At 40.2% G+C, this 114,862-nt stretch overlaps 2 protein-coding genes across 4 annotated transcripts; one reads left to right on the top strand and one right to left on the bottom strand.

Moving 5' to 3' along the window:
- Positions 1-11,656: 11,656 nt before the first annotated feature.
- On the top strand, positions 11,657-28,082 carry LOC108431271 (proline-rich protein 7). The gene is made up of 3 exons (XM_017704294.2): positions 11,657-11,925; positions 14,358-15,132; positions 20,571-28,082. Exons 2-3 carry the CDS (start codon positions 14,832-14,834, stop codon positions 21,023-21,025), a joined length of 756 nt encoding a protein of 251 aa, XP_017559783.1. The 5' UTR covers positions 11,657-11,925; positions 14,358-14,831; the 3' UTR covers positions 21,026-28,082.
- dbn1 (drebrin 1) lies at positions 27,520-110,266 on the bottom strand. Of its 3 annotated transcripts, none has more exons than XM_017704295.2 (15): positions 110,028-110,266; positions 60,537-60,592; positions 56,571-56,683; positions 53,743-53,817; positions 50,759-50,905; positions 49,057-49,134; positions 47,498-47,649; positions 47,347-47,404; positions 47,010-47,063; positions 45,308-45,422; positions 41,113-41,220; positions 36,062-36,166; positions 31,100-31,542; positions 30,626-30,731; positions 27,520-30,330 (listed from the first exon to the last, which is right to left on the bottom strand). In XM_017704295.2, exons 1-15 carry the CDS (start codon positions 110,108-110,110, stop codon positions 30,278-30,280), a joined length of 1,746 nt encoding a protein of 581 aa, XP_017559784.1. In that variant the 5' UTR covers positions 110,111-110,266; the 3' UTR covers positions 27,520-30,277. The 3 variants fall into 3 exon arrangements, with proteins under 3 accessions (XP_017559784.1, XP_017559785.1, XP_017559786.1); XM_017704296.2 differs by having other exon boundaries at positions 36,062-36,151; positions 110,028-110,265; XM_017704297.2 differs by lacking the exon at positions 41,113-41,220 and having other exon boundaries at positions 110,028-110,264.
- Positions 110,267-114,862: the final 4,596 nt, after the last annotated feature.

The raw sequence follows: 114,862 nt of genomic DNA, 5'->3' as shown, positions 1-114,862 counted from the left end.
TGTAGTTGGCCCGTCAAGACATCCAGAGTTTTGTAATAGAGCTGCAAGGCTGATGTAGTTAGCAAGTAATGGAACCTTATGGACACCAGTTAGCAGTGGAAAACCCTCAGGGCCTTCTAGGCCTTCACAAAAGCCGAAGTTTTTACTTCATAGAATCATTATACTTGTCTTTAAACTTGTAATTGTTGTAGTAATATTCATTTCATTGTTAAGTTGTGATTGGAAACAAAAAAGGTAATTTCTTGACGTTTTTGGAATATTGGTAGGGATGTTTTCTCTGCAGTGTCGGTCAGGCCTTCAGGAGCTGAACTGAAGGCTTCGCTTATTAGACCGCCGACCAGCATAATTATAAAGTGAATCACTCAATCATGTTATGATTTTCAGTGGGTCCAGTGACCAACGTCTTGAAAAAGAAAGAAGTTGTAGACACATTACTGCCAGTGAATGTGAGTGATGACCTTACCAGTCCATGTCAGCCAGTTCTTGAAAGTGAAAAACAGCTGTTGCAGCTCTATGCCAGAGTTTTTTACTGAAGACATTCTTGTGAAACTCCTTCAAGGTCAATTACTAGTTAATATGTATGTTACAACTTTTAACCAAAGCACGGTCTTTTACAAGCTTTGAGTGTTTGCATGTAATGGAGAATTGCTCTTAGCCTATGTTTAACATACTACTAGAATCCCTTGGAGACACTCACATGAAATAGCGTTATTATAGAGCTGCGTTTTCCTCGTTTTGACAGGTTTGATATTTGTGGCCTGGAGCGAAGGCCCAGCTCTAAACATCATGGTTCGCCACTGCCAGTCAGCAAAACTCCTCAAAGTGTGCCAAGTTATTAAGTGAACTCAAATAGACTTGCGTGCTAGACAGGCACACAGTTTGCACAGTGCTAATTGGAGTTCATAGACGTCCGTTACTTGTTGGTTACGTTAGCCTTGTAGTTCCAGTGTTAAAAAGCATACGTCACCAAGCATGTCTTGGCTGAGTGACTACATTTGCAGTTCATTTCCACCAAACTACTCCTTTAATACCCAGATAATGGTTAGAACACATCAATGTAGTGTACTTAGGCTAATGCTCAAGGTGCCTGGGGGCCATTTTGGTCTTCTTCCACAGCCATCCGAATTATGACTTGCGTTTTCTTGACGCCAGCGAGGCTCTGTCCATCAGCCGCAGACCGGCCCTGCTGTCTCACTCTCTCACACTTCGCTCTCTGCTCCAGTCCTCCCCTCTGTTGCCCAGCAACGCTCTTTAAGAGGGCTTAAAAAGAAATAAATAATGCCGCAAATAGACTCTTCTTGGGTTTTTTAACATGGAGAGGGGAGCGAGAGCGCGCCCATCGCACAGTGCATCTGTCTCGAGCGCTCGCAATGGCCCTGAGAGAACAAACGTTTGTTTGAGGTGGTTTGAGAGGCCAGTAAAAGAGGAAACTGTTAAGCTCACCAAGGACGTTGGAGCTGTTACTTGTGTTTTTACTGGCTGCAAGGTGACAGAGATAAAATCTGCCCTCGCTGCCTTCCCACTGTAGCTATTAACATCTTGATTGGATTCGTGCTAATGATCTGTGTTTGGAGAGAAGGGCCGCAGTAGGCCTGTGTTTGGATCTGCATTGGAATGAAGTGTAGGCTGGTTGTGATGTTCAGTCATACGTTGCATTAATGTAAACGTCAATAAGTAATTTCAGATAATGTTCTTATTATCGTGTTCATATTATTTTTCAATTACTTACAAAAGTGACATAGAACATTTTTCATGATGGGCATTTTCAGTGTAATGTGAAAAAGACCTGTACAAATGTTATGCCACTTTTTTTTTCTTTTCTTTTTTTTTAAATAATCAAATCAATAGAATTGATGCGGTAAAATTGGCAGGAAAATGCCTTTTGTCCCTTTATAGCAAGTGTTAACTTACTTTCATTTAGAAAATCAACAAAACGTGGTTTGATAAGGGTGTTGAGGGTGTTTTGCATACAACTCTTTATATATTGAAAACACCAGCTGCCCTTTACATCCAAAAATCTTTTTACATTCAGTTAGAAAAGTCTTTTCCTGAAAGAGCACCGTTTTGGAGATATTAGGTTTTGTTTCCAACTGAGATGTTATTGATACTCTGTGAATTGCAGTAGTGTAATTGAAGTAGTGGAGCAGTTTTTTCCCCCCTAAATAACTACCTTTTCTTAATTATGGCCTTAAGAAAAATAAATGTTTAGTTTTTAGTCAGTACTACACTCTTAAAAATGCTTTAAGGGTTTTTTAGTAAAGAAGATGTTTCTATATAGACCCTTTGCGTGATTAAAGGGTGCTTGGCATCTTGAAAGTGTTCTTCAGATTGATGGAAAATGTGCATGAATGTTTTATAGATGGTTCTGCATAAAGTCTTTTTGAAAAGGGTTCTATACAGCACCCAAAAGGGTTCTGTTGTTACAAGCTGGGCGCTGTAGAACCAATGTAAAAAAGGTTCTATATAGAACCATCTACAGCACATTCTCTATCAGTCTGAAGAACCCTTTCACGATGCAAAGAGCACTTTAATCATGCAAAGGGTTCTTTGAGTGTTCATGGTTCCACATAGAACCATTTTGTTTACTAAAGAAGTGTAAAGAGTATACTTTCCACAAATGTTCTGAAGTATCAGTCTCTTCATTCTCATGTATTCCATTCATTCCTGACACGGTGAGGGTGGCAGATATTTACAGTCTTATGCAAAATTTTGGGACAAATGACATGTTTTGTTGATTTTGAAGTGAACACATCCTATACAGGGAACACACACAATTACTCTTTTTGCTGAATTTAACATTGTGTGCCAAAATATATTGAAAAATCTCATATATATGTTCCCTTTAGGAGATGTGTAAACTTATTTGACTAAGAAAATCAACAACTCGTCATTACACTGGGTGTATTCAGACTTTTGCATACAGCTGTACGTGATCTATGGTGTTCTATTCAGGGCACATGAGAGCCAAACTATCACTTCTGTCGTCAAACGATTCTGGATATGGCAAATGAGAGATTTTTAGTACAGCCAGCAGAACCACTAAGGAAGAGGCTGATGATCATTGTGATTTTAACAGCCAAGTTACACGCCAGCCAGTGATGAACAGATTTCAAATAATGGCAGCTCAATTACAGGCTGTAGTCTCTTGAGTCACACGGATGGTTTTGTTGAAATGCAGACAAGGTTGAGCTGGCATGTCCAAACATTCGCTTATCTAAAAATAGAGCAGCTCAGGGATGATTGAGGACAGTGTGCACGCTGTCCGTGACGCATTTTGCGCTTACCCAGAACTCAAGAGTGATACAAAGTTCTCGTATTTATCGCACACACTCACGCAGCCCTCTGGGGGGGTATGAGTGTGGCATTTACTTGCCAACAGACAATAGCTCTTATTGTCTGGAGTGAATGACGCTGGGCCACCGATTGTATCTACTGCATTACAAAGTCGTGGAACTTGTGTAATGTGCTAATTGTCCTGGCATGGGATATGACACTGTAAAACACCCCTGCTAAATCAGCCCCCAAAGTGAACAGGGGGGATGGCTTTATCTTCACAGTGTACCCTGTAGAGCAGGAGTGTAAAAATGCAGAGACACATCAGATGGCTATTGAATTGCATTAATTTGTGAGAATTAGATTTGAGTAATTCCCAGTATAGTATGTTCAGTTTTTTAGGCCAAAATAATTTTTCAAATATAATAATACAAGAAGAAGAACGTTTGCAATGTTTAGTCACATTTCTATCCAGTCTATTCAGTTTGTGTTTTGAAATTATTCTGAATCGAACCAAAATATCCAAGTTGTGATGACATTGATGATACATTTGAGTCACAGATTAATGGAAACTTTTTACACTAGGCATATATTTTGTCTTTAATATTTATAATATTCCCCTAATTATTAGTGACATTGACAAATGTGAATGGACATTTATGAAAAGGAATTATAAATCAACGAATTTCAGATCTTTAACCCGGTGAGGATTTGCATTACATGATATGAAGTGGTCAGCTTATGCTGTTTCATAATGTATTGTAACATTTCAAGTGTGGAGCAAAGACTCCTAAAATTTAGCATTCACTTTGTAGATGGTAGTACTTTCCACAACTGGTCAGTAATTCCAGACTTTTCATTCTTACATTCTGTTTAGTTTATCTCTAGGATGTTGTAGCAGTGAGGCAAACGTACATGCCGTGTAATGAAACAAAAACATTCAAATTGTGGTGCAGTTTCATGATGAATCATTTTGTAAAGATTCATTGTACCATTGAATCATTGTGATGTCAAAGGCTTACACTGTGCTGCAGAGCGGTTTGACGCTATAGTTGATGCTGCTGACATTCACTATGGTGGATTCACTATGAATGGAATGGGGAAAATAGTCCAGTCGTTGGGGGGGTCTAAGCCATTGGCAGCCAGCCAGTCACAAGCGAATGACCTTTTGCCTTCTCTCAGATCACTGTGACACATTTGCCTGAGTCACAGTCTCGCACGGACTGGGTCACAGACGTCTATTCTTGAGAGACAACGCAGGAAATGCTTTCATCAACAGTGGAAAAGCTGAAGAAAGACTACAAAACAGTGTAATGTAACCTGTTATACACTAACGTACTGTGTTTACTTGAGCTGAAACTTCTCAGCTCAAATGAACACACTCTTATACCTACATCTTAGCTTCCGTAGTTACTGAATTATAAGTCTTCAAGATGTATAACTCAACAATAAGCCTATCATTCAAGGGTTTAAGAGAACCTATTCTCTTATTTAAAAGTGTTGACCGTCTGGTTCACAGTATTTTTGTAAAGGGCCTTTTTTAAAATGAATTTGATGAATGAAACACTGCTGAAGCAAGTTTACTCCACACAATCCATACATTAAGCTGTGAAAGCAGACCATTTTGAATCAATTGCTTTTGTGCTGTAACAAAAACGAATGCATTTACCCACAGCCACCTATTCAGCCTACAGCAATTTAGCTCCTCCCACTGTTGCTGAACTTATAAGGAGTGTTTCAGCCTGGACTACTTTGTTTGTGATATATTTCATATATCACAACCAGAACAGGCTGATTCATTCTAAGGCATAAAGAGAGGTTGGAAATGTAATGTCATGTAAAAATGGCTTTTTTGGTACACACATAAAGATATGAAGAATTGTGTTCTAGGACAGTCAGACCTCCCTTCATTTACTTGAATCTAGCCAGAATGGATATAAAATTCAAGTTATACATTTTTCATGATATAATTGCATAAAGGACAGGATTTCAATGAAAAATAAGAAAAAAAAACTTCAGAGTTTCTGATATTTGAAGAAGCCGGTTTGCACTGGATTACCAACACTGGATGCACTTTTCTGTTCAATATGTTTGTAGCACTTGTTCTCAGTGGTAGTTTTGGCCATAAATGAAATAAATGGAGGCTGATCTCTGACTTTTACACAGTACTGTACCTCACTGAGAGAAGTTGGTGAGAGATGTAAACGCAGTTCATTCATTTGTGTTTAACCTCTTAAATAGCCAGGGCCCGACAGCAAGCTCAAAAGCTCACAAATCGCACACTTCTGTACGCTGAGAATTGCTTGGCCAGTTTGCATTGAAGTCCCTGTCTTTGCTAAATTATAAGCCTTTGTACATAAGTCTGAGATGTTAAGGGCTTAAATAAGCACCAGTACTGATGCATTTTGGATTTTCACCACTGAATTCTTGTGTCATTGGTGATGAAATTGACCCTTCTGCCCTGAACTACTGCGGATCAGTAGACCTGCCGGCTTTCATTGGCATGTAGGTAGGAAAATGTCCAAGGATAACGGTTGGAATCAGGATTGGTGATTCGTGTTTGATTTTTGAGGCGGGAAAGATGGCCTGAAACAAAATGTTCTGTATTCACCACTCCACACGCAAAAGATTTGTTCTGACAATAACTCAAGGTTGATGGCTCTGAACCACCTCTTACAAAACCTGAGTGTTTTTGTGTGTGAGTGGTGAAGAGAGAGAGTGAGAGATAGCAGGGTAAAAAAAAAATATATGAGACACTGAGAGCGAACAAAATGGGCCTGTGAAAGTGAAGTATTCTTAGATTATACGTGAAGAGACTGTGTTCTACGAATCTGCTGGGAAATAATGGCAAAAAAACCCTCTTGCAGATCTCATCTATTCGTCAACAGTGCCAATAACGAGAAAGCCTGGTTTTCAGCTTCAAAAACAAAGACTGCTTCAAGAAGATTCAACCCAGACCTTCTTAAAATGAACTTTGGCATCACACTTTTCGTGAGGCCCTCAGCATGACAGGGATAGAACCGTTGAAATTGAAGCTGCATTGAGACCGTTTGGACCAAAGTAAACTCAGATTCTGCTCTGAGATAACTGGAGCAATTAGGCTGGAGTTTCTTATGTCAATAAAGTGGTCCTTTTGGCTTTCACAGCTTGTAGCAGATGTAACCCATTATCTGGAACATTCTTCATATTCGTGTTATTGTTACCATGACCCTGGATCTGCTTATTGGCTTTTTTTAGTTTCTCATGATTAATCAAATCAAGCCAGGAGCTGCAATCAGACCCACGGCTTTGTTGTAATCATGCTACCACTGCATAACTGCAGTGATAAGCAGAACTGAGGACATCAGGCAGCTTCTATACATTGCATGCTTCCATCCCTGTGATCTTCAGCAGACTGTCACAGAACTGTGCTTATCGCTACTTTTGTTTAAGGGATGAATTATTTCACCACTAAGATATTCATCTCAGAGTCTCCAAGTATACTAATTGCATATTTTTTATTGTTGATGACTTTCCTGACTGTTAAGTCGTAGCTAATGGCACCCATAGTGGATTGCAGAGCTAAATCATGAATGGATCAACATAAATCACAGGATGTTGGGGAAAATGCATCCACATAGCAGACAAAAACACAAGAGATCTTCTGTAGATCTGTATAGAAGTAGTTCTTGCTGGGGTTTTTTTTCCCCAAGACTTTTATACTGAACACTGCAGGGCAAGCAATGCATAAGCATGCACAAGCTGCAGTTTCACTTTTTTGCCACTTGCCAGATGGATAAAATATTGAGTTTAGTGGGGCATGATGATCAGTTGGTGGGGTACTGCCCCCTAAATGACCCCCCTGACTCCAGGCCTGGCAGGTTAATCTCTCATTCCATGTACCAGTATTTGGGAAGGACCAAGCTGACACACACCTCCTCTTATTTTCATGGACCAAATTTTAATAATGGTCTGATCTGCAGCAGGAGCATGAATCTTAGACCTCACAGTGACTCAGTTACAGTCCTTAGTGCATTATGAAACTACAAATTTAACCGTAGTTTGTTATTTTGATATGATGTAGAATAATTTTTTTAAATAAACTGTGTACAAGTTTCCAAACCTATGCTTTGGTGTGAGGAGCATCACATTTTCTCACTCATACTGATCAAGCTAACATTAGCCATGATGGCTCAGTGTTCCCTTATCTATCTATATGATACATCATACCTCAAGATATGTTAAGGAAACCTATGAAAGAAATGGTGAGGGTCTTAGGGTGACCAAATGTCCTACTGGGAACAACAAGGACTATATTATCAATAGGATTGTGCTAGGCTAACCTAGCATCAATCAGCTAATTAGCTAACTAAACTTTGCAATGAAAACTGTTTTTTGGGACATTATAGCATGAACTTGAGAATTATTGCTTTGTCTATTGCACAACTTTTTGTTACTAGTTGTGGACCAAAGGGAATGGGAATCAGTGGGGCACGTTGTTCCCTAGAAAACTGCAGTGAGGGAACACAGAGCATTGGAAATATAAGGTTGTTTCCAAAATTATAAAGAGTGAACGCAGGACCTGGAAAACATAATGGCTTGGAAACATAGGGAAGGTTTCCTAGACATTTCAGTGAGTGAATAAAGGGCCCTGGGGACATGGGGATGACCCCAGCCAAAGTAACAAGCCTTTACCTCTGCTCCTCTGTCATTTAGCCCTGCTCGCCTCTGCCACACACTGTTCTGTGAATGAGTGTACCTGTACGCAAAGTAGATCAGATTTAATTGATTTTTATCTTCGAAAATAGCCTGGGAATTTTATTTCAAGCAAAAAAGCTCATCGCAATCAATTATAATACATTTCTAACATGCCAGAATGTGTCCAGTTGAATCTGCGCTTTCTTACATTCTTACCAGTGCTGTTACACTCTGAGCAATGCGCCTTGCCAAGCCTTAATAAGCTCAGAGAGAGATTTGAGATTCAGAGATTCAAACATGCATTCCAATAGGTGAACTCACACACTAGAAGCTGCTTACATTTAATCGACTGAAAATCCCCTTGTCGTTTTCTTACCTACCAGCTACAGTAGGAAACATAGTAAGGAAAGGAAAATGAAGGAAAATGATAGCAATTCAAGCGACGTGAACCGAGTCATGAAAGAGGCCATAATTTTAAAACATTTTTTAAACATCTGCCACATCTGAACAGATAATAACACATTTCAATAACTTCAGCATGCAACGTTTCTTATCAATACATTAAAACATCTTTAACGGGACCATTTTATTTCTTATGATCAGTCAGACATGGTCCTCCTTAATATACAGTATTTACAGTAGAATTTCTGCATGATTTAACTGTTCATTCACAAAAAAACAGTGTTCAGTCACTCTTTGGAAGGGTGTGGGATCGGGCGAAAACAAACGTAGCTTCAGCGGCAAAGCTTACCCAGAAATCATTGTAATTTCCCTTTTTAAAAAGCTGTTTACAAGCCATAGAAGTAAACTACTTTAAAACGCTTAATATTACAGTAACCATAACATCCTGGGCTTTACGTTACAATTTAATGTAAAGTGCTGATACAACCTTATCGCTCCACTAGCTTGCTAGTTAGTATGTTAATGTCTACACAGCTAAAAACAGCAAAAAGAAGTGCACTAAACTATGGCTCTAGTTTATAATCCGAACCATTCATCCATCCATCTTCTAAGCTGCTTCGCCCTGAGGGTTGCGGGGGGTGTGCTGGAGCCTATCCCAGCGGTCATCGGGCGGAAGGCAGGATACACCCTGGACAGGTCGCCAGTCTGTCGCATCCCATCAGGGCATCCTAACCATTCAGTTATGAGCTAATTTTATGTACATTTTGTTCAAACTTCTCAGAAAAGGTTTTGCATCGTGAGGTTTGCCTGGCTAGCAGTTATGAGCTAATTTTATGTACATTTTGTTCAAACTTCTCAGAAAAGGTTTTGCATCGTGAGGTTTGCCTGGCTAGCCGATTAGCTCAGTGAGGATGAGAGCATTCTGCTTGAAAATACTGCTTCTCACTGTTCAGTCCTCACCTTCTCCTGTGAGTGGCCTCTTGTGTAACATAGGTGTGATGCACATCCGAATGGTGAGTCAAAGTGGGCGAGGTGAAAAAAAGCACTGAAACAAGACCAACATCCTGAGCATCAGGCAACATTCATAACCGTGTTGTGTGATAACTTTCTATGAGGCAGCTTTCAGAGGCCTTAAACTCTTCAGATGTCTGGTTCCTATCACCACCACTATGAATACTTCCGAATCTCTAAGTTTCTCTAGAACATAGCATTTCACATCAAACCACTCTAAACATCTTAACCATTTGTTGATGCAGAAATGTAGAAACATCAGTGGAATTCCCATTTAAAGGTGGGCAGGATCACAGCGACTATAAGGCTGGGGGTCTGGATTGAAATAATGGTTGAAAACAATCGCATGGGATGAAATCAGGGCGGACGAGAGATCTACTGTTAATCACATTTTATACTGCTAAATGTGAAAAGCATAAATATGAGAGTGCCTGCCCTACAAGAGCTTTCTCCTGAAGTGTCAAAAATTGCGATAGGCGCCCCACCATTTTACAAAGGAAGAAGCATGTTGTGTAAAAAAATGCAGACTAATGCTAACAGTCCATCCACTTACAGCTTGTTTCCCTCTGAGACACATCTGTCAAATAAGTCTCTCCTCACAAGCACACACAATAACATCATTGTGGGAGGCAGGATGCTGTGGACACAGCCCTTCTGTGGACCGGTTTACAACTGAGCAGACAATGTGTGCATTCTGCAAGTAGATCAACTTCAAATTTGTTTCGGCAGAACTGCATGCTCAAACTTATTTATGAACTATTTATAAAATTGCCCTGTTTCCTGAATTAAATGAACTGGATCACATCACAATGCACACAATCCTTCACCTACTAGCATTACAAGGTGTATTATATGTAGTTGCATGAGATATCATACATAGATTGCACATGTGCTAAAGTAGGGGTGTCTAACTCTTCATCCGCTGACTGAGTCCAGTGCTTTGACCAGGGCTTCACTCTGATTTAAAAGGTGGTAGTGGATTTGGACAACTGCATCTTGGCGTGTCTGACTGACATGGATAGCAGCTCATCACCTGAAGCTCAATCCTGCAATTCATCCCTGGAATTACGACTACCTCACTTTTGCCTCCACATTTGAGAACTATTTGAATGTTCAGTCTGACGTTTTGCTGTGGTCCTGGATGTCCAGTTATCATTCTCACCTAGGTTTCTCCTGTACAACATCTGGAGGAATCGAGCCAGGCTTGTTCAGTCTCTAGTCGTCTCTAGGCTTGACTGCTGCAACTCGCTCTTGGCTGGTCTTTCTATGTGAGCCATCAGGCCCCTGCAACTCATTCAGAACGCAGCAGCACAGCTTGTCTTCACTACACTCATTGTCCATTTTACCAGCTCCACTTACCATATATGAGCACTGTGTAGCCTGACAGACTGTAGTCTGTCTGCTGCTGGGCAAACGTTACCCCCTTTACCCTGTTTTTCAATGGTATTATCCATTGTCAGCTCTGCAGTGACACTGACGTGGTGGTGGTGTGTGTTGCACTGGTATGAGTGGATCAGTGCTGTTGGAGTTTTAAAACGCTCTGTCCACTCACTGGCCACACTGTTAGACACTCCTACCTTGCTGGTTGGTGTAGATGTAAAGTCAGAGACTGAAGCTAATCTGTTGCTATAAAGTTTGCATTCATCCTCTAGTCCTTCATCAGTGGACGCTGCCAACAGGATGCCATTGGCTAGATATGTTGGTAGACGATTCTCAGTCCAGCAGCGCCAGTGAGGTGTTTAAAAAGTCCAGCAGCACATATTTGTTCATTTATTACAGATTAAAGTGCAGCTAAATGAATAAACATGCAGGTATTTAAGTGCAGGTGCCCAGCGCCACCTAAACATCCCGAGTTTGAAATATCAGTTAAATCTAACGTCTGTCCAGTGCCAATACATTTTCACCCTTTTAATTAATGTTTTAATTAATGTGTAGAATGTATGATTGACATGTGTTCATATGTTTTATTTTTCTGACAAAAACAGTGAATTCAGTGTGGGCTGTTTCTGTGCCTTCCATATATGAAAGGTGTGGACTGATGACTTTGAAAGTTTGACAGTGCCCGTTAATATCAATAACAGATCAATAAGCCTGGGGTTCACGGGGTTAATATATCTAGATACATCCAGCTGACTTAAAATAAACCAGCTCAAGCTGCTCAAACAGGTGTGAACGTAGATTATGAGCCATATTTTGGCAGCTGTGATCCGAGAGTGGTGGGCCAAGTCTCTAGAGGTGAGAGAAAGTCGTGAATAAAGACTCACGACCGAGGCGCGCCAGATAAACAACGTTCAGGGTGCACCGAGCCTGCTTCCGTGACGGCCTCGGTGTTTTGGTTGTGGAAACGGTTAAAAAAAGGAGGAGCGAGCATGAAGTCTGTCCGTTTACGGGGGGGACTCGTCTTGCTCCGTTTGAAAGAGGCGAGCACGACACAGCAGCGCTCGTGATAGCACGTCGTCGGCTGAGCGGCACGGTGGGTGTCTTTCATTAGCTGAACTGCAGGTAGCGGAGCGCCCGAGCGACACGGAGCCGGCGGAGCGTCTCCTCTCTCTCCTCCCTGAGGTAAAGACGTGTCCGTCTCCGTCTGTGTGTGGAAATGAGTCTGAACCTGTGAGGAATAACCTGAGCCGCTCGAGGCGTTGGAAGTCGAGTCGTGCTCAGCCCCACAGGTTTGGCGAGTGAGAGGTAGGACAAACGCTGCTCTCTCTTATAAGCGGGGAAACCACCGTGAGGAGACGAGCGGACAGCAGCCAGGTGTCAGCTACGCGAGGGGAACCGGCCGTTTGTGCCCTGTGGTGATGCGCAGGCTGGATTCGTGTGGGAATGATACCGCTAAACTGACATATTCCACCGCTTGAGCGTTTTCAGTACCGAGACGAAGCCTTAGCAACAACTTCCCGCGTACCTGACACTTCCAACGGCCGTTATCCTCACGTGAGAGGAGGGAACGGTAGTTTAGAGCGGGGAGCGCTTCTCATTGGCCGCGCTCATTAACATCAAGTTTACCATAGGACTCCATTCATTAGGGACCATACAGACTGTCGGTACAGCTGCATCTCCGCGGGTCGTGAATGAGAGCTGGCTGTTTTGTTTTCCTCTGAGGTCCATTTTTAACATTTATGCGGTTTTATGTACCAATAAAATGGCTTAATTTTTACATTTCAGCATTTCAGTCTCTCTCATTCCCCTAGAATTAAACCAGCTTTTTGCTACTTTGCCTTCATGACTGATATATGTAAATGAGCTCTGTTCTGATTGGCTGTCTTATATTGCGCCTCATTTAAAAAGCAGTCCAGGTGAAATACTTCTTCTAACCCCGATGTGAGTGGGTGGAGCTAAACTGCTGTTGGCTGAACAGACAGAATATATGCATCTGTTGGCATCACAAAAGTACTGAATACTAAACAGGCTATTTTTGCAGCTAAGTCAATATATTGACTGGGGAGTGAGTGGTACATTAAGAAACTTCACAGTGTTTACATACTACATTAAATCCTTTCATTAAAAATAAAAAAAACATGGAAATTCTGTTTTCCTGATATTTCATTATTTGTTTTTTTTATTTTTATTATTGTATACAAGGAAATTGATACCTTAGTGAGTTTTAACTGAAACGTTAATAGGTTAAACGAATACTGTTACTAACACATCACACTATAGGTGGGCAATATGGCCATTTTTTGTTGTTCTAATTAATTTAATATAGTTAATATGACAAACAGTACTGGTGCTGTCAGGACGATATGCTCAATGTTCAGGTCTCATATGCAAAATCAACAAAAAGATCTTATACATATATAAAGATATGATGACAGTAGATAATTCACTCACATCCTTGAAAGACACATCTTTCGCAAAGTTCTCTTTGTAGTATCGTTAAACACACAGTCAGCATTCATTTTTTATGTGCGATTACACATTTCCACCAGAGAGGTCTCCAAATCCCCAAAATTTACACAGTGTAGCTTTAAAGAACACTGCCCAGCTGCATGCTTCATCAAAAAGAGAGCTTTTAAATGTGGCATTGTGGTATTGTTATATTTTTGCCGTATTGCCCAACCCTACACAACATTGTTCACTGTATAAAATTCCTACAGGACTGAGAGGTCAAAAGAAGGTCACATTTTTGCAACAGATAAGTAAAAAGTGATGATAGCTTTCCATTCCATTGTGTCATCAGCAGCTAAGTATCTAAGACTAGCTGGATACTGCTCCAAACTCCTGAAAATTTCAATCAAACAATGACACTCAGATCCAGTAACCTACTAAAATGATATGAAGCAGCAGTGGTATTACAAAGAACAGAGATGTAAAATGATGGTGTGGTTGCTGGACAGAAAATGTTCTGAGAAGCTTTTATGGATTATAGAGCCACTGTGGTGAGTCAGAGACGCTGATGAGAAACTGATAAACAAAGCAAGGAATTGATGTAATCTGTATCCTCAAGGTCATCAAGAGGGGAGTCTGAAATAGTCTAAGATAGAATTATTGTGTTGTGCAGGCAGCAGAAGCCATGACTTGATTAGAGAGATAGCAAACGTGTGCTGAAGAGAGATGGTTGCGTAACTGGACTTAATGGGAGGCAGTAATGGCATTGGTTTGTAGGAGGGAAGCAGGGGAATTGGCATGTTTAGAGGTATCATTAACAGCCGAAGAGGCGGCATGCTGAAAGTCACCATCACGTTTGAGCGGTCAAGTCATAAATTGCATTGCTGAATGAGAACTCATGCTGTTGACACCATTTTCTAATGCTACTATACAAAAGGCCTCAGGTTTTTTTTTTTAGAAGAGCAGTGTGTGCTTTTCACTCTGCAATGTGTGAAACTGATACTCACCCCCTAAAGTCATTGTGGGGGCTGTGCTTGAACAGCTGAGATCAATTATGAAAGGGGCCCTTGTGTTTCAAATATTACAGCCAGTGTTTTGAAAATATGACAAGTTCATAAGTGATGATGATCACCCCCCTTTCTATGTCCTTTCTCTTTGTTGAGCAGCATGTGGGCTGGTGTCCTCTGGAGATCTGAGGAGCCCTGATCCGCTTCACCGAGGGATCGTCTGGCAGGAGGAGACTATAGCCCTGCAAGAACTGGCATTCCCTTAGTTGGACCAGCTGTCGAGAAAAGTGCATCTGTGGAAATCCAACTTTCTTTCTTGGAGAGGACCTCTTGCAACCCCTTAGGAGGTGCTTTGTTATCTCCAAGTTTGCAGCACACTTCCGCACCCTGCAGTTTGAGGAAATGCACTTCCTGGGACCAGCTTTTCCACAGGAAGATCTTAGTCCTTAAAAAAAATGTTCTCAACTGACTCAGATTTATTTGATTTGCTCCTGAAATATGACTTTGGAGCATGCCGTTTTGAGACTTAATGACTGAACTCTGTAAGATTACAGCAATACGACAAAAGCATTCACAACTTTCTGTCTTCTCAGTTGGACTGTGGAGGGCCAGAGCTTTATCAAAGACCTAGTCATGGTGATGTCACAGGGCACATATACTTTTCTGGCGTGCTTCGCCGGATTCTGGCTGGTCTGGGCGCTTATTGTAATGGTGTGCTGCTTCTGTAGCTTTGTGCAGCGTAAGCTGAAGCGCCAGCGTGAGGAGAGGCTAAGGGAGCAGTGTCTCAGGGCCCTCGAGATGGAGCCTCTGGAGTGTACGGCAGCAGCATACCCTGCTAGAGAAACCCCTCAGTTCTGCCCGCCTCCTCAAATGATGTCTCCACCAGTGCCAGTCACCCACACCATCCATCAGGGGAACTGGACTGCACCACAAGGTAGGGTTCATTTGTGAACCTCATGCATTCCTTTCGTTTTTAGTCTTTAGGCCAGCGCTCATACTCAGTGCAACCTAAACACAAGTGACACTCCTGGACAATGCATTGTAAACATGCGATCCTGCAGTACAAACTCAGTGTGCATTCTTATATTACTGTGACTTTTAAAGCAGCAGTACTCAAAGGGCAATGGAGGATAAAACAAAGCATCTTTGAACGAGATCTACATTATTCCAGTGGCCACAACAATTGAACCATCACATCGTATATGTTCTTTTAAGCAAACCAATTTTGTGAGAGACTCAATAACCTGATAGTCTGCCATGAGTGTTGACTGGGAGAAAGCTTGTCAGCGGTGCAGGATAGCTTGGCCAGACTTGGCTGTTGCTATAGCCTCACTTGCTGCGGCAGTCAAGATGGTGCTTGCACTTGTAGTGCATTATGAATTGCATCATGATGCATTTTTAGAATGCATGAAACTGTATCTGCACAGCTCAAAGGATTTGCATACAGTATGTTTCTGGCCTTATGTGCTTACACATGATGAAAGAAAGTAAGGCTTTAGTGTAATCTCTATTCACAAGGTCAGCAAGGTCTTGCGTTGCACAGGAAGAAGCCATGACCTGACTAGATAGACAGGAGGGCTCAGGCGACTCACTATACGAAGCTACTTCAAACAAAAAGACCAAATGTGGATCCCTTTAAATTACACCTACTTGCATAACTCCTAATGTACAGTTCCAACAAGACACAGTAAGCTAATTGCTTAAAAACCTTTTTGTTGAATTAGTTCTGTGCCCTAATAAGAGCAGAACATCTAGTCTTGAATGCTCATGTGGGGCATGCAGGAGAAAACGTCCACACCTCACACGGTGTTGGCAGCCTGAGCTGAATTCTTTCATATATGACATGGTAACAGAGAGCAGCGTGTGGGTGGTGAGTGGGCAGAGGAGTACAGCAGTGAGTTAGCAGCACCGAGAGAGCTGGGCTAATCATGCGCTCCTGCAGCCAGGCAGAATGCCAGATCCAGAGGATCCCGGGCCTGGGGCAAAGAATGTCCCTTTAAAGCAGGGCCAGACATACAGGACTGATGACCACACATTAAGACAGGGGCTGAATAAGAAGTCAACTCGTCTAAGACTATAAGTCAGGAAGAATACAATGGTAAAATGAAGCTTTCACAGTATCTCAAAGGTTCCGAGTCGTGAAGTCATGCTGTGATTCTGCAAGAGACAGCAAAGAACAGCGTGTGAATAATGTCCGGTGAAAACATTCTATGTGAAAGCTAAAACAAAACTTTGGCTATAGGCTGCTTAGTGCCAACCAACTTTGTCATGTTTGAAAGCATGCTTTATAAAACTAGCATCTGCTCTGAAAGCAAAATAGTTGTCCAGTAAGGGTGTAACGATTTCACTCCGTAATGAAAATTCTCATTTGAAACCATTGCATTAAAATTTAAACCAGAGCAAAGCAGGCATGGAGGAGGGAAAGCTTATGTTACACACACACACACACACACACACACACACACACACACACACACACGCACACACACACATCTTCTAAGCCGCTTTTCCTTCTGGGTTGTGAGGGGGTGCTGGAGCCTATCCCAGCTGTCATTGAGCGAAAGGCAGGATACACCCTGGACAGGTCGCCAGTCCATCACAGGGCACTTCTGTTACACATGCTGAAAAAAACATGCTTTTTATACACCAGTTACAAACTCTTCATTATTAATTTTGTGGTTTTAAAAGAATTGGAGAATGTTCATTTTTTTCTATGCCAAATCAGTCCATGTAGTATATAATTAGAGGTCTGTAGAATCATTTTTAACATACACAATTTAAAAAATCAAACTGACTACAGACCTCAGATCTTGTCAAACTGGAATACTTTAACAGAGAATTTAACAGAAAATTAGACATAAACCTTAATAACTAAACATAATATCAAATATTTCAGCATTTAGTGTGTCCACACTTTGCCTTTATTACAACCTACATTCTTTTCATAAGACTTGCTTTTGGTTTTACAAAGAAATCTACAAGGTTATTTTTCCACACCTACAAAGTTCAGTCTTAGATAGGCATACATTGATACCGATATTGGTATCGACTATCCATCTGGTACCACGAACAAACAACACAAGCTGGCACTGAACAAGGGTCTGCTTGAACAGCAATGTGTTGCTTACCTGCACTGTGCAATTTTAACCTGTTTTAAAGCACACACAATCACAACCAAAACCACTTCCCCTGTGTGAGTGCATCACATAGGCTAACAATACATGCAGTGTGAGCACCCATGTCATAGCTTGTCAATCAGAACAAGTGTTTTGGTACAGTATGAACATATAAATCATAAGCTTCAACCATAAACAATGTTCAAACGCACTGTGTGAGTTGTCACCAAAGAACAAGATTTCTAAAATGCCTGGGTTTGGAGGCCGTTCAACTACAGCTCAACCAGCCAACTGCCCAAAAAGATGTAAAACTCCACAAGTGAGCTCTTGCAATAGCCTCTGACATGATTCCTGCTGTCGCTGTGCTGCAGAGACTGTTGTTGAAAGGGACCAGTGAGGATCAACACTATGAAATGTACTTTACTTACAGCTGTACAGCTCGACATCCTGTTTTATGCAAATTGAATGTTTTATATCTAACCTACTCAGAAATATCTCCTCTGTCATCTGGTTCAGCTGCCTGTGTGCTATGTATTGAAGTATGAACTAAGAAAACAAAGCAACCAATCAGATAAAGTCCTTTCATTTCACTTAACGTGAAAAGCCACGTGCAGCCTTGAGATTGTAACATGGCAAAAAAGTGATTCAGATTTCACCTGGTATCTTTAGGGTTACGTTTCCATGGCAACTTTGAGAGGTGCAGGAGAAGGAACATTCCATTATAGTGGCCTTCTCTTTTAAGACTTTCTGAGGGTTATTAAATGCCTGGTTGCATAAAACACCTTAAGCTGAATTTTTATTTAAGATTACCTTTAAGTATTTTCTAAGGTTAAGTGTGCTGTGCAATAACAAAAACACTTAGGGTACTTTACTTAAGAGTTTACTAAAGTGAAATCGCCATGTATATAACGCTTACATTTTCCCTTAACTATTGCCTTTTTTTTTTTTTGCACATTTTCAAACTTAAGGCATTATAGTTAATGTAGGGCTCCATGCTTTTTTTCTGAAAAAAATAAAAGGTTGACTCCAGCCATGCAATAATCCAACATATATCTTTGTTAAAAGAGAGATTTACATGAAGCTGTGAGATTAGCTTTACTCTGCTTGGCTCCACCTGTATATAGACAGACAGACATTGCAGTTGAACTTGGCTAAAGCCAACTTCTTTATCAGGAAGAGGATTGACTGGCATGTAAAACAGCCAATCAGAGAGTGATTTATACAACAAGAGGTAGACAATTGCAGAGCCATTCAAAACATGAAAAATACATGCATGAATCTTTATTTCTTTGTGTGTATTGAAGTGTATTAAAAACGTTGACATATTTTCAGTGTTTTCATCTGACATGACAGATATTCTGGCAGTAGTTATCAGACTGATTTTAGGAGACTATTATTAATGTAACTTTCATCAATGACAGGATATTGATACAATGGAATCGTATCTGGAATTGTACTACAGTAAACCCCTCAGCGTTTTTCCTTACTTAAGATTAACTTCTAAATGGTTTTATGCAGCACCTTTAACAAATTCCCTTTGGTAAGAGAAAACCTACCCATACGGTTCATATTCAAGGGAAAAACTTAAGGTATTTTGCGGCGTTCTCTCTGTGGATCCATGAGCAGGCATTTTCCAATTTTTGGTTAAACCACATTTTAACTGAATCTACTCAGTATTGAAGTGTACATTCTGTTTCTTGGGTGTGAGGAACATTCAAAGCCTGTGCAAACCATTTTCAAACAAAGGAAACAGCATTTGGGTTTCCAAATAGCAAACCACCAAAAGCTGTCCTTCTATTTGCTTTTTCCTGTACACTTGCCCAACTCCTACATAAGACTGAGTGTACTGATGATAATGGAGAGGGGCCAATAAACAAAGTGGTAGCGTGAGACTTGAAGGGTACATTTCGATCAGCTTTCATCTTTCATTCTTGCAAAAGCACAGCTGATAGACAAAAACAGCCTATGCAATTAAGCTTGAGCCAGATGCAGCCAAACATCAGCCTACATCCTTATGTCTGGCCTCAATAAGGTAGTTTATCACTTCCCTCCACAGGGGCCAATCCTAGCAAGCTTTCATCTGTTGGAGTGAAGGGTGACCTTGCAGAGGCGGATAAAAGCACTTCGGCCCTATCTGACTCTAATAAAAAAAATGCCAAACCCTCCTTTATGGTGTCTGATTTTCTAAGACAACCTATTTTTACATATGGACATCTTATCATTTAATAGATTTACATGTTTTTCATCAGGTTTATAATCTGTTTTACTGACAAGAAAATTTGTGTCTTCCTGTATATGCCCATGACCTGGATATTAAGTTGAATGAATTTCATAATCCAAACAGGTTGAGCACTCCCTTTAAAGGTGTCAGCAAAACAGCTTTCATTGAATACTTTATTGTGGACAGATCACATTATTTAAATAAAAAAAACCTATTGAGTCATCAACTTTTAGTGACTGATGGTGGTAAATTGGCTATTTTCCTCCACCGCAGGTTAAACATGCCTCTGCGTGTAGGTCAAAGTCTCGCTGCATACAAAAATCAGAGTGTCTGCTCAAATTATGAGTGCATATTTCCATGAAGTGAGATCAAGAGGAGACTTTCACCAGATACTATAGCCTTGTGTAACTGCTACTGGAATAAGCCACCTGGTTGGTATGGCTGGCCAACAGCATTTTACAGGTTTCGAATGCTCAGTGTTTTTAAATGAAGACTCAAATATTCATTGCTAAATCTACCCTTAAAAACAATACTATTTAAGTTTCATTTAACCATAACTTTTGGTTTGAACAGCAGTTCAAAATACATCTAGTAGACAGTAACAGTGTATCAGTAGTGTATGTCAGATACAACTGAGCTCAAATCAGACGTTGTGTAAGACATGTAGCCTACCAATCATTATTTAGAAAAGGATCACAATTTTTCAGTGTTTTCATATTTGAGATGATTCATCAAACTGAAAAAAAAAAATATCGCTCAGTAATTCACGGTGCTCCCACACATGTGATTTCTGAGACATCTTTGCTATTTTAGCTTAAATGGCCAGGTGGAAAGCTGCACTTTGTTGCACTCTGTGGCGAGATGCCATGGATGCATTATGATACCTTAAACCAGCTATATTTTTTATGTATAACACACACACACACACACATATATATATATATATATTTGTGTGCATATATAAATGACTTATAAAAATAAAAATAACTTAAACCTTCTGTTTTCTGTTTCACTGTAATCCCCTGATGAATCCAGTTCCTGCTGTCCCAGTTGACAACGACATCTGTGGGAAACCCCCTTGCTATGAGGAAGCAGTTCTAATGGAGGATCCTCCACCCCCTTACAGTGAAGTTCTTGCTGATCCCAGAGGAGGAACGTACACTAAACCTGCACCACGTTCTTCCAGGGAGCACCAGGAGTCAGAAACCCGAAAGATGGCGCCACCCATGACGGTGTTCCCCGAACGTGGCTACTCCTCACTCATCCGTCTGCCCTCGGCCAGGCGCTGGGATTCCCTAGGACACCTGCTGTCCACTATGGATCTCAACCACAACAACCTGCCGGCAGAACCCCAGGCCTCAGCCATCGCCACCATGCCCCGTGAGGGTCGGACTCACACAGACCTGGGCCTGCGGAGCCTCAGGGGTTTGGATCACAATTATGGACTGCCCACCGCCTTCCCCCTTCTTGGCCGAAGTACGGCGGTGTGAAGCTCTGAACATTCGGACCACTGTGGAGCACTTTCTGAGGCTAATGCTGAGTCATTCCTGCTGTTCAGGAGACTCTGGCTATTGATCTGATGACATTTTCTCTTTTTTTGGGAGTTGGGAGGCGAGAAGAGCTTATCAGAAGACTCAAAGGACCATTCCACTTTCCCCTCTCAATCTTGTATCAGTATGAGAAGATTATACAACAGATGTATCTCTCTCTAGCTCTCGATCTCTCGCTCCTCCTCTTTCTCCTGTGCTCTGTGGCATCCCTGCCTGATGCAGAGCAGCAGCTATTATGTGAGTGTTGTTGCCATGGCTCCCGGGAGCTGTCTGCAGCCCACCAACGCCTGGCCCCTTGCGGCCTCCTCTCTTCCTCTCTTTTCTTCTCATCAGCCTCAGACTGATATTATATGAATGGCATTTGAAATCCTGTCTTTGTAAACTACGTCTAGCACAGGGCCACAACATAGCAAAATGTCCATGGTCTGTACTGTAGCCATATCATAGCCTGGGTGCCAGATTTTGCCAGTATGATGGTGCATATGTTTCGCTTTACAGTCTCAAACCAATCTTTCCCAGTCTGGTTAATAACTGGTGAAGAGACCCCTCACTCTTGAGTCTTATGGCTTTTGTATGTGGTATATTAAGAAATATGGTGGATGTCATAGGTCACTGTGACTTTTTAGATCTGTAGCTGGTCCACATCATCATAGTCTAATTCAGGGGTGTCAAGTTGAGGTCCTTTTCTGAGATGAATGTTTTCCCTCTTCTAACACTGGGCTCCTCATCTTTAGTCCTGGTGACCTACTGCCCTACAGATGTTGGACATTTTCCCTGTCTGAACCCATTGTTAATCCCATCAACAAAAATGCTTAATGATGATGTTTTTTTTTATTTTGTTATTAACATCAAGACTAAAAATCACTCATTGCCGATAAGAGATACACAGTGATATCAGAATGATATCAGTGTAAGCAGATAATTGCTTAAACAATACTAGCTGTTTTGATTTGACTGATATTTCAAACCTATATGTGATGACTATTGTTTTCTGAAAGAGCAGAACACTTCGACATCAGTGGGCTGCTGTGCTATAATACATTGTATTCATTTCACTTCACTCCTAGCATTTGTTTTGTAGAGTTACATCTCTCCATAATGCTAATACAGGTAGATGCAGACATTTTATAAATGCTTATGTATCAGCATTGGCTAATATATGCATGAAAATGACTGGTTATCAGCAATAACCCACAAATCCCATAATGCTGAATTAAGTTCCATATTTAGCTGCTAGCCTTGTGTTCAGTTCACAAAAAAAGAAAGGAAAATGGAGGCGCCTTTATCTAATGCCCAGATTTGTGATTACATTATTGTGATGTTGATTTGGACACAACTACTATTCTATTACTGAGGGACCTCTGAGTTCAGCGAATTATAGCACATCATTCGCTTCTGAATTATTATTTAGCAGACTTGTGAAAAACTACTAACAAGGCAGATTTGTACTGGACTAAAATGATGGATCCTGTCAGTAATCAGTCAAATTACAGCACCTCCCCAGGTAAAACTCCAGCTCAAATAGAGCTTTAGTAAACTGTAGTTTTACAGTGACTTTAGTCAACTGAAGCCTCTTAACCTGTTAGCTGGCTTCCTGATACAGGAGGAGTAGCTGCTGCCTTATTCCTCTAACTGTTAGCTAAATTAAAAAGACATGAAGAAATGAAAACTGGCCCCGCCACACCTGATTCCACTTCTAAAGGGCTTGATAATTACAAGGTGTATTGTGCCAGGGAACACTTGAAACTACACAGGGCAGTGGGTCCTCGGCATTGGAGTTGTTCTAGCACACCAAATTCAACATACACAGGCTTTGCTAATCAGCTGATGAGTTGAGTCTGTTGTGTTAAATGAGATACAGTGCTAAACTGTAGTGCTGTGGGACCAGAATCTGACACCTCTGCTGTAATTCAATCTATTCAGCTCCCAGTTTAATTTTCATTATCATGTAAGAAACAGGCACTTTGGATATGATGGTTTCTGACTGTAAAGCAGCAGGTAATCAAACATGCTGGCACAGTTTGACTCCCAGACTAGCTACATCATGCTGCTCAATTGTACAAAATGTACTTTATAAACTGTGAAATGTCACCTTGCTGCTTTGTCAAGGTAAACGTTATGACAGATTTCTGCACAAGTTTTTTTCCCCTCTCTGGACGGATCTGGAACTTTTTTTGAAGTGAAGCTTTCTCCAGAGTAATTGCCTGCTCTACAAGAAGATGTTCTGAAACTGCCTGGTAATTACAATGTGATAACCGTCTGGTGTCTTCATTAGCTTGGAATGTCTCCCACAGCTTTTAATTCATTACTCAATGCGGGTACGAGGGGAGACGGTAATGTTTTTTCCATATATTTTTTTTTTGTCAGTGAATACCAGTATCTCCCCCTGAAGAATTTCTCAGTCTGTTTGAAAACTTTTATAATGATGCAATTTTTCATCTCTCTTAATTTTCCCGACAGACTGATAAGTCCATTAGTGAGCCTCTCTTAAATAATGTGAATTAAAATTCATGGGCATTTCTTTTTCGATGTGGCATGTTTTTATGAAAAATGACTGGCATAAGCTGCATTAAGACTGAACTTAGCCGTCTAGAATTTTTCCATATTCATTTGCAGTGGACGAGGTTTTCATGCTACATTGTTATATCATTGCTGTTATATCAAAACTCCATAACCACTGTTTTTTGTTCTTCATTTATGTCTTTACACCATTTCAAAACACCAGCTGCACATTGTATAAAAATTTCATGATAAGTGGACATAAATGGTCGAAGATTTCATGGAATAAAATCTTTAGGGCTGGGATCACTTACCGCTTCATAGATAATAGCTAGCAACAGCCAAGAGGTTTTAAGTAGAATTTATCAGGTTTTATTTTGCATTTTATATGCATTATCTTTATGTTTCACCCTGCTTTTACTGAATTTTAACACAGCACTCAGGGCATGCTTGATGGCACCACTGGCATGCTACTACACAGACATCTTAAGTAGCATTTTTCATTCTTATTTAAAGTTTAATGTATATTTACCATCAGTTCGTTTCACAGCTAGTCAAATTTTATGGATGGAAATAGTGCAAGCAGTGTTTAAAGCACTGAAACCTGCACCAAAGATGCAGAAACTGGGTAACAGCCCATTCTGCTAAAATAGAGTTCCCAGTTTATTGATTTTTCAAAACTGCTTATCGTCCCAGCCCTAAAAATTCATAAGAAGATTGTAGACCAGTTTGGAGGTCTGAGGTTTTGTTACAATATACTTTATTGCCAGTGATGTGTGCTGAAGTATTGCTTCCCTTGTTAGTCATGACAGCAGTGGATGTAGTTCGGGGGCCGTTTGGTCTCCTTTTCAAACGGTGCTCCACTGTCACGGTAGCATACTACTAGCATAGTAGATTTGGTAATGCAGCCCACATTTCTTCAGTGTAGTGATTGCTGCATTGTGAAGAGATTTCATTTAGTCACAGCCGTCTTTTATTGCCATCATTTCCCATCATGTCTCCCTGCCCTCGAATGACTCTACCTCACTCATCCTAATGGCTGTCTTTGTTAACATCTCAGCTTATGAATGTTGCTTTCATGTGTCCAAGAGGCACTTTCCAATGACATTTGATTAGTATAGGCTCCTTTTTGGAGGTCTGATCTAAATAACAAACAGCAGTGAGTGGGGCAATTAAACAGAGCACGTTTAACAAGATGCCTTTATGGCTGAACTGCTAGAACACAATGATCTTTTATTAAAGCGGAGGGAGGGATGCAAAAACGTATTTCTAGTATTGTGATTTTAACGCTCCTGCTGCATGTATTTATTTGAAGAGGGTGAGCTGGAAGGTCTCCCTCTTTATCACAGCTTGCACAGACAATTATGTAATCTAAAACCAGTGAATTGCATAACAAAAAAATGACTTGTTTTTTCTAATTCTAGCTTGGGAAGGAAAGCGAGATGTCTGGTTGTTTTTGGCCTGACCAGTCTCAAAAGTTGCACCCACATTCAAAGTCCACAGCCCTGAACTGATAAAAAAGAGGACACTGAGTACCCGGATCAGAAAGATTTGGCCGTGACGAGCAAGGCTACCGTGTGTTTCAGGGCTCATAGCTAATGTTCAGTAGCCTATTTAGAAGATACTGTGTATATACATTCAGAGAAGACATATATTTTTCTAGCTTAGATAATAAAAGGCTCAAGGACAATCAACAGAGTCAGTTAAGGGCACCTTAATGCCAGGTCAGTACAAACTGCGGCGTCCAAATGAACTCAAACAGATCGTTAGAATGACTGAAGGTGAAATGGGAATTACAACACTGCGTATTCCTGTCACACGCCGAATTATTAGTTTTGAATGTAGTCTGCTTCTGATATACTGTGCTTCTATTTTCGCTGCCGTTTTCAAATACTTTGGTCTGCTTTCGCTTCTGTTTTCGTTTCGTCTCCGTTCCACAGCCCGGGGGTTGGGGGGTGGAGGGGGGGGGGCGGCAATAGGCAGAGGTGTAAAGTATCGTTCCTCTGCCAGCGTGTTGCTAAGCGACCAAAAACAGAGCGCGCCGAGTCTGTTTACATAGAATACTAAAAGTGAACAGCGTCTATCCATCCGTCCGTCCATCCATCCATCCATCCATTAATCTCACGGCCCTTTCGTGTTCACCCTAAGTGGATTATGTGCCACAAATAAATGAACGAGATGTGCTCCGATGGGGCCTCGCGTCGCTTTGCCACCCGTTCTCTGTTATGTTCAGTATAACGTTAAACGCCCTTTATCGCAGGGACACCCATCTCTTTAGTTCTGTCGATCAGAAAATGCTTTATTGATGTTTTATGCCATGCATAGTTTATTTTAGAAGTCTAAGCATGCTGGGTATTCAGTCGGGGGCATTTTCCCACTGCACTGGAACTGCTTTTTCAGTTGTATCGAAGGTTCCAGTTAAAGAAGGGTATAAAGAACCGAGAATGGGCATTCACCTCTGTCTTTGTACTCAAAAGCGTATAGCTAATGGACTTATTTACTGTTCCAGGTAAGAATAAAGTCACCGAGCGCTACTGTACGACCCCTACGTGCACCAAAACGCGAACTAGAATGGCATCTTGATGTGTTATTTGCTTTGTTGAATTCTTTCTGTGTAAAGAGTTTGCCTTGGTGAGCTAGTTAGGAAGCTAACGCCAATGCAAGTAGCATTTTTGTTAGCCGGCACAGAATAAGTGTTTTTGTTCGTATTTTCACACTTAGCAGAGACAAAACATGAAGTTTAGTCGATTCTATACGGCCTGGGGTTTCCAGATCTCCCTCAAGAAGCTAAAAAATGAACAAGAACTGGAAGGTCTGTTGGTTCCCCTTTACATAAGTTCTTGTTTTTGAGTTCCGTGGAAAAACGCCCTTAGGGTGGGTTGCACCAACAAAGGTTCAGAAAAACAGAGTATACAGATCATGAAACATTTGTGAGCCCAGGCTTTATTTTTAAATGTGTTATATTTGTGTTACATTTTACTTAAACATGGATTCATAAATTTGCTATTAAAACCTTAATCTGTTGTTAATTTTGATTCTCTGAATGACGGTTTAAATGTAACCCTGATTACTTTCCTCAAACTATGTTTAAAGTTCAGTACAACTAGATTAATGGTTAAGTCTTGATTAAATCCAAGTTTAAACTTTACCATTATTGGTGCTACCCACCCTTACAGTAAAAGTGCAGCTAAGGATGTTAAATGAACAATTTGACCAAAAAAAAAAAAAGATTTCCCCAACTTCCCCCTTCCCTTAGGGGAAAACATGGCAGGACATGTTTAATGTATGGCCTGAAGGAAAAATAAGTGGATAAAAGTAGACAGGCTGCTACTGTTTTTATCTACGCAACTTAGTTACTTTTGTGCATTTTTGGAGATAAAGTATTGAGTACAGTGTCAGGAACAAGATAAACAAGGCTGAGATTATCGAGGGATTATTGCAGGTGTGTGGTGACTTAGGCATGCAGTCAGCACAGGGTGTATAAACGTGTTAGCTACACTAGCCTCACACTTTTGATGCAAAACAAGAAACACAAAAACATGACTTCATTTAGGGGAGAGGGAAACTTGTGTCATTTAATTTTTTCCCCCAAACTCCTTTAAATGAATCACCTGTAGGTTTACAGGCCAGTCATTTTCCTTTTGTTTCACATGGCCTGTGAATGGCGAATGTATGCCATGCAGTGTTTACATAGCTTGCAGTGTGTGCTTGATTTCTGTGTTAACTCATGATTTGCCAGAACTCTGCTAATTCATAGCTACTATGTATTGACGCCATGTCTTTATGTAAAAACCCTTTTTTTTAGAAAACGTACATTCGATTATACATCGACTGGACTGACGTAAGGCAGTGGAATCTGCCTCTATCAACAATAAAACTGAAGATAAAATAAGAAGAAGGATAAAAAAGATATTTGGACCAGTGAACTAACTGGAGGGTTTTTGAAATCTTTTATTAACATACAGAAGCACAGCATGTCACAAAAGATCTTGTGCTTGTTTCAAAAACAGCAAGTGAGAAGCGGACGGAAAAAGGGAAGAGATAGAAAAAAAAATAATAAAAAAGAGAGAGAGAAACTTCAGGAGTTGCTAAGCCTTGCTTCAGGGACAAAGGGGAAATTGTAGTAGTATAGTACTAGTAATAGTAGCAATAGTAGTGGTAGTAGTAGTAGTCTCCTAGTAGTGTGAGAGGGAGAAAGAGCATAAGAATCACTACCAAGGAGGTCGGAGGGTGAAGATTACATTAAAATCATGTCAAAAGGGCCTCGGTTACTGTTAAAGATGCGGGCTGGCTCCCCTCAGCAGTCCACTTTTTTGGAAATATCCCATCTTAAGAAACCCCGTCCAGTCCTATGCCAGTATTTGTTTTACAGGCCACAATCAAATACATGTCAATCACTAGCACTGTACTGACAGTACTAAAATTAGAATTAGAGCTATTTACAAAACAATACTACATTGGTTTAGTATTATTGCTTGCTTATTTCACTCAGAACAATTGCAATGGAAAAAAAATGTTTTCTAAACATAAACCGAGGCCTAGGATCTCTGTACCATGGAACAGGGGTTGGATATACAACAGTACGGAAGACAGTCAAAGCTATGAAAGGGAATTAATTTTAACATGAACAAACAGTCCAAATCAGATACATGATAGGTATATTAGCAAAAGCTTCTATGGGGAAATTACTTGAGCTTGTGTTCATCTGTTTCAGGTTGAGGTTTGGATTAAAGGAATGTTTTAGCATTTTCCAACCTAATCTTTTATTTGCTGCATATGTATTGTTGATTACCACAGACAATAATTTTGAGACATTCTCTAAGGTTTTCTGGTATCCATGCACAATCAGAAAGGGGTCTGTGAAAGACCCTCTACATAACTATGTTGGTGTAATGTTTTACCACAAAGTCTTTCCTCTGAAAAAAAAGAATTGTACTGATTTACAGCCTGTGACTGAAAATTTCATGCAAATATTTATTTTATAAAGTATGAATTTAGCAACTGCTTATTGGCTTCTGCTATATGTGTATTTTATTAGTTTGCCTTCAATATATGGTTGCAGAATGAGAGGAGATTGTATGCCTGAAGGAGGGAAGAGAACACTGAGGACTTGGCAGCTTTTGCTTTAAGCAAGAAGGCCGGATCCCCTTTTGATAAACAGAGGTAGGAGAGACAGGACTGACAGGACCTGGGAGGAGATGGGGTGGTGGTGGAGTGTGTAAACTTAATCACAGGAAATGGGAGGGATTGTTGAGGTGGAAAATTCATAGGATGTTAGATAGTAAGGAAGAGAAGCTTCATACAAGAGGTCCTTCTTCCAAGCTCCATAAATCCATTTTGAGTAAATGGTGTTAAATACAAGGAATCGTGTCAATTACTGTGTGTGGTAATCAACCATATGATACAGACCTGGCAGATCAGGCTGAAAAATGTTGCTGTATTTCTTAGAGATTATTATCCATTATGAGTTACTGAGAAAAATAACTACTTTCAAATGTATAGTTATTGGGGGTTTAAATCAAGCGGGGAGTGACTTTCTTTGGATTAGGGAACTAAAATGAAAGTAAATACAAAATAAAAGACCCACAGTAAATTTTACTGTCCTATAAAACCTTAGCACAAGATGTACGCACACATACATACACATACCCATACATGCACATATGCATACAGCCACATGTGCATTAAACAAATTTCCCAATTGTATCTCTTCTAAAATAGTTATTGCCTAAGTTAATTGACAAATTGACGCTAACGCTATAGCAACCATTAAAAAACTCATATTACCATGTTGTATACATTTCTCATATGTAGTCAAAATATACATATGCCACCTGGTTCTAAGTCCTAAAGGTCTTTTACACCAACACAATAGTCTGAAAACAACAAGATATTGAAAACAATTGGCACGACACAAAAATAGTTTCAAATTACCCTTTTATGTTTACTTCTCTAAAAATAATGTCTTCATTTGAGTCTAACGGCACCCACAAATCCCAAGTCTCGCTAATCCTGACACGCTTTCACTTGTGTGAGATTTAATACACAGAATTAGAGTTAGTAGACACTCATATACAAAGAACACTTTGTCAACATGCCTGTGGTGCGCGTCTACTCTTTCTGATTCTGCTTGAACAGTCCGAGACCAAATATGATGTCAAAGCCAAGGCCGCTGCGGACAGAAATTCAGCGTACATCTTTTATGATTGAAATAGGCAAGGCGCTCATTACTAGCCTGAGCAACTACTAGGGGAAGTACTGGACTACCTTGGCCACAGGCGGGACAGGCTAGAGCTAAGAATCGCTGAGGCATTATATCCTTTGTGGTTCTGACACATGACCGAAAACAGGACGCTCTATCTGCTACTGGTCACACCTGTTAGGCACAGGGAGTCAATACAACACAGGTGAGCGCTAAATACACACTGTGCTATAGTCTGCATAGCAAAAAGAGAAAAGAAATAAATAACTCGCATACACACACGCACGCTCGCACTAACTAACCAAGAGCGCTTAAACCCATTGGCATCTTTAACAATAACCCATATCCTTTTTAGTGGCTAAGATTTTTTGTTTGTTTGTTTTTGTTTCCCTAAAACAACATACAGATTTTCTGATGCAAGACTTGTAATAACCTCTGCAAAATTTTTTTTTTCTTTTCTTGAATACGTAGGGCACTCCTTTCCTCTGCGCTTAATCGTCATCGTCCATCACGGGGTCAGTGTCCCAGCATGTGATGTCAATTTCTGTGATAAGAAAAATGGATGAGTTTACAGAAAGGAGGGCAAACAAAAGTGGAACATGTGTGCCAAATGAATCTGGAACATAATGGCGCTCTCAGCTGTTGTTCGTTTTATCTAATGACAAGTACCTGTACGCACAAAACATCTCAGATTAGGAGGGCTGATCTAAGATGTGTTCCTATAGTTGTAAATATAGTTTAAAATAAGACATAAGTCTGATCCTTAATCAGCACTGCTACTTTAAGTAGCTTTGTTACTATGGGCACAGGGCTCATTGCGAGGTCGCACAAGGTCTTACCTGGTGGTTTGTTGTAAAATACTGGCGTTGGATTCACTTTTGCAGAGCACTCGTCAGACTGAGCGAAATCTTCCTCCTGTGACTGGCTGAAGTAGCCTTCACTTGCCTGTCCAAAAAAAAAAAAAACCCAACCACTAAAGACTCCATCCAAACATAAAACAAAATTAAGGCTTCAGTGAACAATGTCTTCTCAAAGGTTAATTAACTGCCTTGCTGCTCCTATCACGCCTATATCATTACAGAACATGGTTTGTTGCCATCTAGTGGCCCAGTAAATAAATGGCCTAATTAGTTCAGTAAACACAGAGAGCAGTGAGGCATATTTATTATGCTTGCTGTAGAAGAAGAAAACGAATTCAAAATCTAAAGGTTAGTTCTGGGCTAACATTCAAATAGGCACAAATTAGGACTGCAATGAGAAAAAGTGCTGAGGGCTGAAAACACTGTATCAATTCATATATATGCTGCACTGACCTGAGTCCCTTCTTTGAGCAGTGTGTCTCCATTGGTCATCAGCAGTTGGCTGTCGTCCAGCTCCTGGCTGTCAGAACCTGAGGCATGCTGCAGGGCCTGCTGGTAGCTCAGGGTCATCTGGTGTGGCCCAGCCACGTCCACCAAGCTGGAGGGGTCATCCTCTGGCCCGGGGCAGAAGGTGGTGTCTGGCGTCTCATCGAAACTGAGCAGGGGCTGGGGCAGGTTGGGGGATGAAGCGGCCTGCAGAGGCTCTGGAGCATCGCCCATCAGATCCATAATGTGTGTGGCCTGGGACGGGGCGGTGGCGGGGGGTGGGCCACTCTCCCACAGGTCCAGGAGACTGTCCTCTGAGGGGTCTGTGGAACGAGCCTGAGGGGCCACACTCTGAACAGGTTTGTTCGGGCTGGACTCCTGCACTGGTGCTCGCTCTGGAGACTCAGGGACTGCAGGAGAGCGCAGGACATTCATAGATATATTACATTTGTGGTACTATACACTGCCTGTGAAGAGTTTGGCTTCTTTTTAAATTTTCAGTGTTACTTTCCAAACAACCCTTTATAGTACAAGTGCCTGTATACAGACACACAGTTCAAATTAAATATTAGTTTCATAGTTTTAACCTAATAATTTATAGTAGTTATTAAATAGGGAGTCTTAAGATCATTAAGTCTTAATATTATGGATAAGTCTGCAGTTTATGGGGTTATGTAAGAACAAATGCCTGCAAAGATTATATTCATGTAAAACATCTATTTGCTAAAAGTGAATCACACAAAAAAAATGTTCCTTGAGGTAATAATGAATTGACAGTTTTTCTTCTCCCCTAACATTTGTTAAAGAAAAACTCCCCCAAATGAAAAATTAAACCAACACTACCTCCATTATAAACATGTCTATTCGCATCCCGCAGTGCTTCTACAGTAGTCTCTAGAACAGGATTTTCCTGTTTAAAGACCAGAAAGAACCCTGAAAGAATCTGATTATTTGTCTTAAAAGTGGGAGGAACTCTAGAAAAACACTTTACAGGGAGAAAAAGTGATTTGGGGTGAATTTCTGGGGGCAGTTTTTATGAATTTATTTATTCATTTACTCATTTATTTATTTATTGCTAGATTGCTACACAGAAAGAAGAGAGCCCACCTGGCTATGTAGATAATTTACCTCACTTTGGCTCTTGCCACTTTTGTTGTATTTATTACTCTTCAGATCAGCGGCTAGGCTAGCAATCAGCATTGGTTGAGAACGGTAGAGATTCCTAATGCTTGTCCGCTTTTATGTAATGAATTTTGGTGAGAGAGCACTGGTGAACGGAAACGTGAAAATTATACAAAATTATGACGCAATTCTGCACTCCAGAGCACTACAAATCACGAAAAATATACCACATGCTAGTTTTAGGCCAAATGCTTCTTTACAAGCTCATACTAAAAATCTTTTGGAATAAAGGTGTTTCGAACAGCTGAAAGGTTTGAGTACTGACGAATGTTGACATTACAAAAACTTGTTACTTGTTAGTACTACTTACCTTCAGTTACTGCTCATGCTCATTTGCATTTAAAACATTTTGAAAAGCCCCCAGATCTTTAGAACAATATTCTGTCTCGCTTATGATGACAGCTCAATGCACACACTGAGCTCTGTAGTCCATGTATTTTGTGAATCTTTTATCAAACATCTGCAGAATATTTCTAGGTTACCACCCAAAATAACAGTCAATCTGTAGTGTTTAGTTTATTTTCCTTCATCTTGAGGGAGCGCTGATGGCCTTATAAAAGATATTTACTGGCATGAGTCCTTCCTGCTCTGATAATGAGCAGTAATCTAAGTCTCAGTGGAGCACTTTACCACAGGACACCAAACTGTGCAGCCGGGGCATGCAAATAAGAGCCGAGAAAGCCAGTGAGCTGTGAAGGCAAATGAAGCCTCGGCAAACAAATGAGTCCCAGGCCGTGTCATTTAGGCCTGTTTGCTGGAGAGAGATGATCGGAGGGGAGGGGAGCAATAACATCCTCCCAGCTGTGGAGCTTATTAAGCAGACTGGAGGCTGCTTCATATGTCCTGGAGAGTCTCCACAAACTAATCAACCCAGCCTCAGGAGGCCATGGTGAGATTTTTACATCAACTGCTAAAGCACCTAAAATGTTGAATACTTAAGATGTCTTTATTATAATCAACAAATATATTTGGTATTCCAGACTCGTACATCTATCTGTGGTGATATGCTTAGACTTTTTCTTGAAACTGTTAGAGCTGGTGCTGTCCAGGGGATTGGATCTCTGCTCTACATTGCTGTTGGCTTCTTTAGTTTCTGGGTTATTGCCTTTTTTATTGAAAAACAAACAATATCCAACCCCTACAAGCAGGAGGCAGTATGTTCCAGGGGAGACACAAAAATGATGATGCTGAGAGTGTAATATAGCATTTTGTTGATACAGCTGTTTTTACCACAGTTGGACTACGTTAAAATAAGAGTAATATAACACTAGATCTGCACAGAAGGTTAGTTTTTACCACTACAAAGGGATAAGAAAGTTCATGTGAAAAAGCTGCCCTCTGATATTAATATTGGAATAATGTGATCAGTGTTACTGATTCTGCCTATCCTAAGACATATTTTCTAACCTTGCACAGCTTAAAGCCATCAGGAACAGGAAGTAGTGGTGCACCTTTCAGTAGTGATGCACCAATACAGGCGTTGTGGGGCAATGATGATATTTGATCTTTTTGATATTTTAATATTTATTATTTAATATTTATTTTTCATGCACATGTCTGCCAAAACTGATCACATAAACATTTATAAAGTGCAGAAACTGAGATAAAATCTACTGGTATTAGCATTACTTACAAATGTCATACTTATTTGTAGAGGTAAATTTGTGCAGTCAAATGGATAAAATGCAGATACTTTAGTAAAGTAGCCCATCACCACCTAAACATTTTACTGTTCTAGTGTACAATAAAAATGATTAAAATATGGGTCAAATCTAAACATCTGTTCTGTTCTTCTTTGAAGTAAACATCTGCCAATAAAAATACACTATGTTGCCAGAAGTATTCGGTCATCTGCCTTCACGCACATATGAAATTGAGTGAGATCCCATTCTGAATCCATAGGGTTGAATATGATGTCGGCCCTTTGCAGCTATAACAGCTTCAACTCAACGGGGAAGGCTTTCCATAAGGGTTATGAGTGTGTTTATGGCATTTATGAGATCAGACACTGATGTTGGATGAGGCCTGGCCCGCAGTCTCCGCTCTAATACATCCCAAAGGTGTTCTATCGGGATGAGGTCAAGATGCTGTGCAGGCCAGTCAAGTTCTTCCACACCAAATTCGTTCGTTCATCCATGTCTTTATGGACCTTGCTTTGTGCAGTGGTGCGCAGTCATGTTGGAACAGGAAGGGGCCATCGCCATACTGTTCCCACAATGTTGGGAGCATGAAATTGCCCAAAGTCTCAGCCCCATACCATAATCCCCCCTCCACCAAACTTTACATTTGGCACAATGCAGTCAGACAATGTTGTAAGGCTTGGATGCAGATGCTCGGCCTTGGAAACTCATTCCATGAAGCTCTCTATGCTGTTCTTGAGCTTATCTGAAGGCCACATGAAGTTTGGAGGTCTGTAGCGATTGACTCTGCAAAAAGTTATCGACCTCTGCGCATTATGCGCCTCAGCATCCACTGACCCCCCTCTGTCATTTTATATGGCCTACCACTTCATGGCTGAGTTGCTGTCATTCCTAATCGCTTCCACTTTTTTATAATACCACTGAAAGTTGACTGTGGAATATTTTGTAGTGAGGAAATTTCACAACTGGACTTGCACACATGGCAAATGTTTGTTGCCATGTGAAGCAGTCTGCATGCATACTTGGTTTTATACACCTGTGGTCATGGAAGTGATTGGAACACCTGAATTCAATGATTTGGATGGGCGAATGAATACTTTTGGAAATATAGTGTATGATTCCGATATCATGGTGCATCCCTATTTTTAAGGCATAAAATCCTGATGTTGTTCGATTAGTTGGCAAAAAACAATCACAATTACACAATTTTCTTCTTACACCAAATATGGTAGACCAGCCAAGACATGTCTGATGTCTTAAGTTTGGAATTGCAGCTACGAGGATGATGTAGCTAAGTAATGAAAGCTTACAGCCACTGATAAGCACTGTTAGGGTTCCCACTTTTTCCCACCAGGACAAAAACCACTTATATGCACATCAGCTGTTGCTCAAGAAACATCTTTTGAAAAAAAAAAAAGAAGATGCACAACTACAAACAACTTTTACATGGAACTCAACAATACATCCCCTGATGATCCTTAACTAACTGATCAACCAGTCATCATTTGATTACAACTTTAAACAATACATGCTGCAGGAAGATGGTTAATATAGCCTCTTTGTACCAGGCTTTCCAACACAGGGTCCATATATCGGCCCACATGTCCAAACTACACAATCCAAACTACAGCAGGTATAAATGGACACTAAAACGGGGCGTTAGCAGTTGAAAATATGCTAAAATATGTAAGAAAGAATATGCTAAAATATTGTGATGGCTTAATGGACTAACTTTACACTTTTCCAGGACTTCACTAATGTTTCCAGACATCAGTTTTCTTATTTTCCATGACCGCATAACTAGTCTACACATTTCCAGGTTTTCCAGGATGTGTGGGAACCCTGCACTGTGCAAACTGCATGCATAAGTCATTACTCAATTGCCCCAAAGTCTGTAATCCAAAACAGACTTGCTTGTGTAGTTTCCATCACTGTATAACATACACTGTAGCAGCTTGCATTTATGCATGCATTAATTGCATGATGCTACATAATTGGATAATTGGGGGCCTCATGACCTTGTAGCTTGGCTGCATTGGGATAAGGGGAAAACTGTGTGGGATTTTTCACTAATGTCCTTTAAAGTGAACTCTCTTGGTGGCCTTACCCCACTCCTTACAGCTGGTGTCCTCTTTATCTTCCTGAATGGCGATTTTAGGAATTGGTGTGGGGAACACAGCTGCCATGTCTGGGATGCCTTCAGCAGAGTCATCTGAGACATCAAAGGGAGAGTGAACTTTTAGTGCAAGGACACGAGACAATAACATCGCCCCACAAATGGCATTACAAACGCACCAGTCACAATATTACCATAGTGCTGAAGAGGATGATTACAAACAGTCTGCACAGCACACCAAGTATTCACAACAGCAGCAAGCAAGTGTATTCTGTCACAATGTCTCCGGCCCCTTTTAGCGCCAGCACAAGTCAAATGTGCCAGAAGAGAAAGCTGTAAAATACATGCAGAAAAATGCTCCTGGAGAAGTACAAGGAAAAGCCAGAATGTGGGGGAAAATACTGATTTACTAAGAACAAATGTACACTCACAAAATCAACATTCCATTCATGCAGGTGCTGCTTCACACAGCAGAAATGTGAAAAAGTAGGTAGCACCAAAGTGAGTGATTCTCACAGTATTCTAAAGAACCAAGGAATAACATGCTCAAATGGATTTGTTGCATCAATTTTTGGCATAAAATATACAGTGATAGACTGTTAAATTCTGATATTATGCTTGTATCTGGCTAATTTCAAAGTTATTGAGGGAAAAACACAATGTATTAATGATGGATTGTTGATGTTCTGTTGTAGAACCTTGTGTTTCCTACAGACTACATTTAGAAATCTGGTAATAAGTCATAAGTAAGAAAGTCATAAGTAAGAAACACAAGACTCTAATAAGAAATAATGGCGCCAAAGTTTCCAAAAATGTCCATGCAAACAGACTGTGATATGATGTCTCCACAATGTTCCAGCTCCATGTTTAATCAAAAGAAAAACATTAATTTGCACTGGCATCACACTCAAAACAACCCTCAGTTGTAGCACGCATGTAAAATTCACGTGTCCATGTCCAAGCACCAAAATGCAGAAAAACAAATTGCTGTGAAAACCTGACATAATAGATGATGGAAACAAACTGACCATGATTATGGAACACAGTATCACAATACATAAACCAACAGATCACTTTCAGGAAAGGTGCCAACCACGATGATAACTATTGATCTTATTTTACATTAGGTACACTACTGTTCAGGAGTTTGGAATAATCTGTCATGATAATAATTTGTGTTATTCATATACAATAACAACATATAAAGGGTTTCATTCCAAAAAACATTCTAGACTAGGATTTTTTGTCATGATATCTATTGTTAGCAGTGGGTTTTTACATACAAGAAATATCAAAGCTATATTATTATTAATCTTTGCCAGAAAAATACACATTTTCCACTATACATCAGCTGTTCTTCTTTTCAGAAAACTTACACTTAAAACCGTTACAAATATTTTATATACAGTGTATATCAAAATATTATAAATTAGTCGCCAAAGCTTTTTTCGATACTTTATTTAATATTTAAAGTTTTTAGGAACAATAAGAAGTTATTCATTGATAATACTGCTGCATTTACATCTTTATAGATTTCTTGCCAAGTTATCTACATTAAGATTTGATCACCACTTTCCAGATATGAATTTGGTTATACAGTCATTTTAGAACCCCCTACTGCTCTGCATACATGTGAAACCTTATTTCTTTTATCAGCTTTCAATGAAATACCCAACCTACAAAGGTTTAGAGTACTAGAATCATATTAGAGCCATTCATACGTTTATCTGCAACAAAACAATGTACACTACTGAAAACAGTGATTCCAGACTTTTGAGCAATAGTGCAAGTCCTGTAAAAGAATAGGTCTTAGTAACTGTGACAAAATTCAACAAGTTTGTGCATGTTTGTTGGGGCCAGTAGGGGCTGCTGTTTTACGTCACAGTGAACACAACACTGCCTGGTGAACTCGAAGAACACCAGGTGAACTCACAGAGGTCACATACACAGTAACAGTTACAACACAAGGCCCACAGCACACAAGCTGGAGGGTGCGGAGAGCACAAATGCAGGCAGAGCTGCAATACACACACACTCACAGGTCAGGAGGACACGGGGGGGAAGCGCAAAGGCCCACACCATCCGTCACAGGAAGCGTGGCAAAAGGAGGGAAAGCAAGGGGAACATTGTAAGATTCAACAGGAAACTGGACTTCCTGTTCTACGAAATCAACTTCTGATGCCAAAGTATGCCAGTGTCTCTGTATATGAGGGAGGGGATGTCTGATTCTGTAGTATCAATACATCTGATACTGTCATTACATAGAAATACAGATACTGGATGTACCAGTTCATCCATCGTGGGTAAATGGTTACAAACAGAATCTTTCGAAACCAAAAATCCTGAGGCTGGGCCATCTAAAAGTCAAGTGGCCCCTGTCGAAAATAGAACAGTGAGAAAATGCAGCTGTGAGTACCCACTGCAAGACTTAAAGTGTGTGAGAACTGAAAACATACAACTAATGTTTGGTATATGTACTGAGTCCTGTCAAATTAAGTTAACCATTTACGCCATCACTCAGAGACTAAATATAGCCAGTATGCATCTAAAAGTATGCATCTAAAATTTAAATGAGCCAAACGAAATGATCATTTTTCCTCACTTCAGTCAGCACTCTCATTGGGTCAGAAACAAAATAGGTTGGCTAAATCTACTGGAGGGCCGCAGAAGCTTCTGTGGTCAGGTGCAACTTGGACGCATTCTGCACATTCTGCATATTATGCATGAAACAGGCGTAGGGGTCTAAATATGTAGTCTATGGACATGTTCATGCTAAAACACAAAATGCATTTCTATCTCTCATACATAAATATTTGATGGAGAATTGAACAGAAAGTGGGAGGAAATATTGGATGTCTGGCTGATTACATAATCACACACATTCAGTTTACTAAAGTTTGAACAATAATTTTCTCCACTTTTAAAAATCCAGCATAAAGTTGTAGCAGTGTCTCAATGGCAGCACATAGTGATTCGGTGAAGACTTGGGTCTTAAAAATGTACTAACAGAATAACACTATACAAAATATGCCTTAATGTAGCCACAATATGTGCTTGCAATTCACATTACTGTTTCCCAAATTCTTATTTTCTTAGCTGGAGTAAAATAACACCCTTGCAAGAAGTTTTACTCAGACAATGAACATATTTCTTCATTGCTGAACTGTTTTTTGCAGTTTGCAGACCTCTGTGAAGAATGAGTAAATTAAATGTTAGTTTAAGAAGCATTGTGAGCTATATTGTGGTCACATCAAAGTACATTTTGTTCTCATATGTATATCTGGCAACAAGGGTTTTCTTTGACCAGCATTTTTAATGTATTTTGTTTAAAGGATGTGTACTGAATTTGAAACAGAAAAAAAGACTATAAAAATATATAAAAATAGGCCTAGCACTTATTTTTTATGATTTTAATGATTTACCACCAGTACTTTGATAAGTATAATAAGTAAGTATTGATAAGTTGATAAGTTAATTGATAAGTATAATGTTACAATAATAGGTTGATCAATAGGCAGATACAGGCTTTGACTGGACCCTTTAGTCTAGACAAATGCAAAGACTTTTAAACTATTTTTACTGATGTCTACATACCAATATTCACTGTAAAAATCACAAAGCGCTCCCTTTTTATGTGTACAAGAAGTTTCATAGGTAGTGATATCTGTATCATTATCAGTACTGAATATTAGCCTTGATATTAGTACAAGATCAAAAAGAAAATCTACGGAGTTGCCCATCTCTACTAAGTCCATGATAAATGCTTCAAATGGACAGTCCGAACGTCAGCTCCTCCACATTGTACATAGCTCAAAAGACAACAGGTATAGCGCACATATGCTGACTGGAAACCCCAACGAAGATGTCAGTACGGATCAAATGGAGTCGTCGTAGTGAGATGAAAGGCTCAAACACTGAGAAAGACTATATCTACAGTTGGTTAGTACAGAAAAGGATTTAAGCTAAGAGACGTAAAAGCAGCCTGACTCAGGGTCTCTCTGAAAAGATGTCTGGACATTGTCGCTCTCTGATATAAAAAAGGAAAGCGCTTTTATCACGAGCTGTCATCTACAAGAACATCGCTCCAAATAAAGAAGGGCCACAGAGAGCCCAAATTTTCAAGGGAAAGATATACCGCTACAGCTAAGCTAGGCTTTTAATGCCAGCTGCTAGGACTGTCTGAGTAATTTCATGACACTAACACACTTATCTGTGGAGAGGTCTATTCTGGGAAGAAAGGTATCCTTAAAATAAGAGCTGTCAGATCCACTCCATTGTGCTGCAGCTGCGGTGAGCGCTTCAGAACAGTGGTCACAAATCCTTCTCCTGGAGATCTACCACTCCTGCAGAGTTTTAGCTTCAACCTTTATCAACCAAACCTGGTCCATGCTTTTTAAATTTTGAGATTCATAATGTGGGGTCTGTGGCACACAAACTAATGTGCTATTATGTGTCTATTTTTTAATACTCAAATTTTGTACATATGCTAGTCTAATATATAATTTGTTTATAGTCTGTTTTATGTTCTGTGCAACAAGATTATATTTTTATGTATTTTACGTTGATGATTATTAACTCCCATGCGACCCTGAGGGAGAAGCGACTTAGAAAATGGATGGATGGATGCATGGATGATTATTAACTCCTAACACCTGCTAATAACTCTTACAGTTCCTGTCAGTGATAAAAGCATAGTGCAATTCAATATTAATTATTTCTCAATTTTAGCCTAAATCAACACTTGGAGCAATTTTGTCGAAAATGTTGATTCTAAATTTTTAATTGATATCACATTGAATTTTCAGCATTTCTTGACATTGAAACAAGTCCTGCAATTATCTCTATCATTCTATTCTCTATCAATATTGCAGTGCAGCAGACCTAGATGGAGGTGTAAGTTGTCCAGGAGAGCTGTCAGTGACCACTGCTTTGGAAAGTGATGCAGTGGTGTTGGGAGCAAAGGGGCCTGGGGGCTTTCGGTGAGAAACAGGCTATTGGCCTTGTGGCTGGTGAAGCTGCTCTCAGCGAGGTCCAGTACCTACCAGGTGGCCCTGGCTGCTGCCGCCGCACATGGGGCGGGGTGCGAGGGGGGGGCGGACTGGGCTCACATGGACTGTGCTGCTGCCTCAAGAACGGACTGTCCAAGCGGCCTGGTAGACAGAAGACAAGGACGCCCAGGGCAGGACACACCAACGTCCACGCACACACACGCAACGAACACAAAGGAAGGGCCAGCAAAGGACAGACAAAAAGACATGGAGTACGACAGAAGGGGGTGTGGGATGGTCAAGAGAGTTAGAATGAGTGAGGGTGAATTGGTGGTTGATTCAAAGTGGACATGTTTGTTCATGAGGATAAACAAAGGGAGAGAAGCGCCAAGTGGTTAGTTTTCAGTGGGTTATATGTTGAGGGTCGGTCAAGGATCATCAGGAAGATATGGAATGCGGTAAAAAAAAAAATCCAAAAGAGTGAATTCATTACCAAAAAAGGGGTGAAATGAATCATGGAATAGGGAGATATTGGGAGGGAAAAAAAGAGAAAAGGAGAAAAAGTTGTTAGCGGGATGTCTTCACACCCTGTTGAAATAGTAGGCCTGTCAGACAGTCATGTGTGCACTTCGGCTGAAAGCTCTCCCCAGAGATATGCAGTGATAGAGAGTTCTTCTCTCCATAAAGTTGTAAAAGGATGCCACTTTACCAATGTTTAACAGCAATAAAATCAGTCCTGTAATTAATAATGGTTTCCTATGACTCTGGACTGCACAGAGGGATGCCACCATTGTCATGTGGTGGTGTCGGTCCGTTTTACTCATTTCTAATTTTTCCCTTACCCCGTATCGAGTCAGTCAGCCAAGAGTTGTTTGGTACAAAAAGTCTGTTATTGCACTGGAGCTACAAGGTTTATGTAGCTAATAAGTAATGGAAGCTTACGAACATAAATTAGCACCAAGAAAAGTACATGCCTAAATGATCATATACTTGCAGACTGCACCAAGTTGTTAATGCCATGTGACCAAGTGTAGCCTGGCTTTAAAAACAACAAGCTCTTGGCCCCACAGTGCTGCCTAGTTCCCTTTTAATCGTATTTCCAAAAAGTCGGTGAAAATGACTTAATCTGTTTCTATCCACTATGGAGCAAATTAACTGAAGATGATGTGACACACTTGCAATGTGAAGCAAGAGTGTCGCTCACTTCACATGGCATATATAATTCAAACCTTTATTAGCACTCAGTAAAATACTTTTGACAGCCCTCTGTTAACTGTACATGACCATAGCCCTAACAGTTAAAAGACACTGTGCCAAGTAGATGGTGGCCCATTTAATGACGGCTAAAAGAGCTCTGAAAGTACATGACTTTTGTACCCGCTACGTCAACCTATGTGAAAAGCTACATTTCAAGTTTGCTTCCCTGTTTTTTCATTTTTCTCCTTCATTGATAAACCAACTTTTCTACCTCTAAAAATGTTTTTTGCAATATTTAAACATTAATTTTACATTTTTTCATTGATTTGCAGAAAAAGCACAAGAACCTACAGAAAGACTACAGAGTTGAGAGAGTGGAGCAGAAGAAGAGAAATCTTGGGCATTTAAGAAGGTAAAGACTGAAAAGACCTAGTTGAAAAAGTCTTAGTTGATATGTCAACTGCTAAAAAGCCGTGTTTTTATTTTTGTGTGTGAAAATAAAAGTTAATTGTGTCTTCTGCTGCTCCAAACCCTGCCTCCAGTGTTCAAAAGCACATGGCGTTCTACGACTTGTTTATGTGGTTTCCGACACTGAATGACATACTGTTAGCTATAAACATGGACAAAAGTAAAACAGTAGAAACAGTCAGTTTGAAGCCAGAGTTTTGTCCATTTTTATCCACCATATTTTTCATGTGAACTCGAGATTATGGCAAAACAGCTGGAGGGGAATGGAGAAACCATTGATCACTGTTTTTAACAAAAGTTTCATGTCCCATTTAATGTCCTTAAGACATTTTGAGCCAAGTAAAGACTGGTAAAAGTATTGCAAATACAGAAAGGTTGCGAGGAGAAAACACTCGAGAAAGCACAATGCTTCAGAGGGCACATGAATGCGTTGTAATTGCTGCTTGAACAAGTCCGGTTCTTAATGTTGAAATCAGGACCCATTAAACCCAACAAGATGACGAATTACCAGTTGATCATCAGTTGCTGTTAACTGACTCTTCTTACACTGATGTACACTAGATACAGTGCTGTTTAACAAATTTGCAAACCAATTTATGAATTTATAAATGTACATAAATGTGACCTAAAATATGAGCAGGTCTTCTTTTAACACATGACAATAGATTCAGAGAAGCCGTTTAAACAACTAAAACAAAAATGTGTAAGTAATCTAACATTAAATGTCTTTCTTAGCAAAAGTTGGTGAACCTCTGCTTTTAGGAACTGGTGTGACCCCCTTGAGCAACAATGACTGTAACCAAACAGTTCCTGTAACAGCCCTGAACACTAACTTACAAAATTGCAAAAAACTGTTTTATGTAGGTGGGCAAATGATTTACTGAGGTTTGGATAAATCTCATGTGACTGAGACAGGGCATGCACTAACAAATGTATATGGTAAAAACTGGATTTTGATGGTTAAGGTCAGCCACACACATATCTGATTGTCAACCGATTAATTCAACCTCCTGACTCCAATTATCTCATTTACCAGAGAATTCTAGAGGTTCATTTACTTTTGCCAACATTTATTTTTGGATCGCTTTATTCGTTGTGTGTGTTATTTGTTATTGGGTTTTCCTTACCTACTGTTATGGCGTAAATGAATTGAATGTATCCTGATCTTATTTTAGGTCACATTTATGTACAATTTCACAAAATGATAAGGGTTTACAAACTTTCAAGCAGCACTGCATGTTCAGATTGAACAAACAATAAAATCCTCTGACCAAAGTTAGATTTCTCTTATACAGGTTCAAAGCTTTACAGTGGTCAGACTCTAACATCAGCGCACACACATTTAAACAGTCCAACAACAAATATTAAATATTTGGCATGATGTATGTTCATGCTATGGCAGACGTTCTCTCCATATTTCATGAAATGCAGCAATAGGACATAGGAACAAGGTGGCTGGATCTCAAAATGTCATACAGTGTCAGACCACATAACCACATAAACTAATCTATTTGAGATTACTTAACAATTTGACATGGTTTGCAGCAAGAATATGATGATTCAGGCGTGCAGCTTGCATGATACTGTGACAATGGGGGAGCAGCACATGTACACTCCCTTGCATTGGCAGTGTTTGAAAAAGCATGCCAGGGCGTGTTACACTAGCATTAGCATAGTGCGGTACCATTTAGTAGCATTTTTCCATCAATTTTATATCGATATAAGCATGCATTAGGGAAATGATTCAAATTCTTAAAAATGTTTCAGGCTAACCAGGCAAATACATCAGTGGTTACGTTCTCCTGCACTTTGGGAGGCAGTATATTATGAAGGTAGCCCTAGCTACATACTGGAGTATGACACCATCCAGGTATTTTGAACACAGCCATTGGCTCGTATCAGCTCCACTCTGGCTCCATCCACAGATGATCTTGCGTGCCTGTAGCAGGTTCTTGACTTATTAACTCTGTTGTGCATCTATATTGCTGTATTTAGCTTCACTCCTTGCAAAGTCGTCTCACTTTTTAGTGCACTAAAAAGTTGTTTTTTGTATTTTTTGACACTTTAATTAAGTTTCTGGGATTTTATCTACTCTTGGCACTGCAGATGCTAATTGGTAGGATTAAAAAGCTTCCGTTACTTGTTAACTACATTAGTCTTAAATCTCTACAAAAAAAACAAAAAAACAACAAAACAAAACAAAAAATAAAAGAAATAAACATAATCCATATAATCCATAAGTGGAAAACTGTGTAAATTTGATTATTTGCCAAACTGCTTTTTTACATGAATCAAATATAAAGTGCAACACTATATGGCTAACACATACAAAAAGGAGGCGTTAGATCTCTGTTTGATCTTTCCCAGGACATGCCTCTTTGCAGTCCTCCAGTAGATGAAATCTGCTCTGAATAGCCAGAGAGAGATTCCCTCTACACTCAGGCAGATGGTCTCTCCACTGGTTGTTTAATTCACAATAAATGGACAGATTGAGACTGGGACGAGTGGCAGGACAAACAGAGGCTCTAAGCACCAGTTAAGCATCTCCTCCCCTCCCCTCCGTTTTCACTCCCTGTGGCCTTACCAGTCCTGTGAGTGGCGACGGGTGAGGTGTCCACGCTGCTGGCCACGGCTTTCTCTTTCTGCTTGAAGAACTCCCGTGGGTTGCTTGTCCGTTGGGCAATAATGGCGGCTGCCTCCTATCAACACATTAACAGCATGACAAAGAATGCCACTTGTACTATATATTTAGTAGTATCCAGACACCCCTTCCATTTAACAACCACTGCTCATATAGGTGTCAACAGGTGAATGCACATAGACATAAAAATAACATAATGGCCACCTGAGAAAATGCCAAGCATTAGCTAGAGGAGTACAATGTCTCCAAGCACTGGGCTGTGGAGCAGTGAAGCTGCGTTTTTGTAGAGCTCTGTCCAGTACCTCTGGGATGAGCTGTAGTGGTGTTTGAGATTTAGAACTAATCATCCAACATCAGTATCTGACCTCACTAACACTCCTGTGGCAATCAAATCCTCACAGCAATGTTCCAACATCTAGTCCTAAGCCTTCTCGGATGAGTAGATGATGCTTGTCCAGCAAAGAGAGGACAAACTCCCCAGTAATACCCTTGATTCAGAACAATGATGGATAACCAGGTGTATGCATACTTTCAGACTTTGTCACTGCTGGTTAAAAGAGTAATATAGTAAATTAACCTACCAATTATTATATTTATTAATGATCTCAGAGTTATCAGAGTTTTTAAAAGGCTAAACAATAAAAATGGACACAACTAAACAATAATAACCTATGCATAACTCTTCAAAGATTCCAAAATACTTCACTGTGAAAAGATAAACAAAGAAAAAGACTTTCTTAATCTGTGTGTAACTTACATACTTATGCCTCATAAATTCACATCTATAACCCTCTATCAATCTTTTTTTCTATATATCTATATCTCCACACACACACACACACACACAGTTGTGGGCTGGAGGTTAGGGATCTGGCCCTGGGTGCTGTGGATAGGGCTGCCCAGTGCTCTGGGCAAGTGTGCTCACTGCCCCCTAGTGTGTATGTGGTGTTTCACTTCACAGATGGGTTAAATGTGGAGGTGACATTTCCCTGTTGTGGGACTAATAAGTATCACTTTAAAAAAATTATATATACATATACATGTTTTCCCCTCACATCCTGTACGGCATTTATCCCTAATCTAATTAAACAGGCTTAATTATGTCCTTAGTAACACATGCACCTGTTCAGTGTTCTTTAGGTATGGATGATATCCAAGACACGCTCAGAAAAGCAAACTGTTTATGACAAATGTATTATGATAAAAATAAAATACTGTGATATTCCCCACCTTTAGTGACAGCCCTAGTATTTCTATTGTGCTTTTATACATACAGAAACCTAAAACCATGCTGCAAGCTGCTTATGATAAATGGTATGTCAGCTGGGTGGCAGCTTCGTTTTCATCTGAATTAATCTAGAGCAAGAACACCCTTTGTATCATAAAGGCAAACCTACTATCGTCACAGAGTGCCACTTTCTTACAGGGCCATACTCCAGAAACAGCAAGAGGAATCCCACTGACCCACATGCAAGGCCCAGAAGAATTTCCGCCACCACCATACAACCACTCTGACCTACATCTAAGCTGGATTTAAGTCTCGCCAGTCGCATTCAGCAGGGGCTTGCCCAGAACTCAGTAGTAAAGGTATCATTTTCAAGGTTGGGACAGTTCCAGTGGATGTGAAAGTCACAAATCAACCAACCTCAACCTCTGTCTCCTTTTTCTCTTGAGAGGGGTCGTCACAGCTGGGCTCTGTCTGCAGAGGAGAGAAAAAAAACTACCATGAGTTTCCAGCAGGGGGCAGCAAAAAGCAGATTTTCCTCAACTAGTTGTTTTGTGAGGTATTCATCTGCCATAGTTAACATGCTGAGGCACAACTTCACCAGACCCTGATTTTAACCACTGCTACATATATCTGAACACACGTGGAGAGCCTTCATATTAAGAAATATTTAGAATATCCTCTGAAAATCATATTTCTCTGCCAAACGGTACAATAAAGGAGTCAAACCTAGTATGCAAAGCATACACGCTCTTACAATCAAGGGCTGAGTCCTTGATTTCTCTTTGGCCTCCTCTTCTTCTTGTATTTTCTTCCTGTGAGGTACAAAAACACACACAAAGAAGGTTAGAGTAAAAGCCAACCTATCTAAAGACGGACCATCGTGCCTGGAGCGGTGGCGTTCTTACCTGTGTTCCTCAATCTGCCTCTCCCTCTCGCGATATCTCTTCTCTCTCTCCTCTTGCTCCTTTCTCTCAAGCTCCATACGCTCCTCTTCAAAACGCTGCCGCTCCTCCGCTGCCTTCTTTCTCTCATCCTCTTTCCTCATCTCTTCTTCCCGCTGTTAAGAAGGAAGCAAATATGGAGCTGAAGGTCTATGCACAATGTAGTTAACATGTTGCTATGATAAAATCTATACTATTCTAGTTACAAACTTATAATATCTACATAATTTGGTTAGCATGTAGCTACAACAAAATGATAATATTTGCTATAATAAAGCCTTAACTGTATCTGTTGTTTAGCTACCATGTAACCTCAATATTACGATAATACCTATACTACATTTACATTTACAGCATTTAGCAGACGCTCTTATCCAGAGCGACTTACACAAGTGAAGGTATCATTTAGTAAAGTAGTAGTAAAGGTATCCTGTTTGGCTACCACATAGCTACAATCCTACCACAATGTTTATACTATTTTGTTACCGTGTAGCCATAATCCTATGAATATTAAAACTGTATAGTGACCATGTAGCCACCAAACTATGATATCATGCAGACTGTTCACTATCATGCAGCCAAGCTTTGACTATAGTCCCAGTCCTATGACACATTTTCATACCATGTAGCCACACTTCTATGATTATATTGTACCGTGACCTGCCTTCTGTTTCAGTTGCCTTTAAACTGGCTTTTCTGCATGTTCAAAATAAAAGGGCAGAAATTATGGGCTCTTCCCACTCTTCTTCTGCACAAAGCTACTATACTGATACCATTTTGATCCCCTGTAGCCACAAAGCTATTAAATAAAACAACATTTTTTTTCATATCAGGTAGCTACCATGCTATATCTATATATCTATAATGTTACTGTGTAATCATAATGCAAATATATATTTATTTGTAGCCACAACACTATGATAATATATAATATTTTGCTGCCCTGCCAGAAGAGCCTTCATAGACCAGCATGTTGTGTTTTGGATGCTTGTCAAACAGCATGACCATGATGGGTGAACAGTTAAACCAGCACCAGACCAGCATAAACTAGAAAAGACCAAAATGCTACCATGTAGCCACAATGCTGTGATAATCAAAGTACATATCCTGCCATTCAGAACCAACCAAGAATCAGATTTATCATTCACCTCAGGGTAAAAACTGCACTCTCTTCCTTAAATATCTTATAATCAGTGCCTATCACAAATATAGGCCACCAGCATGGGAGTCTTTTCCTAGTTGATGGCAAATCAGTTGCAAGTGAAGTCACATCTCCTGATACTATTATTGGTAATTGTCTTATGAGGCCGAAATGGGGCTAAATATGTTCTGACAATCAACAGTAGAAATACTTTTACACATAATGAACGGCTCCTCTCTGAAACAAGCACTTCCTCATTAACGTTAAAGCCAAAACAAAAAGATCAATGAGCAGGTCAGGCGTAGTGTGCTAAAGGTGGCTGTGGCATGATTTACATCTCCAGTTTAAAAGAGTTCCTCCTCAAGCAGAATCACATCTCTACCTTGGCTTGTTCCCAGAACTCCTCCCGATTGATCTTCTTCATCTCGATCTCTGCGTTCGTCTTCTGGTAGGTGGTGCCCTGTGGGGAGGGGTGGAAGGGAAGAATTGTGAGCAAAAAATAATTGGAATTGCAGTACTGACGGACGGCAATTCTGTTCTGAGTGAGGCACTGCAGGGACAGTTTGTCTATTCTGTCTCATGTGAAAACAGCCAGAGAACATCAGCGAAGTAAATAGTTGTTTGGTAATTACATGATATATTTATACCAGAATACATTCTTGAGTTCCATACTACTGACTCAATGCTAAGTTACGCCATGCTATTGAATGAGCTAAAGAGCAAGCTGAATGAACTGAAGTTTCTCTGGACTGCCAATGTTGGGCACGTTGAAGTGGCGCGTTGAATTACTTGATGCAAATGTGTACATCATTACCACATGAAGAAAAATGTGGAATTTGTTTTTCAATTCACTTCCATTTGCCAATAATCGTGTTGATGTTACAGTACATTAAATGCACCACTGCTTTAACTGTGCTATATCTCAGGTGATTGTGTATTGAGATCCACACTGTCTGTTTATTCAGTAACTGAAGGACAGGGCTGTCACATGGATGGAGGTCACAATGATATGTTGGACAAACAGGCGGAAGAAGCTGGATTGCTTTGGAAGGGAATGAGTCACCCCTGTTTGGCCGACCACAGAAAGGAGCATTGTTTCAGTTCCTTCTGCACTAACAATACGGCTCGAAGTGGGGGGCCAGCTTGAGCGCTTCCCTTTTAAAGCAGCAACAAGCCTGAGCCCTTGTGTCACACTTCACACTCATAGAGATCCTTTCAAAGACTACTTGGTTTGACCTCTGTCCAGCAGAGGCTGCAAGCATTTACACACAATCAGACACAGGCACACAGAGACAGTTTGTTTTTCTACAATGTCAGGACATAAAGTCATACATATGTCCCATCATATGTATAAATGTAACTACTATATCTCATCATTTGTAGTCAAAACTGGCATTGAGTACAAGTTACTTGTTGCTAAGAAAAGGAAACAGAAGCTGGTGTTCTCAAAACAATGGACTGACAACAGAAGAGTGTAGACCTCACTGAATGTGTTTGGGATTACTTGGATTGTGAGAAGCAGATCATTTTTTTTCTATGACTGAACTTTGGAGGTGTGGAAAAATATCAAATATCCCTGCAGATGTCTGTAAAAAAATTTTATGTAAGTCTCCTAAACAGAAAGAAAGCTGTAATAAAGGCAAAGAGTGGACATAATAAATACTGAAAAGTCTGATATTATGTTTAGTTGTTGAAGCGTCTGTGTAATTGTTTGTCAGATATGTTTTCTACTTTTCATCCTAAAGCTGAATAATGAAAAACTTGTACTTAATGACTGGGTGTGACATAAAAGTCCCTGACCTTTGCGCATTATTGTATATGTAGTAATAAATGGTCCATATAGGTGGAAAATATATACACTGTATACATTCTATATATCTGTATGGGTAATGAGAATTTTCAAAGCCTAAACCTAAACCTAGCCCAGTTCCACACTTTGTATATTGTCTCTGTTTTTCTCTGGTTTTACAACAAAATCAGGGAAATTTGTCCTAAAAACCTACAAACACACACACACACACACACACACACACACACACACACACACACACACACACACACTGATTTCCTCTCCAGTCACGCACAACGTGCTCTGTGTTCTCCTCGTCCTTTGTTCGCAGGCGGCTAAGGACAGGGCTGGCCACCGGGCCTGTCCCATTGGTCAGTCTCTGTCCGATGGCTGAGGGCTCTATGTCTTCCATGCTGCTGGCGTTGATGATGACGTCAACCCCCTGGAGGGAAAGACAAAGTACGAGAGAAAAAGAAAAAGCATCACTGCCAGTGCTGCCAAAGCACGTAACCCCAGGCAACCCTCCAGTGAATAGGGAGGACTCTGTAAGTGTGTATGGCACCGTGGGACTGTGGGAGAGCATGCTAAAGCAACAGGCTACAGAAAGGACTTCAAAGTATCAGGCAGAGGATAAAAGGAAGCGCAGGTGAATTCTGGGGACTCTCCGGCACACATGAATAAAAATGAATATAGATGTCCAGTCTATTGGAAAAAGGACCCATCAACACATTTATACAGCAAAGCTGCAGGCCAGATTAAGCAACATCATGGATACTTTAACAGTTTACAGATTATTAATGCAGAACTTTCTATACCTTTGCAACCTAGTTAAAGCACAAGGACCTATTTTTACACTTTTCTTCTGCTTAATTTTTTCCATACTTACTTATGTGCAGCCATGAACAATGTTTAAAACTATTTTTAACCATTAAATGATAAGCTAGTTATAGGAATACACTTAGAGGAACATAGGTTTGGGTCCCTGACATCTTGCTGTGCTCTAGTTATTGCATGGATTTGTAAAATTAAGCAGCATCTTATTACATTTAAGGAAGAATTGATTAGCTTAATTGATTAGCTTAATTGATTAGCGTGTCGAATGATAACTGCAAATACTGGACTTTATCAAGTCAACATTGTAGTTAGCTACAAATATTTGTAGCTAGTAGCTGCTACAATCTTTTGTGTAGCTATATCGATAATATTCGCTATAATTTCGCCACAGGCTTCAGACAACCCGGGAAAACTGAACCACAGAGTGCGGTCGTTCACTGGCCTGGAGGCGACTGTGCGATCCTGACTGAGCCGCGGACAGCTCGAGCAAACGGGCACGCGCTCGCCCCACGCGCTGATCACCCCTTACTAGCAGGCTTAACTCAGGGGTCGCAACCGAAATGTTAAGAAGAGCCGTTTTGCCCTTTCAGCCAAAATCAAATAACCCACCTTGGGAGGCTCGACGTTTCTGTCCGTTTTACCCTCTTGGCTGTAAGTTTGTCTCAGTACGAGCTGATGTTGTAATACGGGCTGGAACATAAACCCAAACCCAGACCTACTCTGCTCTGCTTTAACCTTCAGCTCAGCTGTAGCCGCTTTTCTCACATCTCAGGAAACTTCTCCGCAACTTCCCCGTAAAATGTCTCTCAGTGTTTGACTTTTTATGAGGTTGAAGTCGCTTCTCATCCTCCAGCTTCTCGCTCGAATCGTCCGTTCCACCTTAAATGGTGCCTGAGGTGGCAGATTGTGCTGCTGCGCCATTTATGGTGGAGTAGGAGAATTTGAATGAGAAGCTGGAGGATAAGCTGACTTCATTTTTGTGAGTTGCTGCAGATTAAACGTATCCAGTGATTTATGAATGTAAATTCATGTGAAGTCCATTCATCTCCAAATTATCGATTCATTTCGTTCTCTGCGTTGCTGTGTGATCAACAGTCTGTGCGTCAGTCTTCAGTGTTAAAGGCTGGTGAATTAGCAGTTACGCGTTAACTCCAAAAATCTAGTTCTGCTGTGGAGCTGCAGCAGCTCTGCAGCAGTGCAGGGATCATTCAGGCCTGATTCTCCCCACAAACAGAGCCACGGTCACTGTTGAGGATTTTGAGGCTAAAGTGTTGCAGAAGTTTAAAAAGACTCTGAATTTTCCAACCTTTATCCCACAAAGGGAACCATACATCTTGGGCTTTTTTGGTAATTTGTCTATATCTGGACTGCATGGACAGGCAGCTGAACCATATGGTTTGAAACTTTTAAAGCGTTTACATAGTACAACAAAAAAATTTGATTTCAATAAGTAAAATTTTGCTGTGAATTCTCCCGTTTCTACTACTCAGTGCCCAACACGTAAACAGCAACCTCTGCAGCCTCTTCAATTCCTTAGTCCATTCTTCTTTTCCCATAATCTCTCCATTTTTCTACCTCTGCTCGTCCGTTCTCCCTCCCTTCTCCCACCCACGCGTCCCCTGGCTGAAGAGACGGAGCACATAAAAGGTTCCACAGGCCGGTGTTCAGCTTTGCTGCGTCCGCCAGACACCTCCGCCTCAATCACCCTGATGAGAGGCACGTTAGTCATCCACAAGCGCTCTCCGCCACGTACTACAGCTGTTAGGTATCGTGGTCCCCCCCCCCCATACATATACGCTTTGAGGTCCACCCACAGATTGTAGGAATTTACTCAGCTGCAAAAGCACAACTTGGAGATTCAAAAGCCGGCTGAGTAATAATGGACTCATGCTGGCAAACAGTGCTGAGTGGAAAGTGCTACATTTAAAAGCGATACCTGGTCATGTCAATTCCAGGACATGTTCATAAAAACCATGTCGAGACATTAGGCACATTAATAGATTCCATTAGAGAACACTCTAACAGTCTAAAGCTATGGAAGAAGCATCAAAGGCTTTGGAAGTGGCCTGGAATATAGCCAATATAATGTTGAAGTAAAACTTGACACATGCTAATAACTTTTGCAATACTTCAGTAAAAAGTTACTGCATAAATGGCCAAAAAATGGCACACCATAAATCACAGTAGCAGCTGCCTTAAAGCATGAACTTTATCTGTACTTTTGTCCATGTCATACAGTGTCAGAAACCACATAAACAAAGAGGTGCACTGTGATCCAAACCACTTTCTGAAATGATCATATGACCATATAACATTTGTAACATGAACATTAAAGCACCCTGCATTTCTGGCAACATTAACAACTTTCTTAATCAACTGTATTGCAGTCCACTTAGGACTGGATCACTTGAGATGAAATGTGAACAGAAACTGACTGAGACTCACCTGGAAAAACTCAGCAATGGTGGCTACATGGCTGGCACAGGCACACTTCCTTGCATCAGGCACATCCTCCCCAACCTAACCACACATCATCACAGGAACAACACAGGAATGTTTTCATCAGCAAATTCCTCATCCGAAAGAACAAGATGAACTAAAGGCCACCATAATATCATAAGCAGCACACTGTGGCTCCTTTTTTAATTCCATTCACATAAACCTCAGATGATAAACCGGTTCTCAGTTTGCATGGTTGGAAAATGTTGTAGTGATCCTTTATAGCCAGAGAAAGTTAGGGTTTGGTTATAACAATTCACATCCTGGAATCACATCATGTTCTCACAGCTACTGTGTGGATGAACTTAAATGGGGAAATTGTTTTCAAGTACTGATCCATATTTATAGAAATTGGAGCTCCATCTGGAAGCAGCACAGCATCACCAGCAGAGCACTCCTGCCTGGGGCAGTGGTGGAGATAACTGTCTTGTCCAATACCAGAACCAGGAGTACCCAGTCAGTCATGGGATTTGAACCTTCAACCTACTGGTTGCTGGCTCATCTAGGCTAATGCCAAGATACCAGTTTACCTGAAGAGGAATACTGCAGCTTTCTTCATCCCAATCTGTACTTGCAGCTGTGACATATTGTTGTTTATTTGAATAATTTTGACATATTTCTCTGCACAAATAACAGAGCACTCAAACTCAAATCACATCAGTGGGCAGGTATTATTTCCACTGGCTTCAGGTAAGCTGAATATTACTGTCTGTGGTAAGAAACTGCATGTTACAGGATTGGGAAATAAAGTTACTTAAACCCTACCCCTCACCAAATTAAAGGACAAACACATTTTTGTACTACATAAATTCTTTTCATACCATTTAAACTTATCAAATGCTTTTTATTTTAATGACAAAATCTAGTGTAAATATATTATAAAATTCTTAATAAGAATTAAGTAAATAAATTAATTCTTAAAGACTTTTTGAAACCCACCTGCTTTCTTTATTTGTGTATTGCTGGGCCGTCAGCCCATCACACACATTGCACTTTGGCCTTATAGCTAGTGTGCGGGATGACTAGTTAAAGGACAGAGCAGTCTGTAGGTGTAGGGATGTAAATGTTTTATCCAGAGAGTTTGAGAGTAAATGTGAGAAATCTGTTTTTGTTTCGCACCATGAAACGCACCATGTCTTCTCTTTTTGTCTTTAACAATACAGACAAAAGCAGTACAAATTGTTATGATCAGCACTCATTCAAAATAGCATTGCTGACACAATGTAATCTGATTGCAGTGCCATACCCTCATAATGGCTATAATAGTAGTGGAAAAACACAGCAAATAGCTGAGAACTGAAAAAAATGTTTTGTTAACATATGCTTAGGTTCTGAATAGAACTTATTGTGTACTATATCATGACCTGCTATACAAAGCACTTTCATTAATCTTAAGACTTATTATTTAGTAACTACACACCTCAATTCCAAAAAAGGTTTTGACAGTATGTGAAATGCTAATAAAAATGGAAGGCAGTACATTTTTGGCCTGTATTAAATTGAAACAGTACAAAAACATGATATGTGATGTGACTTTGTTTTTTCCAAAATTAATGGTGAGAACATGTTTCAAAAATCAACACCTTTCCTCGTAATGAGACACAGTTTGATGGACACTTGCTTATGAACTTTACAATGGTAACAATCTGGATAGTGCTTTACTTCTTTGACCTGGAGAAGTGCCCATTGTTATCACAAACAATTTGAAAGCTTGTCTCATAAGACCACAATACATGGTTCCACTGTGCATACCTTTCAAGTGAGCTTGAGCCCAGAGAAGTCAGCAGCGTTTCTGGATGTTGTTGACACTTGGTCCACTTACCACAGTACAGTTTTAAATTGCATTTGTGGATGCAGTGATAAACCTTGATTATTGATGAGTTCCTGATCCATAAGTCCCTGTGCTGATCTACATCACAGTAACACGCAGTGTGTCTGAAGAACTTAAAGTCATGGATGCACAGTTTCCCCATGCCCTTTAAGCACGGTGTTCTCAAGCTTCCATGAATCTTCTTGTTGCACTGTAGAGAATGAAATATCTAATCCCCGCAGTTGTTCATTGAGGATTATTGTTCTTTGACTCAAGCACTGTGTTACCTGTTTAATATGTTTTCTGAACAAATCACAGTGTTCCTAGTCCTAACTCTTCTGGAACATGCTGAAGGCAGCAAATGCAGAATGTTCTTATATTCACAAAACCAACGTTGATAAAGTAAAACATGAAATATTTTGTATTGTTTATCATTCAAACTGGATTCACTAATTACTGCTTTCTGTTTTATTTGCATTTTATATACTATCCCAATTTTTCTGGCCCCCACACAGACCCATGCAGTTTAAAAGGTTAAAATGTGCCACTTATGGTTTATTGTAAAACACCACTTATTTTTTCAGACTGTAAATGTACTGTCAATAATGCACTGGCCTACTAGCTATGTAAGCCAAGTCCGCAGCTGATTATTTTTTCCGACTACTCCAAAAAATATACCCTTGATATCTCTGTAAAATGTAAAGTCTGTGTGTGCACCCTCTGTCTGATTTAAGAACATCTACAAGGCAGGAACAGAGTGCAGTGGGCTGAAACTGAGCGTACGCTTGTTAGGGTCTTTGCTGCTCTTCGCAGCTGCACAGTGCGCTCTTGCTAACGGCTGGCAAAATGCTCCATCACTTAAAACAGGCCCCCAGCCTAAGGCAACACAACGCAGACAGACACTCATAACACACACAGACACTGGTGGAGCAGCAAAAGGGCAGTCGCTTGGAGCCCCACTCACCCAGTTGATGAGGATGTAGCGAGGCAGGGTGGCAGTGGCCTCCTTCAGGCTGCAGAAGCCATACATGATGCGGCTGTTGTCAAAGGTGACCGTGATTTCCTCCAGGCCTCCACCTGTCAATCAAGAGCAGAGACAGAGAAAGGCTCATTCATGAAAAGGCAACTCTATTTGTTTCAAGCTTCAGTGCATTTATGGTGTTTGAAAACTGCATGTATTTTGATACAGTATTTTGACACAGACTTCCAGTCTGAGCTCTTCCTACAGTCAGGTGCTGAATTTCCCAGAGGTAAAAGGAATTAGGTTACTTAATGAGGAATGAGTATCTGTTTCATTCAAAACCTGCAGGCACACTCTTTCTTTTACCTGGTTTCTGGAAATAGATTAATCGTAGTCCTAGAATAAAATGAAATTTCATGGAGTATCCCCACTGACCGTGCATTATAGTTAGACATGCACAGATGTGGAATTTCAGGGCTGATAATGAAAACTGAAAGTTAAGTCTTCATTACAAATGATAATATCCAATAATTTAGCTTTTTTGTGTTTTAAAGGAGACATATTTTGTCAATTTTCAATTAAATATACACTAATATACTAAAAGAATGTTAACACCCCTTCTAATTATTAAGTTCATGCGTTTCAGCCACACCCATTTCTGACAGATGTATAAAATCAAGCACATAGTCATGTAATATCTGCAAACAAACACTGGCTGTAGAATGGATCATACTGAGGATATGACTTTAAATGGTCATAGCATGCCCCCTTTGCTACAAGATTGTTCTGCCCTGCTAGATCTGCCCTGGTCAACTGTAAGTGCCATTATTGTGAAATGGATGCTGTTGGGAGCGACAACAGCTCAGCCACAAAGTGGAAGACAATGCAAACTCAAAGAGTTGGGTACCAAGTGCTGAAGTGTGTATCCTCAATCACTTCAGAATACCAAACTGCCTCTGAAAACAACATCAGCACAAGAACTGTGCATCAGGAGTTTCAGGAAATGGCTTTCCAAGGCTAAGCAGCTGCATACAAGCCTAAGATCATTATGCACAATGCCAGGGGAAATGTGTTTTCTAGAGGGATGAATTCACTATCTGGCAGTCTGTTAGATGAATCTGGGTCTCTCGACTGCCAGTTCAATGCTACCTACTAGAATGCTTAGTGTCCAGCATGACTAGGACCTGGTGCACAGAGAGAGGTCCATAAAGACATAGTTTGATGAATTTGGTGCGGAGGAGTTCCAGTGCCCTGCACAGAGCCCTGACGCCAACAGTACTAGACACCTTTAGGGTTGGACTGGAATGTTGATTACAAGCCAGACCTTCTTGTCCAACATCAGTATCTGACATCACAAATGCTCTTTTGGATACAAATTCCCACAGACACACGACAAAATCTTGTGGAAAGCATTCCCAGAAGAGTCCATGCTGTTATAGCTACAAAGAACGGAGCAACTATTTAATGTGGGATGGTTAGGTTTCTGTATACCATACAGTGTAGTTCCTTGTGGGTGTTGAACGACTCTGAAGTATACCAAACAAATAACACCTTTACATATTCTTCATGGTGTCATTCTTACCGTTATTTGCTCCTCTGTGAAGAAAATGTCATTTTCTTATTGTATGCTAATCACCATTGCTCTCATTGGCTGTGACAGTATGATTCAACAATGTATGTGTCAACAATGGCTACAGCAGAGCACAGTATAGTGAAGCCATACATGATGGACTTTGTAAGCTTGTTGACACGGTCACGAACTTATGAGCATGCCAGCCAAGCATGTCGTTACAAAGCAGCATGTAATGCAGAAACCTTGAAATTTGTATTGTAAATATTTTTTCTGGTTTACATATTTGGCCACAGCTAAGATAAAGCTATTTTCTTCTAGCATGGTAATGGTGATTTCAATGTTAATTGAGTATCAGTTTAATGGTGGTTAATATTTGCATTTCATAGTGACTGCAGATAAAGCACAGGCTTTTTTACACCCTCCTGCCAACCAGAGATATCTGTATGTGAAACAGCAGCTTTAATGGAGTAAGTATGAAGGTTGGGTGAGGAGCAGTAGTTGCTGGTGTGACAGGTGTGACTAAGCAGTGAGCAGCCATTCCTAACAGCCTGTAGTATCATATGCTTATGTAAATATAAAATACAGTAAAACAGCTTTACATTTCACATTTCTTGGATGCTAGATAGCGTGGTTGGTAATGTACATGTGAATTTGCCAAAGAAAATGCAGTTTTGTTTATTATTTCTCATTTAAAACAGTTTACACTACAATCCACATGCAAGGAAATGCAGTGACCGTAAGACGAAAGTGACTGTAACTACTTTGAACGGATCATTGGTTACTTTTCCATCAATAAATCAGGCGTGATAATTATTGTAAACATTTACATATTTAACAGATGCTCTCATGCAGAGATAAAGGTGTCACAGTGTCAGCCTCTCTATGGAGACTACACTAGGACTCTCCTTTTTGTGATTGGCTTACACCAATTCCAGCTCCACTCTGGCTCCTCCCAATCTTAAACACACTCATGTGTAGATAGTAAAGGGGTTGACTAACTTAAGTATATGTACTCCATTGATTGGACTTGCTCCTTGCCAGTTTCTCTTTTATCTGGCATCTTGCCTCTTGCTTTTGTGTATTTGTGTTTTTCTCTTTACCTGCCTGCCTGTGTACTGCCTTGCTATTATAACTATTGAGTATTGGAAGCCCTCCCAAAATAAAACTTCTGCGTACAAATATCCTGGTAGCTCCCGCTCATTAGAGTAGGCAAATGCAGTGTTAGGATTTTTGCCAAAGCAAAATGTTTTATTGGTGTAGCAGTGGCTTTTCTGCTTGGAAACCGAAGACCACAGAGAGAGCTGTGGTGTTATCCACTATTTTATCCAATCTATTGAGGCTGGAAAAAAAACAGATATGTCCATCAAGAGTGATTGTATCTGCATCAGTGCATGCACAGGGTGCCAGGTATCAGGTTTAATTATCAGCTGTAACTTCAATCAGACTGTTAATAAAAATTACATTTTGCCATTTACTGAAAAACAATATATCATGCACCCCTATTTATGATCACAGGCTAGGCTTACACTATATCAGGAAAACTGGTCAAGTAAGCTGGCCTCTTAACGTCTGAAGCGGAAGGATCCACTGAGCTAATTATTAGAGCATAGATCTGCATTGGATACTTAAAAGCTCAATCAGTGGCAGACAGTCAGCGCCAGACACAGGCCTCTGGCGGGAGATGGGGAGACAAGCACACTCATCTGCTTGAACTAGTCTAGCGCACAGCCCATCCTCTAGCCTCCAAAAAAGAAGATTTTACAGAGGAAGCAGCTCCATTCCCTCAGCTCTCACTAATAATTAAATATGATTTAAATATGAAGCAGGTAGATATAATTACGCTCCACTGAAACAAATAAGCATCTGTTATCAGCTCACTTGAAATAATGAATGGATCTCAACTATGGTGCAATCTCACTCAATCTCACGTCTTCCCTGCTGACGACAATATGCCTCATTCGGAATGGTGGCCTTGGATCTCACCGGCTTTGCCCTATTCAACTCCAGGCTCTGAGCCATTAAAGTCATTATTGCTAAATTACAGGTTTGCTCTTCATGTACTGAAAGGAAAAGATGAGCCTCCAAAAAGTTTGATCTGATAAACCACAACACAGATAATGAGATGGCATTTGCAGGAAAAATGGCAGCTAGATCAAATATGGTTGGAAGGGTAAACTCTAATTCCTTTGGCTATTGACAGCAGACAGTGGGCACCGAATTCGATCATTTCAGGTTTATTTAGGCTATCCTCTGTCACTATGCAGAATGAATTCCTAAATGGTAGCCACAATTATGATAATTATGATGTGGCAAATTGGAGTTATCAATCACCACGACAGCGTTACGGATCACTGAAACATTTACATTAAGGTAAATTACTGTTGGAAACCACCTACCTCCTGACGACGCCAGTACCAGATCATTGCTGTTGTCTTCATATGTGTACAGGGCCCTGAAGAGCACAGAGAGAAGGCAAAACAGTTAGTTATGACTAATTATTTACATAAATAAAGCAGTTTAAAGTGTTTTTTACAATGTATACAGTTTCTTACACAACTGACCGCAAATGTAGTGGATTAACCAAGTTTAGTGTCTGGTGTTTGCTTCTGAGGTTTGTGGATACACACTTTCTTTGTAGCTCCACTAAAAAACTAAAGATAAAAAACTAAAGAAACAAACCTCAGACATCAAATGTGCTGGCTGCATGACCATAGTAGGGGAAAATTCTGAAAATGAGATTTTTTCCATATTTAACTTATCATCTGGAAGCCAGTCTTTGAAAATACTTGCATAGACAGCATAGACTGGCATGAATTGCATGGTCTAAGCTGGTTTATGCTGGTCTAGTGCTGGTTTGGTAGCTTAGCTTAGTTTAGCTGGTCACCCACCACAGTCATGCTGGCTGACCAGTATACCAGCATCCAAAACACAACATATACCAGACCACCACATCAACTTCCATTGCTGAATCCAAAACACAGCATGTGCTCTTTTTACTGGTCACTAGCATATTAACTTTAATTGCTGCTGACCAGCACACCAGCTTCCAAAACACAACATATGCTGGTGACCAACCATGCTGGTCTATGTTGGTTTAGCACGGTTGGTTTAGCACAGAATAAAACACAACTGCTCATTTTACATTGACTCTAAACTTTTTCCACATCATTTCCAAGCACAAAGTGACCCAGCATTCTGGCATTCTTTGCTTGGCTAAAAGGCTCAGAGATTTGTAGCTGCAGAGAAGAGCAGACTGGAATGCACTCTCCACCGAGGGCAAAAGCGGTACGCTTTGGGTCAAGGGTGCTGCTGGCTCAGAGGAGAAAATGGCATTATCGTCTGTCATTGGAAAGCGTTGCGTGGGAGGGCATGATGCAGCACGGTGGCACTCGTTAGCTTTCTACAAATGCTGTTTTTAGGACCACATGGACACTCAGCCAGAGAGTCACTCCAATCACAATCCCATACAGCCACACAAATTTGAAGAGATATTAACAAAGCATGACTGGTCTGATGAGATGCAATCTAGCACATCTTTGACATTTCTGATGTCTTTCACGGAGGTAAATATGAGCATATTCTAGCGTCAGCTAATCTTGTTCTCCCATCACGATGATAAAATGAGTGGGAGTGTGGTGCTACGCTACTGAGAACAACAAATGCAAGAACAGAAGGTCTTATGCCATAAGCAACAGTATGAAGCGGTGCAGAATGCAAATGGCTCCCTCCACCTCCCCGGTTCTACTGATAAGCAGGGTTTTTGCATACATCCACACGATGCACACTGCGTAGTGGAATTGGGTTAGGCCTTCTTGTATGTTTTTGATGCATCACTGCAGCATAAATATACATAGATATGTATTTGTACTGATGTATGATACAAGCTATCTCAACATCTCAAGCTATTATCTACAGCATTCATAAGAATTCAGGGGCATACAGGGGCTTTGGTCTGAACTGCGTTGATTCAGCAATGGTAAAATGTTATAATTTATTATAATTTTAATGAATGTATGGGGCTTCCAAGTAGCACAAATGTTTAAGTGTTGGTCCTATTGTCAGGATATCATGACTTCAAGCTCTGCAGTTGGAAGTCCAATAAAGAATATTTGGCCTCACTGTCTCATTGGGTGGGTAGGATGGCCCTCCTTCACCCCCTATCACTCAGTGTAATGCTAGACAACGTGGGCATCTGTTAACTGGTGTAACAGAATTGGCAGTTAGTGTTCTCCTTCAAGCGCATTGAGCTGTCCACTGATGTTAATGTTACCCTTTGAAAAGACCTGCCTTAACATAGCTTCTTCACAGGTCTCACATATCTCAGATAAAGGTAGTAACCTTTATCTTCCCAGCTTGGTAGCATCGTGTGACGTTGGAGACTTAGCTAGTAGGTGGAACTGGCCATGATAAAATTGGGTAAAAATCTTTTTTTGGTATTTTAAAATCTAAAAAAAAGCCTATTAGGATGTATTGCTTTTATCATTTAGATTCATTTAGAATTGTTTCCTAAGGAATCATAAATAAATGGAAATGTTGATGGGGTCACAGATTTACATCCTTACATTGTTTGTAAGAATGTGGTGTCTTTAAAATGCAGCGGTTTTCTGCACTGACAGCGAGTTCGTTGATGTTAGTTTAATCTGTCTGTGCCTGCTCACCCTGCTCTCTCCTCTCCAAGAGGCCACAGGGAGAATACAGGCAATGCCAGCAGGGGATTTGGCTGCTGACAAATGACAAGCTCCAACATGGAGGGGTGACGAACTGCCACCATCCTCCAGCCTGTCTCTATTCCACTGAGAGGCTTAAAAATGGCAACATGGAAAGGTCCAGCTCATCATGCGTGAGAGGGGTAGGGCCACTGCCCTCCTGTGGAACATCACGTCATGACAAAGAATCCTTGGAAAAATCAGAAGGGGACAAGGGCTCCTGCAGGTGGTAGCTTGCAGTAACCAAGGAGAAAAGGACAGCCAAGCAGCTGGGTGATGCTGTCATATCCAGCAAGTAAAGAGCCCAGGCAGACGGTGGTCTGAAAGAACATGGAGGCTGGGAGGAGGGCGTCAGGAGAAGGTCAATGGAATTATTCTGGACATGCACTTCAGGTGGATGTGGGGTCGAATCCCCTTCACTCAGTCAGTGAGATGAGTGTGCAATGGCTGGTGCAAGGTGTCATCTCCTGTTGACAACAATAGAAGCTGAACTAGCAAATAGTTAACAAAAATCTATGACATGCATCCAAACGAACCTTTTACACAGAGGTGAGTAAATGACCAAAACGTAATATAAGACTTTAAACTTTTTCACATTTAAAAATACTATCAAAACGCTATGAATACAATGACTTATGTTCCATATTTATTCCATGTATTTACATATTTAAGCTTTTTAAGTAAGCAGTCAACGATATGCTCAGGAAGACATATTATGATATGCTGTTAAGCAATTTATTGCAGTAACTTTAACATGAGAATAACATGATAAAATATACTTATCATACAGAATGACAGTCACATCAGTCTAAACAACCATATCCATCATATTTACCTAAAACTACTGGAGTATAAAATCAAAATCTAAAATATTCTTTGTTATATATTATATTATCAGCCACCTACAATCAGCACAATGTGAACACAAAACCCCACCATTGTTACAACAGCTTTTAGCATTGGGATAACATGTTGCAACCCCCAAAACCTGCAACCCCCAAACCCCAAAGTGAAGAGACTTATTATACAGTTGATAATATCAAGACATTATATTCAGTAAGTACGAGTATTCAGTAATTTATAGTACATTTTTATAGAATAATTCAGTAAATTATTAAGTGACTACAATGAAACTAATACGTAAGATATGTAGTTATGAGTGTAGGCCAGATGCTTTTAGCATGCTAAATCACCAACTGCATGACTTGGAAATACGGTAAAAATTCGGAAATTACATCAAGCCTCAAAAGCGTGCAAAACTAAAGTGTTGTTGTGACCTCTTCAACCACAAAAATAATCTTCTGCTCAGACCAAACAGTCCCCTGTGGTACTGAATTAATCTGTTCCTCCTGCCTCACCTTGTCCTGGCTCCTTCCTCTCTACCTTGTTAATCATCTGCAGCCAAGACCCTGAGGGGGGAGCCTCTCTCACCAACCAAATATGACCCTTCCCATCAGGCCCTCGGCCTGAGTCAACCATTAGCTCATTCCTGGTCTGTCCTGCGGTCATCCTGGCCAGCACCCAGCAGGGCGACCGGCTGAAAAAGCCATGAGGAAAACCAAGCACGAGAGAATGTTAGAGAAAGAGAGAACGGCAAAGGTGAATGTGAGCCAACAGATAGGAAAGGGGAAACTATTATAGAAAACAATATGCGAGATGAAGAACGGCAACTTGGCGAGCAAGATAGAGATTGTGAGAGAGAAGTAAAAACAGAAGGAGGGGCAGCATTTTCTGTTGTAGCGCTATAAATAATTCCTCTTTAAAGCAGACTCTTTTTATTATTCATAAAAGACTCCCATGACCTAGAAATGCAGCTCAGAACGGCGGTGGGCCCAGAGTGCGGCTGAGGGGGCGCCAGTATGTACAGGCCAGCGAGCGGGGGGCCTCCTCCATTGTGTCACAGGGTGGGAATGATGCTAACAAGCTCTCAATAGCCACGCTAATTAGTCTGTTCCCTACTAGACACTAAGCTTTAGAGATGCCCCTCTACAAAGCTGCAGCAACACTTCAGACCTGCCACTGAAAAGACATGAGCGAGGATGGAGACATGAACTGTGCGAGTCTCTGAAAGGTTTAGGAATACTCTTCCTTGGTATGATGAGAGGGTTTTATTAAATTATTTGAAAGTGTTTCTTCCTGCAACAAAAACTATTGATAAAAACATATAGTGAAAATCTTTTGGCCCAGAGGTGCTTTAACTCTGTTGAACCAAGCGTCTTGCTGGAATCCCATTTTGAGAACTTCATATATGAATGAATGTCCGGTGAATGAATGTCCACGCTGGCCAAAGTAAAACGTGTAAAATCTGAACCTTCTTTATGCTACCATGTTTTCTATCACTGTGTAAAATGAGCACAAAGCTTTCTTTCTTGTTGTATGTTTTTTTCCCAGGGGAGCTCATTCACAGCACAATTTGGATCAGAAGCACTTATTACTAAACAGTTTAATCAGAATGATGATAAAATGTGGCTCATGTGTGACTTATATGCTCTTTCATGTGATATTTTCTTGTTAAAAAGGTAGTTTGTTACACAAACTAAATAGAAATTCAATACAAATTTTCAGATTTGTTATATCACATTCTTTAGATATCAAAATAAATGCTACAAAATTTTATTAACAGATCAGAATAAATGGCAAAAATAGTCTTTTTTTTGCTTCACACTTGCTTCACAAGGTCCGTGTGTGCTGACATCAAAACAATACTCTTAAAAAACAAAGTTGGCAAAAAGCCACATAAGAGCTTCTACTGGCTCCCTAAAGCAGTAGTTCTCAAACTGGGAGCTGTGGCCCCCTCAGAAGTCGTATCTCTGCTTAGAAAGTTTTCGTTTTGTCGATGTATTCAATCTACTTCTGCCGTATTTAAAAATATGGTGCTTGTTTAAAAATAAAATATATTATGAAGCACTATTGAAATGACATAAGTGCCATCCACTCACAATTCACAGTTATACCTCACTCACCAAATAACTTGTGATGTCATTAAACAGGGCCACCTTCGGCACATACAGTAGCACATACTATCCAAAGTTTGAGAACTGTTGCCCTAAAGAATGTCTTCTTGGATGGTTCTTTGTACAAATATGTTTGTAAAGTTAAAACCCTATTAAAGTTAAAAGAACCACCACATAATGTTCAATATCAATTCAATTATTTATTTAACTGAACCACACATTAAACACAGACTTAACACATTAACGACTAAGCAAGGAAGCCAAAGCAATCAAATCTTTCCCAAGTATTGCCTACAGTCTTGCAATCTAACAACACAAGTCACAAACAACGCAAGAGGCCCTTTTTAGTACCTCTATTCTTGAAAGTGAAGGGATACGCATTATTGCAATGGCAGCACTGGTACAAATAGCCTTGTGCCGTTTCTCATTTGTATTCAAAACACTTAGGTCTGTTATGTATAAAACAGTTATTCCTTTTTTTGAAATCTAGGTCTTCCCAAACTTTTGACCGGCAGCGTATTCATCTTCTCTCGTTACTAATTCCACCACGGACACGGAGGTGCGTACGAACAGGAGCCACGATGAGAGGAAGGAACAAGGGACCAGTCAAACTGGCAGCTCGAAAATTAGTTCCATTCGGTGCCTCCCAACTCATTTTCGACCATGTCATCTACAATTACTCCGCCGTTTGCCTAAGCATCATCTACTAATCCGATTGTCTCTCAGAGGGTCGCTGTGTCCAATCTGTCCTATATGCGTGACGGAGCGTTTTTTTTTCTTCTTCCAGGAAGCCAAAGCAATCAAACATTTCCCAAGTATTGCCTACAGTCTTGCAAACTAAAACCACATGCCAAATACATCTTGTATTAATGAAAAACGAGCCATTTCTTGCTTGAGTGGTTGCATATGTCCCTTTCAGCAGAGCAGGTATTATCCACACTTGTACAGCATTTGTAAGGGATAAAACAGGTTGTATTCAGATAGTCAAGTAAGAGGGGATGTTTTATTCAATTGTAGCTGATGTCACGTACTCTAACTGAGATTTACTGCAAATGGGGGCAATAAAAATAAAAATAAAAAGGGGTATTACCTAACACAATACTCCATCTTATGTCCCACAACACTGTCTCCAACATACTATTTATCACTATATGTAATGCATAAAAATATAAAGGTTAGTTTTCCATTAGTTTAATATGAATCCACACGGTAACCAGGTCAAGCCCCACTGCTGCTCAGTGAATTGACCATTGCAGTGAAAGCATAGGAGGAAGGAAAAGTGTTTAGTGATGTTATTCATTTTTGGAGGGCCTCCAAGGTCAGCTGCACAAGTCTCCACCCTGTTGTTGAAATAATAACCTGATTTCATCAGTTGAGTTCAATCAGGTTATTATTTTGAGTGCAATCCATACATCCCACAGCAGGACCAGAGCAAAGGCAATTTGAAACAAACCTATATTGAAAAATATCAATACTGTATCTTTTACAATACATTGTTTAAAGCTGAGTGTCAAATCTAACCTTCACTGGCTGTGTCTTTTTTACACTTAATCACAAATTGGATTTTATTGACCATAAAACAGCAGTTGCTTTGCAAGCAAGCAAACTTGGACATGCTGACAACCCAACAACTGGCACAAACAGACAGACATAGCTCTGCCATCATAAAGTAATTCACTCTACTGAACCTCCATGCAAACAGCACAGCTCAGCAGAATGACCTGCCTCCGAAGAATCTATCTAATTAAAATCTCTGATGCTGCACGATGTGATTGTATTAAAGGAGACAGACAAAAACAGAACAGGAAAAGTTCCTCTGGCCCATCTTACCAAATCTTTTAGGCACTAACTTAATTGTCTTGTGGTGCAGCTTTTTTGAAAGTGAACAAGATGCCATTAAAGATTCATTCCAGAAGAGCTGAAACAGCAGTTCAGTTTCCCTACAAAAGTGTGAACACACACACACACACGCACACACACATATATATATATATATATATTTCATATATATATGAAATCTTTTTTTGCACTTTTCACTGTTCACAGAATTCTTCAAATATTAAAAATAACGTCTAAAAATACTTTTTGGCAAATGGCTTATAATGTTATATATTAATCCACACTGTATAAGTTATTATTATACAGTATATAACCAAAATAATAAATATACTATAAAAAGTGACTGCAAACAGAACGCTAATGTAGTATGTACTGGGAAAAACTTGTTTACATAAAAGAACTTCTTTATTATAAACTATTTGCCAAAAAGTAGACAGTACAAAACATAAACAATAAACTGTAAAAATCTGTTTTACGTTCATCTGTCGCGTTATCTGATTAGACTTGATCTCCACTCTGAAATATGAATTCTAAATATTTTTATTTAACTCATACAGCTTTCTCAGTGATTTTACAGTTACCGCTTTTAGTGTCCAGCTGACACTCTGCAGTGAAGCCGAACAGGACTAGCACTTCTAGCACAGAATCGTTTTATACGTGTCTGCTGTCAAATCGGACTTACTTTAGTAAAAACACTGATTTCCGAGCCTGTGCGCGCTCTCCAGCCGCCGAGTCCCCTTCAGAATGAACGTGTGTCCGAGCCGCCGGAGTCACGAGCGCTTAGCCAGGCTTCAGGCCCTTCATCCTTCAGAGCCTTAGAGAAAGCAGCTAATCTAATACGAGCTCACAATTTATTTATTCATTGCCCAACGAGGTGAGGAAAGAGTCAGTAAGCACTTTTAAACAACAGCATGTGTGTTGATGCTATTTTTAGAATTAGCTACCACTTTGTATGTTTACATAGTCGCTAAGCTAAAGTCGGTAGCTAGCTAGTTAGCATTTTTGCTAGCGAATACAAAACGAGCGGTTGTAAGCTAGTTAGGTTAATATTTCCAGTCTCAAGACTAGAAGAACATTGCTTGACTCTTAGTTAAGTGCACTATAATGTATTATTTTTATTTGTTTTACAGTTTAGCAGCTAGTACGGTTAGGTTTAGTTCACGCTAGTTAGTAGCTACTATTCATATAGCTTATAGTGTTTACATGTTGATAACATTAATCTGTTTTTATGAAGGCAAAGAGGCAAGAAAGAGAGAAGAAAGTCTACTGTCTCGTCTTTAAGCAAAAAAAAAAATTCTAGCTGTATGACATCCATGTATTTATAAAATGTTGAGTAGCAGTGCTAACAGTTATACTTTCCTTAATTGGCAGGTTTCTACAACGTAGGTGTTTCTCAGTCATAGTGTGTTTTTGGGTTCTCGTAAACTCCTTGACCTCATCCTCCCCCAGTCAAGTTCAGCTGCAAATCCTGAAAAACTGGTGTATTGAGTGTGGTTGAAATCCTGGATGTGTTCTTGATCTGACTCGAATAGCAAACCCAAAATACTAAGTACCTTGATTGGGGTCCGGCTGAGGCCAAAGAGAAGTAATCAAAAGTCCAATAACTCCATGTGATAATGAGATAGAGGAGGAGACGACATTGTTCTTGATAAAGGCAGTTACAAAACTTTCAATTTAAACTAACATCTGTCCTTAGAGACCGGATCAGTGAAATAATGAGCTGGTGTGAGTTAGCCTTTGGCTTTATTTTAGCATTGCAAAACAATATGTTTTTCAGATGAGCAGTAATATCATTCCATTTAGATGTGATGTTTTATACAAGAGCATTTTTGTTCTGTGTTCTCTTGTGTTTGTTCTTGCATCAGAACTTGGCTAGATGGTTCTTCCTAGAAATGCACAACTGTTTAGAGGTTTTCAGAAACCTTGAGGTCTCCTGTAACAAATGAACAAACATTACTCAGCGCTGCCCTCTAAACACGTTAGAGCAGCAAGTTGGAACTTTTTTGTTTTCATGTTCCCCATGATGTGTCTCAGTTAATGCGTTTACTGCTTTCTTTTCTTTATGTTTGTTTGCCTAAACCAAACACAACCAATGACTGTGGAAAATGAATACAGTCAGCTTAAATAACTGCGATCATCTGAAATATTGAGAATAAATAGAGATTAGGCGATTATGACAGGACTGTCTGATGGTGATGTTTGTGGTGGTGGTCTTGCACAGCTGTTAGGTGTCCCAATTTCTTGTTTTTACACTTATGTAAGTGATTATCTTATATCTAATCTCAGAAATGTCCTCCTGAAAAATTTGTAACTTGTACTTAATTGCCATTTTGATATTAAACAAAGAGAGGATTCTGAATTTTGCACAGTACTGTATAATGGAATAGTGACTGAAAACAGGAAATTGATTTGGTTTCACTTCACTATTGTTACTGTCGATTAAACAAGACTAAAGATCCAAAATGCCAATGATAGACTGTTTAATGAGCGAAGGAAAGAAAAAAACAAAGCAGAGCGTGATATAGATGGAAGAAGAGATTGAGTCACCTGCTTTCACTCCGAGTGAAAAACCTGGCAGCACCGACACGGAATGCCCAGAGATGGGCACACAGCATAATTAGCACATTGCACACGTGCTGCTTTTGATGTGTTGAAGAAGAAAAAGCATGTTTTAATTGCAGCAGAAAGTGGGATAGAGAGGAGCGGAGGCTCATTAAAGGAAAAGGATGCACGCATTTTAAACAGGAGAGACTTAAAGTAGAAAAGGTGTGTGAAAAGAGTATAACGGTTAAACTGTGGATAGAATAGCGCGCAAACTGTTGTTTGATGATGAAACTGAACTGGCGGTAGAAAAAAATGACCCTTGTTCTCTGTCCTGATGAGAGTTCATCTCCAGCTCTAAAGCCAGATGTTCACGCAAATACTCAATACAGCCCTGAACCGTGCACAGCTTTTCAGATAAGAGAGTGACGTAACAGAGAGATGATGAGGGTCAGAGAGAGAGAGAGAGAGAGAGAGAGAGAGGTAGCAAGCAAGTGAGAAAGAGACAGCAAAAAATTGACAGCATAGAGTGAGAAAGAGAAAAAAGATGCATCTTACTACATGGAAGTGAGAGAGAGAGGGAGAGGAAGAGCAAGTGCTGACATTTCAAAATGGTGCAGAGATGCACTCAGGAGAGCCCTTACACAGCTTCTGCACCACTACACAACAATTCACTAACTCCAACAACCAGCAACATTTGTGTTTTCTGCCTTTACTGCCTGCCAAGTAGTCTCTGAGCGGCCTGTAGGGCCTGCCATACTACTCTCATAGCCCTGTGAATGGAATGCACATTTCCATCGTGACTTTGTGGGCGTGTGATTTTTAATTACAGCATGTTATTTGCTGTCAGGATATGAGTTCCACCCAAAAAGGTGTATTGCAAATGCAAATCTCAAAGTAAGAGGTGGTGAGTGGGAGAGTAAGCATTGGTTGTGCCTGAGGAGGGTACACAGTAGGGCTGTCACGATATTACGTTTTGACAGATAACAGCAGTGTAGCAGCAAAATGGTTAATACCAAAATGATGCTGTGGCAAAAAATGAATCTAAAAAATCTGGAATACTTATTAGACTGAACACAGAAAAATATTTTAATTTTTACTGCTTAAAGGGACACTGACCAAAATGAAAAATGTAACCATTGTTACAGCTATTGTAAACATGCTTACATGCCTCTTTCAGCAGTGAGAGTACTGTCTAGACTGAGATATTCCAATTTAAAGACTAGGAAAATCCCCTTCTGATGATACGTCTTGAAACCGGGAGGAACCTTTAAAATGCAGCAACTATTTTGGTGGGATTTTAGGGGGTGGGTTGTTTTTATTGTTTTTTTTTGTATGGCAGATCTCCTGCTGACCCAGTATCAGCCATATAGTTGTAGTAATTATAATGGAGAGAGTAGATTACTCAAATGACAGAAATTACTTGCTAACATTAGCTTTTAGCTTGATCAAGAGGACAACAAACTAAAAGCTAATGTTATCAAGGTACCTGGCTATCTGGATACTTTTTGCACAATTTGCGGAATATGTGCTGGCCATTGTAGTGTGAGCACAATGGTGAACGAAAACTCAATAAATGATTATTTCTGATATTCAAGTGCAATCTCTTCCAAACAAAACTTAAATACAAATGATAAATGTATAAAACAAACCATTTAAACACGGCCTCTCTATGTTTTAAACAAACACGAAAAGGACTGTACTTTTTTGCAGTTTTTAGGATAAGTTCATGTTTCTGAATAAAAACATACACCCTAATCATTTTGATATGCTAATAGCCACATCTCTGCAGTTCCAAGCAATTATCATGTTGGGCAATTTGATATGCTTATAGGTAAAACACAGCCTGTTTAAACAAAAACCTGAAATAATTTTTTTACCATTACTGAAAATGCATTGATCTTTCTATACAACATCTAACATTAGTATAGAGAGAGAAGGAGGAGGAGGCAGAGGACATCTGGTGGTGCTGGCCTGCAGAGTCTGGAGGATTGGGAGGATAAAGAAGAAGCTGAAAGGACTCTGAACCCCCACGTGCCTTCAGCACTGACAGCTGTCAGGAGAGTAAAGCATGACAAAGGGATTTCCAGCAGGGCAGACAGCAAGTCATCCTCATCCACTGTGGTGAGTGAACCCCAGCACACATGCATATTAACCACTCAGACCCTAGGCTTTGTAATTTTGACATTAAAGAATTTTCACTTGTACCTGATTGAGACAAGCAGAGAAATTCTGTTCAATGTGTGGATTCCAAATCACCACATTTATGAAGATACTTCAGTATTTGAATTTGAGAAAAAGCAATTGTACATAATTGTTGTGAAGAGAAAACCCATCCAACTAACATAAAAAGTTGTAAGTGCAAACATTAAAATGCTAATATAGAATGTACAGAATGATACAAATACAGAATGTAAATGGAATTAATTATATAATTATAAGAATTTAAAAAGTATAGGAAAGCAATGTAAATGTAAACCTTTGATGTTAAGTGACCAGAATCTTAAAACGTGGGTTAAATATACAACGTTTACTCCACTGATCCCTGGCATCAGTGCAGGGAATTTTATATCATCCTGAGGATAATGCAGGTATGATTTCAGCCCATCATCAAAGACAGAGAGAATAAAAACATGGCTTTCTGGTGTATATGCGCTTTTCTGATTAGTGCATATCTCCTGATGACTGGAACCATTCCTCCTGGATATCCCAAAATCCCCAAATTGAGATATTAATAATTCAGTGCGACTCCTTCATGGTGAAACTGTTTTGTGCTACAGGCCAAAAGCCATTGACTAATTCATGACAGGAAGCCCCTCCTCTTGCTGTGAACAAAAAAAATAGAGAAACCAAGAGAAAAGGGGGGGGAGAAGAAGAAAGGAGCAAAACAAAACGAAAATCAATGCAAGCATCTGAAATCGAGACAAGCTACAACAGACATCTGCCGCTGTGTACAGGAGTGTGCCGTAAGCCTACTGTGAGAGTATCTATGCCAAAATTACAGGAGGACGCCATGCGCACACAGGCACATACACATTTGTTTTCAGGACACAGTATCGTACATATGCCCCACATGTAGAGATCTAACAGTGTATTATAACATTGTGACACTGCACCTAACGCAGTTACGTTGTTTAAACGTAAACGTTTGCAAATGACAAGCACCAGTCAACTCCGGTACTCATCTTACTTCCCAGCTCTAGTTTCATTAGCAAGCTGTGCAACAACCTTATTTTGTATTCATAATTTGCACTGTGATTTCTAAATGAGGGCACAAGTTAATACAGAGCTCAGCAGTGTGTATAGGTAAGCATTTATTATTGTCATGACAAAAAAAAATAAGCGCTTTGCTTTCTTAGATCACATTCTTTGTGTTCCCAATAAATGCAACTACAGCATTGAAAATCATGTGATACACAGAAGTGTTGTTCCTGAATGGTTAAGCACATTTTGGCCGAAAATGTACAAATACAAACACACCCAAAGAGATTGACATATGCACACAAATGCTTGCAAGTGACATGCAAATTTATTCAACACTCTGCATTATGAGCACATGCACACAATACAACTTGAGCATCTAATTCAGCACAGTCACAGTTGAGTACTCACATGCACACAATCCCCCCCGCTCTCATCCCTCCTGCTCGTCACATGTTAGAACAAGCCCTTTCCTCCACTCCCCACGGTACATCACCAGGACAACTAACAGCATCCCTGCCGTTACCATGGCGACACTAGTGCAGGGATGTCTATCTAGCAGTAACAGCACACAGGAGAGTGTGTTCATGCAACTCATTGAGATTACTCTGCTGTGATGTTCCCGACTGGTCCATATACACACACGCACACCCAACAGGGCGCAGTGTGTTTGCCAGATAAGAGAGCTAGTGCATCTCTGACACACGGACACACACCGCTTCAAAAACCAGCTTACAAAAAACATCTGCCTCTTTTTTTCTGCTTTGTGTTCAAAAAGAGGTCAGCTGTAAAACGTTCCATACCCTGGTCAATGTGGGGAAAAACTATGTTGTCTGAACTTAAATTGTCATGAATATTACTGGAAGTAGTCTACACGGACATATTTGAGTTATTGGCTAATACAGGAAGACCAATGAAAGAGTTTGCCAAAATAATAAAAAAAAAAACCTGCTATCAAACTATTACAAAACAATCATCTCTCCAGATAAAGTACTGCCCCAGAGAAAGTCTGTGCAGTAATTAACCCCTTAAAATCTCAAGCTTAATACATACTACAGCTTATTATCCAGCAACTACAGGCACTTGAGCTGAGCTATTCTTAGATTTTAGAAGTCTGTAATCAAACTTTAGGCTCATCAGCAGGCCTTGGCCATTTAAGGGGTTAATTCAAATGCCTAGTGCTACCTCCTGAGAACAGTGGAGCATCCTCAGCAGTTTGGCCTATTTACAAACTGAACCACTGCCCTCATTGCCAGGACAAGCAGGTCAGCTTCAGCTGTGTGAGTCCTCTATGTGTGTGTGTGGAATAACAGTCACATTAGATGACAGTCTGTGTCTGTACAGGCTAAGGTGTAAATATAAATTTAGACAAAAGATTACCATCTGCAGAATTATCAGGATATCACTGAGATCTAAAATCAGTTATGGAGTACCATGTGTGGGTTTTACAGAGCCTTACCCTATAGCTTACATTTACCTGATGATAACATTATTTTCATATCTGTCATGCACAGATTGCATGTAACCCCATAACATCCAGTTGGTCTTCAATATATAATCTATGTAATCTTTCCATGTAGCATTCAAAATATACAGTACATGTGTGTAGTTGGTGATGTTCTGTTCGTATAGCCTGTGTTTAATATGTAACAATACCATCGCAATATGCAATTCTATCCATATTCTACAGCCCCATTTTAGATAATGCTAGGAAGAGGAGGGACTGAACACCTTAAGTATTAAATCCACAGGTTTATCTTTAAGTATCACGTTCTAAGGGGTTCTTTGCATGCTAACAAACTTCATCTAGTATTCCTGAACTGCCTCTCTTCAGTGAACCCCAAAAAAGTCAGACCCCCACCCGGCACCACCACAACATCCAGTTAGGCTATATGCCCGAGTTGTAAATGGCCTGAGGCCATTTACAAAAATAAATGACAATGAAAGCATTCTTTTAGCTATGATCTTGACTAGGCTCCATTAATTTGCTTTCACAGACCACACAGATGCAAGATGGCTCACGTACAGCCGTTTACTTGGGGAATTACATGGGAACGCATAACAGAAAGCTACCTCAGTGTTGTCATGGTAACGGAGAATCCCCACATTATACAAGGGGGAATGCTGTTCTTTTGCACCGCACTGTACTCAAAATGGCTGAAATGCTAATAACATGCAGTCTGTTACCTGTTGTTCAGGCGAACATGACAAGCTTTTCCAAAGCTCTTCAACTGCCAAGCGGCTATGAATAGGATCTATCCAAACATTGCATGTTAACTACTGCACACTGAAAACCAGGCTGCAATAATTTGGATTTGATAATGATTATTCAAGACATCACTTGGTGCACTTTCAGATTAGCCACTGACAACCGTTTCTGACAAAGTAGCTTGAACACATCTGCATCTGATTGGCCGTAGCTGAATCTTGCTTGCCATGCATATGGCGGAACACTTAGGAACAGCCTCCCCACCCCCCTAGTGGGGTGAATTCTAATCCTTTGTATGATAGATAATCCTTCAGGGAAGATCATCAGAAAAACCCAAGTTCATTTGCTTTACATAAGAACACAGTGGAGGAAAAAGACTGTGGAGGGAAGAATGTGCTGAAGGCTGCAGAGTTGCTGGTGATGTTTTGGACATGCTGTATGGAAGGATTTAATCCACAGAGGCTCATTTCAGCTTCTGTGTGAAGTGGATTTGATGGATCGCCATCACATCTCAGAGCTTTCCAAATGGAACATGGGCAAAGTGATAAGAGTAAACCCCCCAAGTTAAATAACTCAAAGAACACCAAGAACCACTGGCGAATTCAGCTTTATCTTTTGCATTCTGAATGTTCATTCTTCTTCAGTGCAAACTTTAACAACTGGTCACAGAACCAAATTCAAGAGCAACTTCTACCAGCAACGTTTGCGAAACAGCTGTGCGGAAACCAAATCCTCAGACCGTAATTTGCAAGCTTGCTCATATGACAAGCTGAAAATCCCCGAGTTGAGAATACAAGTTGAGCCTCCTGTCGGAAAGTTGAACGTAGACAGACACCCATGTTACTTTCTGACACATTGCAGACAAGCACATTAACTCAGACAATTTTCTCGCTTGTCTCTCCTCTTCACTGTTTTGTTCCAGTGAAACAAGCCAAACCAAAGATTGTAACGTGTACAGGGGCTTGAATGGAAATGAGGCAACATCTGCAGATCTCACATCAGAGTTAAGCTTGTCATGGATTGTAGGTTGAGCTTGTCATGGATTGTAATATTGTACATCAGATTAGGGCCGTATAGTATATTGTTTGTTAATAACTGTTGCATAGTAACATAATTATATAATACAATCATGTCCTATTGCCTTACTCAAAGGTAGATCACTAAAATTCTAGAAATCTAGATGATTTTGAACTCCTAAGCCCTTCAAGTCCATAAGAAAAATCTAACAGTAAATCAATGATGCAAAGGAAATTGACAGCCACTATATTTACAGATCCATAGGTAAAATAAATGATTATTATCACTATAGGCCTGATAATCAATTTGTTAAGTACAGTTGTTAACTTGTAGCCTCATTTAAACTAACAAATGCACTGATGCACGTGAAAGTCACTAGTGCTGTGTATTTACATTCATTTCAGCTCACTCCATTGGACTGCATAGTGGATAACATTACTACTTTACACACCGGAATGCCATAATAAAAGTCGATCCTAAAGGCTCCTAATGATAAATTCCCCTATTCTTGTAAGTTTCACTGGATAAGAGAGCCTTTTACATATGTAAATATTGACAAGAACTGTAATAATAAAAAAATAATATAAGTGTCAGCCACAATAGGTAATTAATTTTCTGTAGGAAATGCACCTTTCTAGATTCATTATTGTTGGCCCAGACAGAATTTAATATTGGTGCATGCCTAAAGCTAATGCATCTACTGCTTATATTTAGAACTGCTTGGTAAGTGTGGTGAATGAATACTAAGCCTCATTTGTTCTGTAGCTACAAATTGCTCCTAATATCTTCCCAAGCCTAATCAACACCTCTCCCAGTCATGCTAGAGATGCAGTCAGCAAAAGCTTTTTCATGGGTGGAGATGAGAGAGGGGAGGGTGGTGGTGGTCAGATTACGTCACCCTCGGGCCTTTCAAATGAGAGCTGCCCCGGCCATGCTTGACGAGAACACAATGAGATCACTTCCCTCTGCTTGTTCAGCGAGCATCTGCTGCACGATTTCGGGGAGCAGAGGGGTGGGGAGCACTAAAAAGAATTTCTTCAGTCTGGGAATGTGTTATGAGTAAGAGGGCTCAGTGAGCTAGGCAGGAGCTGGGAAAATCTCCATATATAGCCATGGCTACAGCAAAGCCCTAGTAGGATCTCAAAAGAAAATGACTAGCAAAGACTGTGCAAATGCATTTAGTGTCAGTAAACAGGGCTGTGATTTGGTGTATATACACACCACTAAGATGTCCACTGTCATTACCTCCTAAGCAAAATGGGTCCAGGTTGAGGACCAATTACTTCTAATTGCAGTGATTATGCTGCACAGGTCCGGCTTGAGAGCGAGAGAGTGGTAGAGTGACATTTGAGGGGACCCAGATGGGCTGTTGAGGGAGACATGGAGATTTTCTGCAACAGCACATTGCACAGCTGAAAGTGAGTCTCAAACACCCCAGGGGTCTCCAGAGACTCCAGGGCAGCAAGCAATAAGGACATCTGTGGCTGGAATGATAATCACACACACACTCACACAAGCAAGGAAGCACAATCTCACACACACATAAATATACTCACATATTCAGCTCAAGCAAGCATACAAACTCCCCACACAAACAGGCATACCATGACACATTGCTAAGGAAAAGAGGTCACAAGCTGCCTTTTGGGGACCAGGTTACATCTCATCCAGATTCACCATCATTTAGACTGTGAAAGCTCGTTCAGCTAGAAATGGCATATCCAGTTCACATGCTCACTCGTGCTACAGTACAGCAGGACTGCAGTCATTAGTCAACAAAGTTAATTAGTCACAGATGACATCGTCTGGAAAAAGACACATCAACATCATTTACTAAAAAACAGAATCAGAATGAGATTAGATTTAGGTGCATCCCTACGCTACAGGAGAAGTAAGGGGAGACAGGGCTTCTGTCATTTTTGCATCATAAAAGTCGGAATTGCTTGTCACACAGATGGAAATCTGAATAATACCAAGGTCGTGATGAAGCAAATTTGATTTGCACAAATAGTAGATTAATCAATTATACAAATAACCATTAGTTGCAGCCCTACAGTGGAGGGACCTCTAGACATTTGAACAGTATGCATACTAAGTCATGCTAGGTTTTTGACAGCCAAGCTTGCTAGTGTGAATGCACAGACATGTCTCTCATTCAGCTGCAGAGCAAGCTTAAAAATAAACTCACCCTTCAAGGGTTTCTATAATTAGGGACTCAAGTCGCACGCCTCTTTGAGGGGTTTGCATTTGGTGCCTGCAGGAAAATCGAATCGATTTGCAAAAAAAGAGGGAAAAAAGATCAGCTTGAAACTATTCATGTCAAGGCTCTTATGTGGAGTCATTTGGATAGAGATGAGTATCTAGCTCTATTCCTGAGCCACTTCAGATCACTGCAGCTGTGGACATAAAAAGGCAGAGGAAACTAGCAGACTATTAGAAACCAAAGCCGGATTTATCAGTTTAGTTGCCTGCAAGCAAGAGAGGGAAACAGCCTATGAAATAGGACCATGCTTGATCATGCACAATGCATTGCATGCACACACCTCTATTAACTTAACACTGACAAACCTGCATCGTCATTTAAATTGGGTGCCTTTTAGCCCAGTAGAATAGTACTGCAATCAATTTGAACTGGCACATGGAGTCCCAACGTGCAGCTGATCCCAGGCATGGCTGTAGCTCCTGTTTTGCTTGTGCATACTGTAAAAAATACTGAAATAAATTGTACTTTTAGGGACATCACTTGCTTTGTCCTTTATCTTTCTAATACAATCTCCACTTTGTGATTCGAGACGGCAGATATGAAATCTAGATGATGCTGGAGTCTTGTGAAGATCTCAGTTTCTATTTCCAGCTCCTCCATTTTCAGAGCCGTACTGTCACATCACTACAGGAGTCAGTCAGCCGAGCTATTCCAGTCCCCGTGGTCTTGTTCTGAGTGCCTTGTGCTTGAGTTCACTGTGCACCACAATGTACACGATTCTTCCTTTTTCTAATTGAAATAACAGATGGGAGAAATGCTTCTGCTCTCTAAAGCAAGGACTTCTTAGCTAAGCTTTTCCATCAATTATAGCCACATAAATCACTAAAGAGGAATTCTAGATCTCTATTTTCCATTTTTTTTGCAAACAGATGGATGCATGTCATTCCAATAAAACTGCACCTTTGCCTGCAATTAGTATAAACAGTGTCCAAATAAAGGTTTAGATTCATGCTGCTTTGCACAATACAAAAATCTTCTTGCTGAAGGAGAATATGAAAGAGCTACTCATGAAGAACTCAATCTGCTACTGGTGCTGATTGCGAAGCCCGTATTGCTTGGCTCTTTGCATTTGCAGTACCAGCTGTGAAGATGCAGCCAAAAGCTCTTCCCAGACAAGGATGCTTCAGGATTCTTCTCTGCCAGAAGTCTTTTGTCATCATCACCAACAGCACTCTATATCCTTTCCCTAAGAGTCTTCAGTGCAGTACTTCTGCGGTCCTCTCTCCTTTTCAGAGGACAGACAATTTTATACTTTACTGCTGCAACCATCATTATCTTCTTCTAACAGCTTGACTTTTTTAATTCTTTGTAGGCCTACCTCACTTTTTAATTCCTGTTTTATGGTGTTTTGTGGAAATACTAGCTGAGCATCAGCAGCTGCATGAGAGTTAAGTTACTGTTGACCAAAAGCACAAGTTCTAGTTTGCTACATAACCTTTGCACCATTGAATCAGCGCTAAAGCATTCTGCACATATTCATATAGACTACCATGTTTAATGTAAGCGTAATGTACATTTAAATGTATTTGAAAATGCACAGACCAGCCTAGTCCAGTATGGCTATGTAAAACTAGTGCTTTGCATCTAATGCCCCTTTTACATGCTTACTGAATTTCCCACTTACAAAGTCTTAAGAACTATTCAGATGCAAAATTGGGAGGTGGAGTAATGTACTTTTACAAGAGCAATCTTTATGACAGTTTGCGTGGGATAAGAAATATTAGTATAAACGACAGAGATAGGAGTGGCTAGTTGAGTGGCTAGTTGATATACATATTGCCATCACACGAAAAAGTTCCATGCACAATACATCTGACTGCTCACAAGTAAACATGGCCAAACATTTTGTACAGTCATAATTTCAACCCTAACCCTGTCTTAAGTGAATGCAGTGAGTCATTAGCACTATCATTAGCTTGGAAATTTACCACATTATCACTATGGTTTCAGAAGTTATAAATATGATCTGAAGAGGTGTTCATGTGCAAAGACAGCATTGGACTTTGGGTCCTTGAAATCCTTTAAATCCTGATAATAAGTTACTCTCTCTTTTCAGATCACCTCCATTGTCTACAATTAGCAAGACATTCACAATTTATGATAATGAATACTTTTCAGAGATGTATGCAGGATTCCATGCACAAATTTCTCATCTCCTGTGAGTTAGCTTCACTGCCCTAACTGCAGTAAATCCCTTATTTCACTTTGTTTGAAGTGTCAGAGCGGCCTTTTAATCCTACAAATCCCCAGGTGTTTATTCCACTGTGGCACCCTGTAGACTGCAGTAGGTATTTATACCGGTGACTTCCTGTGGTTAAGGAGACAGCAGGACTGTTCTTCTTTTTTCATTCTCATGACCTCACTGGAACTGACCGCTGAAATGTACACAATATGGTGCAGCCGTGCCAATAGCAGATGGTCAGCTGTAAACAAAGTCTGGGGACGAGATCGGCAAACAAAACCGAGTCGGCAAGCTTGTCTCCTCACCCGTTGCCAAGAGCCTGTCACAGAACTAAACAGTGACCTCTCATTCGCCTTGGCAAGGGCCAGCTCCCCTGCACACTCTCCAAGGAAGGTTTCATATGAAATTACTGTCGTTGTTCAGTGAGGGTAATCAGGTTTCAAGACGTTAAAGTGCCCGGCCTTCTACGCAATGCAGTAAAACACAATGTACTAGTTCTGAGAACTCACATTCAGGTTCAACTCAATTACCCAGGATGGCACTGTGTGTGATATAAAGGCTTAATCATTTCATAAGCTTCTGGCCTGGTTCTTCAGGCCTGACTGCAGCTAAAACACTTTTCAGTCTGACTGCATGTCTTAATACGCTATAAAAGTAACAGATGATGATTTTTCAAATTGTCAAAGTGATAATTTGATCATTTTAAATCACTGATATTAATGCTTAGACTGCGTTTATTACCTCTGCTGATACAAAGAATGCCCAAGTCAATATAATCAAAGCCATCTTTAATCAGTTGTAATGGCTGATATGCTGCAAGAACTGGAAAGATGGACAACATTGAAAAAGCCCCAGCAACTCTGAATAGGCATCCTGCCAGGAAGCCAGATATGTTGGCCGTGCACCAAACTTGGTTGGAAAAAAGAATACTGTAAAATGTAGCAGTATGAAAAGTCTTTTCATGTACTGTACTTCTAATAACGGTGCAGATTAAAGTGAACCAGTTTTACCCGGAGAAACCACAGCGAACGATGGTGCGTTCATCATAACTCCTAAGTTAAATGACGTCAGTAAATCTCTTGGTTCATGTTCCATCCCTCATTCATTTTGCTCTTTTCAAATGTGCCAGAGACCGTCTGTCTAATGTGGCGGTGATGTCATCACCTAAGCATCCAGTTCAGTACACACACTGAATTGTGGTTGCTGAGACCATAGCAACATTAAGTGTCGTCCATTTTGTGCTTGGTGATAAGGTGATGCAATACTGGGCTAATGCACAGAGCATGCTTTTCTTTCTTGTTTAGAACAGAGACCTACTGTTGAGAGACAGTCTCATTTGTTTAAATAGTGATCAAACTTTCCAACATGGGGTTTTAACAGCACATTTACCTCCTTCATTTGAAGTGTTAAGATCATACAGTATCTCTCTTATTCATCTCAGGCAGGTCAAGACCAATAGTCTGGCCAACATAAGCACTCAGAAGATCAGAGGATTCCAATTCCTACCAACCATTTGATACTAATAAAGGAATGCATTATTCAGCAGTCATTTTTTTTACAAAAAAAATTTATTTCACAAAGCATTAAGAGCTCATAATAAATTGGTTACAGCTATTATATGACTCACTCTACAAAAATGAATCAGTTTAGTTTTTGTTACTATAGCAGAAATAGAAAAGAAATTACATGGCTTATAAGACCTTTTATGTACATCTCTGCAATGTGCAATGAATCAGTATCATACTGGGTAACCTACTTAGAATGACATATTTACATATGAAGTCTTTTGTTTGGCTGGTTGATCTATAGCCAGACATACACTGCGTGATTTTAGAAATCATCTTGGGTGAGTCTTTACTTTTGAACAGTCCGTCATGTAGACACACACAAAGCCTATGATTTTTATACTCACACTGTACAAAAATGCTCAATGTTTCATGTACGTGAAATGCAGCCTTTACAAACAACTCTGTCCATGAACAATAATAAATCAAGCTGTCATTTAGCTTTTAATTAAAGTAACATGCTGCTCACTGGGTACTGAGCAAAAACGCTGATAAACAGATACAGCAGTGCTGCTAATACTGTGCACTGAAGCTAAAGCAGGCAGTAGGACAACACAAGACAGTGCTTCCGACATCAAGCAGCATATTCATAACCATTTTATGAAATAGCTTTCTGTGAGGTAGCTTTGGGGGCATTAAACACTTTGGACATCTGGTCTCTTTCACCACTACATTGAACAAATATGACTCTGAACATTTCTATAGAATGGTGCATCTCCCATGAAACCACTCTGAATTACAATGTTTATATCTTAATGACCTAAATATTTTAAAATATCTGGGGAATTTCCATTTAGATTTATTTAAAGGATAGCCCTTATGTATGTTCTACAATGTTTGCTGAAATATCAACAAAGCAATTTTGAGGTAGCAAATGGTGCTACAAATTAGCTTAGTCTGCTAACGATAAAACATTAGTTTAGCCTCATTCACATAGCCTGGCGTCTTGCAGTGAACAGCGCACAGTGATACTAAAGCAGACTGGCAGGCAGGCTAACGCAGCCTCACATATGCCCTAGGGTTCCAGCAACATCTAAGGTGGAAGTCAGTGACAGGGCATGGTAATGTCCTTCGACAGATTCTAGGCAATCTCTACTTCCTCCGCCGTGGACCTGGACAGAAAAATTTTGACACCCACATGGGCACCAAGGCCTCCATCGTGGTCCTCCACTCCTTGTCAGTGACAGTATATAATTACTAGGCAAAGTCTGGCCACCATGACAGTCTCCTTATTGAAGGGCAAGGCAATGCCACCTGCTCCCCTGCACATGCAATTAGAGCCTTCAGCAGGAGGGGCAGTCAGACTGGGAGTCTACTCAGAACTGCCTTGGGCCCAAGTGTCTGATGGTGTGCCTGAGGAACACCTAAGCTCTCCAGGAGCCAAATGTCCACTCGTAGGTACTAAGACTGATGACCAACTGTTATCTGTCAGACTGAACTCATTGGGGAATGTGCAAGTAACTCAATGAGCAGAGCAAGGAGGTAACATTTTAGTCCTATTCGAACAGGATTAGTATGGGGAGGTAGAGTAATGTAAATCTGACCATTTCTCAGTGATTTTAGTCCCATCCGAATGTGCTTTGTCAGACATTTTTACAGACCATGCGCTCCCATGTCAGTAAAGATACCTTCCATAAAGCGAGCAATACAAATAAACTTGTATTATATTAATCCTGTGTAAATCAACATATCAGTAAAATGCTATCATTTCCTGTGAATAAAGGTTTTCTTGAGTATGGAGTCATTCGAAGAAGCATTTACTTTTCTTTTCTTTGGCTCAAATCAATTTAGTGTATAGCATAGAAGATAAAATTAAGTTAAGATTTTATGCAGTGAAGCTGTCTGCTGTAAATTACCAAGCTAATGGCAATGCTAATGGCACTGCATTTGCTTAGGACAGTAACATTAAATGGTTAGGGTACAAATAATAATGGCTAAATTAAATGTTTTAACATGTTTTCAGCTCTTTTTTAGAGTAAAGACAGTGTATAATTTGAGTAGCCACTCCCATCTGTCATGTATACTGAGATTTCTTATCCTATGTGAATTGGTCATAAACATTACAGGTGTCCTGTGGTAAACTGGCATTATCCCATCTCCCCACTGAAAACTAATCCTGTCCAAACAGGGCTTAAGTCAATAACTGAGCAGTTAAACACCAGTATGTATCTCAGTTCTTTACATAATGACGCATAACTTAGAAACTAAATAATTTCTAGAAAATTATAAAATATATAAAAAAATTGTAATTGCTGAAGAAAAATCTTAAAATTAAAAAGTGAATAATAAGCCTGAGGTTTACGGAGATTCTGTTTGTTGACTTTGACACAGATCTGATTAAACTTGGTTATTATTATCTCTGGTATGAATAATAGATGTTTTTTTCACATCCAAAAGAGATACCATGCTTTTTTGTCTACATTCTTAAGCAGGGAAATTTACATTAAGCTGACTGTAAGACTAGTTACAGCTACAGTAACAAGACAACCTGAAATCTGAAATCATTAAATTATTGATTACAAGAACTGTGTGTTACATCACTGTGCTAGCTGTGCCTTTCCAGCACAGAGCCCATTAGAGAAGTGCAGGCCATTGCCCTAATGTATTTATCTGTGACAGAACGGGTGTTTTTTTTTTTTTTTAAATTTTGCTTTTACTGGAGCCATTGTGCTCTCTACTTCGCCTCCTGGAGTGCAGGCATGTAAGGAAAGTAGCAGCTAGCAGAGACGCTGTGTTCTCCTTCTTTTCTGGAGACTGTAGCAAGCTCCAGGAAGGAGGTGAGAAAGCTTTCAGGCCGAACCCTGCTCCATATGGCCAGCAAAGGCTCCAAGGCGAACTCTTGCAGAGTGACATTTAGCCAAGAAGCGAGAGCATGACCAGTGCACTTCTGTTCCTGATTCAAAATGGCAACGTGTCCATTCAATTTCAGAGACCCTCACAGGAATACAGAAGAACACTGGTAGATATTGAACGCAAACAGCTGTTACAGCAGCACACAGCTGTATATAGCTGATGCTCTGTACAATACAACAGCATATAATGGAGCTGCAGGCAGGGCCCTGTAAATTCCATGCTATGGAGAACACAGATGAACAGCTGCTAAACAATTGCGAAACTGAAACATAAAAACAGACTTTAATATAAATACATGGAATTTGGAAATTTACGGGACAGAATGTCAATGTAAACCATTTGAATAATCAGTAAATGCTATTGTTTTCAGAAATTCTGTTGAGCTTCTACATTATGGTGTGCAGAGTGTCAGCAAAGGCACAGGAGTTAACAAGGTGACTATGGCAATTAATTATTTAAGTTATCCTTATTAGTCCCACAGTTAATGCTGTCAAAATGCAGTATAGGTTTGCTTGTCATATCCATCATATTTTGCAGACTTCAACACAAAGCAAAGACAAAAGAGACATCTTTTTGCTTGTGTACACTTTAGAACAATAAACAGGATGTTTTAATTGCTCTGGTCAATGCAAAGCCTGTGGCCAAGTATGTCTGAATAAGATGTTGTCATGTCCTTGTAGTTATTTATTGCTCTTGAAGAGGAAATTCTTCAGAAATGCAACTGCTGATCTCAGCTAAAGCTGCAGCCCAGATCAAAACAAAGTTCTGTTATCCAAAGAGGTTCTATGTGGGAATATTCCATGCAGAAGAAGCAATTTTGTGTGTTTAAAAAATACTCTGAAACATTTTGCATCCTCTGTGTTCAGTGAGAATGAGTCGGTCTAAATATCTTATCCTAAACCCCCCCCCCCTCATCTTGTGCTCTCGCTTCTCTGCTGATACTCCTCTCAAGCTATCAGATCAGACAGTTTTAACACCAGCCTCCATTTCAGGGTAATCACTTCATCTCTGGCTGAGGTCAAATTTTCCTATCGAGTTGCCAAATTTGAAGCACTGCAGCTTTGACAAATGCAATCACACAGTGATTGCTCCAAGGCCACCTGAAAAAATTGTCCCCTAACAGTGCAGTCCTCAGGGGAGCGTAGATTCTACATTGTACCCTACCCTCAGCTAAACGATTCACTCAAACAGATTCCCTGAAACACTGTTAAACTTGGGCAGACCTTCTTTTAGCATTGTATCATCATTAATTACTCTGATACTAATGTGCTTGTTACTCTGTTTTGACTTGTATTTGTGAACATTGTATTTGTCAGCATGTAAGTGATGTCACTGCTGTTCCTCCCTTATGTCTCGCAATAGGAATCATAGTCCCTCTGGCTTTGGCAAAGGTTGAATTTCCTTCAACTCTTTGCAGAGAGCTTAGAAACAACTAGGAAACAAACACAATATGCTAACGTCCTGTTGAGGCTAACTGATGGACAAATAAATATACACGATCAAATGTTCAGTGATTCTGCTGAGTAATACAGACTCAGTGGGACAAAATCCACCTATTTGTCTGATTAGACAGCCCTGTTCCATATTGTATTATTACTACACACAGCTATTTTACAGTCTTTCACAGCATGTACAGTACAGTGCAAAAGATCAGACACCACCCTTTTTTAATTTTCAGTACAGGTCCCTCTTTTTTTCCATCAGAAAAAAGCAGAAAACTCAGAAACCTTAATCACCAATTTGCTCAGTTTTTAGCGTGTCCACGCTTCACGTTTATTATGAGTAAATAATCCCAAACACATTCAGTGTTGCTAAGATCTGGACTCTGTGGTGGTCAGTCCATTGTACTTAGAACACCAGCAGTTTCTTTGATTTGCTTCTTTGCTGTCTATTTCCCTTACTCAGCTTTTTGGCATCTACTCATCCTTCTAGACATGTAGTGTTGAGTTGTCTTTTCAAAGGATTAACAGAACATTTCACAGATATGAAAAAAGAGTGGAGCCTTTCTCCTATCTCTCAGAGATTAAAGCTTTAAAAACTGTTTACTGATGGTGACAGTTTTGGTGCTCTACATGGTCTTGGAAGGGTGTGAGGAGTCCCGTTTTCTCTATGTTGAACTCCAGTTTTGGAAACTCCATTTTTCCAATTTATTTGTTTCTCTTCCGTATACAGGTGGATTATCTTCTATCTAAATATATCTCCTTAACACGTGAATAACGTGAACGAAGGGGGTCTCTGATGTTTACACAGTACTGCATTTGAAGGCACATTTTCATAGAACTAGGCAGAAAAAATCAGTGCACTTCAAATAGTGATTTGTTGGTCAACATTCTAAACAAGTTCACAATGCATTTTCTAATCCGTTTGACTCAGTGATAATGAAACGTCACTACCAGTCAATCTTCCAGATGCATTCTTAGCATGTTAATAATAGCTTGTGCCTCAGTACTAGACAATAGCCTGTAGCTGAATTCTGTTTTCCGGTGGCACACAATATATTCTTCGCTGTTCTACATAATGTCATGTTGGCACAAAAGCAAAACATCAACAGACATGTTAAATGACAGAATCAACAATACTATACCCCTTAGAAAGAGATGTGTTACAGTTCCATGAAAGTAACTGCAGAAATGGATTAGCCTGCTACCTCTGAAGCAATGTAATGCTTGCACAGAGCCTGGGCCAAAATGTCTGACAGGCAGACTGCAGGCTCCTTGTACAAGCAGATTCTGCCAAATACTTCAGTGGCAAACCTGTAGAATGGCAGAGACAGCATCTTTTATCTGATGGACATTAGCCATGAGCAAGGGCCAGAAGAAGAGCACAGAGCTAGGAATGATCTGGCAGAGGCCATGTTTAACCATGCAATAAAAAAAAAAAATATACAAGCGAAAGACGAAATGGACTGTGTTCAATTTCCTAGTCCAAGTACATTTTTGCAGCAAAGATGATAAGAATGGAGTTTAATCAGAAAAAAAGATTTGACAAGGTGAGAGTTACTGGTCATGTTATCTTTGGCAGGAGGTTTGAGAAGTGTTGAAAAGCAGAGCGCCTGGCAGCTGCAGGACTAGCAAAGGTCTACGCAACGCTTGCTTGCTCCATGGTTCTTGCCAGTGCTACCCACTAATGTATCTACAAACAGCAACACTTGAGGTAAGTGTGAAGAGGCAATCACTGAGTGGCACATCACTTCAATGATTACATCCCACACATTATAAAACTGGCTTGTTGTAGAAGAAATCCTCAGTGTCTTTAGCAACAAGCCAGTCTTAAGGATCAAATTTCAAAAATAGTTGCAAAACAGCTTTAGCAGCCATCATTAGGCCTCATCTAAGCAAACCATCCAAGAAGAACACACCCGTGAAGCTTCAAGTAAATTGTTCTCAGTTAATCCTTCTCTAAAGAATACTGGACAAGGACTTGAGCTTATAACAGTTTAAAGCACATTTCTTTAATCAGACCTCCCAATATAATCACATTTTCACTGACCAACAGTCTCTCAACTTGTACCTCTGGTCATAATCACAATGTCTTTTCAGTGGGTGCTCTGAAGGGACCATCTGTGTGGTCAGAGGAGTTGAGTGTATCCAGATGTCCATTGGAGAGTGGGATGGCTGAGGTCAGTAGGGTTACCCCCACCTTATCAATTCAGTTTCAATAGTGGACAATGAAGTGGGCTTGGCAGATGTAGCAGAGAGGCAAAGATAGGGACAAAGCAGCATGCTGAACACACTGGGGCTCCTCAGCAGGCCAGTCAACCCACTTGCCCCTCTGCCAGAACTAATGAAATGAGAGGCCATAAATCAGGCATAGGATACATCAGCCTTCTCAGTGTGTTAACTGTTTACAAGACTCAACTGAAACGAGGAAACAACCCTAACAGGAGGTTTAACTAAGTGAAACACCATAAAACACAAAAGACTAGCTCGCTACTTCATTGTGGTTTTGGCTTGGTAAAGTTTCCGTCCATTCCAGCCTTCCTTACTGAAGTATGTGAGAACCTTTAATAACTGATTGACTTAAATGGCTAAATATGCCTAAGTATAAAAATAGCACTTAGCAAAGAAGAAACTGAGACCTTTTTCTGCTTTCTTTGAACACCAGAAGTCTGCTGACTGTCTAAAGGACCACAGTTGGCACTTGTTGCAGAGCCTCAAGTATGAAATTATCATGCCTGAAGGTTATCTAGCCCCACAGAATGACATGTAAAACATGAGCCACTGCTCCATTGATTAACAAGGGTGGAATTCATCAATGTTGTCAAGAAAGAGCCTCATAGACAGCACAGGCCAGACAGTACAAATCAAATTACACAAGGTATTTCCTTTAGGAACAGTCAGATAGCCCATATAGAGACCAGAGCAATAAAGCTGGGCTTTGGGTCTTACAAGGAGACATTACTATATAGTATTTTCTCTTATAGTGGGTAGTCACTACATACTGAACCTAAAGTCAGCTACCCAGTGAGCCTCAAACATATGGGACCAGTACATTTCGTTGAGTACCTCAGTCCTGTAGTCACCTTATGGTCAGTAACAGGTTGGCTATATTCACAAATAAAACATCATGCCAAAGACTCCCTATGAATTTCCCTAGTGTCAGCAATTGAAACGGCACAGCATAAACGACAAACAAACACAATTTGGGCCACCGTTTCACACTGAATACTGACTAGCCATCTGTCTGAGACAGAAAACAACATGTTGAAGCCACAGACGTCTTGGCTTGTGGTTAAAACCTATGTGTTTTAGCTAGCTAATAGGAAATACAGGCTGGTATACATATGGATGACAGCCGCAGAAGAAAAAAAACAGCCCCGCCTTTAAAGACATTAGGGAGCAACCACAGATAAAAGCAGAATGGCCTGTCCTGAGGGAGAGAGTGCAACTGTTTGACTCAGCAGCTTTTTCCTACTGGGTCCTGGCACAGATTTGTTTCTTGGTCACCGGCACAGTAGTCAGGTTGTAGTGTAAGAGAGGAATCTGTTCTAATACTGGCCTCCATGTGATTCCCAAGAACCTTTGAAGCTACTCCAAAGCTCTCTGAATACATAGCACAAGACATGGTATGTCTCTCCAAAATAAAGCAGCTACAGGTTGTCATCAAGTATGCAGACAGATGGAAAATATACAGAACTTTGTCCACAAGTTCCTCATCTCAGACAGACACAATACTGTGAGCAGTGGCACAACCAGATCCCTCAGCCTTTAGCTTTTGTGGTCTGGTCTTCTGGCACTGTATTGTGTTTATATAACTCACAAAACATCAATCTAAGCAAGCTGCACTGGGAGAAACAACATACCACGTAAAAACTGTGGTTAAGCAAATTTATGCAAGGGAGTTTAGACATAATAAAAAACAACATCTAATTGGCTATAGAAGTGCATTTAGAGAGCAAGACTTTGGGAAGTTGGTTTGTGTCTGACTGACATCATTGTCTCCATGTCCTGATTTGGTTTCATTTGACAATTTTACATATCCTGCATGTTAACTCACAGAAAGAAGGGCCTGGATTCGATTCCCCGGCTGGGCGACCAGGGTCCTTTCTGTGTGGAGTTTGTATGTTCTCCCTGTGTCTGCGTGGGTTTCTCCAGCTTCCTCCCACGTTCCAAAGACATGCAGTCAGGCCGATTGGACATGCTAAATTGCCCCTTGGTGCAGGTGTGTGAGTTAATGTGTCTGTCTGCTCTGTGATGAACTGGTGACCTGTCCAGGGTGTATCCTGCCTTCTGCCTGATGACAGCTGGGAAGGCTCCAGCACCCCCGCAACCCAGAAGGAGAAGCGGCTTAGAAGATGTGTGTGTGTGTGTGTGTGTGCGCGCGCGCATGTGTGTGTGTGTGTGCGTGCGTGCGTTAACCCTAACATAGTTGTGATAGTTCCGTGTATATTTGATACTAAGAGTTCAATGAAGAAGATAGTGGATATTTAATAGACATCTGAAGTTGTGTCATCATACTGTAGTCAGAGTCATGTCTATATTTGGCACTTGGTATAAGACGCATTTCCCTATAAAAAAAAAACATTATGGTGCTTTTGAAAATCACTGGCCACATACTCTGTGTACAGTACTGTACACTGAACTGACATCAGACCGGCAACCTCACCAAAATATCACATGCAAATCACCAAGCTTCGGGTGTAATAGGCTACCTTTTGAGTAGCTAGTGTTGGTATAAAACAGTGTTGAATTTATATAATAGATTTTCATTATACTACTTCAAACGTTACCTTATCTGGACTAAGCGGTTAACGATAGTGATGATAATGATTATGCCACTTCAGTGCGCAGGAATGTAAGCTTGCTCGTAGTATGTATATAGCGTTTTTCATATTTTGACTGCGAAACAACCTTACAATTCAGAAGATCCAATGGGGAAAATGTTTACAGGCCAAAATTTATCAGCTTGTGAATGTTCTAGTTCATGACAGGACGTGATAGAAGCAGTTTTCAAAAATGCAAATTAGGTTTTCTCGTAGAGAAAATCAGCTTAGACTAGTATTTCCAAACACATCAAAGAACAGCTACAAAATGATGCACAAAGTTTATTTGGCTATAAGAGGAGTTCCCCACATTACATTGAGAGTGCTGAGATGACAGTTTAAAAATTCAAGCATATGGTGTGTATGGTGTGAATACATAAAGAAAGAGAAAATGGAAAAAAGCAGAAAAAGGATGAGTTTTCATCACTAACATTCAGCTGTAACTTATTCTCTGTTTAATGTTCCATCACAGTCTACATCGAAGGCATAATTCATGTCTTCTACATGTATTCGTATCTTAGGAATTATATGTATTTCACATAATCTGGTTCAGTACAGTTCAACATCTTTGCAGTGCAGCAGGCATGCTAGCCTTTCTGCTATCAACTGATCCTCAACAGTGACAGAAAAATGAGCTGCCTGTGGTGTAGCACACTAGCTGCATCCATCAGGCAAATAAACTCTGCCACTGAAATTGTGGAAATGTCAGTCTCCCCAGGGGAAACCATGTCTGTCAGGGTTTCACTGTCTCCAGGATAGGTGTGGAGGAAAAAGCCAACTAGCTTCTTCAACACTCAACCTATCTCTCTGAGTCAATGTGTTTCTGTGGCATAACAGTCTCTCATAGGCGTTTCCAGCTCATCAAAAGGAGATGCTGAGAGTCAATTCACACACGATTTCCTCCAACACACTGCAGCAATCACAGTACAGCACTGACACCATACTTGTGAAACAGCCTCCTCCATCAGGGGCAAAGCTTGTTATCCATGCAAAACGCCCACCCACAGCAGCCTGTAAATCGCTCACAAGGATTGGTTTTTGGTGCACTCAGTAACCAATCATTAAGTTAAATGCAGAACCAGTAACATGGATAAAAGGGCAAGCTCATCCCACTTTATTACAGAGGATAAACTGGGAGGTACTTGTCAGTGGATGTGGAGCATCAACCAAAATCTGAATTGTGGAATAGTTCGTCACTCAGGATTGTGAACCAGTGTTCGCTGGTCATAATTTGGTGGTGCACACAGGTATATGCCCAAGTACATTTCAACATGAAAAAAAAAATTTTAATTAGCATTTTTTATTCATTCATTTAGAAAAAACAGCATGCTTTGACTCCAATTTGACTGCTGATGAGCACAGCTTCAGTCACTGGAGGGGAAGAGGGAGGGAGAGTGAAGGAAGAAATGGGAGAATGAGCACATTATGATCATTATTGAGAAATGTTTTAAGAAGAAAGTGAAAAAGAGGGATGAGAGACCTGCAGAATAGGTACACAGTGTCATTGAAGCTCTTCAGTTTTGCAGTCTTGTTTTCTGTGCAGTTCATGGTCTTTGAGCATGCTTAAACCTTGTGGCCATTGAGCTAGCTTTAAAGGTGCAGTAAGTGATGTTAATCCAACATAATTTCTGTCAATTTCAGTGAATATCTCATCATGGTCCACTAGCTGTCCGTTTCATGCATTCTGGAAAAAAATCTGTTTTTTTTCTATGCAGCCCTGGCTTTGGAAATGGGAAACAAAATGGTTTGGACTGATTGACACAACACTATTCCAGCTAATCAGCATTCATGCTTATGCAAAGGGTGAAGGGGAGGGGCTATGTGCTGAACTCCATGCAAAGCTGTGAAAGAAAGATGGCCAAGAAACAACCAAAGAGGAGAACTGAAGAATAAAATTTGCTAAAGGAATTCTTAGATCAGGCAAGGCAGAAGTGCCATGTTGATTTCAAAGAGGCATTTCAAAGATGGAGAAACCTCCAAGAGTGGACAACACTGCAGTTGGCTTACTATTTGCCAGCTTTTTGTTCAAATTTTCCCATTCCACCTTAAACGGTACAGTAGTTACGTTCTGGTGCTTGCGAAAAAAAGAAGCTAATACTAGCTACATAGAGAGTTGAAAGGTGGAGAAACGGATGAGGAGGTTGCTCTGTTTCTGCTTGACAGGGAAACAAACTTATTTTTGCTGTTTCACAGAACCAATAAGTGTACTGTTTTGTCCCATAAACTAATGTTTGTAAAAACTAAAAACTTCACAGCAGCAACTGTAGTGACAGTTTGGTTTTGCACACTTTGTTAGTTTCAGGCGAATTATATATATATATATATATATATATATATATATATATACCCTCTCTGGGTCGGGGATAGGCTCTTGCCTCAAGTGGAGGAGTTCAAGTATCTCGGGGTCTTGTTCACGAGTGATGGTACAAGGGAGCGGGAGATTGACAGGCGGATTGGTGCTGGGTCAGCAGTGATGCGGGCTCTTTACCGGTCTGTTGTGGTAAAGAAAGAGCTGAGCCATAAGGCAAGGCTCTCGATTTACCGGTCGATCTACGTTCCCACCCTCACCTATGGTCATGAGCTTTGGGTAATGACCGAAAGAATAAGATCGCGAATACAAGCAGCCGAAATGAGTTTCCTCCGCAGGGTGGCTGGACTCTCCCTTAGAGATAGGGTGAGAAGTTCAGTCATCCGGGAAGGACTCGGAGTAGAGCCGCTGCTTCTTCACGTCGAGAGGAGCCAGCTGAGGTGGTTCGGGCATCTGGTTAGGATGCCTCCTGGACGCCTCCCTCGGGAGGTGTCACAGGCGAGTCCACCTGGGAGGAGACCCCGGGGAAGACCCAGGACACGCTGGCGCGACTATATCGCCCAGCTGGCCTGGGAGCGCCTCGGAATCCCCCTTGGAGAGCTGGTGGAAGTGGCTGGGGAAAGGGAGGTCTGGGCTTCATTGCTTAGGATGCTGCCCCCGCGACCCGAACCCCGGACAAGCGGAAGATAATGGATGGATGGATGGATGGATATATATATATATATATATATATATATATATATATATATATATATAACCAAAGAACCACCCATGATATGATTTGCACTTGCACATAAAAATCTGCTATTTCAAATAAGACCCCCTACATAAGATCTTCTAAATAAGACACTCTGATAGGATGTAATGCAACGTACCAGAGAAAACAGAATCGTATGTAAATACATCTCTAAGATAGCAGATACATATTGAGCTATAAACCAAATTGCAGTGGGTCAGACTAACAAGCTGAGGAAAAATCTAATATATATTTTGACCAATATTTTCACTGCAATTTAAATATAGATCATTTTCTATGAATTAAGATATTAAGGTCCAGTTATTTTGGCAAAGAAGACCCCCGATGTTTTCCACTTGGATGTAGCTGAATGTAGTGTGCCAAATTGGTAGTTAGTTGTGGTTTTTCTGTCATGTATGCAGCACATGGATATTTGGTTGCTTCTGATTGGCCAACTCAACTACAGGTGCTTCACAGGCCAAATTTTGATATAAAAATCTTTCAGCCATAGAAAGAAGCAGTCTAGTGAACTTATTTGCCTCAAATGCAAACCAAACTACACAGATGAACCAATGCATGCAGCCTATCTCAAAACAGTAGAAGAAGCTATTTATAACCTTTCATTTTGTCTGTACCTTTGGCTATTTTTGTAGAGAACATTGTCATACACTGTAGAAAAGCACTGAAACCACCAAGTCTGTTTTATTCAACAGCTCAACACAGTTAGATGCAAGTATGCAATGATTTTATTTAGGCATACAGTTTGCACATTGCCAACTGGTGGAATATAAGCCCTAAATACCTGGGGTGTTTTGCCTGGGGTAAGGCAACGGCTGTTTGAATTGGATTTTTTGCCAAAACATTAGTTCAGTTAGAGTCAGTTCCAACTGTATTGTCATTATCATATATGGGGGTACAGTGTAACAAGACACATTTGCGCTACTTTGCTGGTGCATACACTAGTGAAAATAACAAATAAAATAAAATAATAAAAAATATTTTAAGCTGTTATAACACGCATAAAACTTTTGAATTCAGAAAGAAAAAGTATGACAAAACTGCATTGTCATAAGCTGTGAGAGTGGGTATAAGCAAAGTAACATTAATAAGACTTGAAATGTGGGTTGTAATTCAAAAGGCAAAAAAGATATCTTTAGCTCTACAAAACACCAACATCCAACCACAACTGTTAATTTAATGATATCCTTTTACCTTCAAGAGAGGTCAGAAAATGGCTCCAGAGTAGGTGACATCCCATTCTTTTGTTACCTTTTCTGTTTTCTATTACTAACACTGTCCTCCAGCGGCTAAATTTAGCCTTTGCGGTTATCTACACTCCTTGTACAGCATCAGTCATGGGTCTTAATTCGCACAAAGAAGCCAAGATTTCCATTGTACCTTTTTGTCCCAGACAGAGTGATTTTCGATTTAGCTGGGTCTTGTCCTTTTCAAGTCGTACAAAAACAATGTCATGATTTTGAGCGATGATATCAAGATCAGACCGTTTGTACAAAAGACTGCAATACATGGAATGATTTCAACTCAACAGCCAAGTATACTGCTGGCATCTGATCTAATATATACCGGTATTTCCCTACTTCTGCTCAAATGTTCTTTCCTTGCAGAATAATAATCCCTTACACGCACATCCAGGAAGACAGACGGGAGCAGAGAGCACAGGAAACACAGGAGGATTGAAGCAGGCCCCATTCAAACTGATTGATGTCTGCAGGGTATTAAAATTCCACTGCAGTGGTCCGGCCGCCCCCTCCAGAGCAGAGAAAAAGGAGTTTTTGCCAAGAATGACGAGGCCCGGTGCAGTCTGCATTTCCCCCTTCATCCCATTTTTCTAAAAAGCCATTGAATTAGACTATCAATGAGTGGGAGCCATTAATGATGTTATGCTCCACTAGGGGTTTAGGCTGTACAACCTATACAAGAGACAGTAAAAACAAGGGTGATTGAATAAAGGGAGGGAGCACAAAGACTATTTGACTATTTGACTGGGCACAGTCATCTTTCCATCCGGGCAGAAAGGATGGATCAGAGAAGTGACTACCCAGAATGCCTAAACAGCCTGGTGTAAGAGCTTAACTGTCGATCCCCCAATGCACTTGCCAAAAGCACCCTCCTCCATGGGCCTCTGCTTCTACAGCATGCTTACCTCAGCAAACTGCAGTTTGGCCTACCAGTACCTCACCCTCCCTTTCAATATTGTGCGCTCTCGCTCTCTCTCTCTCTCTCTCTCTCTCTCTCTCTCTCTCTCTCTCTCTCTCTCTCTCTCTCTCTCTCTCTCTCTCTCTCTCTCTCTCTCTCTCTCTCTCTCTCTCTCTCTCTCTCTCTCTCTCTCCTCCCTTTAAATCATGCAGTCACACTCTTCATATCTATCTACCATCTTTAAGTCTTCTTTCTGTTTTTTTTCCAGCAGTCTTTTTCTTCCTCCACCATATACAGGCAAAATACGTTATATTTTCAAAAGTATTCAGACACCCCTTCTGATAAGTGAATTCGGCTACTTCAGGGTGCACACACTGCTGACACAGGCATTGAATTGCACACACAGAGCTCGTATATAATCCCCATAGGAATCATCCAGCATCAGTATTTGACTCACACATGTTGTGACATTATCATTATAACTTTTATTATCATGACAAACAATGTGCTTTCGTGTGTGTCTAAAGAAAACTGACCAATTGCATCTTTCATTACAAGGAGAGCCTAATTAGTCCTGTTTAGCTTAACTGCAGGACTGTATGTGAAATGCTGATGTTTTGATGGCTGTTTGCGTATTTCAGTCTTCTGGGATATCAGTACGGTGAGGCCAACACCACAATGATGATTAACAACCAATTATATTGTGCATCCTTGCCCTCCACCTTTTTCCTGATACACATTCACCATAAACTGCACTAATGGCTGAGGCCAGAAATAGAGACGCATCCAGAATCGATCAGCTACTGCAGATGTCCTGCTGCCCCTGAGCCATTCTCCCTGTTTAAAAGAACCTGTAATCGATCCTGTTAACGTTATTTTGCTTTTAACTACACCAACTGACACAGCTTACCACACATGCAGCTCTATAATATTCTTTCTCTTTCTAAATCTAAAAGACTCTTGTATGTGTGCGTTATAATGGCAAATCTAACTTACAACATCCCCCTTACTCCAAATGTAGATGATCAGTCAGGACATGTTTTGTCCAAGGTTTGCTCTGAGGCTAATGTAGTTAACAGGTTATGCAAAGTATAATTAGCGTAATGAATATAGCATAGTCTAAATACTTGTTCACACCAAGTAAGATTTTTTTTTTTAGATTTTTAACAGAACCTTCACATCAAGTCAGATATGTTTTTTTAAACGCTATGAGAATGTAATTTTTTTTAACCACTGCATTTTATAGTCAATATCTTGCTTGTCTTATAATGGCCAAAATCTTACTTGCTTGGTCTGCTGTTCTGTCATACATTTGCTTGGACTGCAGTAATGATGATGGAGCTCTGATTGGTCAGCCTGATTACTAGCACTTATGTGGTTTCACTGTAAACGTACATTAGCTATGCAGACTTATTGGCTTGAAAAAAATAACTAAAGTTACTTTACAGGTTCAAGCTCAAATAACCTTATATGTGAGTTATAGTTACTTTCTAACTTTCAGAGATACACAGTTATGCAGCAGGTGAGGAAAACTCAAACAGCCCAGTATTTTTAAAGGGTTACAACTGAGCTGATGGTACTCTACTTTTTCAAGTTACTCTTGAATCAAATAGTAGGTTAACTTGAATCAAACAGTCTTCCTTGTGTTATGCACTGGCATCAAAACAACTTCTTTCTATTAAATGGACTGTTTCATAGAATATTGAATAAATGGTTTGATGAGATTAGAATCACTATTTTGAGGACTCTAATAGCTTAATGCTTGTTAGCAATTTTGTTAGTGTTCATGACTCCAGGCCGAACTGGTAAACCCGAACACAAAACACCATCATGGTGAGAATAACACAACAATGTAATATCATACTGCAAAGAGAATTATTTTTTATAAATGAGATAAGTAAGTATTAATTAACCAAAAAAAAAAACAAGCAAAAAAATGCTGGGAAGCATTTTAAGCAAAAGACACTGCAGCCTTCAGAACTTATCCAAATTAATTGATCTTAACAATATTTATTGAAGTAACTAAGAATTAGACAAGAAAAAGTATGTTTTTCTAGATTTGTAGTATTAGTAATAGTAATTTTAACAAGTAAACCCCAAAAAATAGGTTCAACTAATGCAATTAACATATAACGTTTTACAGTGTTATGACACTGTATGATATACTGTTACCTAAAAAAAAGGGCAAAAATAGTTGGAATTCAGGAGTGGACATAATTCGGAAAATGTGCATGAAGCTGAGAGAAAGACAAGGCAACAACTGACAAGATAAGTACTACTGAAACATGGCCGTCATCATACGGCATCAACAAGCTCCAGATCTGCATAGACAAAGCAGAGATTATATTCATCAAAGCTCACTAACCATTTGTTTTTTACATTCTCTAATAAGCATCAGTAAAGAGGCTGTTTTTTGACAGCCTAGAATTTAAATGCAAGAATAAACGCTTGGAAACTGTAATGCATGCTTCACCCTCTGCCCTTGGACTTCATCAGTGGCCCTTTTCTAACTGTCAGCGAAAAACTCCCAGCTTAACCCTTATTCTTAACTGGTTCATTTGAATATCCATGCATATTCATGTTTCTGTGATCCGTTTCCTGTGACATTATCACATTCTGCTTGGTGTGTTTAAACCGCTGCTGTCCTCCTCTACAGCTCCCTGGATCAATGGCCTCCACTGAGCATATTTGAAATACAGCTGGACATCAAACGTTTTTCTTCATACACACACTCTGTTCGCTCTGGGCTGCAGGCAAGTCAATCTCCCTCCCCCTCACAAACTAGCCTTCGAGCAGTTGAGATGGAGGGGGATGCAGAACCCCAGCCAGAGGTAACAGTGTAAGTCCTCAAATCATTTCAAAGTCTAACCAAAAGAAATATTCTAGCAGTGTGATTTTACCGTTCCTCTTGATGTTTACATCTAATTGCAAGATTATGAGATTATGAACTGCATGAGTGATTACTTACTGGACTAATACAGTTTTCATTTGGATCATGGAACGTTACAATTTTTTGGGGAAAAAAAACTGCTTCTGGCGTTTCTAAAATGCATTTGAAACAATCCCTTGCAGTTAACAACCAGTATTCAAACAAATACAGCTTATATAAAAAAATCAGAAGTATGACCCAAATTCAAACCTGCCTGTTTCATATTCATAAAATAACCGTCTTCTCCAGGACTGTGTTCCAACCACCTGAAATGTGCTAATGAGATCGAACTGGTAGGTACAGTTATTTAGTGACATCAACTGGGTGATATAAAATCATGGCAGGACTTTTTAAACCTTGAACAGTACTGTGCAAAAGTCAGAGATCACCCTTTCATTTATTCCGTTTCCAGTAAAAATAAGCAATTCCATTAAATTTCAAGTAATAGAAGCCTATATTCCACTAGTTAGCATCAGGGTAACTGCATGCTTAATTCACCAAGTTGACTGCATTATTAAGTAAAGTCAAACAAATTCCTTATGTAGTTTTTCACATTGCATGACATCCAGTACTGTGCAAATGTCACAGAGCACCCTTATTTATTAAATTTCCAGTCAAAATAATCATTAAGTTATTCATTTTTGAGTGTGAGGGAAAAAAGCAGGACATATATTTTAATAGAATATATAATATCAAATCTCTATTTAATTTGACCACTCTTGATTTCACACTATTTTTGAGATTAGATATAACATAATCAAGCAGATAAAAGTGGAAAAAATTGAGTTTTCAAAACTGGAGTTCAAATGTTTTTTAGAGAGGAATATATAGAGAAAATGGAACTTCTAATAACTGGGCAAGACCTGGTAGACCACTAACACTGTCACCACGAAATAAACAGAATTTTCATCTTTGAGAGATAAGAGAAAATCAAGCTGCACACCAAAACTGGACGTCTGATATGTGAAGTAAGGTATTATGGAATCAGTGTAAATTTGTAATTGGGAGAATTTTGATGATGTGAAGCAGAAAGTGCAACCAACTTCTAAGACTGAACTTTGGAGTTGTTGGAAGCCTGGAAAGCCAGCAGAATTCTCTCAAAAACAAAATGAGTTTCAAAAGGGAGACACACTACTGAAAAATACTTAATTATTATTTTGTTGTTGAGGCTTTTGACACTGAAAAGTATCCTTAATGAACATTTTGACTGGAAAATAAATAAATGAAGGGCTGGTAGCTCAGTTGGGGGTGGTGTTGTCACCTTTACTATTAAACGCTTTTAATATCAGTAGACTGAATTAAGCAGGCTGCGTTCTTTTCAACGAGACATGGGAGTACAGTTCGAAGTGTACGTTCTCATCTCCAAATCCCCCTGCATTGGCTGACAGCAAACTCTTTTAGTCCTCGGGTTGAGAATTAATCAGAGCGAATGGTGTTATTCCGGATGAGAACGAGGCTGAGCAGGCAGCCAGATGGACTTCATAGGAGTGCAGAGGCCTTGCTGCTATGCTACCATCCACCCACAGAGACATGCCGCAGATAACCTACTGCACCAACTACAGCTCGCAGTAAAACACTAACTGGTGCTGACAAGAGAGGCTTTTAGTGGTGACCTGAGACAATGGAGCCAACCTGAAGGAAAAGCTATCTGAACAACATAAGACGTAACAAAACTAAAAGCATGTTAAATTGCAAAAAAGCTTTACACAGGCGCACACACACACACACACACACACACACACACACACACACACACACATATATATATATATATATATATATATATTGTATATATATGTATGTATATGTGTGTGTGTGTGTGTGTGTGTGTGTGTGTTTATTTATTTAGTTAGTTAGTTAGATTTGTGTGTGTGTCAAGTAATGAGGTGAAATATCTGGGAATAGAAAGCTTCTTCCATGTCTCATAATCTACAAACCATGAGTATGAATGGCTTTTTATGATGACTTTTGGATTCTCAGATCACTTCCCCTCCTCTCTTTCTGAAAGCTCTTCACTTTCAAGCAACACCCACACTGAGCAAATTATTTCCCATAAATCCCTGAGCCTTATCCACGAATAGGAGTCTGGTTCCTGCTGCTCATACTGGAGGATATAAATACTAATTTTCAAAAGGGATTAGAACTCATTTTTTCACACAAATTTTATTTACTGACATGCCAACTAGGCTTTCAGACTAAAATATGAAATTCCGGAAAAGAACTGGAGTCCATTTTCACATCCATACACTGATACACATATTATACACCATTTTTAAATCACATATACACATTCTGAAAATAGGAAATAGGCTAAACAGACACGCGTTGTTGCAGTTTTTAAAAGTCCCCATGCACCTTTATCTTCTGCAGTGCCTTTACCCTGCAGACTACCAAATAACAAGTAGAGTAACATTTCCAGCAAATAAACACTGCAGTAATTGCTGCAATCAGTCTGGGCAATCTCCCAAACCGCTCCGAGGGGTTAAACTGAAAACAGTGACAGGAGCCGTCTGCCCAAGGGATGCTGTATCTGATGTACCATGTGGGGTTAAAAATATTAGAACCTTTGATGCATGATGAACCTGAATGAATAGTAAACAATAGTAAACAAGTGAAAATGCAAGCAGCATGAATAATGAGTAACAATCACTTTTGAGAAGCCTTGTTACAACGCTTACCTTTTCGGATAATGGTTATTCAAAGCCTAAAGTTGATCTGAGGTAGGATTCTTCTCTCATGCATGAAACATAACTGAGAATAATTTAGTGGACAAAAATGAATTCACTGTCTTAGAGGCTGTTTATACCTTGCATGTATTTTTGGTGATTAGATCCCATTCAGATTTCACCCGGCTGCATGATTATAGTCTATATTATCATCACAAGTTTTAAATAAGGAAATTTGACCTAATAACATGGAGCTTGTGAAGTGCCTGTAGAGTTAGCCCAATCAAAACCAACCAAACACTCCTATACTGTGTACATGACCACACAATAAACAAGGAAATATATCCCTGAGGAAAACAAATAACTGGCAGTCTGACATATTATATTCAGTGTTCAAGCTTCAGGCCAGAAAAAGCAGATAGTCTGGTGGATATTTTTCTCGGTCAAAATAACAGGACCTAAATTTATAATTAAAAATTGGTCATAGCCGGATCTTGACCACATTCAACACAAGCGTAAATGGAATGCACTTCCTATATCAGCATAAACTGACATATGCAAAAATGCGTCTGAAAAGCACTGGGTGTGAGGATAAACAAAGAAACACAAGATGGAGGACACACAAGTCTGGTGCCTTCTTTGTTTTGCATAAGAAAGAATAAACAGAGGTCAAATGTAAACAACATAAGTGTCAATGTAATTTTTGCACTGTAGAGTTAGCCCAATCAAAAGCAACCAAACAAGATCGGATCTCATCTTGTTACACTGAGGGCGCATTTGAGTGAAAAACGTGAATGGAATTTGGACAAAGTATATCCAGATATTATCTGGACATAAAACACATGTTAATCAAGCTCTTTAAGGCACCACAAAATTCCTTTCAGATTGCTTGGGCATACAGTATGTGAAGTAAACAAATTACCTTCAGATGATCAAAATCTAGATATGGCTATGCTTGGCTTTATAAAACATGTCCTGTAAGATGGTCTAACTGCAAAAACTATTCTGGACAGCAAAGTAATAGACTGCTTTTGGAGCAACAGGGGTTGCTACCACAGTGGCCTTCCTTCTATTGTATGACAAGTATGTCTGAGATGGTTGAGAATGAAGGAAAGGCCTGACAAAAAGAGACACAGAGCTGTCTGAGGAGGACTATGTCAAGTGCTGGCACCTGGGGGAAACTAGTAAACTTATTTTAGCAAGAGCGCTTCCTGAAGGGAAGTTGCAGCGAGACAGTATGCGTTGAAGCCACCAAAACTAAGGGTGTCTAGTGGATGTACAACAGCACTCTGACTGACCCCAGTAGATCCAACATTCATAAAACATGCTACAATGTTGTTGCAGCCACTTCTCAGAATTACAATAACCTGCTCCTTTAAAGGTTCTTTGTGTGCTTTTATTGGGCCTGCAAACATCTGACATAAAGCGATAACCTTGGGCAGACCTGGAATGTAGCCTCTGTATCAACATGACAAACCTACCTTATCAAGCATTGACAAGTTTGAAGATACTGTTTATCACTTGCTGATGGGCACCTCAAAGGCAATCAGGGGAGCATTTTCACTTGTACCAAAAAGCTGCTTTTGCTTTTCTGAAATCCACAAGGGACTATTAGCATAGTCATTACCAGCCCAGTAGGCCAGCACAACCACATGGTGGCCTATCTCTCCAGCCAGATGTTAGGGAGGTGCCCAGTCAGCACCAGAGAGTGGTATCAGAGAGTGGCAGTGGATGAGGGCACTGCCAGATGTTCTAACCCATCCAGGCATGGAAAGCCTGCTAGGAATCCCACTTGAGAGGAATAACTCAGCTTGGCTCAGGCTTCTCATAAACATTTCCTTAAAAAGACTTGTAAGATTTGGTAGTACATTCCAGAAAAAAAGGTTTCACCATCTGTTCTCCCTCACTAACACCACCAAACGGGCCCAAACCCTAGACCCTTACGTGGAAAAAATATAATTCACAAACTTCATATCACTTCCATACTTGTCGTACTTTAAGAGTGAGATACAAAAAGGAAGAAGTCAGCAGATGTTCAGGACAATTAAACATCAGTTCCAAATATTTGTGCCAGGATAGTGTTATAATGGCATTTAGTGCGATATAGAACCAATGGCATATAGTGGCATTTTAACAAGCCATGACCAAAAAACCAATGGATTTTCTTCACATTTTCACATTCAGTCTCTCAGCTCTGGTTATGAAGCTCTTCAACAGGGAAGACCTGCTGCTTTTTGTGCACCTCAGAAAAGTCCCAGAAGAGCATCCAGTTCTCTCAAGATCTTTTCCTTCATTAGGTATGTTAAGAAAAGTGCTTTTAGTTGTACATGCAGTTGTGCCTTTAAAAAAATGTAAGATTTTGAGACTGAGAACCAGAATGAAAATGAAAATGTTGCGGACCAACCTCCATAAATTTTGGAACAGCTTGTCAGAGCAATCTGACATATGCAAGCATTTATTTTCCAAAAAAATCACAGATAAAAAAAAAAGAAGCACAAGTTTGAGGAAAACAAGTGAAGCGTTTATTGATTACTAGCAGCTGCAGCAGCAGCACTGAAAAGTGGGTGCATATGCTACTTAGTCCTGTTCAAAAAGCCTTTGTGGCCCAGATCTTATCGAAACTGGGAGATCGACAAGTTTACACTCCAGTAATGCCAGGGTTCAAGAGCCATTCAACAATCCTCTTCAATCACTTCTACATGCTATAGACTACAGGTCAGGTAGAGAAGCAGACAGCCATCCTCTGAATCAGCTGTCTTTCACAGATGGCCTTGAGTCCATGAGAAGAGCAAGTAAAGAAACATTTGTCCACACAATGCATGTCTGAAAAAGGATAACACAGCGTGTGCTTTCATCAATTACAATACTATGTATTTGCATTTTTTTTCTCAGAATGTACTTTCTGGTGGCTGGCGGCTCTTTTTGTGCCCTTCTCAAAGCAATTGGTGTGAATTTCAGTTGTGCACTTAAATTTACGAGTACACATTCCAAAGTCAAAGAAATGGCATTTATGTCCTCCCTCTCACAATGATCTAGCAGCAGTCAGTCATGACAAATGGTGGAGGGCTGAACATGATTAAGATGGTGACTTGATCCAGGAGGAATGCAGGCATCAGACCCTTGGACTCTGTTGGTAAAACTCCCCCAGGTGATTTCATAGTCTGGCCCTAACACATAAACCTTAGCAAAATGATTAGACCTAAGAAACTGGCACAGCACGTGACCTGAGAATTCCTGGTCCTCCCGCCGACTTCTCTGACATTTCTTGGCAGCCAAATGCAAGCAGGAGAGGTGTCTCCAGGGCCTCTCTGTGTGGACTCTCAAAATTCCCTAGCTTTGTTTGTGCTGCTGCTCAGAAGAGCAAGGCAAAAAGTACAAAGGCTTCAGCCCATCTGCTTTCTAGCTTGGTTCTGAAGGAAGAAATGATCCCTTCTTTCAAAAAAGGTAGTTGCTGTAAAGGAGCCAGAGTACAAGGGGTGCTCTTTTCAGCTTCAAGAATAGATGCGTGTGTGAATCAGAAATTACAAATAAATCAAAATCTGCTTATATGTGTGAAAAAGTGTTTGCTACCAAGAACAAGAAACATCTTTATAGCTTTAGAGCCTCCTCTGAATAATTTGCAAACTAATCAAGTGTACCGTGTAAGTGTCCCCACCAATCTCCAGTAGCACTGAAGCAAAAATAAAGTGTTATATTAGTCCATAGTGCACTACCAAGCTGTGCATGTGCTGATAGATTAAAGTTCAGCTCCTCAATGAATTACTCAAAGCCACTTTACTCATCTCAGCCAGGACAGGACTTGTCTAGGTTTGGGGACTGAATATCTGGGAGACATTTAAAAGGTTCATGCATTGGCCCAAAAATCAACTGTAAAAGCACTGCCCAAAAGCCAGATTGATCTTCATGATGGTGGGGAACCAGAGACGAAGTGGTAGTGGTAGATATCATGATCTCAAGTAACTTTTATTTTTTATTAGGGATATAAAGATACAACATATCATACTGGATCAAATTGTATCAGATCTAATCCTACTGTATTGTGACTAGAATGTTAGCTTTTGTTTTAAAAATTGTGCTTTTTATATGATATGATGCAGCATTTCTTTCTCTCCACTCTGTTGAAGTATTAGGTGTCATTTTACAGATCCCCAGCAACATCTTTTGAATATCTGGAGTTTCAAACTCAAAGTACATTTACAGGAATGCTAGCTTAATGCTGAAAAAAGGCCTGAAAGCTTGACTGAGGTAATGGTGGATAGTGTGACAGTTGCCAGGCAGTGGTTAGAGAAGGGAATGAAGAGAGGGTTAGGATTATTTAAAATCCATTGGATCATCCATGCCTGAAGATACCCCTGTATCTTAATTAACTGAATGATTAATTTTGTGTTCACCACACCCACTTTTAATTATTTCTGTCCATAACCAAAATTTCTAACAGTTGTGAAATGAACAGGCTGGAATAAACTTAGGAAACTGTAATTACTCTTAAAGAGATATTAAGGTAAAATATATGCATAACCTTCAGTGCCTCAGCTGCAGAGCCATATTGTACAGCACACTAATTGCGGCTCTGACTGTTTGATATTCAATAACTCTGATGTTCTCCATCATCTTTTTTTAATAACTCAAAAAACCCTCACCTAAGGCACCCTTATCAGGACCTATCATATTCCCTGTAAAGAATACTGACGGAGTTTTGCTTTAACAGCCAACAGAAGACACATTTATCTCCATCATCAGAAGGCTTTGTGAGTACCTCCTCACCCAGGCTAGAGAAGATAATTTAGGGATGACTGTTTTTATCTGCTTACCTTTGAAGAACACCTTCAGGTGGTGGTATTGTTCAGATGGTGGTCTGTGCATTGGTTATCCCTGGGTGTTTGACTGCAGTTTGCAGCACAGAGCTTGCTTTGTATTCAGGTTTCATGGCCGTGGGGGCCTTATTGACGAGTGTGAGTGTGTATGTGTGTGTTGGGGTGGTTGGCGTGCACACTGTAGTGCTGCACACGACCAACGCCAGCCAGAAGAACAGGGAGAATGGGTGTCATCTCTGACATGGACAGTCAGCCACACTTATTGAGAAGGTCAAATGTGAAGATATAAAAGCACGCACTTACAGTCATACTGAGACCAGCTTGGTGGTGCAGCCGAGAAACTGTGTGGCTCTGAGTGAAACTGTGTGGGTTTGATATAGGGCAGACACATTCTTTGGGCCTGAGTTCAAGGGTGATTTAGATGGGGAGGACAGTTGTTTACAGGGTCACCCATGGCTGAAAAGCTACGTCTTTGTTCACCTCACTTCAAGTGTGAGTAATGGGGGGAAGCCCGGGGCAATTTGCAATATCAGTTGAATCGGAGCAGTAATCAGACAAACAAGCAAATATGGGGGCTGAACATGGTGAAGAAATCTGAATCTGGCTCATTGTAAGTGGGGGTCCCTAGATGGTTTGCGATGACTCCATGCTCTCCAAATCAGAGTCAGTAGATTATCCAATCATTGTATGGGTGTCAAAGACAATGTGTTGCGCTAGGGATTATTGCAGTCATTTGGGTTATTGAGGTTGTCTCAGTAAAAAGATGTGTATACATATATATATACTTTGTAAATGCATTAAACAATGTAGTAGTTATAGCATCTTCAGGTGCTTCATCTGTTTGCAGAGATCCATGACATCCTTAAAACGGTTCTTTAATGTTTTGGTATAGGTAATGATTCTATCCAACCTTTGAAAGGGGGGGTCTTCAAGGGTTCTTTACTAAAAGCAATGGTTATATACAGAACCGTCACAACTCGAAGAACCATGTGAATGCATGAATGGTTATTTGCAGGATTAACCTGTTTTTTTGAGGGTTATGTGGTTCTTTGATAGGGTATGTGGTTCTTTAAAGACCCCTTTTAAAAATGGTCCTATATAGCACCAAAAGGGTTCCACTGTTGTAAAAAGCCATAGTTTTTGTTACTGTCAAGAACCCTTTTTGCTAAGTGAGTACAGAAATGCAAACACTTAAATAACCATTTGAATTCAAAAAAGGTTCTTTACATTGTTAAATGGATCTTCTACCATGTAATTGCTGTATATGGTTCATTAAAGAGAATCTGACAAATCGGTTTCTGTATAGCACCAAAAAATATCCCGCTATTGTTATAAATAACTTTTTTTTTGGTACTTGATGGAAGCCTCTTTGCCAAGAGTGGGATGAACATAACTGTTAACACCAAATGACTGCAGTTCAGGTGACACTCTTATAAAAGACGGTTCTTCAAGGGTTCTTTAGTAAAGACTGTGGTTCTATATAGCACCAAAATGGGTTCTTGTGTTGTGACAAGCTTGACATCATAACAACAGCAGAACCCTTTTTGGTGCTATATAGAACCATTTTCAAAACGATTCTATATAGAACCATATACAACATGTTCTCCGTAAATCTGAAGAACCATTTCACCAGTGAAGCATGCAGAGGGTTCTTTGAATGTTCATGGTTCTATACAGCATCTTTTATGCCATTATGTGCTTCTTCTGCTGTGACTACATTTATGGATAAAACTCAGAGTCGCCTGTAAGTTCGGATCAGATGTGGTCAGTCTTTTTGGTCTGCTGAGACAAACGTGGCAACACTAAGGACAAAGGTAAACCAGTTTCGACCATATCGACCATGTGCTCGAGTGGCTCTGCAGCTGCACCGAAATCTACAGGCCGAGAATACTTTACCTCACCACAAAGAGATACTAAACTCCATGTACGACAGCTACAGAAAATGGACCGGATTCGAAGACCCGCAGCTGTAGCTCAGGTGTAAGGTGCTGATAACGGATGAGCTCAGCGTGAGAGGAAAGTAGAAGCTCACAATAAAGAGATGTCAGTCAGTCTGGCACTTCTGGCCTCGCCCATCTCCTCCTCCCTGTGCCGGGACACAACGGCTCCACGGACACAGCCTGGAGTCCAGTTATAAAGTGGATATCTGAACCGTAAGGAGTGGTTTTCGTCTGAAAGCTTCGAGCTAACGAGTCGCAGCCGTGCGGGAGGCTCTCGGAACAAATCGATTGAACAAACCATAAAGAAATCTTGCACAACTCGTCAGTGGGTGACACTGGCTGTTGAGCGTTATCTGCAGTGGAAATCCCTCTTTAGCCCGAAGAATAGCTTTGGTACGACTGGAATCCTCAGAGCCGCTCACATGCTCACATTCAGACTGAAACTAATCCAAATTCCCCCTCCGTCCCGCTCACTTTCGGGATCATTTTCTCATTAGAAGCGGATAACGGACTCTTCTATTCCCAGCTCAAAAAGCTAAAGCGATAGCCTTCACACGCTTTCCCCTCAAACCAAGCCAATGCTAGTTACACTCTCTCTGTCTCTCTCTCTCTCTCTCTCTCGGGATGCGGCATGGAAGCATCCTCAGCTCCGCCACAATGGAAACCTCATCGCGGGGAAAATGAACAGCCAAAGCCGATGCGCCACGGACAAAAACGAGTGGGGAAAAAATGAATATGGTCTCACCAGTCAGTGGCCGACGTCTCGTCGATAACATCCTGGTAAGCCGTGAGCAGGGTCAGTCTGTTCGTCCTGAGATTCACAGCCATGTCGCTGCTGCTGCAGTCATCCAGGCCAGTGTAGCACCGCGATGGGGAAGAGTGGAGAGAGTGACTGCTGGAGGTGGAGGGGGGACGATTCTGTGGCTGGAACAAAGAGACAGTGCTGCTGCTGCTGCTGCTGCTGCTGCTGCTGCTGCTCTCTCTCTCTCTCTCTCTCTCTCTCTCTCTCTCTCTCTCTCTCTCTCTCTCTCTCTCTCTCTCTCTCTGCGTGGTCCTAGTGCCAAATTTTCAATGGCCGCTGGAAAATCAGTGCAGCACCGTCAGCATAAAAAAAGCACAGGGTTTTTTTGCCACAGTCACAGGCGGGATGTCTCTGAGATAAGACGCTTAAGAGCTTAATAGTTCCTCTATGATTTTATGGCATAGGGAAATGAACTGCCTACATCCCCATAGGATAAAGGAGGTTTGCAATCATTCCTTATTCATTTTTAGAGTAGATTCTAGGCTGTAGTGGCTGCATATGCACTTTTGCAGTGTAAGGGATTATATTCTTCATTCTTCTTTTCTTTATTTTCCTGACATTTGTGTGGGTTTATGTACCAAAAACAGTCGTGATTATTATTATTTTTTACCCAGTCATCCATTACCCTTTTGCAACATCTTTTTATGCCTTAGAATCAAACAAGCAGTGTTTTACTCTGCTTTATGCAAAGGAGCTCTGTTCTGATTGGCTGCCCTGTATTGCGCCTCAAAAAACAGTCCAGGTTGAAACACTATAACTTCAGTGCGAATGGGCGGGGCTGTACGTTGAATATGCAGATATATGTAAATTAGTTGCTTTGCCACCTTTCCGTATGTGGACCATATGGACTGGTTTACATTAGTTTACATTACAGCGTTTGTTTACAAACTACATAAAACTATGTAATTTCAGAAAAAAGAGGAAAAACATTCAGTTTTCCATAATATAGGCCAACTGCCACTTTTATAAAGGTTATAAAGGTTGACTGTCTGAGAGGCTATGAAAACAAAAACAGAAGACATGTTATGATCCTCATTTTTGGCTAAGGTTTTGTCCAGACTCCCCAGAGATGTTTGTCTGCCGTCTGGGTGGAAGGAAAAGGCCACTTGCCTGAAGCCACGGAAGCTCCAGGCGTGTGCTTCGCTCAAACTACCAGAAGCTAATAATCCTGGGCCATCTGAGAGTTCACACAGGAGCCAGACCTTCAAGCTGTTTGGTAAGTGAAGGGAAATGACAGAAAAAATGTGAGCCCATTAGAATGGCTGTGTGCCAAAAACAAAAGGGTGATGTACTGTTAACAAGCAAAGATTTCTCCATGTTGTCAAGTAAAAAAGTAAATAAATAAAAAAGGAATGCCTGGTACTCCATGAAGACCAAGTAGACTAAGAGCTCTTTTGTGTATGAGCTACAAAAAAAAATGTAATGAAGGAAAGATGCTAGTCTCATGTAAATTCCTGTCCCGTTTTCCATGGCGTAAGACTAAACTCTACAGATTAAAGGAAAAACCTCAGCTAAAGCTGTGCTATCTCAGTAATGGTGTCAGCACTCTACATTTTCCTAAATCCTCAATCATGGCTTAAAGGGGCATTCTGACCTAACGCTAGCACCGAATATGTCCTTTATTATGTTATACAGTATTCAATAGTCAGCTTTTCCTCACTACAATACCCAGCATGCATTACGTAAATACACCACACAATCATTGGGGACCCCTGTGGTGCTCATCAAATCTGACTGTCATCCACTGATCTAGAAGCTAATGAATGGATATGGTGCTAGTCAGCATTAGTGACATAGCACTACCCTCAGGTGGTTGTTCATTTTTTTCCCTTTTATTCTAAAAGAATGGTTCAGTAGATGCAAAAACAATTTCAACCAACCAGCCCACAAGTATTCACCCCCACTTCCATCTTTAAAATACATCATTAGACGTTTTCCTAACCCAGGAAATCACACCTTAGAAACTACTGCAGCACCACTGTAAGAGGTCAGTAGGCATGCTTGCAACAGCAGTAGCGATGGTTGCATTTTTCATTTTGGCCGGAGTATCCAAGACCATGAGCTGTCAGTCATCACGTGGGACAACGTGTGACTATCATTTGGTCAGGTAGTGAGATGATAGAGTTTATCCCACAGTCCACACATCTCAGCTCACCCCCAAACTAATACCCCGGCATCCACACACACTCACCCTCATACACAGTAAGCCATGGTGCTTAGCACATCACCCTCTGGAAGCATAGCCCCGCCTCCACAGCAGTGACCCAATATCCTACCTCCCCCACTCACACTCCCCTCCTTGCGTGCTGTCTCATCCAATATGAATCTCGCTCTGCCCCTGAGCCACCCTACCCCCCTCCACCTTCCTCTGCCCATTAAATGGGCTAACATTAATTAATTTTTCTCACCCGTCCGGTTCTAGCTGTTTCCTATGGCCTGCAAAAGGTAGCAATTATTTTCTGTGGTGATGAGGATTGTGCTCAGGGAAGACATCTGTCTGGCAGGGACCAGGCAGACGTCCAAAAAAAAAAAGTGTGTGAGCCTCAGTGTGAATTCACACCATGTTCAAATAGAACCGGCAGCTGAGTGCTAACAACAATACAGCTTTCGGATTTCATGACTGCATTAAGCCCCAGTCTTGAAATGAGTCTGAAGGTTGGCAGGGAGATAACTGTATCAAAACTGATAACACTATGTTGTGTACTACTGCTCAAAATGTGACGTAATTGTTGATACAACTGATAGCATGTACACCAAGAGAAGGTCAAGAGAGATTCAAGGTCTTTTCTACGTAACAGTAATTGAGCTGATTGGCTCAAAGAATGACGGTTGCATATAACAAAACTTTGTATCTTGCAATGTAAATTTACAGTGGAAACGTAAAATGTACCGTTGTAATGTAGTGCAGTCATTAAATACAACAGCAAGAAATGGTGAATTCTGGGAGATACAGGTCAAGCGACGAAGTGGGCAGTGTTGAGCTGCTGGTCTCTGAATATTGTAGAACTGGGGGCGGAGCTTCCCAGCGTTCCTTGCATTTTTGTTTAATTCTGTTAACAAACTTTTGTTTCAAAGTTAAAGATGATATTTAAAGATAATTAAAGACTGACATAACTGCATAAAACTGCTACAATGTGTACAAGACGTGCTTGGTAAACAGTTTAACGGCGTGTTCATACCGTTGGCTTTAAATAGCTATATTTAGCTGAAATTTAACAATATATAATACTTCCCTGAGACACTTGTCAACAGTGAAGTATCTACAGTAGACTACTGTAATTACAGTATTACTGTAAAAAAAGGAGTTACAGTACAGTGCTGTATGTAAACAATATCTTACTGTAAGAACAGTATAGTCAACTTCTGGGGAAAACTAATACATGGTATGTCACAGAATTGCTCAACAATTGTGAATTGCAGTATAAGTATTGTAAAATGCACTATACTAGAGAACCTGCTGCCAGCTAATTACTTTATGGGTGGAGAAAGACCTACCTTTCATAAACTCATGCTCATGATAACGTATACCAAAAGAAATTAAATTGGTGTAGTTTTTTTTTTTATAATCTCTGCATAATTTAATCTTTAAGATGCAAACAACATGATTCAGAGTGGTTTGATGTGAAATGGTTCATTGCAGAGAAATGTACCAACTCTTTCTTTACAATGATGGTGATAGGAACCAGGAGTTGTCATGTTGGCAACATGAGTATAGCCATTTTATTTGCTATCCAAAATGACCAGTGACCCTACAGTAATATTGATAATGGTAAAATACTATGGAATAAGAAAGATAAAATGCGCATCTGCATGTCCCACTCCTACATTTCAGGACAAAACTTCTCAAATAAATCATAAAACAATATCTCAGTCGCCAGACAGAATATGTTAAGCATTTTGTGTAATAGATTTCTGGGAAGTAGCCTTTAGAGCCATTGAACAGTTCAGATGTTTGGCTATTACCACCACTGTGTTTTGGTAATTCTGAGTTGATAAGTTTCTCTCTTTTTACATCAAACCACTCTGAATGACTTTGTTTACATCACTTACTCAATTTAATTATGAAAATAAAAAAAATCAGTGGAATTACCCTAAAACTAAAAGATTTTTGACAGAGATCAGAGTCCTTGACCTGTTGACCGCTTGCTATTCTGTAATGAAACTTACAGTAGGAACACAAACACTAGGCTAATGATTAAATCAAGGCGCATGCTCTTACTGCAAGCTTTAAATGTTAAGAATGAAGTGAAAGCGGTCAATGACCCTGTAATTACTACCATGGAAAGTCTTTCCCCTTTCTGCCTAAAACACTAGTTTAACTCATTAATGTAAAAAGTAAACATACTGTAGAGCTCCACAAGGATTCAACTTGCAGATCAAGCGCTCCCACATAAATGCACACCCTTTTCTTCTACTAAGATGTGTAAACAGGTGGCTAATGCAAAGAATAAGTAAACATTATTAAGCACTTAAAGCACGATAAAATCAGCATATCACAGCGGTCATATCAAAACCATAACTCGAACCTCCCCCATCCCCCATTATTTTTACACCATTTGAACACACCAACTGCCCTGTACATTTTGTAACATTTCATGATAAAGTGACCATCATTACATGCAATAGAATCTCATTGCATCAACTTTCGTAGTTCCTAAATTGTTCTTGGCTTGCATATATGTTTGCAGAAAATCTTTCAATTGGTATGGAACTTTTATTTAAGGAGTTTCTTACAGTTTAAAGGGTCCCTATCATGGAAAACCAAAGTTTTCTTAGCT

Source organism: Pygocentrus nattereri, chromosome 16 (genome assembly GCF_015220715.1).
Source record: "Pygocentrus nattereri isolate fPygNat1 chromosome 16, fPygNat1.pri, whole genome shotgun sequence".
NCBI lineage: Eukaryota > Metazoa > Chordata > Actinopteri > Characiformes > Serrasalmidae > Pygocentrus > Pygocentrus nattereri.
This window is presented reverse-complemented; position numbering and strand designations above follow the sequence as displayed.

Coding starts and splice junctions, on each gene's coding strand:
- LOC108431271 (XM_017704294.2), top strand. CDS start 14,832: ATGGTGATGTCACAGGGCACATATACTTTTCTGGCGTGCTTCGCCGGA. Junction 15,133..20,570: donor GAACTGGACTGCACCACAAG/GTAGGGTTCATT, acceptor TGATGAATCCAG/TTCCTGCTGTCCCAGTTGAC.
- dbn1 (XM_017704295.2), bottom strand. CDS start 110,110: ATGGCTGTGAATCTCAGGACGAACAGACTGACCCTGCTCACGGCTTAC. Junction 41,221..45,307: donor CGTCGCCACTCACAGGACTG/GTAAGGCCACAG, acceptor TCTGTCTACCAG/GCCGCTTGGACAGTCCGTTC. Junction 30,331..30,625: donor ATTTTACAACAAACCACCAG/GTAAGACCTTGT, acceptor TTCTTATCACAG/AAATTGACATCACATGCTGG.